Here is a 144,179-nt window from a genome sequence, read left to right as displayed (position 1 = left end):
TTTTCCTAATATCTATTTAAGAACTAAAATATTAAGACTTTGATCATAGAAATTCTTTTAATTATTAGGGCAAGTAAACACCTTTTCACATATGTAACAAAACTCTCTAGTGCAAATATCAGGAGTAATATTTGGTGACTTGAGGGATCCACATTTTGCATCAGGTGTACTCTCTTGGAAATTCCTGTGTCGGAGAACATGTTTATTTTAGAAAGTCATTCCTTAGGCAAAAATTAATTAGCACAAATTCAAAACATGTGTAATTATCTCAATGGATATATAAATCTTGTGATAGATTTAGCTGTAAAATTATAAAGTGTAATTATGTCTAAAACTAATAGAAATATCACCAGCAGTTAATTATAGATAGGTAGAAAGGGTAGTATAGAATGGGATGTATAAATGGATTAGATATGTAAGTTTGAAAAATTCTTCTGAGACTTCTGAAAATTCTGGAAGGTGATTAAATATAATAAATTTATTATGTGGTACAGTGTAACTAGATATAAAAATATTTCCAGTTTCCTATGAGACTAATGCAGAGAACATGTGATTCCAATGCTATCCTCACTTTGAACATAGAAGGTGCTTATTTGCATTTAAAATGAGAGAATAGGTTTTGGAATCAAGATAGCAAAGTAGGAAGATCCTAAGTTCATCTCCTCCCATGGACACAACAAAACTACAACTACCTATGGAACAACCATCTCTGAGAACAACCTGGAGTTATTAGAGCAGATTTTCTAAAACTAAGGGTATAAATAAAAGGACATATCAAGGTAGATAGGAGGGACAGAGATGCTGAAAGTCGGAACTCACACTTCTAGTGCCATGACTCACAAGAGGGAGAGATATTCCAACCAGGGAAGTCATCTCTGAGGGGGAGGGATTCAGCCCCCAGGGACCTGCTCTGGCAAGCTAAGCCCCTATAAAATCTGGTTTTGAAAACCAGTGGGATTTAAGTCCCAGAGACTATGGGAAACCAAGACTTGTTTCTCAAATTCCTCACATACAAACTCACTCACTTCAATTACCAGCACAGACACAGGAGCTTGGAAAGCACCTGTGTCACTGACTGATTTTAGGTCATGTGCTAAAGGGGCAAGGATCTGGTGGAACTTTCTCCAGGGACAGAAGCACAAGGCCACACCGTTATTTCTTATTCTCCTTCTATTTAGCTAACTTGACACTGATGGTTACCATTTCTGCCACGCCCCATCAACCTAGCTAACGACTGCATCTCACCTTAGTATTTCCCTGAAACCAGGCCATCCCAACCTGCCTACAATGGCAGACCCCTCTACACCACCTGGTGGATGGCCCCAGCCAAAAGTAGCACCCCTCCAAAGTAGTTCCCACTCTCCCCCCAATGCAGCAGGTGGTCCTAGTCAACACTGGCACCCCTTGAAAGTGACTCTGGGGAGCATGTCCCACCCCACCTGGAGGGTTGATCTGGCTGGCACCAGCCCAGTTCAAAGCAGCTCTTGATCTAGGGGCCAGCCATACAAGCCAGTATGCCCTAGCAATCACAGCCAGACTTGTAGACAGCCAGGCTGGAGGCAAGCCCTGCCCACCATTGCATCCACAGCAGTTACAGCTGGACATCATAGCCAGCTGGGCTGCAAGCCAACCTGACCTATCAATGCACCCAGAGAAATTACAGCTCAACCACAGCATGAAGGCACTTGCAGCCCACACAAGAGATACCTCTGGAGCACCTGGCTCTGGTGACCAGAGTGGATTATGCCACTGAGCCCCTAATACATATTCCACATAAAAGGCCACTCTTGAAAGACCGGGAGACATAGCTAATGTAGCTAATACACGGAAGCAAATACAGAGTTAGACAAAATCAGGAGACAAAGGAACACCTTCTGAATAAAAGAACAACAACAAAATCTCAGAAAAAGAACTAAGCAAAATGGAGTCAATAATTTATTAAGTAAAGGGTTTAAAGTAAGTCATAAAGATGCTCGCTGAACTCTGGAAAAGAATGGATGGACTCAGGAGGACTTCAACAAAGAGACAGAAAACATAAAAAGAACCAATCAGAACAGAAAACTAAATAACGGAAATAAAAAATACACTAGAGGGAATCAAGAGCAGATTAGAAGGTGTAGGAAAATAATTACCAATCTAAAAGGCATAGTAGTGGAAATCACCCAATCAAAACAGCAAAACAGAAAAAAATTTAAATGAAGACAATTTAAGGGACTATAGGACTATGTCAGGTGTACTAACATTCATATTACAGGGGTCCCAGATCGAGAAGAGGAGAGAAAGGAACAGAAAAACTATTTGAATACATAATGGCTAAAAACTTCCATCCAAGTCTGAGAATCACAGAGAGTCACAAACAAGACAAAGCCAGAGAGACTCAGACTAAGACATAATTAAAAGGCAAAAGTTAAAGAGAGAATGCCAAAGGCGGTAAGAAAAAAAAAAAAAAAAAGGTCATATACAAGGGAACTTTCATAAAGCTGTCAGTTGATTTTTTTTTGTACAGAAACTTTGCAGGCGAGGAGTGAGTAGCATGAGATATTTAATGTGCTAAAAGGGGAAAAACCTACAATCTAGGACACTCAACTCAACAAGGTAATCATTCAGAACTGAAGGAGAAATAAAAAACTTCTCAGACAAGTAGAGGTTAAATGAATTTATCACTACCAAACCAGCCTTACAAGAAAGGCTAAAGAGTCTTCTTTAAATGAAAAGGAAAAGGGCATAGCAAGAAACAAGAATATTATAAAAGAAAAATCTCACTGATAAAGGTAAACATACAGTAAAAGTAGTGGACCAGCCACCTATAAAGCTAGTATGAAGGTTGAAAGACAAAAGACAAAAGTACTAAAAGCATTTATATCTAAAATAACTACTTAAGTAATATACAGATTTAAAAGATGAAAAGTTTGATGTCAGAACTATAAAATGGGGGTAGTAAAAAGGTAAGGCTTTAGAATGTGCTTGAAATTAAATGACCGCCAACTTAAAATAGATTGCTATATATGTCAGTTGCTATCTACAAACCTCATGGTAACCACAAACCAGAAACCTATAACAGATAAATAAAAAATGAGAAGAAAGGAATACAAACATAACACTGAAGAAAATCATTAAATCACAAGGGAGGTGAACAAGAAAAGGAGAAAGGAATAGAGAATAACAGCAAAAACAACCAGAAAGCGATCAATGAAATGGCAAGATGTATTTATGTATCAATAATTACTTAAATGTAATTGGACTAATAGCTGCAATCTAAGGCCATGGGTGGCCAAATTAATAAAAGGACAAGACCCACATCCATGGTGCCTACAAGAGACTCACTTCAGACCTGAAGATACACAGACTAGAAGTAAGGGGATGAAAAAATATATCTCATGTAAATGGAGATGAAACTGGCATAGCAATACTTATATCAGATAAACTAGACTTTAAAACAGACTGTAATGAAAGAGAAAGAAAGACAGTAAATAATGATAAAAGGAATGATCCAACAAGAGGACACAACACTTGTAAATATATATGCACCCATCATAGGAACACCTAAATACAGAGGACAAATATTAAGAGACATAAAGAGAGATATTGACAGTAATGTAATAATAGTAGTGGACTTCAACACCTGTTTATATAAATGGACAGATCCTATAGATAGCAAATAAATAAGGAAGTGCAAGCCATAAACCACAAATTCTATCCCAAAACAGAGAATACACACTTTTCAAGTGCACATGGAACATTTGTTTTTTTTTTGTCTTTTTGCCATTTCTTGGGCCGCTCCTATGGCATGTGGAGGTTCCCAGGTTAGGGGTCGAATTGGAGCTGTAGCTGCTGGCGTACTCTAGAGCCACAGCAATGCAGGATCCAAGCCGTGTCTGCAACCTACACCACAGCTCACGGCAATGCCGGATCCTTAACCTACTGAGCAAGGGCAGGGACCGAACCCGCAACCTCATGGTTTCTAGTCAGATTCGTTAACCACTGAGCCATGAAGGGAACTCCCTAGCCCTAACCCTAACCCTAACCCTAACCCTAACCCTAACCCTAACCCACGCAATAAGTATCAATAAATTTAAGATTGAAATCATACCAAGAAAACAAGGTGGTTCAATATCCATAAATCAATCAAAATGATACACCGAATTAACGAAACAAGGGATAAAAATCACATGAGCATCTCGATAGATGCAGAAAAGGCACTTGACAAAATTCAATATCCTTTTACGATAAAAACTCTCAGCCAAGTGGGGTCTTCTAAAATAAGGAAAAAGACATGGATGCCCACTATGACCACTCTTCTGTAATATAATATTGAAAGTCTAAGCCACAGAACTCAGAGGCATTAACAAGGAAAATGTTAAAAGCATCTAGATTGGAAAAGAAGAACTGTCACTATGTGCATATGTCACTATGTGATGCTATATATAGAAAACCCTAAAGACTCCACAAAAGAACTCTTAGAACTAATAAATGAGATCAGTAATGTTTCAGGATACAAAATTAATATACAGAAATCTGTTTTGTATCTGTACACTAATTGAAATCTATCATAAAGAGAAATTAAGAAGACTCCCATTTACATCAAAAAAGAGTAAAATATCTAGGAATAAACTTAACCAAGAAGGTAAAAGACATAAACTCTGAAAACTAAAAGGCACTTATGAAAGAAACTGAAAGTAACATAAACAGATGAAAAGATGTACTGTGTTCATAAATTGGAAGAACTGCCATTGTTAAAATGTCCATACAACCCAAAGCAATCTGCAGATTCAATGCAATTGAGATTAAAATACCAATGAAATTTTTCACAGAACTAGAACAAACAATTCTAAAATTGGTGTGGAATCCCAACAGAGCCCCCTCCAAAGCTAAAACAATCTTAAAAGAACAAAACTAGAGGTAGCACACACCCTATTTCAAATATATTACAAAACTATAGTAATAAAAATTATATGGTATTGGCATAAAAATAGACACTTAGATCAATGGAGCAACATAGAAAGCCTGGAAATAAACACAGTTATATTGCCAATTAATTAATGACAAAGAAGCCAAGGGTATACAATGGGGGAAAAAACAGTCTTGTCAATAAAGATGTTGAGAAAACTGGGCAACTACATGCAAAACAATGAAAATGAACTCACACTTTATACCAAAATAAACTCAAAATAGATTAAAGACTTAAATGTAAGACCTGAAACCATAAAACTCCTAGAAGAAAACATAGGTCATTGGTCTCAGCAATATTTTTTTGGCTGTGTCTCCTCAGGCAAGGGTAACAAAAGCAAAAATAAACAAACCAGACTATATCAGAGTAAAAGCATTTGCACAGTGACAGAAAAAGGCAACCTTCTGAATGGGGAGAAGATATATGCAAATGATATATCTGATACAGAGTTAATATCCAAAATATATAAACTCATACAACTCAATATCAAAAAAAATTCTATTGATAAATGGGCAGAGGACCTGAATAGACATTTTTCCAAGGAAGATATACAGATGGCCAACAGACACATGAATCTATGTTCAATATCATTAATCCTTGGGGAAATGCAAATTAAAACTACAATGAGATGTCACTTCCTAAGCTGTTAGAATAGCTATTATTAAAAAGATGGAAAAAAAACAAGTATTGGCAAGGATGCAGAGAAAAGGAAAACTTCATGCAGTGTTTGATGATGGAAATGTAAATTGGTACAACCACTGTGGAAAGCAGTATGGAGCCTCCTCAAAAAATGAAGAATACCACTAGTGATATGATCTATCTATACTAGTTCTGGGAGTTCCCATTGTAGTGCAGCAGAAACAAATCCAACTAGGAACCCTGAGGTTGTAGGTTCGATCCCTGGCCTCGCTCAGTGGATTAAGGATCTGGCATTGCCGTGAGCTGTGGTGTAGGTCGCAGACCCGCTCAGATCAGGCATTGTTGGGGCTGCGGCATAGGCTGGCAGCTATAGCTCCAATTAGACCCCTAGCGTGGGAACCTCCACATGCAGTGGGTGCAGCCCTAAAAAGACAAAAGACTGAAAAAAAAAATACTAGTTCTGGGTATTTATCCAAAGAAAATGTATACCCCTATGTCTACTGCAGCATTATTTACAATATTATTTACAATTATTTACAATAGCCAAGAAATGGAAGCCTGTATTGATGAAGTGTACATCAATAAATGAAAATGGGTTAAAATAATGTGGTGTGTGTATAATATTACTCAGAGTCACATAGAAAAAAAATGGTGTTTGTATAGAAAGGAGAAGTGGTGGGGGGTGGCTGGGCAAAATAGATGAAGGGAGTGAAAAGGTACAAACTGCTAGTTATAAAACAAACAAATCACAAGGAATATAGTCAATAATATTGCAATAACTTTGTGTTGGTGATAGATGGTTACTGGACTTAATGTGGTGATCAATTCATAATGTATATAAACACCAAATTACTATGTTGTACACTGGAATTAATGTAATACAGTGTATCAACTATACTTAAAGCAAAAAGAAAGAAAAATGAGAGTGCACTTTTTCCCACTGGCCCTAATGTCTTCCATACCAAGTAAAGCATTAAAATTCTGTGAAACTGAGCAATGAAAACATGGGTTTTAAATTTTAGGGTCTAGACCACAATACACAGAAGAAAATGTAATTAAATTTTAATTTTTCTCCAAATGTTCATGAATCTAACTGATATGAAGTAATAAAATCAAGGAACAACAAAATTATCAGTGAGAAGTCACCAACTTTTCAAATTCTGGTTATTATTTCAATGACGCTTCTTGTATCCCATGATCCTATCTGCTCTTTCATTGTTTTCCTCCTATCTTTTTACACTCTTTTCTCAGTAATGTTCTATGGTTACCCTCACCTCCCCATTATCCTAAACATTTGAGGGCTCAGAACTTAGATTCCTGAAAGTCCACCTGCAGCCTCATTGGATTAACACTGTCTCTGCACTGATGCATGCATAGCCTTCTCCTTTGAACTTGATAATCATGTATCAAAATGCCCATGTAACATCCTGTGGATAACTAAAGGTTTATTCTATTTATCTAACTTATACCTAAAACTGAATCCTGGTTATGCCCCATCAGAATTAATGGCAACACTATTCTAACAATTGCTGGCTAAAAGCCTTGGAACCACTCCGACTTCCCTGTCTCTCGCACACCTTTGAAATATAGCTGGAATCTGGCCACGTTTCACCAGACTGACTTTATCAATCTTCATCAAGCCACCATCATCTCTCACCTGGGTCACTACAATAGATTCCCTGCATACCTATTTATACTACCCTTCCCCCCAACACATACATACTTACACAAGCACTCATGCACACACACACACAATCTAATATCAGCAAGTGCCCAAAGTGAGTTTCTAAAACAAGAAGACTGATTTTGTCACTCCTCTGCTCAAAGCTGTCCAGTAGCTTCTCATTACCCTAGTGAAAAAAATCAAAGTCTGTGACTTCTGATGCCCCACATGCTCTCACCCTAATTACCTCTCTGATCTATTTCTCTCCCCCTCCACCTCTGCTCACTTCGCTCCAGCCTCACAGGACTCCTTGCTATTTCCCCATGCACATTAAATTCACTCCCACGTCAGGGTTTTTATATAAAGATGCTCTCCCATCAGGCAACCCACATAGCTTGCTCATTCAAGATATTGTATCAACATCATTTCTCAAGTAGGTTGTCCCTGATCACCCTATTTAGCACAATTAAATCCCTTCTTTTTACCTACATATGCAAAGAGGGACTTTGGAATATAGCAGAATGCATTGGACTGTGTATCACTCCACAGTGTTTATCATCCTAATCAAATGGGACTGGATGCCCTACTCAGCAGCTGGTCAGATCTGCAAATTTGCTTCCCTGCCTGAGCATTGTCTAAATTTAGCTCCACAGCATTATATCTCAATAGCTGGGTACCCACATTTGGCAGAGATGCTCACCAAGCTCAGGGCCAGATAGGGCCATTGGCTCAGCTCTGCAGATGAATGGCATCTGCATGAATGCCATCACAAGCTGGGCTGCAGGATAGGTTATGCAGGTTTCCAGATGTTCTGATTAGGCTTCCTAGTTGGCTGGGTCTAGAAGCATACATGTGTGTGCTAGTTGACAGCATTTGTAGAAATTAAGTTCTTATATTTCAGGATTTTAAAAAATGCATACTATTTCACATATCAGTTTCCATTCTATTTCTTTTTCATCTTTACAGCCACACCTGTGGCATATGGAAAGAAGTTCCCAGACCATGAGCTGAATTGGAGCTACAGCTATGGCTTATGCCACAGCCATGGCAACACCAGATCCAAGCTGCATCTGTGACCTATGCCACAGCATATAGAAACATCAGATCCATGACCATCGAATGAGGCTGGGGATCGAACCTGCATCCTCACAGAGACAACATTGGGTCCTTGACCCACTGCAGTTCCATTCTAGTTTATAGAAATATTCAAATAATTCACAGAGATAGATATGTAACAAAGTTACATATAGCATTATCTATAGCAAATGACAGACAAAAATGTCTGGAAAGATACAAACCAAAATGTTAACAGTGTACCCTGGAAAGGCAAAGAAATTAGAAGAGAATGTAGTTTGTATTCAATATGCTTCCACATCTTTTCATTTTTATTTTTCAACTATTAATTCTTATATAAATTGTGAAAAAAGTTTTGAAACCTAAAAGTAATAAAGTGGAAGTCACAGAAATGAAATTCATTCTATCTGAAGGTACTAATATACTTCCCAGAAAAAGAAAAATGGATATACATAGTCATGCCATGGTCCACCTCAATTTCCTGAACATCAATTCAAAAATAACTCAAATGGCTCAGTGGGTCAACAACCTGGCCTTGTCACTGCAGAGGCTCAGGTTGTTGCTGTGGCAAGGGCACGGTCCATGGTCCGGGAACTTCCACATGCCAAGGGCATGGCCATAAAAAGAGAGGGAGAAAGAAAAAACCCTCAAATGTATTGGCCATTACTTCACAAATAGTATGAAGGATATCATATGTTTCAAGGAACTCTAGCTGAGATAGAGGGGGGAAAAAGATATAACTCATTTCTGAATAATTTATTTTGACATTAAAATAAATTCCACTTGAAATCAAGTCAAAGGTGTTTACCAACCCCCTTCCCATGCAGATGAAGCTCTGACACTCAAAAGATCTAGCTCAAATCACAAGTTCTCTTACATATGCAATTAACTTCACAAATAGACCAATGTCAGGATTACAGAGCATTTATCCGCATCTTGCAGGTAAAAAGCAGATGCACCAGACTGTTCACTATTTCATTTGCTTTCTCCAAATTCAAGATCAAAATAAATAGAATTCTTCTCACAAATAAAGAAAAACTGCCTGATGCAGGTTGTGGCAGCTATTTTGGTTGTTGTGGTATATGCACAGTTGTTGTTTATCTTTGAACTCTGCAGAGGCCTGTTAATGAGGGGAAAAAATTAAAATTGACCTAATATTCAGATATAAACCATGTTTTCAGTAGATATGCTACTATAGGCAAGAAAGGAGTTATAGATTGAGCTATTTCTCTGTTCGTTTATTTATTCAACAAACATTTCTAAAGCATCACACTATTACCAAGGCCCTGGGATGCACATGCAGAGAAAATCTATTCCCGTCCCCAAGGGTTTCACATTCTGAGGGAATGACACATTCATTTGGCACAGAAGCATCACTTCTAATCCAGACAAAGGGAAAAGAGTTTGCCAGGGAAAGCAATTTGGATGTGGGAAGATTTAAGCTAAGTCTTAAAGAAGATATGCACACTTAGTGAGTAACCACTATAGAGAAACTGGTACTTGGTTTCCAAGGAATTAAATCAATGCATGCACAAATAAATAAGTGATCTAATTATCTACTAAATTATTGAATAGGATCCAATTAGATGAAGAAAGGTAATCCAGATAAAGGGTGTAATATATGCAAGTATGGAGAGAGATGAAATTGCAAATCTGATATAATTAACGGCAAATTTGAAACTAACATTTATTACAGCCAAGAAAAAAGCTCTCACATACTATTCTAGTAAAAAAAAAAAAAAAGGACCAAATCCAGAAATAGGAGACCTGGTCCTCAGCTTGTCTCTGCCATTAATAATTGTTAGGACTGTCTTAGTTTATTTAATATGAGTAGAGAAAAATTCATCTGATCTTCAATGTTATCTATAGTTCTAAAACTCTGTGATCCCATGGATCATAGAAAGATGTATCATTAAAAAATGGGGAAAAAAATTTATTACACTGAGTCCAAGCCAACTCATTTTCAAATCCTTTCTTGGTAGTGTATACTCGTCTGTGACATGGAATGGGCTTTGCTAGACATTGAAGACAATCAGATGGAGAGTGAAGGTATTTGATTTAAACCATGGGACTAGTCATTGAACCCCCAAATTTTCAGTTACTCCCTATATATTTCTTGATCTATAAACTTCATTAACATCCATATTGATAATATTTTAATTTATGAAGTAACCATCAAGTATAACGTCTTGTGTGCTATCGGTGAACAAAAGATGAGAGACACCATATTCTAGATTGGACATGAAATGGTAAAAGGAAAAACATGTTATTTCAGAGCATAGCAAAATAACTCATTTCAAAGCTGAAGATCAAGAATGACTTCAAAGAGAAAGTGAATTCTAACTCAAAGTTCTAAGGGAAAAGCATTGCTAGTTGAGGAAACCACATAAATACAAGTACAGAAGCATGGAAGTCTGCAGGGTTTTTCTAATGCCAAGGATATTTTATAATACTAAAATTAAACTTTTAGGATTGCTGTTGAGGTCAGAAAGCTTTGCTTTGTGAAACTTATCTGGGCAATACATTTCCATACTTAACAAATGAACTGAAGATCTCAAGTGTGTTTTACACATTATCGTGTATCAAGGAGCCATCTTCCCACATCCAGGGGCTGACAATCCCTTTCCGAGATAATCCAATCCAAAAAAAATAAGATACCAAAGACTGAATAAATTCCTGGGAAGAGAGACCGCTACATGTAATTTAGCCCTCATCTTTTTTAACAATGAAAACAATGTGAACACTATAAAAAAGAATGAAATAATGCAGCAATATGGATGGACCTAGAGATTATCACTCTAAGTAAAGTTAAGTCAGAAAGAGAAAGACAAATACCATATGATATCACTTGTACGTGGAATCTAAAATATGACACAAATGACTTATTCATGAAACAGGAACAGAATCACAGATATAGAGAACAGACTTGTGGTTGCCAAGGAGGTGAGGGAGTGGGGGAGGGATGGATTGGAGTTTAGGATTAGCAGATGCCAACTGTTATACATAGAGTGGATAAACAATAAGTTCCTACTGTATAGCACAGGGAACTACATTCAATATCCTCTGATAAACCATAATGGAAAAGAATATAAAAATAATATGAAAAAGAATCACTTTACTGTACAGCAGAAATTAACACATTGTAAATCAGCTATACTCCAATAAAATACATTTTTAAAAAGAAAATAATGTAAACATCAAGAAAGATTATCTGATTTTTATCAAAATCCTTTTTTATACTTTCAATTAGGATTGATTATTATTGCCTTATCTCCTATGTGACACAAGTATTAACACATTAAAAGGCCCATTACTATCAAAGGACTTCAAAACATAACAACATGAAAACAGGGCAATTCCCACAATGGCCTCACAAGAAAAGGGCTTTTTTTTTTTTTTTTTTGATCATTTTAGGGCCATACCTGTGGCATACGTAGGTTCTCAGGCTAGGGGTTGAATCAGAGTGTACCGCCGGCCTACGCCAGAGCCACAGCAACTTGGGATCCAAGCTGCGTCTGACCCACATCACAGCTCACAGCAATGCCAGATCCTTAACCCACTGAGAGGCTAGAGATCGATCCCACCTCCTTATGGATTCTAGTCGGGTTCCTTAACCACTGAGCCATAACAGGAGCTCCAGAAAATGGGCTTTTGTTAAGAAACTGGATTTCTTCTTAGAGCAGACACAGAGAATCATCACCAGAGCCTGAAATAAAGCAATAATTGGTACTGTGGTTCCCAATAACAAGGGAGCCATTTTATTTACCACAAATTTTTCTACTTAACATGAAAAGATAAGTCACTGTTATTTAACATACACTTGGTTTTCAAATGTTTTTAAAATTTTTAAGTGGTTTTCTCCTTGCATACAAAAAATATGGGGAAAAATTACAGTTTCAAAACTAATTACCTGTTCACCCTTATCATCTGTCTTAAAAAGATGGGAGCCCAGTTTAATGCAGAATTTTTGGCTCTCTTCAAAAGTTTTAACTCTGTCAGAAAAATAGTAGCATTTGTTTTCACAGCAAGACCATTTGTTTTTGTATGAGTCCCTGTATTTTTTCTTTTTTTAAAAAAAAATTAGAGTTAGTTTGATTCCTTCCCTGGAAAGTTTTTGCTCTTGGGTGCTGTAATTCTGACACCCTTTCCTATTATTTTCCATGAAATGTGAGGACATAACTGCTGACTCAAGAGACAAAATAACATTTGATGTTGAGAGGGAAAGAGTATTTTTCTTTTTCTGCAAAGCTTTCTCCAAGATGCCATAGCCTCCAGGACATGAGTGAAAAGTAGAAAAATACTCAAGAGTTTACAAACTCTATGGTTCTCACCATTTAATTTTTATATCAATACTAACAACACCTTTCCTCCATGAATTCTCTAGATACATGAACCACACTAATTATTTGTTTAAAGAAAGAAAACAATCCATTTCTCCCTTCTCTTACACATCAAACTTTGCTATCTAAAAAATATAAGAACAAAAAAAATTCAGTTAATAAAAAAGCCATCTTCAAAGTTATTTTCAAGGTAAAGACAAAACCAAGATAACTGAATTATATTCTAGCAGGAAAATTTTAAGGCAATTGTTAGTGATGGGCAAAATAGAAGGTCAAAGTCGTACCACAGTTGATCAAAATCGGCAGATTTATATGGCTATGAATCCTATTGAATTGGTTTCTTGACTTAAGAAACTTCAGGGAAGCTCCCTGAATTTTCAGTTGTTCATGACTTCGAGAGATAGAATGGAATTGTCTGCAAGGTGAATTTCACCCCTATGAGCAAGTCAGGAGTTAAGATCTGTTTCAAGAAAGTCTAGTTAGCAAAACAATGCATATAAGAGTAGAGCTTTGCAAAGGATCAATGTACAATACTGTCCCATAAAGGAATATGAACCTAGTAGGCAATTAAACTATACCATATGCATACTATAAATTAAATACACTGAAAGATTCCCTTTGCTGATTGATAGATCTCTGAAAGAAGTTCAAAAATTATTTCATTTCTTCTTTATATGCAGTGAATTAGCTTATGGGACAGTAAACAGAAACTACTAAAGTTTGATTATCCCCAATTCAAAGAGGTAAGCCGACCGTGTTACAAGAAATTGCAATTCCTGGAATGAAAAATATCTTTATCGTATGTTGTAGATCACAATTTTAATAATGAAATAGAGATTGCCTGGCAATAATTTGTTATACCAATTTTTAATTATAAATGCTTCTATTTTCCTCCATACCTGAGTTTAACTGATGCTTTGAATAGCATTTATTTTTCATAGGAATCACAGAGTTCTCATACTCCTGGGTGTCATTATCCAAAATTTTCTGATATTTGCAAGCAACTTGGAAGTATGAAATTCATCAGTCCAAAACAGTTAAACAGGTAAAATATAAACGCGTTACACTAAAATTTTCTTTTCACTTTCTAAATGAAGAACATGCATATATAATATTAACAGTCAGAAAAAAATCTCAATCTTCTCCCATAATTTTAATCTCCTTTATCTCTCTCTCTCTCTTTTTTTTTTTTGTCTTTTGTCCTTTTTAGGGCCGCACCCGCGGCATATGGAGGTTCCCAGGCTAGGGATCTAATGGGAGCTGTTGCTGCCGGCCTACTCCAGAGCCACAGCAACACCAGATCCGAGCCGTGTCTGTGACCTAGACCACAGTTCATGACAACGCTGGATCCTTAACCCGCTGAGCAAGGCCAGGGATCGAACCCGCAACTTCATGGTTCCTAGTCAGATTCGTTTCTGCTGCACTACTACAGAAACTCCTAATCTCCTTTCTCTTGCTTTAGGATTATATGAGAGAGTGAAATCATCAAATGACGTCACAGGTCATTCCCTACTTCGATCCTCTTTACAAGACCAGTCAGCAGCTATCCATAGACAAGACGCCACTGTGAAAACCTCAGAACTTGGGGATGAGGATGAAACACCCTCCTGGACCACAGAGACTAAGAAGGATGCATTAGTAGAGAAAGGAAAACAGCTACCTTCTGATTGCATTATGCTTCCCCCAAGCCACATGGTGCCACATCCCCAGGGTCCCCCCGAACCTGTGTTTTCACCTTAAACTTATACAATGACTTTATGTCAATTACACCTCGATAATGCTGGAAAAAATAGGTAGTATGACATCCTCGTTCAGGATCAAATACAGAGTCTAATTACCTATGTATAAGACTTGTAAGTACAAGATTAAATAATGTGATGATGCTTAAGTATTTATGAACACTGAAGATAGTAAAGCCAGAAAAAAGAATTAAATGCTTGTAACTCTAACATTTACTGTGCATACATTCTTCTTTCTGTTATTGTTAATATCTCTCTAGGTAGATAAATTCTGATGAAGCTTAGAGAAATTATGATAAAATTTAGATATTTTTATTATTTCATTCTCCAAAGGACATAAACTTAGGTTAAATTGCTTCATGTATCTTTTCATAGTTCTATCATTGCTTTGATTGTTCCCATCCAAATGATTCCATAAGACAGGAACTTACGAGGTTCTGGGGAAATCATTATAAATCGTCATAATTGTTATATTTCCTCAGCTAAACAAGAGTCCCTGGATTTATATATTTAAACTCTTATAAACAAATTGGAACAGCACTTTTGTCTGATTAAGGAAAGATTAATTCAAATATTGATGCTGAGGTCTGCATTATAAATTAATATTAGAGAAAGTGAGTCTTAATTACCTTGAAACAAGAAAAAAGGAAAAAGAAGAGAGAAAATGATATCCATTAAATATAGCATTGTTGAGTAGGGGTGTGTGTGTGTGCCTGACTATTTCTTTGCATGTAATGATGCTGGAAAATTTCTTTTGGTAACATAACTCCTTTCTTCTATAGAAAATGCTCTTCTGGTGTTTGGGAGGGATTGAGCAAAAAGAAGCTAATCAGAAGAGTTATGTATAGGATGCTTTCACTGATATGACAGAAAAAACTCTTATAATTATGGTGGTCCAGATGAAATCATGTGAGCCTAGGGCTGTCAGTGGATAAAACCTGTGTGAAGATAAGGACAGGAGTAGCTGAGCACAGCTAAAAGACCCCAGAGGAGAGAACCTGCCACATCATTTTAGTTCACAAATTCAGCTGTGCCAAAACCCAGAACTGCTCTTGTAGTTGCCATTTAAATGAGCCTATGATATCATATAAGATAATTAACATGTGGAATCTAATAAAAATGTTACAAAAGAACTTATGCACAAAGCAAAAACAGACCTAAAGGTTTTGAAACTAAATTTATGGTTACCAAGCGGGAAACCCTGGGGGAAGGGGTGGATTGGGAGGTTGGGACTGGCATATACACAGTACTATATACAAAATTGATCACTAACACGGACCTACTATATAGCTCAGGGAAATCTATTCAATAATTTATGATAGCCTCTATGGGGAAATAATCTGAAAAAGAACGAGTATATGTGTATATGTATGGCTAATTCACTTCGCTATACCTGATACTAACACAACATTGTAAATCACCTACACTCCAATAAAATTTATTTTTTTAAAAAATGAGCCTATAAATTGTTTTGTTTAAATTAGTTTCAGTTGAGTGTCTGCTTGTCTCACCCTTCAGCCTTGCAAACTATTAGAAGAATAAAAATATTTATTGCTGGCACGGTGGGAGAAAAAAATGTTTTCTTATGCTTTGACAGTAAAAATTCAAATTAATACCACAGGTTTAGGAAAATATCTCACAAAATATATTTTATTGGGAATATACACAATTTCCGACCCAGAAATTTCTGAAAAGCCTCCAGGAATCTAGCTCACAAAAATTAAATCATTAGTTTGTAAGGATGTATGTTGTAGTGTTATTTATAACCGCAAAAATTTGGAATAAAATAAGTGCCCCGCATAGGGGCTGGTTGCAAAAGGTCCAATAAATTCTCATTATGGATTATGAGGTTGTCATTAAAAAGAATGAATTACAGCTTGATTCCCAAAACCTATTTTCTTTTCTTCTTCATTTTTTTTAAAGTTTTACTGAGGTATAGTTTATTTACAATGTTGTGATAATTTCAACTATACAGGAAATTATACATATACGCACATCTATTCTCTTTCAGATTCTTTTCTAAAACCTATTTTCAAATGAGAAAGACAGGATGTATGAAAGTACATATAGGATAATCACCCATTATAATGCAAACATTGAATTAGCTGGTTCTTCCTGCAGGTAGATGGAAGGGAAGGTAGGAAAGGATACATTCAAATCCTTAATATTTGTTACCAAGGGTGATGCTTCTGTAACAAGGATGGGAGGAGGGGGAATCAAAGGAGTTGTAAACATATTGATGGAAACAGTCACCATTGTAAGAACAAATAAGAGCAAATCTTACTTGTTCTTATTTCAAGGACAAAATAAAAGATTGATCCAGGGATCCTTAAAACAGTGCCATAGTCACTATATATTGTATTAATAATAAAGGAAGAGTTGATCTAAATGTTAAGGGGAAAATATTCAAATTAGAGGAATACAGAGGTGTGCAAAATTAAATTAAACTGGAAGAAAGAACTGCTTTAAATTTGTCTTCAAACGAAAGCCATCAGGAACCCATAAAATAAGTAGCAAAATATTAATGCCAGTGAACTCAAAGAGTGAATGTGTATGATTTGCAGTGGGGTGGAAAGGACAGTAAATGAAATAAAACACATAGTTCTCATTGTTAAGAACTGTTTACTAAAGACTTTCTTCTTTGGGTGGCATGAAACAGATGAAGGCAATTAAGAGGTACAAATCTACAGCTATGTAATAAATAAGTCATGGGGATATAATACACAGCATAAAGACTGTGGTCAATAACATTGCAAGAACTTTGCATGGGGACAGATGGTTAATGGATTTGTCACGGTAATCATTTCATAATTATGCAAATGAAAAATTACTATGTAGTACACCTGAAACTAACACAATATTATATGTCAACTATATTTCACATAAATTTAAAAAAGGAAAAGTAAAAATTTAATCTCCTTTTTTAAAAGGAATTTCTTCTTTGGATTCATGAATTTTTTTTTTTTCTTAAGTCCTGAGAAAGACCTGGAAAAAAGAATATTTCCGATGTCAAAATGTGATTATCTCATTAGACTTACCCTTAACTCTCCTTTTGGGAAAAAAAACAAACAAAATTTTGATAAAATCCAATGTGAGGAATGAAGTTTCTGTAAAATACTTACCCTGAGTAGCAAAAAAAAAAATGCTGATAAAACATATGGTTCCTAGTATCACTGCCATAATACATGCAGAAGATACTGCTCAGAACTCTGTCCAATAGAACGTGTAAATTGAGAAGAAAGTGTTGCAAGGCTTCAATCAAGGAATTTTTATCTGAGCTTATGTCTCAAAAAAGCACACAGGTTAAGAATGGAACAGCTGAATGAATCAGTCCTGTCATGAATAGCTATCATATAACCCACTCAGCTCACATGAGTATTTCGTCTTAACCATCTATTAGAACTATTCACCTCTTATTTGTAAATCGTTGATGCTGCCAACTTAAACATAACTTGGTGGTGTAAAGGAATTGAGGGGGAAAGGTAATTTTCCACTTTCTTTTCAAAATAACATTTACTTTTTAAAAGAACAATCTGTTCTTTCTTGAATTGCTTTGCAATATGGATGGCATTTCCCTTATTTGGACCTACTCCCCCCAAAAAAACTTGTTACTTTTAGGGTAGAAAAGAGGAATACCAATAACATAAGCTAGTGATTTTAAAATTTAGGTGATTACAGCATCCCTTCCCAGCCTGCTATTCAGGGAATGAATATAGTAACAGAGACTGTCTCTGAGAAAATAAGCAAAGGGTTAAGAGTGCTATTTACTACAGTCAATTAGGAACTAGCCAGGAGTTCCCGTCATGGCGCAGTGGTTAACAAATCCGACTAGGAAACATGAGGTTGCAGGTTCGATCCCTGGCCTTGCTCAGTGGGTTAAGGATCCGGCGTTGCCATGAGCTGTGGTGTAGGTTGCAGATGTGGCTCGGATCCCATGTTGCTGTGGCTCTGGCATAGGCCGGTGGCTACAGCTCTGATTAGACCCCTAGCCTGGGAACCTCCATGTACCGAGAGAGTGGCCCTAGAAAAGGCAAAAAGACAAAAAAATAAAAAATAAAAAAAATAAAATAAAATAAAAAAGGAACTAGCCAAGATTCAATTCAAATGCTAAGGGAACTGGGAGTTGGTAGACACGAACTATTACATCTAGAACGAATAAGCAATGAGGTCCTACTGTACAGCACAGGGAACTATATATATCCAGTCTCTATCTCTTAGGATAGAACATGATGGAAGATAGAATGAGAAAAAGAATGTATGTATACGCATGACTGGGTCACTATCCTGTACAGCAGAAATTGGCACAGCACTGTAAATCAACTCTACTTGTATAAATACAGTGTGTGTGTGTGTGTGTGTGTGTGTGTGTCTATATATATATAGCATATATATAAAAATGCTAAGGGAGAAATTTCAGACTATGGCCATGAAGGGAGGAAATGACAAACACACTGCAGGACCTAGAAAATCCTCTGAAGAAAAAACTCGGTCAGAAATTTGAAGTCCTCCCTGATCTTGTGTCTTGCTTTCAACCTGCTCATTCAAGTCACAGTCACAGCTAGTCGGAACCAACACAAAAGTCTGCTGACTAGATTTCCTTTAGGACAATGACTAAAGTAGACAATAAATATTTTTAAATAGTTGAGGAATAAACTGAGAAATTGACTACATGAAAATAGTCTTGGTTAAAAGGTTCTTCTCTGCTAAAATTCAAAAAGAGACATGCATAGTTCGAAAAAAAAGTATTATTTGCAATATACTTTACATTATAATTACATATTTAATTAATGGTTATGGCTTTATTTATATAATTTCATTTAGTCTCAACAATAATGCCAAGATTTTTATCATTCTTAGTTTATAGATGATTAAGCTGAGGTGTGGATATTGGTAATTAGATAACTGGCCTACTGGTACATCACTAATTATTGGTGGAACATATTAAAACCTAGTTCTACCTGACTACAAAATGTGTTGTGTTACCTCCAGCTTCCAGTAATGACAATTTGAAGTGAAAGGACTATTTCAAAGGAAAACAGGTGTTTTCTGAAATATGCTCAAGCTTAGGTTAGAATACCTATCTGTTGGATCCCTTAACTTCTACAAAACCTTGAATTTTCTATAAGTATTAAGCCATTCCCTGTTCCATGCTGCCCTCAGAAATTTCTGTTAAGATGATCCAAACCCCTTCACTGGGCAGTTTGAATAAATATGATTAAAGTGTGTTTTTTCTTGTCTGTGATACATTAAAATTCAGATGCCATAATAGCTCTGAAGTTCTCCATGGATTCTTAAGAGATCATAGCAAAATTCTGAGTGGTCTAACATTCAGGCCATGATGGAAATTCAGAAACTTACATATACCTTTCTTTAACCCTGTCATGTTAAGGAATTCTTTGTATTTGTTGACTTGCTTGGATCTGAGTCTGAGAATGGGCATGAAATTCTGTATTTCTTCAAGGCCTTTCCAACCTGTTTTTCTGTGGTGCTTTATAGAAAAGAAATATCCTCAGCACCAATTACCATGTTGAAACAACTGTGGGACTAATCATCATCCCAGAGAAAAAATACAGATGCCAGGGCAAGATGTGTTCATATAGGGAAAGATATGATGTTTCCAAGACAATCAGGAGCAGCAACCCCCTTAGCCCTGGCCACACTCGGATTTGCTTATCCAGACTTTAGAATCTGGTCAGGCTACAAGGAGACACAGCATGGATTGTAAGCATCGGAATAGATTCATGAAAAAACAGACAAAATCTCTCTTCTCATAGAAACAATATTATAATGAGGGGTGGAGGGAGGGTAGATAATAAATAAGTTTTTAAAAAATCATAGTCTATGAGAAAATGGTAAAAAAAAAAAAAAAAAACCACCACCACCTCAGGGAGTTCCCATTGTGGCACAATGGGATTGGCAGCGTCTGCAATTCCAGGATGCAGGTTTGATTCCTGGCTCAGCACAGTAGTTTAAAGGATGCAGCATTGCCCACAGGTGTGGCATAGGTTACAACTGCAGTTCGGATCTGATCCCTGGCCCTGGAAAATCCGTATAACCGTCGGGAAGCCAAAAAAGGAAAACAAAAAACAAAAAAAACACTTAGGAAAGTAGTACTGAAGAGTTACAATTAATTTGAAAATTTAGATGAAATGAACAAAATCCAAAAGATATTTAATTTATCAAGACTTACTCCAGAAAAAATTTTTTATGTGTTTTAGACATCAGGACACAGCAGATGTTCACAGACTGGTATATTTTCAGGTTAGTCGGGCTTGTGCCACACTAGTTGAGAATATTTTAAATCTCATCCTTGCCAATAACTGCTAATGAAAATGAATCTAAAATATTCTCACAAAGAAAACGATAGCTCTAGACTGTTTTTTGTTTTTTGTTTTGTCTTTTTGCCTTTTCTAGGGCTGCACATGGAGTTTCCCAGGCTAGGGGTCGAATCGCCAGCCTACACCACAGCCACAGCAACGCGGGATCCAAGCCATGTCTGCAACTTACACCACATTATGCATTAGTATGATTTCTATTAGTTAGTTACTATCAGTCATTACTAATTATTCTCATCAGGTTTTATGACCCATGAGGTATGAGACTTAGCTAACTTCCTCATTAATCTGTTCTTACCAATCACAGGAGGTGGCACATTCTAAGCACATTCTAAATACACATTCCTGTGTGTATTTAGTTGAATATATGGTTATTCCTTTATATGTGTAGCATTATCTAATAGACCAAAAATTGCTTGACTCTTTCTACTGAAATAAAATCACTTAGCAACTTAAATCTTTACCTATATGAGATCAAAGTTAAACCTAGAAAGTTCAAAAAGCTTTTAATATAAAGGTTCAAGCATCTCCTTAAATAAAATATTTTACTAATTTTAAATTTACATACAGTAATTTTCACCCTTTTAAAGGGTATAGTTTGATGAGTTTCAATAAATAAATAGATTGTATCCGCACACCTAATGGAGATATGGACTATTTCCATCTCCCAAAAACTTACCTCATGCCCCCTTTGTAGACAATCCTCTCATGTTAACCTTGCCCCTGACAGCTACTGGCATTTACTATTCTAATTTCTTTCTCTATAAATTTGCCTTTTCTGCAACACCATACAAGTGGATTCTAATGACATTTAGCTTTTTTTGTTATGACTTTCTCTTATCACAATGCTATTGAGATTTATGAATATTGTTTATGTATCAGTAGTTATTCCATTGTATAGGTTGTTATTCATTCATCCGTTGATAGGCCTTTGGGCTGTTTCCAGTTTTTTAGTGATAATGAATAAAGTCCTAACATTCATGTTATAGGGCTTTGTGCGGATATATGCTTTCATTTCTCTTGGGTAAATACCTAGGTATGATTTCTGGGTCATATGATACGTGCATATTTAACTTCATAAAAAATGCTAATTGTATTCTAAAGTGGCTGTACCATTCCTCACTCATATGAGGATTTTCAGATGTCCCACGTCTTCATCAGTACTTGGTATTGTCCATATTTGTAATTTTAGCCATTATGGTAAGTACATGGTATCGTGCTGTGGTTTTAATTTGCTTTTACTGATAACCAATCATTTTCTACCATCTCTTTGCCATCTGTATATCTTCTTTGGTGAAGTGTCTATTCAAATCATTTAACTATTTTTTAATTGAGATTTATATAAACAGACTATCAGTTTCTTGTCACGTGAGCCTCTTCAATGGGCAACTCACAAATGGCAGTTGGCTTCCCGCAAAGCAAGTGAGCGAGAGTGAGAGAGCACACCCAAGATGGAAGCCTAACCACAGAAGTGACATACCGTTACTTTTACCACATACCATACCTAGAAGATAATCACTAAGTCCAACTCACACTTGTGAGATTATAATAGGGCAAAAATAGGAGAAGACAGCAATCATGGGAGGCCATTTTAGAGGCTGCTTACCACACTCATATAAAAATGCAATTACGCATTGATTACATACTGTGTAAACTTGATACAATTATTTATTATCGTAACTTCATAGATTCTTTTGAGTAAATTCTTTATATAAGATCAGATCATCCAAAAATGAAGATGATTTTTATTTCATTTTTTCTAATCTTGTGTGCATTGTATTTCTTATTCTTGATCAGCTGCGTGGGCTGGAACCAGTACAACACTGCAAACAAGACAGTAAGAATGGATATCCTGGCTTTGTTTCTGATCTTAGGAGTAAAGCATTTAGACTTTCACCTTTAAGTATGATGTGGGATAGAGTGCTTTTTTGTTTTTTGGGTTTTTTTTTTTTTTTTGGTATATGCTCCTTAGCAGGTTATCTTTTTCATAGTTGTCTGAGAGCTTTTATTAAGAATGAATGTTGAATTTTGCCATGTATTTTTCCTGTGTGTATTTAGTTGAATATATGGTTATTCCTTTTATGGTGTTGAAATAGTTAATTATATTAATTGATTTTCAAATGTTAAAGTAACATTGAATTCCTAGGATAAACCCCAATTGGTCATGTTATATTAATCATTTTTATATTGCTGGATTTTATTTGTTAATATTTTGTTAAGAGATTTGGTCTATATCAGGAGGGTTATTGATCTGTAATTTTATTTCCTTAAAATATCTCTGTTGTTTATGTCACATGCTGCTGATGGATGTTCCATGTGCACTTAAAAAAAATGTTTTGTTCTATTGTTGAGTATAAGGCTCTATATACATACATCAGTTAGGTCAATTTGGTTGCTAGTGCCTTTTCAGATTTTCTAAATCTTTATTTTTCTGTCTAAATATTCTGATAATTACTGATACAATTGTGTTGAAGTGTCCAGCTGTACTTAAGGATTTGCCTATTTCTCCTTTCAAGTCTATCAGTGCTGACTTTATGTATTTTCAAGTTCTGTTATTGAGTATACACACATTTAGAAGTGTTAGGCATCTTATTGCAGTGATACTTTCAAAGCTATGTAATATTCATCTTTATCGCCATAGCAGTTGTTGGAATTTTTTTCAGTACTACAGAGATGGCACTTTATCACCTTCTAGTTTGCGTACTTTCACATGGGAAATCTAGGATTCTTACTGCCCCAAAACTCTTGGGTGATTTGCCTATTTTCACTCTTTTTTAACTCTTTGTAGTTCAGTTGGGATATTTCTGTTGATTTATCTTCAGGTTTACTGGGACTTTTTTCTCTGTCTTGTATCCAGTTTTTTGATAACCTTGAAGAACGAATGATTTATTTCTGATATCATAGTTTTTCCCCACCTGGTTTTCCATTTGGTTTTCATATAGTTCCCATATCTCAAATGAAATTTCCTCGTATGTTTATCTATATTTTCCTGAATTTCCACAATTTTTTGACATATTAAAAAATTATTTTTAAAATTTCTTGCTGATAATTCCAGCATCTTGAACATAGCTGAGTTTATTTCAGCTGATTATTTTATCTTTTGGCAATGGGTCATTTTCTTCCTTTTTTTACCTTTGTGTCTAAAATTTTTTTATTGGATGGTAAACATTGTAGGACTGGGCGGAAATAGAGATGCCTTTTCTTCTGTAAAGCTATTAGTCTGGGTACTTGGGCTGGTTTATATTTCATTGCTTCGGAGGTCATCTTCAGTTCATCACAGACTTCAAATTCTTTTAGCAATGCGCTGCTGCTACCTAGTGCTTAGTGTACGGTCTTTGTGGCTGAAGAGTTTTTCTGAGCGTTTTGGTTCAATGCTATGATTTCAGCAGAGCCTGTACACCTGCACCCAGAAGGGGGGTCTCTCTCCAAACCCTTGCCTCCGTGGTAAGCTCTTACAGTTTTTCTTCTGTTTTTGTTCCTATTTTTGTTTTTTAGGGCCACACTGGCAGCATATAGAAGTTCCCAGGCCAGGGATCAAATCAGAGCTATAGCTGCCAGTCTACACCACAGCCACAGCAACGCCAGATCCAAGCTGCATCTGTATTAAAATTGTATACATTTCAATGTATTTAATTTGCATATATACCTTCCATATGTAGTTAAATACACAGTATTTTAATTTAATTAGGAAAAGTGCCTGGGGAGGAAAACGAAACTTTTTTACAAAGTGGTGTTTACTGTTGATGATAAATGGAAATGATAATGGAGTAATCACAGTTCAGGCATAAAAAAGATGGAGGTGGCAGCCAGTGGGGATCTGGTCTCAGACACACCCCTGCACTGCTGAGGACCTGTATTTTCTTCAAACTGAATCAAACCCAAGGATATCATCAGGCGTTTTGGGAACAACATCCACCAGCTGCACCTCTATCGTCTCAAGGTCCCCCCTTATCACTATGCAACTATTTCAGACCTCAACCAATCCTTTCTTTTTTGTCTTTTTAGGGCCACACCTGCAGCATATGGAGGTTCCCAGGTTAGGGGTCGAATGGGAGCTGCAGCTGCAGGCCTACGCCATAGCCACAGCAACTGAGGATCTGAGCCATGTCTGCAGCCTGCACCACAGTTCACAGCAAGGCCAGATCCTTAACCCACTGAGGAGGGCCATGGATCAAACCCGTGGCCCCATAGGTACTAGTCAGGTTCATTACTGCTGAGCCACCCTGGAAACTCTATCAACCAGTCCTTTCTTAACACGCATCCTTACTTCTGGCTGGCTCCCATTATAATTCTTAACAAACAACTTGTGTAACTAATTGCAGCTTTGCAGTTTTTGCCTTTATAAATTCCCTCCATTTTGTAATCCAGGAGAATACGTTTCAAGTGCTTCTTGGATCCGTGTCTCCCAGGCTGCAGTCCTAACAAACTCCAAATAAATGCCCCTTTATTTCAATCAGGTCTCGGTTTCTGCAACTTTGGTTAACAATGTTAACTGAAAGCACACAGGACTTCATAAATATTTGTAATTCTCAGATTGACCAAAGGGTACTGGTAAGCATAATTAATACTTTCACTGTGAAATAATGGAATATAAACAAGAGACAAGATCTTCAAGCATGGTCCCAGGGCCAGAAGGATAAGCACCACCCGAGAACTGTCAAAAATGCAAATTCTTGGGCCCCACCCTGGAATCACCTAATCAGAAACTCTAAGAGGGGAGGCCAATAATCTGTATTTTTCAGAAGCACCTCAGATGATTCTAATGCAAAATAACGTTTAAAATCTACCAATAAATACTGACATTGGAAGCAAATGAGTCACAGCTCTGAAAATCTCCTGGTGTTAAACCTATGGGTAGAATAAATAAAAGATGAGAAACTAAAAACGATAAATAGGAGTTCCCATCATGTCTCCGTGGTTAACGAATCTAACTAGGAACCATGAGGGTGAAGGTTCAATCCCTGGCCTTGCTCAGTGGGTTAAGGATCTGGTGTTGCCATGAACTGTGATATAGGTCAAAAACGTGGCTCCGATCTCACATTGCTGTGGCTCTGGCGTGGGCCGGCAGCTACAGCTCCGATTCAACCCCTAGCCTGGGAACCTCCATATGCTGCGGGAGCGGCCCTAGAAAAGGCAAAATAAAAGACAAAAAAATAAAAAATAAAAATGATAAATCACCAGAGGTTAACTATAGTTCAGAAGTAAGGATGCACCTAAGCGTAAAATTCTTTCTTAGCCTAGATTTTTTAAAAAGGTACAATGTTGAATCATTCATGTGACATCCCATTATGTTTTTGTAGCATAAAAACCAGTCTGGGGAGTTCCCTTCGTGGCTCAGTGATTAACGAATCTGACTAGGAACCATGAGGTTGCAGGTTCAATCCCTGCTTGATCAGTGGGTTAAGGATCCTGCGTTGTGGTGGGCTGTGGTGTAGGTCGCAGACATGGCTCAGATCTGGTGTTGCTGTGGCTGTGGTGGAGGCCGGCAGCTGTAGCTTGGATTAGACCTCTAGCCTGGGAACCTCCATATGCCACGTGTACGGCCCTAGAAAAGACCAAAAACAAAAACAAAAACCAAAAAACAAGAAAAAAAAAGTCTTTGAATTGTACTTTATGTTTTTGCCTTCATTTCAATTTTTTAAAATATTTATTATAGTTGATTTATGATGTAGTTTCAATTTATGCTGTACAGCATAGTGACCAGTCATACACATATATATATATATATATATATACATTCTTTTTCTCAAACTATCTTCCATCATGTCCTATCCCAAGAGATTCGATGTAGTTCCCTGTGCTGCAGAGTAGGACCTCATTGCTTATCCACTCTAAATGTGATAGTTTGCATCTACCAACCCGAAACTCCCAGTCCATCCCACTTCTTCCCCTTCCCCCTGGGCAACCACAAGTCTGTTCTCTATGCCTGTGAACCTATTTCTGTTTTGTAGTTGGGTTCATTTGTGCCATATTTTAGATTCCACATATAAGTGATATCATATGGTATTTGCCTTTCTCCTTCTGACTTACTTCACTCAGTAGGATAACCTCTAGTTGCATCAGCACTGTTCACAATGGCCAAGACATGGAAAAAAACCTAAATAATTTCAATTCTTGGTGCCTGAGAAAGCTAAACTCCAGGTCTAGGTTAGCTAGAAGGACAGAGCATTATCCTTCACTTGCGGGTGTGACATCAGGAACAGGCTCAGTTAGAGAGATTCAGTTCACCCTAGACTAAGATGTAGCTCTGAACTCACCTTTCACTGATACATCCCCTTGACTTCTCCCCTTAGTGAATTTACAGTTGTTTTTTTCATGTGTCACCTACTTTCCTACCAGGACCTCACCCTTCTTGGCCCACCTTCACAGATCAGCAGTCAGTGAAAGCTCAGGGAACGTCATCATTTGATATTGCTTTGTTAAAGAGTATTCAAACCAATAGTAAATTCAAAAATACAAGCAAATAACACATAAGCCAGTTTTTGACTGCCTGCTATGGGCTATGCCCACGTGACCCTCCACCATCACGAGGATAACGAGAAGTCCATTCTCAAAGATGCTGTAAAATGCTCTATGGAAATAAAACATAAAAATAGACCCCCATACTTCCTGAGAGAGTATCAACATATTGAGCCCAGCAGAGGAAGAGAAGTAGCTGGAGGTGCCTTGGTTATTTGAGCTAAAACCACACAGGAAGTCTCAAATTCAAGGTTCAGGGTGGGAGGCATGTCACTGGGTGAGGCACGGGGATGCCATCCAAGGCCTCCTCTCTTTCCTCACTTTCAAGCAAGGTCCAGGAATGAAGCCAAAGGTAAATTTTGTAAAACTATTGATGTAACAGCCACCTTTCAATCCTTGGCTTCCTTTAAATGTGGCCTCTTGGACATGGATTCCCGCAGTGCAGTCACAGTAAGAAACATGCACAGGACAATCTGATACTGTATCAAAGGGTCTGATGACGGAAAATGCAGTGTCTGGGCCCAGAAGTTACTTGTTGCTGTTGCACTTGTTGTTAGAGTATTTTTTTTTTCCTCTCTTCAGAGGTGAATAACTGTGGGCCAGTTCTTGTGCTGTTCTCTGTATTTTATTGCATACTAGGTGAAGCAAACTAGCATTTAGGGAATTCACATGCCAAGCACAGTTTGGGGGAGCTCGGCAGGGAGGGAGGTTGTTATTATTGCTGTTCTACATGAGTCATCTCATCTGATCCTTCATAAACTGAATAATAAATCTCTATCTCTGTTTTATAGATGAATAAACTCAGATTTGGGGGCATTAGGTGCCTCACAAAAGGGCCATAAATGCATATAGATGACTTTATGTGGTATATGTATGTTTACTTTTACAGGTAAGGAATAAGTGAATTTTATATACAGTCTCATCCCACTTTTCCGTTAATAACAAAATATTTCGTTAAATTAAAAAAAAAAGACTTTCCATAAAATCCTTCTTTTTTTAATCTTCAAGGACTATCATGCACAAAATTTAATTGTGAGAGATAGGACGAAATGGGGGCAGACTGGATATTTGCCTCCAGATGGCCACTATGGGCTCACAATGATATCAGGAAATGAATGAGGGGAGAGGAAGTGGCTAGCTCAAGAGCCCAAAACTACAGATTGGGAGTTTCTGGAGAACTCTGTGGGGTGAGGAGAGAGCCACTAAGCTCCAGCACCATTTGCAGCCTAAATAAGTGCCAACTAAACCTCGTCAGTCGCCATCTGTTTCTTCAAGAATGAAGTCACCGGCCACTGCAGTCGATGACTTTCAACACCCCCTGAAAGGAATTCAGGGCAGAGATCAGGAATGAGGCACTTGAATCCATTAGGATCCACGAGGATGCGAGTTTGATCCCTGGCCTTTCTCAGTCGCTCTGGGATCCAGCATTGCAGTGAGCTGTGGTGTAGGTCGCAGACAGGGCTTGGATCCTGTGTTGCTGTGGCTGTGGTGTAGGTCGGCAGCTGTAGCTCCGATTCAACCCTTAGCCTGGGAACTTCCATATTCTGTGGGTGTGGCCCTAAAAAGCCAAAAAAAAAAAAAAAAAATAGGAATGAGGCACTCTGTGCTCTGGGAAAAACTGGCAGAACAGGTCTCAGATAGTTAGACATTTTCAGAAGATTTTATGAGCCCAATTTCTCATATCTTCACCTATCTAGAAAAGCACTAAAATTGTTCATGGAAATGTCTGCTCCTTGTGACCCGCAGCAACCTTCTGCCAAAACATGTGCCTGATTGCACAGAACCCCCTTCACCAAAATCACCTATATACTGACCCACCCCTTACACACCTCATTGGAGCAACTCCTCAGAGCTCTCTGAGTCCTCATTTGGCCTCAGAGTAGAACTTAACTCTCACATGTTGCATTTTTTTTTTTAGTCAATACTGAAAAAATGTGTACTTTCATGGCCTTGTTGAAAGCATTTCCGTTCACCTTTCCCCCTTCGAAATGATGGCTCCATGTCCACCCCTTGTCAGGATTGCATTGTAAATGTTCAGCAAGCAAAGGGGCATGAACCGGACCTTCTTTTATTCTTAGGAAAAAAGATCCCCTGGTCCCCCTCACACTCTCTCAGGTCCACAATCCAGCAATACCTTAGCAGGCTCTGGGGCTCAGAACCTTCACGCGCCAGTGCTTGTCCACACCAATTCAGCCACCTGCTCCTCAACAGAGGAAAAACATCCCCAAAGGCAATTCTGTTGTACTAAAACCTCAAGTTCCAGAGAAGAGAGAAAATCTTGTGGAAACCCCTGGGAACTCAGTCCAGGCTCTCAGTCGGAAGGTTGGTAATCTCAAACAACCAAGATATTTTATATAGCAGTTTTTTACAACATAATCTTCCTTCATAACATCAGTAATAATTCATTTCTCCCAGGGAGATAATTCCTTTTCTAACAGATAAATACTTGCAACCACTGGAGAGATGATGCAAATATGATTTACTCATGTATCATGTTTATTTACTCTTGGAAATTCTTAAATAATGAAAATATGTACAGGATTAAGTAAATCACAGTCATAACTCAAGCATTTGAGAGTTTGAAGTGGGAGAATTGAGACCATTAAATGGGATAAATAAAAGTATTATAACCATGCTTAGTTTTTAGTATAACATCTGTCATATTGCTTTACAAAATATCTGCTTATATACCTCTCTCTCCACGTTGACATAGTTCAGTAAAGACAGAAATTGTTTCTTTTTATTTTTTTAATTTTTTTTTTTTCATTTTATGGCCACACCTGCAGCATATGGAAGTTCCTGAGCCAGGGATTGAATTCAAGCCACAGCTGCTAACTATGCCACAGTGGTAACACTAGATACATTAACCCATTGCCCTGGCCTAGGAATTGAACCCCCACCTCCACAGCGATCCAAGCTGCTGCATCAGGTTCTTTATCCACTGTGCCACAGTGGGAACTTCCAGAAATTGTTTCCGATTTACTTTTGTGTAATCAATACCCAGTGCAATGTCAGTCATTAAAAAAAACTCTGTATTATTATTAAATAAATGAATCTTTTTACGGTTTAACAGAGGACAGAAAATTTTAAATTACAATAAGCACAAAAACTTTTATTCCCTTGCTTTATTGTTCTCACACTTATATCTGCTTATTAAAAATATGTGATGGGAGTTCCCATCATGGCTCAGCGGAGACAAATCTGACTAGAATCCAGGAGGATGCAGATTCAATCCCTGGCCTCATTCAGTGGGTTAAGGATCCAGTATTGCAATGAGCTATGGTATATAGGTCGCAGAAACAGCTTGGATCTGGTGTTGCTGTGGCTGTGGCCGAGGCCAGTGGCTACAGTTTCAATTTGACCCCTTGCCTAGGAACCTCCATATGCCACAGATGCAGTCCTAAAAAAAAGACCAAAAAAAAAATGTGATGTTATTTGCAGCTAATCATTGCTGAAAATTGGAGCAACAAGGAAAATATGAAGGAAAAAAATTATAATTTCCTTATAAAATTATTTCAATGTTTCCTTTCCATTTTCAATGTATATCTTGTGCATAAGAGGAATTACACATTATTTTCCAGTCCAATTTTTAATTAATATATCAGAAGCATTTCTTATATCATTGAATCTTTAGAAAAATAATTTTTAAATTTCCATATTTTTCCATTGTATGGTAATAACATATATGTGCCCTTCCCCTACTATTGGATACAAGATTTTCCCTAGTATTTAGCAATTCAAATAATGCTGAGATAAAAGTCTAAGCATGTAGAATTGTGTTCATATGTATTATGTTCTGTAGATCTCTAAAGTAGAATCATTAGCTCAAAACATACTACCATTTTTAAGACCACAAATATATTTTTCTAAATCTATTTGAATTAGTAGTTTACTAATACTCCCAATAGCCATTTATGAAAATATAGTTATCACTTTATTCTAATAAGACATTTTAAAATTTGAGCCTTAATTTAGGACTTGATTTGTGTGATGCTGCTATCTGGTGGCCATAGGGCAAAATTACAAAACCAGAAGTGGAAAGAGCCTTTGGAAACTGTAATAAGCGATATTAAATACACAAAATGACAGCAACTATTATAGGTCTTATACGTTTTCAAAATGCACTCTTGCTATTTTTATTTTAAAATAATCTCAGAAACTGTATAAAATAAAGCCTACAAACTGTTTCAAATGATACTTCTGAATTCATCTATTCAACCTGAATTTCTGGAGCACTTCCCATAACGTGATTAGTCTACCAAGTGCTGAAGACAGATATGAGTCATAGTGCATGACCTCAAGGAGTTTATAGCTTAATGGGAATAAATGAAAGCAAACTGATCACTACAAACTTGACCAAAGGATTTTGCAAATGGAAAATAATAATTACCAATATTTGTCATTTGAATCATACTTATTCTATAAAATGCAAAATATCAAAATAGGCAGCCTCTAAAATGGCCCCCAAAGATCATTCCCCACCACCTAGTATTCATACCTTTGTGTAATCCTCTTCCCAGGAGTGTAAGCCTGTTTCCCACTCTCTTTCTCCCTCCCTCTCTCTCCTGTCTGTTCCCCCACTCCCACAGGAAACAAACTGCTATGATGTTAATAACGTTATGCAAAAGCTGGGAGTTCCTGTCATGGCCCAGTGGTTAGCAAATCCGACTAGGAACCATGAGGTTGAAGGTTTGATCCCTGGCCTTGCTCAGTGGGTTAAGGATCTGGCGGTTGCCTGAGCTTTGGTGTAGGTGGCAAAAGCGGCTCGGATCCTGTGTTGCTGTGGCTGTGGCGTAGGCAGGCGGCTACAGCTCCGATTCGACCCCTAGCCTGGGAACCTCCATATGCCGCGGGAGCGGCCCAAGAAATGACAAAAAAAAAAAAAAAAAAAAAAAAAGACAACTTTATGCAAAAGCCCATACAGCAAGGAATTGAGTCTCCAGTCAATAACCAGTGAGGACCTGAGGCCAGGCAACACCCATGTGAGTGAACTTGGATGCAGGAGCTCCCTAGTCAATCCTTGACATAAGACCCCAACACTGGCCCACACCCCAAGTACAGCTTCATGAGAAACTCTGAATCAGAGTCACCCAGCTTATCCATGCCTCACTGGACCCACAAGAAGTGAGAGGTAAGTTTCACGGTAATTCATCACACATAAATAGCTCGTTCACTAATACAGAGAATTTAAAACTTATTTAAACACTGAACATTAATTTCAGTTTAATTACTCGAAGTCCTATAAAAAATTTAAACTGCAAAATTAAGTGTTTAGTTAACATTTTTGAACACCTCAAACACCTTATGCAGCAAACATAACAAGTAAAATTATGACTGAACCTACTGCTATACTTAAAACATTTTAAAATATAGCAATAGTTTTTAAACCTCATTTTGTATGTTATTCCTATAAGTTTTATACTTCTCTAAGGCTGTAACTATACTTGTACTTTCCAATAGTTGCGCTAATAGATCCTTTGAGATCTTCCTAGCTTGCAGGAATCTCACCAGACCAATAAAAGCAAAATATTTCAGGACGTTATTCATCAAAAAACAGATTTTTAGACTACTTTTGGAACATGCCTGCTTTTCCCGCAGTGATTTAATTCAAACTGCAGGCCATTAAGCTAGTATTTGTTTTAGAGTTAAGCTTCATTTATTATAAAAATAGTACATTTGAAATTCCCATCTTTTGCATAGGTTTTGGATGTTTATAACCTATTGCCTCCATTACAAATGATATATTTTAAGTGTCACTTAGCTAACATTTCATTATGTATGATCCTATCATTTTTATATGTTACCTTTATCTGTTAGCACTATTACAAAATATGTATGCTTTCTTATATTTAAATAGTATAGCAGTATTTAAATTTTAAGGCCATTAGAAATTCTATATCCTCGGAAAAGAGGAATCAAAGAGTTGCAGTTAGCCCCCTTTTTAAAACTCGTGGCTACACCATCATTTTATAACACAATATTGAAGAGTTCCCACTGTAGCTCAGTGGGTTAAGAACACAGTAGTCTCCATGAGGATGCACGTTCTATCCCTGGCCTCGCTCAGTGTGTTAAGGATCCGGTGTTCCTGAGACTGCAGCATAGGCCAGCAGTTGCAGCTCCCATTTCACCCTTAACCCAGGCACTTCCCTATACCTCAGGGGTGGCCATAAAAAAGAAAAAAAAAATTAAATAGAATATATATTTTCCTCTTCTTACTTCCTTATTGTGTATGGTCATCCTATTTTTCGTTCTGACTTTTCTGGCCTATTTGACTTACAGACCCAATAGTTACCTTTTTTTACTTCTACAGTTAAAACGAGTATCTCTCTATACTTTATAAACATATATACTTTTTTAAAAAATTATATTACCTTTTGTAATTTTACAATATATTTCAAAATATGCCATTACAGTTGCCTTAACTGCTCTATAAGGCCTGGAACCAAAGAACACTGAGAATTAGAACACACAAACATCAAGCTGTAATACCTACTTGTGCTGAACCACTGCTACCAAAGGGACGTCGTTTTTTAAAGAAGCAGATGTGTGGCAATGCAAAATAAAATACCAACTTGTTAAAACACAACAGTAAACTTTGCTTCAATGGCTATAAGAAAGGAGGTGGTTTGGGTTTTATTTTCCAACACATCTGCTCTGGCAGCAAATTGTATTAGGCATTTAAAGCAATACATGCTCTGAAAGCTTATATTTTCAGTTGTGCGTGTCACCTGAATCAGAGCCCAGATGGAAAAAAATATCACTCTCAATATCTTCAACACCCCTCCCTCCATAAGGTCACAATGTTTTGAACTTAAGATTCTCATTGACGAAGTATTTTACAATAATTTTTCTCCACCGACACTGGATGATTTCAGTTTTCTCTAAAAGAGAACCGATGAAAACGCAAGGAAACCCTCTAGGGTCCAATTTTCACTTCACATTCTCCAAGTAATAAAATAGCAGCTCTACCTGTTGATGAAAAAATTATTCCATGTCTTCCCAAATTATTCCAAAAACTTTCTTAATAGTTTTTCATCGTATTAGCATTAAAAATGTATCTGGATTTAGCTGGATTTCCAAAAGAAAACTTTTAACGGCCAAATACCTCAGAAATTCAATAGAGCATTACATATATGTTATTAGCTCTTATCTACCAAAAATATATATGCATATATATTTATATTTATTTATCTTACCTTCACTGAAGTCTTGTTTTTTTCTGGCCGAATGTGACAAACAAGATTAAGCGGACAAATGCTGGCTTTATTTCTTCATAAGCAATAATTTGAGTCTTTTTTCTTTTCATTCTGTATGACTGCATATTCACAGAAGGTAAACAAGGAAACACCCGCAGAAAAGGCATCTGCTAAGCAACTCATGTTTTAAGGTTAGACTCTACCAAATAGCACTATGGCATTATAAGCATTCCACTTTTGTTTTCTTTTTTCAAGTTTGTCAGTTTTTTACTAATTTTTTCTCACAGGGGACAGTGTATAATCACAAAGGAAGGCCTGGAGAACATGTACAGTCACTCCCAGTATCCACTCTCAAGAGCTGTTATGAACCAAAATGTATGGTAGACCACTACACCCATACTTGGTCACATTCAAACAGTCTCCACAACATAAACATAAAGACTTTAAATAAGAGTAAACAAAATAATTTAGATATATTAATATACTCAAAAAATGATTAACATTGAAATGCACTCATAAAATATCTATTAATACTTCTTTTCAGATTGCAACTACCTATGTCTACAAACTTTTCTTTTAATTACCTTTAGAACACATGGCCTTATAAAAGTTAATTAATCTTAATTAATTAATATCATTAATGCTCAAAGTATAACTCCCCCTTCCCCCACAAAAACCCCTTCAAGTTCCTCTATGTATTTGTCTTAAGCGTTCCCTTATTTGCTGATAACAATAAGATATCCTTGCTCCCGTCTATTTTTTTTTTAGGTTCTCACCCTTTGTATATGGAAATTCCTGGGCCAGGGGTCAAATTCTGAGCTGCAGCCAAGGCCTATGACACAGCCACAAACACAGCAACACTAGATCTGAGACACATATGTGACCTACACTGCAGTTTGTGACAAAGCAGGATCCTTAACACACTGAGCAAGGCCATGGGTTGAACCCACATCCTCTTGGACACTAGCGGGTTCTTAACCTACTGAGCTACAACAGCAACTCCCCTTACTCCAATCTTAATTTTTCCATCTTTAAGACATGAAATCAGCTAAAGTCCAAAAAGACCTGGTTCTTTCTCCATTAAAAGCTTTTATTTACTTCCTTTTGAACTTAAGGTGAATATTCAAAATTGCCTCTGGCCTCTGATCACTTCCTCAAAATTATCTGGCCTTTGAGCACTTCCCTATCTTCATTTCCTATCATTCTCCCAGTCCCTCTAATCTCCTCCCACACAAGCCTCCTCTGAGGTTTCGAATGCCCACAATAGTTGTTTATAGTTTCCATCCTTGAGAATTTTTTTTATGGCTACACCTGCAGCATATGGAAGTTCTTGGGCCAAGGATTAAATTCCAGCTGCAGCACCTACACCACAGCTGGCTATGCCAGTTCCTTAACCTGCAGCTTGCAGCCAGGGATTGAACCTGCAACTCAGTAGCAACCTGAGCCATTTCAATCAGATTCCTAACCCACTACACCACAGCAGGAACTCCAGTCTTGAGGATTTTTTTAGATTTGTGGGAGAAAGCACTGCAATAAACCACAACACAAACGCAATATCCCCTTGGTATCACTGGCACCTAACACAACACTCAGAATTTGGTTGGTTGACCTGCAGAAAACAATTGTGATTAAAATAAGAGCATTTCAGAATAATAAACCAGATGAAAGTAACTAATGTATAAACTGAAAGTATTATTGCAACAGTATTTCAAACAAAACAAATATTACTTATCTAGGTCAAAACCAAATTATGGAAGCATAAAATTATTGGATATGGCTGCAGCATGATGTAGAATACTGCTCAGTAAAAGGCATTGCAAAGATGCAGTTAAGAAAATCTTCACAGAAACCTGCTGTGTATGTGCTGCTGTCTTTGCCTCAAGTTGCTTAATGGACATGTCTGCTCTTAATTTTTATATATGTAAATACATATCAAGACATAATGACTTCCTACAATATTTAAGAATAAATGGCTAAAATGCAGAATTTTAACATATAATAAATCATTAAAGTGGATTCATGTCTGTGTTAAACCCCCTTCCTGAATGTCACTCACAAAAATTACTGCATGTATGTTTTTACTTTGATTTTTTTTTACAACTGCCGTAACTAAAAGAGCAAAAATAATTATGTCAGATTTTTATATGCAAGGAGTTTCCAGAAACTGTCCAAAGTCATGAAAACCAAGCCATTCCCTTTCAATTCTCCCACTGGTGAGGACAATAGTGGATGGAGGAAATAAAGCCCAGCACGGAATATTCACTTGACTTATTAAGGAGGACAGAAAAGAACCATTAAAAAATGGCAATAAGGCCCCCAAACGTTACTGTATAATGCATTTCCACAATTCCCTAACATTAGTATTTATCTCTTTTAATAACAAAAGATTCTTAAGTAGCAAACACACATTGTCTTGAAGTCTAATAAAACAAGATGATCTTGCTGTGTTTTCTACACTGAAATTAATGCGCAGACCCACAGAAAGAAATGATGTGTTGTCTCGAGGTGCCTATTATGAGAATTACTTCTTTTTCACCATCACAAAAGCTTATAAATGGTGTTCATGCATATCACATACAAGAAGAAATATTCTGATTCAGAATAAATAAAAATATTCTGGGAGCAGTTAAAGTCTGAATAAACAACCTAAACTTATACCTAAAACATCTAGAGAAAGAAGAACAAACAAAGCCCAAAGTTAGGAGAAGAAAAGAAATCATAAAGATCAGAGGAAAAATAAATGAAATAGAAATGAATAAAACAATAGAAAAGATAAATGAAACTAAAAGCCAGTTCTTTGAAAAGATCAACAAAATTGATAAACCCTCAGTCAGACTTAGGGAAAAATGAATTATGTTTCCCTGGAGATGTTCAAACAGAGTATAACCACATGACAGGGAAGTGATAGAGAGGAAATTACAAATTCACTGGATTTTTGGACATGTAAGATCCTGTTCAAACCTATGATTTCTGATTCCTTGAATATAGATGCTTACCGTAATCTTATTTCCTCTCAGCAGTCTTGGATTCTATTTACTTCCTTTTGTCAGATTTCACCTCTGTGTAAATATCCTTCTCAGCCATTTCTGGAGAGCACAGATACATATTGAGATAAGATATGGGGGAAGAACTTCCTCCCTAACAGTTCAAGGAAAAAATCCTTACAATTCATACTTCCCATATGGTCTATGAGAAGAGACTTTCTTCCTCTTTCATGAGAATACCTTTGAAGGGCTAACCTAAGGAAAGTTTATATTGGAATTTCCCACCATTTGTGGTCTTTTTAGGCTTGAGGGATGCTACTGTGCCGATGATGAATGGAGAACTGGGCCGGGGAGCAAAACTAGAAGGTGTCAAGACAAAAAGGTATCATTTAAAGAGGCTCTCCTGCTATGGTCAGAAACAAATTAAAGTAATAGGTCAGGGAGTTCCCGTTGTGGTTCACCGGGTTAAGAACCCAAGTAGTATCCATGAGGATGCATGTTTGATCCCCCGCCTCACTCAGTGGGTTGAGGATCTGGCATTGCCCTGAGCTGTGGCAATGCAGATGCAACTCAGATATGGCATTGCTGTGTCTATGGCGTAGGCTGGCAGCTGTAGCTCCAATTCGACCCCTAGCCTGGGAGCTTCCACACGCTGTAGGTGTGGCCCTAAAAAGAAAATTAAAGGTAAAAAAAATAAATAAATAAAGTGATAGGTCAGAATGCATAAAAGCCGAGCTCTCAGGAAAAAGGCTGCAGCTTTGGCTGCCTGAGAGATTTAAGAGCCTTTTATTTTTAAACCACAAATCACAAGGCTTTCCTGTTTTGTTTTGCCTTGTTTTGTTTCAATCTGATGCTATCTTGTTTTGTAGCACAGCACATACTCTGTATATTTTAATGCCAGATTATAAGAACACAATTTATAGCTAGAGTGATCATAAATCCAGTATTTTCTGATTTTTCCATCGTGTTTTTCCTAAGTCCATTTCCACTTGTCAAACAACCTGCTTATTATATTCTTAATTCAGTGTGAAGTTCCTCTTCTGTGTGATGAGGAATCCATTGAAATTGACAACCATGGGTAGGTGGCTCTTCAATATACATCTAAACATGTATAACAAAAAAATCAGAAATCAAGAGACTTCGAGGTTGTCAAATTTGTTGGCATACAACTGTTCATAGCATTCTCTCATGGTTTTTGTTTTTTTGTTTCTGTAGTATCCATTGTGACTTCTCCTTTTTCATTTCTTATTTTGTTTATTCGTGTTTTTTCCCTCCTCTTCTTGGTGAGTCTAGTCAGAGGTCTGTCAATTTTGTTTACTTTTTCAAAGAACCAGCTCTTGGCTTTTTTGTTTTTTTTTTTCTATTGTTTCTTGAATCTCTATTTTATTGATTTCCTCTTTGATCTTTATGATTTCCTTCCTTCTGTTGACTTTAGGTTTTGTTTGTTCTTCTTTTTCCAATTCGTTTAGGTGGTGGGTTAAGTTGTTGATTTGAGATTTTTGTCCTTTTTCAAGGAAGGTTTATTGCTATGAATTTCCCTCTGAGCACAGTTTTTGTGGCATCCCATAGATTCTGAGTGGTTGTCTCTTTATTATCATTTGTCTTGAGGTATTTTTTAATTTCCTTCTTGATTTCCTCATTGACCCATTGTTTTTTTAGTAGCATATTGTTTAGTCTCCATGTAGTAAGTTTTTTCTCATTTCTTTTGCTGTGGTTGATTTGTAGTTTCATGCCATTGTGGTCAGAGAAGATATGTGAAATAATTTCTATAGGAACACTCCCAAAGACATTCTATGGTGCCACCATCACCCTAATTCCAAAACCAGGCAAAGGTACTACCAAAAAAGAAAATTATAGGCCAATATATTTGATGAATATAGACACAAAGATTCTCAGCAAAATTTTAGCCAACCAAATCCAACAACATGTAAAAAAGACCATACACCATGACCAGGTAGGATTCATCCAAGGTGCACAAGGATGGTTCAACATATGTAAATCAATCAACATCATACACCACATTAACAAAAGAAAAGTCAAAAACCACATGACCATCTCAATAGATGCAGAAAAAGCATTTGACAAAGTCCAACATCCATTCATGATCAAAACTCTTACCAAAGTGGGTATAGAGGGAACATACCTTAACATAATTAAAACCATTTACAACAAACCCACAGAAAATATAATACTCAATGGAGAAAACCATTCCCACTAAAATCTGGAACAAGACAAGGATGCCCACTCTCACCACTGTTATTCAACATAGTATTGAAAGTCCTAGCCATAGCAATCAGACAAACAAAAGAAATAAAAGGCATCCAAATAGGAAGAGAAGAGATAAAACTGTCACTGTAGGCAGATGACATGATACTAAGGATACAAAATCCCTAAGGACTCCAGACAAAAACTATTTGAACTGATAAACAAATTCAGCAAAGTAGCAGGATATAAGATTAACTTTCAGGAATCAGTCACATTTCTGTATACTAACAAAGAAATATTAGAATAGGAATACAAAAATACAATACCTTTTAAAATTGCACCCCAAAAAATCAAATACCTGGGAATATGCCTGACCAAGGAGGTAAAGGATTTACATGCTGAGAACTATAAAACAGTAATCAAGGAAATGAAAGAAGATGTAAAAAATGGAAAAACATTCCATACTCTTGGGTTGGAAAAATTAATATTGTAAAAAATGGCCATACTACCCAAAGCAATCTACTGATTCAATGCAATACCTATCAAATTACCCATGACATTTAACTACAACAAACAATCCAAAAATTTATGTGGGACCACAAAAGACCCAGAATTGCCAAAGCCATTCTGAGGAACAAAAACCAAGTAGGAGGCATCACTCTCCCAAACTTCAGGAAATATTACAAAGCCACAGTCATCAAGACAGTGTGGTACTGGTACCAAAACAGACAGGCAGACCAATGGAAGAGAATAGAGGACCCAGAAATAAACCCAGTCACGTATGGTCAGTTAATCTTTGACAAAGGAGGCAAGAATATAAAATGGGAAAAGACAGTCTTTTCAGCAAGAATTGCTGGGAAGCCTGGACAGCTGCATGCAAATCAATGAAACTAGAACACACCCTCACGCCATGCACCAAAATAAACTCAAAATGGCTGAAAGACTTAAATATAAGACAGGACACCATCTAACTCCTAGAAGAGAACATAGGCAAAACACTCTCTGACATCAACTTTACAAATGTTTTCTCAGGTCAGTTTCCCAGAGCAACAGAAAGAAAAGCAAAACAAACCAATGGGACCTAATTAAACTGACAGGCTTTTGCACAGCAAAGGAAACCAAAAAGAAAACAAAAAGACAACTTACAGAATGGGAGAAAATCGTTTCAAATGATGCAACTGACAAGGGCTTAATCTCTAAAATATACAAGCAACTTCTACAACTCAACAGCAAAAGAGCCAACAACCCAATTGAAAAATGGGCAAAAGACCTGAATAGACATTTTTCCAGGGAAGATGTACAGATAGACAAAAAAGAAAATGAAAAAATGCTCAACATCCCTGATTATTAGAGAAATGCAAATCAAAACTACCATGAGGTGCCACCTCACACCAGTGAGAATGGCCATCATTAATAAGTCCACAAATAACAAATGTTGGAGGGGGTGTGTAGAAAAGGGAACCCTCCCGCACTGTTGGTGGGAGTGTAAGCTGGTACAACCACTATGGAGAACAGTATGAAGGTACCTTAGAAATCTATATATATAGGAGTTCCCGTCGTGGCTCAGTGGGTTAACGAATCCGACTAGGAACCATGAGGTTGTGGGTTCAATCCCTGCCCTTGCTCAGTGGGTCAAGGTTCCGGTGTTGCCGTGAGCTGTGGTGTAGGTCACAGACGCGGCTCGGATCCTGCGTTGCTGTGGCTCTGGCGTAGGCTGGCAGCTACAGCTCCAATTTGACCCCTAGCCCGGGAACCTCCATATGCCGCAGGAGGCCAAGAAATGGCAAAAAGACAAAAAAAAAAAAAAAGAAATCTATATATATAGAACTACCATATGATCCAGCAATCCCACTCTTGGGCGAGGAAAAAAAAATTGTAAAGGAGAAATAACAATTTAAAAAAAAGAAAATATACATGCAAAAAAAAAAAAAAAAAAAAAAAAAAAAAACTTCAGTGGAAGGATGACCTGCAGATGGGCTGGAAATAGCAAGAGAACTAGAATTAGAAATGCAGCCTGAAGATGTGACTGAATTTCTGCAATCTCATGGGAAAACTTGAATGAATGAAGAACTGCTTCTTATGGATGAGGAAAGCAAGTAGTTTCTTGAGACAGAATCTGTTCTTGATGAACAAGCTGTGAAGATTGTTGAAACAACAACAAAGGATTTATAATATGACATAAACTTAGTTAATAAAGAAGCAGGAGAGTTTGAGAAGACCGACTCAAATTTTGAAAGAAATTCTACTGTAGGTAAAATGCCATCTAACAGCCTTTGCCTGCTGTAGGGAAATCGTACATGAAAGAAAGAATCAATTGATGTGGCAAATTTCACTGTTGTCTTATTTTAAGAAATTACCATCGCCACACCAGCCTTCCACCATTCTGATCAGTCAGCAGCCCTCAAATATCAAGAGAAGGCCCTCTCCAGCAGAAATATTATAATTCATTGAAGGCACAGACCACGGTTAGCATTTTTTAGCAATGAAGCATTTTTCAATTAAGGTACATACACTGTATTTTTATTCGTGTTATACTTAACAAACTACAGTATAAACATAACTTTTACATGTGCTGGAAAACAGAAAAAATTGTGACTCACTTTATTTCGACATTCACTTTATTGCGATACTTGATTGTGGTGGCCTGGAACCAAACCTGCAATATCTCTGAGGTATTCCTGTGTTATCTCTCCAGATGGTTATAATGAGAAAATACATGTGTATCCATCAGAGTCTAGCAAGGAAAACAGAAATTTCTCTGAGTTTTTAAAACGGAGGGAATTTAATTCAGGGAATTGATTAAGAAGGTGACAAAGATGCTAAGAAACCACCTGAATCAATAGAAAAACTCAGAGTTTAACAATACCTGAGTTTAACAATACCCCTTAAACTAGGGATAAAAGAAGGAGGTGGTTTCCTAGAGTCAAGATCACTGGCAGAAGCTACAACTATAAATCTATCCGAGGTCCATTACTCCCATTCCAAACATAGGAGTAATATATCTGTTAGAGATACGACATAAACTAGAGTAGGGTTAAAACTACCCTGGCTTCTCCCTTTTGTTCCCATACTCCAACTTTCTATCAGCATTTCCTATTGTCAAAACCCACCTAAATCCGGGAGCCTGGTTTTATGGAACACATCTTAGGCATCTCCTCAGATTCTCAGTCACGGCTTCATAAGGCTCACTGTTTTAACCCCTTGCTTTTACACAGTTGTCCCTGCACTGATCACCCACAAGTGAGGTGCATGTTTCTGCTGTCTATAATCTACAACTGAAGTGTCCAGCTGAGAACATCATTTCCAAGCTCTGATAAGCACCCAATTAAAGCTCTGCGAGCAGGATATGAGAGGCTGTACATGATAGAAGAGCAGGTTATTTGTTCTTTCTGGGGATGAACTATAACCATTGGGAGACAAGAGATAGAAATGAATTGGCACAAAGTTTTTTGTTCACTTTTCCTTTCCATTGATGGTTTACACTTATGGTGTCTCTTTACAGTCCTGCTCTCCATGGTCAAGTGACCAGTTTGTTCCTTTGTGGAGCAGTGGGCAGCTCAGTTATGCATCACCTTGTATTTATTTCCCATCCTCCTTCACCTCACTTCCCCTTTCCCTCAGTTTCACTGCCCTGTAAAGTACTGATGGCACTTAACTTCTGCCTCAGTCTTGTTTGGTTAAAGAAACACTGGGAAATGCACCTCGGAGGGGTTAGCTTTCCCCACAATGCAAAGCTGAGCAGAGGAAGAACAAGGAATAAATCTGAGCACAAACAGATCCAGAGGGACATATTCTAACCTCCATGTTCATTGCAATTCTTGCATTCATATTTAAATATTGTATAATATTTCATGGTTCCACCTAATATAAAGCTCCTCATTTCTTTTTCTTTCTTTCTTTCTTTCTTTTTTTTTTGGTTTTTTATAGAAACAAACATGCCTAAGGAAAATAGTATGACAATAAATTTGACAAATTAGACAAAATGGGAAAATTTCTTAAAAGATAAAAATTATCAAAATTGACAAGAAATGGAATGTCTAAATAGTCCTAAGTCTAATTTTAAAATTATATTCTTAATTAAATACCCTCTCCCAGAGAAAACTTCAGGCCCAGGTTTCACTGGTAAATTTGATCAAACACTTAAGGAATAAAAATAAAAATTCTACCAAAAAATAAAAATATCCCAAATGAATATATAAAGCCAGCATTTCCCCAATACCAAAAAAAAAAAGGAAAAAGGTATTTAAAAATAAGGAAAATAGCAGACTAACATCTTTTATGACTATCAAAATAAAAACCCTTAACAAAATATTACCCATGAAAATGTAGCAATAGATTTAAAAGAATAATAAATACATCATGATCAAGTGGGATTTATCCAAGAAGTGAAAATTTTATCTAATACTCAAAAATAAGCTAATGGTAAATCATCATATTAAGAGATTAGCAGAAAAAGTTTGTGTAATCATCTCAAGAGATGCAGAAAAATATTTTAAAAATTCAACTCCTATTCATGACCAAACTTGATAAACAAGAATAGAAGGGAATTTCCTCAACATGATAAAGAGGATCTACCAAAAACACAACTTCTCTCATACCTCATGGTGACTCAATGTTTTTCTTTGTAAGATTAGGAACAATGCAATGATACTTATCATCATAACTTCTCTTCAACGTTGTACAGAGGTCCTAGCCAGGACAAAAAGGAAGGGGAAATATGAGGAACAGAAGGAAGCAGAAATTTTTTAATTCCCATAGGACTTGACCGTGCCCATAGAAAAGAAAAATCCTAAGGAATCTACAGAGGGAAAAAAACTACTGGAAATAATAAGTAAATTAACAAGATGATATGACGCCAATTTACAAAAACCTATTTTATTTCTATAAGCTAACAACAAACAATTTGAAAAATGTTAATGCCATTTACAATAGCACCAAGAAATATAAATTTAACATGCTATACATAAGACCTATATCCTGAAATTCACATTACTGAGAGAAATGAAAGACCTAACTAAATAGAAAGATAAATCATGTTAACGAATTCTAATATGTAATACTTTTAAGATACCAATTCTGCCAATTGAATTCTACAGATTCAATACAAATTCCCGTCAAAGTCCCATTAGGCATGGTTGAAGAAATTTTGAGAAAATGAGATTCCAAAATAGCCAATATACTTTTGAAAAAGCAGATTTGGAGAATTGGCATATCTGATTCTAAGGCTTACTGAAAAGCTACAGTAATTGAGACAGTATGGAATTACTGCAAGAATAGACATATAGATCAATGAGGTAGAAAAGAGTCCAAAAATAGACCCACATAGATATGGTCAGTTAATTTTCTACAAAGGTACCAAAGTAATTCAAAGCAAAGGAAAGTCTTTGACCAAATAGTGTAAAAAAACTGGATATCTATAGCACACAAAAATTAACTTGAAATGGGTATGAGCCAAACATATAAGTTAAAACTCTAAAAGTTCTAGAAGCAAACAGGAGAAAAATCTCTGTGATCTTGATGTTGTCAGAAGAATTTAAAAAGATTAAATTAGGCTTATCAACATTTTAAAACATATACCTACAAATCTGTACAATATACACTTAACAAAAAAATTGTTTCCAAATTGTGTTAAAAAACACTTACAACTCCACAATAAGAGAGACAAGTCCAACAAAGAAAGAGGAGTTCCTGCCATGCACAATGGGATCAGCAAAGTCTCTGCAGTGCCAGGATGCAGGTTGGATCCCTGGCCAGGCACAGTGGGTTAAGGGATCTGGCCCTGCTGCTGTAGTTGTGGGGTAGGTCATAATTGCAACTAGTATCACATATCTGAGTCTGATCAGGCCATGGAAGGAAGGAAGAGACAGACAAGATCAAGTACTGGCCATGATATGGGGTAACTGAAATTCTCATATGTTGCTACTGAGAAAGTAAAATGATACAACCACACTGGAAAACAATCTAGAAGTTTCTTATATAAAATTAAACACGAACTTACCACAGAACTCAAACTCCTATATATTTAGTTAAAAAGAAATGAAATCACATCCAGAACTAGATTTGCACATAAACATTCATGGTAGATTTATTCATAACAGCCAAAAATTAAAAACACATCAAATGTCCAAACGTGGATAAGCAAATTGTGATATATCCATACAATGGAGTACTACTCAATAACAATAAAGAATGAATTCTAATACATGAAAGAACATGGGTTAATTTCAGAAACATGCTAAGCAAAAAAAAAAAAAAAAAAAAAACAAGCCATATACAAAAGATGCATGATGTACAAAATTCTGTAACACAGGAGGTGAAATTAATTTATAGTCACAGCAAGCTTTATCACTGGTTGCCTGAGACCAAGTGGGTGCGGAGAGGGAGAAAGGAACTTTTGAAAGTGATGGAGACGTTCCGTGTCTTGATTCAATGATGTTTGAAAAACGTATTTTTGTTTAAAACCTGTTAACCTCATGACTTAAAATGAGAGCATTTTATTACATGAATAACACGATAAAGTTGATTTTTAAAATGTCGAGGTCAAAAAAGACAAAGAAATTGTGAAGAACTGTCATAGATTAAAGGAGACAACTTTAGTTTCCTTAACAGCACACCTAATTGTACCTGAACAAAGAGGAAAAACAAGTATAAATGACGTTACAGGGACAGTTGAGGAAATCTGAGTATAGGCTATAGATGAAATCGTAGTACTGTATCAATTTTGACAACTGTACTGTTCTTGTGACATATTTAGACAAAGGGACATAATGTCCTGAATTTATTACCAAATGAATCAGCAAGGAGAGACAGAGAGAGGAATAAATACTATCACATGCAAATAGAGTAAAATATAATAAACAAATGGTAACTATAAGTAAAGGGTATGTGAAAGTTCCCTATACTATTGTTTCAAGTATGCAGTAAATTAAAAATTATAGAAAAAATGTTTTTTAATGGAGTTAAAATTTAGATGGGATTGGAGGGAAGATCATCATTTTTTTATTTATTAATTGTGATCTCTCAAAGCCACAGTCTATTAAAATGATTTATCCTACTGATAAGGAAAAGCTCCAGGCTATTTACCAGAGTTCCCTAATTGGTTCTATGGAGGTTTCAGGAGAAAAGAGGGTAATTCCTCAAGGCCATTCCAGAGAAGGGTAACTGCTCTCCAAAGACAAAATGATTCTCTCTTCCCCAAGAAGACAGGTGGCATCTGCTGTCTTAAAACATAGTGCAAAAGAGCAATTTCTTCCTCTTCAAGCTAATCTTTATTTCCACAATGGCCTGAATCCTGCAGTCAAAAACATTCATTTGCAACTAACCACAAATTATTATAGGAAACCAATGACCAAAAAAACCAACAAAATTTCATTTCACCTTTTCTTCTCAGTGTCAATTGAAGAAATCAATAATTTTCTTACAGATACAACTGTAGGTATTAGAGCAACTAATATTTGATATTCTTGTTGAGCTTAAAAGTGCACATTCTCCTCTCCCAGAAGAAAAATTCTGTATCGCCAAATTACTGGAAAATATAAAATATACATGGCCAACTGTTAATTCTGGAGCCTCCAATAACATAAATCATATTTATAACTCAATTTCCTAAAGATCTGGAATATGGAAATATTAACCAGAACTTCATCATTAAAAGATTTTCTTCTGGTCTAGCCTAGTAAATAGAATAATACCCTCTTGATCACACCCATAATCTCCCATTTTGTTCCCCATGGGTAATTTTTTTTATCAGAAGGCAATATTGCTATGTTGGGATCATGATAGAGCAGCCTGCTTTCATATGTCCATTATTTCAATAAAAATGAGAGATTAAAAGGAGAGGAACTGAATTTCTGTGACACTGATAACTAGATCTGATGTGCATATAAAGAGAAGAAAGAATTGGAATATTATATAGTCAGAGATGAAGTTGTATAATTGATGTTTTTATGTGTTTTATTTCTTTTCCTTCCTCACCCCATAGCTAATAGTTATTAACTGAAACATGAAAATTCATTGAAAAATATTTCAGCAAAGTGGTGGAGTAGGTGAGAACTATAACATACATCAAACGTACATGATGCACACAGATACTCAACATTCATGAGGTCTTGAGTTTGCCACCCATTGGTGACACTCATCCTGGCCCTCTGCCTAAGAAACTCAAATAAAATCCATAACTTTTCATCAGCTTAAGTGGAAATCTACAGCTCTGACCAGGATTACATGCCCCTGTATCCACCAAATAGAGATAATGTGTATGCTAGCCATAAGAACTTTCTGTCTGTGGGACACCCTTACTCAAACTTTAAGTATTGTCCTAGAAACACACATCAACATCAGAGTAGGGTAATGCAGCAGAGCCTGGCCATATGAAGAAGGCGTAACTCAGGATTCATGTGATCCTTTCACCCCTTTGCCTCTCATCCTCATTGTGACGAATTGTCCCGTCCCATCCAAATGTAATAAGCTATTCCATTTCTTTCCCTTTGCATAGAGCTATGTGGGGTTTTGTTTGTTTGTTTGCTGGCCCCACCCCAGGCAGGTGGAACTTCCTGGACAAGGGATCAAACCTTTGCCACAGCAGTGACAACACCAGCTCCTTCACTCTCTGAGCCACCAGAGAACTCAAGCACTCTGGTTTTCAATTGATTCAGTTAACTGTGTGATTTGAGCCTCTTATTTTGGCCCATGACCTTTTTGTTTTGTGACCTCTGAGATTGTTTGCCTGAAAATGTACTCATGGGCTAAGATTATATCAAGGCCATTTCCTGCATAGTATCTCTTGTAGGTTTGCAGCCCAGAACTACAATACCTGCAGGGCTCAAATTTAAAATTAAAAAGTGCTTAGATTCACAGTGCTCTAAGGCATCCAATGAAAGCAAGTTCTTTCTTGAGGAAGGCACCTTCATCACAGTTCTTGAATAATTTTCACAGCAACTCAAAAAAGTAAAATAAAATCACTAAACACTGCAAATACAATGGCTCATGAATAGAAGCCTGTAGAAATAATAAGTTAGACCCATAAAAGGTCAACTTTTTAAATTATCAGATACCTGCAGTGCCTCTTGCATGATCTATAGGCAGTGGGGACAAACCACAGCAATCATCTCAGAAACCAGAGGAAGGAATGGCCTGCCACCACTAGGGGTCTGTTAACAGGTTCCACCTGTGGCCCCAGTCACCTCAGGTTGGCATAAAAGAGGGCAGTACAACTGACTATCACCCGTTGTTGCTCTCACTCCCCTGAGAACACACCCACCCTGCTGCTGCCACTGCCAAACACTCCAGGCAGTGCCCACACATGCTTGATCACTGTCACTTCCCAGGACCCTGCAACTAGGAGCAGCCTGTGCAGCACCTCCAGCATGGGCTAAGCAGGAAAGCGTGCTTCTTGTGTGGTCTACAGGTGGTGGGGCAAACCACCACATTTATCTCTGACTTCAGAGGTGGGTGTGGCCTTCCAGCACTAGGGGTCTGTGAACAGGCACCATTTATGGCCCCAATCACCTAAGAGGCCACCACAGAGGAGGGCACTGTGACAGAAAACCATCTGTTGTTGCTCTCACTTGGGAACTCAAACACCTGCCACTGCCAATGCCAAATGCTTCTGGCATTTGGCAGAATCTGCCTGAGGCTTATTACCACTTTCCAGGGCCCTGCAACCAGAAGTAGCCTGCACCACCTTCTGGCAGATCCTTGCTACTGTCAAGAACCCATCAACCAGGCACTGACTACTAGCCTTACCCACTGCCTTGTTCTTCCTAGAAACACACTCAGCACCATGGGGATAAAGCCTGAACACACTGAAGAAAGAGACAGCAAATATCCAAACTCCTACACCAAAAATAAATAGTAACCCCCCAAAAATTCAAAGGGGCAATCTTGCATAGAAGTAGCCCTCCAAGACTACAGTTTGGCTTCGCTAAACTCACAGAAAAAGAAAAATATAAGCAAAACGTAGAAGCTCAGGAACCACTTCCAGTTAAAAGAACAGGAGAATTCACCTGAAGCAAGAAACAATGAAACAGACCTCTGCAGTCTAACAGACACTGAGTTCAAAAGGGAGATAGTGAAAATACTGATGGAATTAAGGGTGAATATGAAGGAATTAAAAGCAGATATAAACAATAATGCAGATTACATTAGAAAGGAATTAGAAAATATAAGGAGGAACCAAGAAAAATTACAAAATTCATTTGCAGAGATGCAAACTGAGCTAAAGGCACTAAAGAGCAGAATGAATAATGCAGAGGAACAAATTAGTGACTTTGAAGATAGAATAATGGAAATCAGGACAGCAGACAGAGAATCAAATAAAAAAACATTAAAGCAATATATGTAAGAGATCTATGGGATAATATAAAGCAGGTCAATTTATGCATAATGGAATTTAAGAAGGAGAAGAAAAAGAAAAGGGGAGTAAAATATATTTGAAGAAATTATGTCTGAAAACTTTCCAAATCTAAAGAAAAACAGATATTGAAATACAGGAAGCACAGAGGGCCCCAAACAGTTTGAACCCAAATAGGCCCACACCAAGACATATTATAATAAAAATGAAAAAATTAAAGAGAGGATTCTAAAGGTAACAAGAGAAACACAAAGTGAAAATTATAAGCGAACCCCCCATAAGGCTATCAGCTGATTTCTCTACAGAAACGCTACAGGCCAGAAGAGAGTGGCAAGATATATTCAAAGTTCTAAAAGGAAAAAATCTGCAACCTAGAATACTCTACCCAGCAAGAATATTATCTAAAATAGAGGCAAGGAGTTCCTGTTGTGGCGCAGTGGTTAACGAATCCGACTAGGATCCATGAGGTTGCGGGTTCGGTCCCTGCCCTTGCTCAGTGGGTTAACGATCCGGCGTGGCCGTGAGCTGTGGTGTAGGTTGCAGACACGGCTCAGATCCTGCGTTGCTGTGGCTCTGGCGTAGGCCAGTGGCTACAGCTCCGATTCGACCCCTAGCCTGGGAACCTCCATATGCCGCGGGAGCGGCCCAAAGAAATAGCAAAAAGACAAATAAATAAATAAATAAATAAAAATAAAATAGAGGCGAAATAAAGAATTTCTCCAACAAACAAAAGCTCAAAGAGTACAACGATACTAAACCCATTCCAAAAGAAATACTGAAAGGGCTTCTTTAAATAAAAAAGAAGTAAGAAGAAATAGGATGTAGGAAATCACAATTGGAAAGCAATTGCTTAAATAAGCCAGTATACAGATCTAAAAGGGGAAAGAAAAAAGTGACAATAAACATAAGGAACAGCAAAAGGACATACCTGAAGATGTTAAAAAGGACTTCAAGATCATAAAATGTGGGGAAGAAAAGTAAGAAAATCTAGATTTTTTTAAAAAAATACTGTGATTGAGCCTATATGACTCTCAGGCTAAAGCAAGAAGATATAAGCAGGGGTTAACATACTTGAAAAACAGGGAAACCACAAATCAAAAAAAAATTACATCCACAAAAACTAAAAAGAAAAGTACGCAAGCATAAAATAAATAAAAATCATCTAACCAAAAAAAGAAAGGAAGGAGAAACATAGAATCAACTGGAAAACAAGGTTTAAAATGGCAGTAAATATGTATTTATCAATAATTAATTTAAATGTCAGAAGACTGAATGCTCCAATCAAAAGACACACAGTGGCAGATTGGAAAAAATGCAAGAGCCTACAATATGCTTTCTACAAGAGACTCACCTTAGGGCAAAGGACACATATAGATTGAAAGTGAGGGGATGGGGAAAGATATTTCATGCTAATGGACAAAACAGGAAAGTAGGAGTTGCAATACTCACATCAGACAAAATAGACTTTAAAATTAAAACTATAAAGACAGACAAAGAAGGACACTATGTAAGATAAAAGGATCCATTCAACAAGAGGATATTATAATCATCAGTATATATATGCCCCCAATATAAGAGCATCCAGATACATACAACAAATGCTAGCAGACATAAATGGAGAAATTGATGGGAATACAATAATAGTTGGAAACTTTAACACCCCACTCATATCAAAGGACAGATCCTCTAGACAGAAAATCAGAGATCCTAAATAACACAATAGAAAAGTTAGACTTCATTGACATTTTCAGTACATTACATCCAAAAAAAATCAGAATATACATTCTTCTCAAGTGCACATGGAACATTCTCAAAGATTGGCCACATATTGGGGCACAAAATTTAAGAGTATAGAAATTATTTCAAGTATCTTCTCTGACCACAATGGCGTGAAACTAGAAATCAACTACAGGAAAAGAAATGAGAAAAAAAAAAAAAAAACTACATGGAGACTTAACAACATGCTACTAAAAAACCAATGGGTCACTGAGGAAATCAAAAATGAAATTAAAAAATAGCTCAAGACAAATGATAAAGAAGACACAACCATTCAAAATCTATGGGATTCGCAAAAGTGCTGCTTAGAGAGAAGTTCATAGTGACACAGGCCTTCCTCAAAGAAGAAAAATCTCAAGTCAACAACATAACCAACCACCTAAATGAATGAGAAAAAGAAGAACAAACAAAACCTAAAATCACCAGAAGAAAGGAAATCATAAAGACCAGATAGGAAATCAATAAAACCAAGAGTGGATCTTTGAAAGGGTAAACAAAATTGACAAAACTCTGACCAGACTCACCAAGAAGAGTAGAGAAAAAACCCAAATAAACAACACAGAAATGAAAAAGGAGAAATCACAATGGATAGTGAAAAAATATAAAAAACCATAACAGGATACTATGAACAATTGTATGCCAACAAATTTGACAACCTAGAATAAATGGACAACTTTCTAGAGACATACAGTCCACCAAAACCAAATCAAGAAGAAATAGATCAACTTAACAGACTGATCACTAGAAATGAAATTGAATATGTAATAAAAACACTCCCACAAACAAAAGTCCAGGACCAGATGGCGTCACAGGTGAATTCTACCAAACCTACAAAGAAGAACTTATACCCATCCTTCTTAAACTTTTCTAAAAGGTTGAAGAAGATGGAACACTCCAAAGACATTCTATGAAGCCAACATCACCCCAATATCAAAACCAAACAAGGATACTACCAAAAAAGAAAAAGTATAGGCCAATATATTTGATGAATATAGACACAAAGATTCTCAGCAAAATTTTAGCCAACCGAATCCAACAACATATAAAAAAAGATCATACACCACGACCAGGTGGGCTTCATCCCAGGTGCACAAGGATGGTTCAACATATGCAAATCAATCAACGTCATACACCTCACTAACAAAAGAAAAGTCAAAAACCACATGATCATCTCAATAGATGCAGAAAAAGCATTTGACAAAGTCCAACATCCATTCATGATCAAAACTCTTACCAAAGTGGGTATAGAGAGAACATACCTTAACATAATAAAAGCCATTTATGACAAACCACAGCCAATATAATCCTCAATGGAGAAAAGCTGAGCCTTCCCACTAAAATCTGGAACAAGACAAGGATGCTCACTCACACCACTTTTATTCAACACAGTATTGGAAGTGCTAACCATAGAAATCAGACAAACAAAAGAAATAAAAGGGTATTCAAATTGGAAGAGAAGAAGTAAAATTGTCACTGTATGCAGATGACCTGATACTAAGGATACAAAAACCCTAAAGACTCCACACAAAAACTACTTGAACTGATCCACAAATTCAGCAAAGTAGCAGGATACAAGATTGACACTCAGAAATCGGTTGCATTTCTGTATACTAACAGTGAAATATTAGAATAGGAATATAAAAATACAATACCTTTTAAAATCACACCCAAAAAAATTAAATACCTAGGAATAAACCTGACCAAGGAGGTGAAAGACTTATATGCTGAGAACTATGAAACATTCATCGAGGAAATTAAAGAGGATTCAAAGAAATGGAAAAATATTCCATGCTCCTGGGTTGGAAGAATTAATATCATAAAAATGGCCATACTACCCAAAGCAATCTACAGAGTCAATGCAATCCCTATCAAATGACCCATGACATTTTTCACACAACTACAACAAACAATCCAAAAACTTATATGGAAATATAAAAGACCCAGAATTGCCAAAGCAATCCTGAAGAACAAAAACCAAGCAGGAGGCAAAACTCTCCCAGACTTCAGGCAATATTACAAAGCCACAGTCATCAAGACAGTGTGGTACGCATACCAAAAAAAAAAAAAAAAAAAAAGACATACAACCAATGGAACAGACTAGAGAACCCAGAAATAAACCCAGACACTTACATCCCAAGTGATGCTGGGAAAACTGGACAGCTGCATGTAAATCAATGAATCTAGAATACTCCCTCACACCATGCACAAAAATAAACTCAAAATGGCTTAAAGACTTAAATGTAAGTCAAGACACCATCAAACTCCTAGAAAAGAACATAGGCAAAACATTCTCTGACATCAACTTAACAAATATTTTCTTAGGTCAGTCTCCCAAGGCAGCAGAAATAAAAGCAAAAATAAACAAGTGAGACCTAATCAAACTGACAAGCTTTTGCACAGCAAATGAAACCATTAAAAAAAAAAAAAAAAAAAGACACAGAGTTCCCCTCGTGGCTCAGTGGTTAACAAATCTGACTAGGAACCATGAGGTTGCAGATTCAGTCCCTGGCCTCAATCAGTGGGTTAAGGATCCGGCATTGCCATGAGCTGTGGTGTGGTTCACAGACTTGGCCCAGATCCCGCATTGCTGTGGTTCTGGCATAGGCTGGCGGCTACAGCTCCGATTAGACCCCTAGCCTGGGAACCTCCATATGCCTCGGGTGCAGCCCTAGAAAAGACAAAAAAAAAAAAAAAAAAAAGACAATGTATGGAATGGGAGAAAATGGTTTCAAATTACGCAACTCACAAGGGCTTAATCTCTAAAATACAAACAACTTATACAACTCAACAGCGAAAAAAAACCAATGACCCAGTTGAAAAATGGGCAAAAACCTGAATAGACATTTCTCCAAAGAAGATATACAGATGGCCAATAAGCACATGAAAAAATGCTCAACATCACTGATTATGAGAGAAGTGCAAATCAAAACTACTATGAGGTACCACCTCATACTAGCCTGAATGGCCGTCACTAATAAGCCCACAAATAACAAATGTTGGAGGGGGTGTGGAGAAAAGGAAACCCTCCTACACTGTTGGTGGGAAGATAAATTGGTACAACCACTATGGAAAACAGTATGGAGGTACCTCAGAAAACTATACATAGAACTACCATATGATCCAGCAATCCCACTCTTGAGCATATATCCAGACAAAACTTTCCTTGAAAAAGACACATGCACCCATATGTTCACTACAGCACTATTCACAATAGCCAAGACATGGAAACAACCCAAATGTCCATTGACAGGTGATTGGATTAGGAAGATGTGGTGTATGGAATACTACCCAGCCATAAAAAAGAAAAAAGTAATACCATTTGCAACAACACGGATGGAACTAGAGACTCTCATATTGAATGAAGTAAGTCAGAAAGAGAAAGACAAATACCATATGATATCACTTATATCTGAAATCTAATATATGGCACAAATGAACCTTTTCACAGAAAATAAATTCATGGACTTGGAGAACAGACTTGTGGTTGCCAAGGGGGAGGGGCAGGGAGTGGAATGGACTGGGAATCTGGGGTTAATAGATGTGAACTATTGTCTTCAGAATGGATAATCAATGAGATCCTGCTGTAGAGCACTGGGAACTATATATAGTCACTTGTGGTGGAGCATGGTGGAGGATAATGTGAGAAAAATAATGTATGTATGTATGTGTGACTGGGTCACTTTGCTGTATAGTAAAAAATTGGCAGAACACTGTAAACCAAGTATAATAGAAAAAATAAAATCATTATATATAAAAAAGAATGTCTCTACTGTATAAAGAAATTAGGAATTAAAAATAAATGTGAATGTAAATGAATGAATGAATGAATAAATAAATAAATTGTCAGATACCAAACATAAAATGAGTATGTTTAATGTCTTTCAAGAAATGGAAACAGTTCCTATCGTGGCTCAGTGGTTAACGAATTCGACTAGGAACCATGAGGTTGCGGGTTCGATTCCTGACCTTGCTCGGTCGGTTAAGGATACAACATTGCTGTGAGCTGTGGTTAGGTCACAGATGTGGCTTGGATCCTGCATTGCTGTGGCTCTGGCACAGGCTGGTGGCTACAGCTCCAATTAGACCCTTAGCCTGGGAAACTCCATATGCCATGGGTGCGGCCCTAAAAAGACCAAAAAAAAAAAGAAAGAAAGAAAAAAAAAATAGCCTGTAAATACGAATAACTAGAAGATTTGAAAATGTTAGAGTTCTCCTAGAATCAAAGAAAAGTAACAGTTAAGATTTTTAAAAAGCATTGAACTGTTTAACAGTACATTATAATAAATGTAGAGTTTACAAAATACACACTTAGGAGGACTAAAGTGACGTGTGTGTGTGTGTTTATGGGCGTGCACACTTGTATGCTTGAACTCATATTTCTTTAAATTTATAATTAATATAAAATAATAATATACATGAGATTCAAATGAATTTGGGGGATACTCAAAACACTCATTTGTGGTTGTATGAAGGATCACTATGACTAAGTCAGAATAACCCAATTACTTTGTACAATCTTACCTTATGATTTTGTTTTCTTTTGTACACCTCATAACATGTACTTCTGAGAATCATAAATTTTTTATTAATAATAACTCTGTACAACACTTCTCTTCCTTTTTAACTATACTTCCTAAAACATTTTCTTAATCACTCTCCTTATTCATACTAATGACCTCTACTTGAAAATGAGTTAAGCTATGCAAAGTAAGAGAAAATTCTTTTTAAATGTGCTCTTTCCAACCCAACACCTGTATTAGAGTTTGAATGCAGCGCAGAAACTTACAGTCCATAAAGTGTGCTATTGCCAATCCATTTCCATTTACTTTCCATTTCATTAAATGATAATCCAATCCAGTAGAAATTTCGGTAAATCTGGGACTGAAGGAAAATCTATGTAAAGGAAACAAAACAGATGTGACTTAAATTCCCATCTGTCAGATGAATGAAAATAAAGACAGGTAAAAGATCCCACTATTTCTCTGAACAGTGGTCTGTTAATTTCTACATCATATTTCATCCTGCCTTCCTAAAAAAAAACAACCTCCCCTGAATCCCTGTATTTTCATTTCCCAAAGAAATTTTCTCCTAGTAGGTTATTTATTTACATTAAAAATGGCTGCCAGTTTCAGAGGTTATTTAAAGTGTAGAAAAATTTTAAATCTTAAACAGCTAACAAATAGGAGAGTTGTTAAATAATTATGACACTTTATGAAACCATTCAAAATCATGCTCCAGAAAAATGTAAGGATAAAGAAAAACAATCATTACATATTCCAAGTGAAAAAAGGAATCATTAAAACAAATTTATTAAAATAATGAATGATTGTAGAGACATGTCACATTAGAGCCTTCGGCTTTATAAGAGAAAGCATTTGCTTCATTAGTTGAAGGGGGTGAAGGGGAAAGGGGAAGTATTTAATACTTAGAAATATTTACTACGTGAGAAAATGTAAGAGATCAAAGTGACATCGTACATAATGTCTGATTAAATGACCAAATATATTTCTAACGGATTTACAATATGTTTCTATTGGGTAGATTTAAATTTAACTGTGTTACTGCAACAAACATAAAAAATTATTTTATGACTTGATATCATGAATTCTTTTATGTTATGATTTAAAACATCTATTAGACTTGCATATAAATTTCATGTTGTTTTCCTGAATGATAAGTAGAAGTTTCAGATGGATCATGGCAAACATTTCTCTGTGTGAACAGTTTTTATGTGTGTGGACAGTTATTACTAGTAATACATTAAAAATATACTGATATTACCATCACTGTATTTTCTCTTTTTACAATTCTTCTTGAAAGATATATATATTGATATAATATAAACAAATACTGGTCAAGTAAATGTTACCTACAGATGCAATGAAAATCATATGAAGCTGATCTGTAAAGCTGTTACCACTTTTATGTTTCTCATTATTATGTATATTTTCCATGTGGGAAAACTGAGGACTAGAGAGATTAAGCAATTTACTCCAGGTCACCCAGCTAATAAGCAGCAGAACTGGATTTGATCCCAAGCAGTCTGGCTCCAGGATTCCCAATAATAACTACTAGACTGTGTTGCCTTTGGGTTCTTTGCTGCCACCTTATAAGTTAAAATAACTGCTCATTCCAGGCTACAAGTTACCAAAAGGTTGAACACTTCATCAAAGGAAAGTCATGCTTCTCTGTGAGGGGTTCTCCTGCAGAGAGTCCTAAGAAAAGTATATGATTGCAAGGACCCAAACTGCATCTTCAAAGGAGTTTCTTTGGAAATAATAATGGTCATCATGATTGATAACATGTATTGAATGCTTAGTAAGTAGCAAGATCACCTGCCTATTAGCAGGCAGGGTCTCCTGGAAGAGTTTTCTTAATTTTTTTCATCTTTTATTTTATAGAAAACAGGACAGTATTTGAGAAGAGCATTCACCAAGAGGGTAACATTTACTAGGGATTTTGATGAACGTCACACTGAGACCTTCAACTGCAATCTTCAAGAGACAACTTCTATTCCACCCACCAGGAGATGGGGCTCTCTGTGTTACAGTCTTCATGTTCTTAGGTTTTGACTCTTAAGTACTGAGCTTGATGGAACAAAAGACCAAAAATATTTCACTAGGAAAATCTTTGGGGATGGGAGGGGGAGACTCTTAACTATACACTTTTGGTTAATTCAACAGACATAACACAAAAAATAACTAAAGGCTCCACTTTCCAGACTCCCCCATGTTCTCAGTCCAAGGAGTAAGTTTAAAGGCCAAGAGGATTAAAAAAAAACATGTAACAGTCCATAATACCAGTTCATCTTTATCATCTATCTTCAACAGAGATGAAGCATAATTTTCGCAAGTCTCTTTACATTTGTTCCAGTCTTGATTTTTGGTGGTAAAGTAATAAAAGTTTCCTCTCCAAGAGCTCAAGTGGCCTTCATTGAGATGGCCTACAATATATAATATGAAACATTAAACTTCTTTTCATCCAGTATTCTGTAAAGCAGATAAAAATACTGATCATCCCTCCATAACTCAATACAATCTTAACAGCTGTCAATAATTGTAATGTGAGGTTCATCAAATTATGGAATGCCAAGAGCTACCTGCACTCCCATATTCACTGCAGCACTATTCACAATAGTCAAGAAATGGAAACAACCCAAATGTCCAGCAATAGATGAAAAAAATGTGGTATGTTCATACAATAGAATATTATTCACCCTTAATAAGGAAATACAGCCATATGTAATGGTATGGATGAAACTTGAGGACAATTATGTTAAGTGACATAAGCTGATGACAAAGAGCAAATACTGCATGATTCCTCTTATACGAGCTATGAAAAGCAGTCAAAGATAAAGTAGAAAGGCAGTTGCTGCGGGAGGGAAAATGAGTTGTTATTCAATGGGTATACAGTTTCGGTTATGCAAGCTGAATAACTTCTAAAAGCCCACTGTGCAACATAGTGCCTGTAATTAACAATACTGAACTGTGCACTTAAATATTTGTTAAAAGGGTAGAACTCACTTAAGTGTTCTTACCACAAATAAAAAAGGGACATGAGAAAACTTTTGGAGTAGAAAGTTATGTCTCTTATCCTAATTGTGAATGGTTTTACACATATACACATGTGTCCAAGCTCATCATATTGCATACACTAATTATGCACAACTTTTTGCATATTAATAGTACCTTAATAAAGCTGTTTTTAAGACCTGTACTCTGAAAACTATAAGACACTGATGATAGAAATCAAAGATGACACAAACAGATGGAAAGACACACCATGCTCTTGGATTAGAAGAGTAAATATTACCAAAAATGACTATATACCCAAGGCAATCTACAGATTCAACGCAATCCCTATAAAATTACCAAGGACATTTGTCGCAGAACTAGAACAAAATGTCTTAAAAATATTTTGTTTGGAAGTACAAAAGACCCAGAATAGCCAAAGATATCCTGAAAAAGAAAAATGGAGCTGGAGGAATCAGGCTCCCGGACTTCAGACTATACTTCAAAGCAATAGTCATCAAAACCATATGGTACTAGCACAAAGACAGACATATAGGTCAGTAGAATAGGATGGAAAGCCCAGAATTAAACCCACGCACCTACAGCCAACTAATCTATGACAAAGGAGGCAAGAATATACAATGGAGAAAGGATAGCCTGTTCAATAAGTGGTGCTGGGAAAACTGGACAGCCACATGGAAAAGAATGAAATTAGCATACTCCCTAACACCATGCACAAAAATAAACTCAAAATGGATTAAAGACCTAGATATAAGACCAGATACTATAAAACTCTTAGAGGAAAACATAGGCCAAACACTCTCCGACATAAACGACAGCAACATCTTCTCAGATCCACTTCTTAGAGTAATGACAATAACAACAAAAACAAACAAATGGGACTTAATGAAACTTAAAAGTTTCAGCACAGCAAAGGAAACCCTAAACAAAATGAAAAGACAACCCACAGAATGGGAGAAAAGCTTTGCAAATGAATCAACTGACAAGGGATTAATATCCAATATTTATAAACACCTCCTACAGCTCAATATCAAAGAAACAAGCCCATCAAAAAATGGGCAAAAGATCTAGACAGACAATTCTCCAAAGAAGACATACAGATGGCCAAAAAATACATGAAAAGATGTTCAACATCACTCATTATTAGAGAAATGTAAATCAAAACCACTATGAGGTGCTGACTTTACACTGGCCAGAATGGCCATCATCCAAAAGTCTACAGACAATAAGTGCTGGAGAGGGTGTGGAGAAAAAGGAACCCTATTAAACTGCTGGTGGGAATGTAAACTGGTGCAACTACTGTGGAAAAACAGTATGGAGATTACTCAGAAAACTAAAAATAAAACTACCATTTGATCCAGCAATTCCACTCCTGGTCATCTATCCAGAGAAAACCATGACTCAAAAAGACACATGTACTCCAATGTTCATTGCAGTACTATTTTCGATAGCCAAGACATGAAAACAACCTAAATGTCCATCAACAAAGGAGTGGATAGAGAAGATGTGGTAAATATACACAATGGAATATTACTCAGCCATTAAAAGGAAAGAAATAATGTGGCATTTGTAGCCACATGGATGGACGTAGAAATTACCATGCTAAGTGAAGTCAGTCAGATAATGAGACACCAACATCAAATGCTATCACTTCCATGTGGAATCTAAAAAAAAGACACAATGAACTTCTTTGAAGAACAGTTACTGACTCACAGACTTTGAAAAACTTATGGTTTCCAAATGAAACAGTTTGGGGGGTGGGGGGATGCACTGAGGGTTTGGGATGGACATGCTGTAAAATTTGGTTGTGATGATTGTTGTACACCTATAAATGTAATCAAATTCGTTAAGTAATAAAAATACTGATAAAAAAAGCCGTTTTTAAAATAATACAATTAAATTTTTTAAAAAGATCCTAGAATGTCTTCTACAGAAAATTAAAATTATCCTTTGGAATTTTTTTCTTTTCACGTATATTATATAATACACCAAATTAAAATATTATTGATTCCTCACTAACAGAGACAGTACATTTCTACTAACTGCCATCCCTAAATGGTATTAAATGTGCAAAATCTCTTTGTAAATGCTAAGCAAATATTTAGTAGTTGTTGATTAACCAGGCCGATTCATTCCATCATTATGCATGATGACAGAGTTTATTGTATGAGATTTAATATTCTTATCTCTTGGATGTTTTTAATTGTATCATCACACATAGTTGCACAAACATCAACACTACAGCAGATCTTGCAGATGTATGGCAGGGATCACAAAAAGACCAAATATCTCAAGTCAATGCAGAATGGAAATACACACACAATTCTCTTTACAACAGCTTCCAAATAAAAGGTCTTGTGCTCATTTTAGCCTGAGTATATTTTTACTGATATTTTCCATATTTCATGTCAGTAACAAAGTTGGAGTATCTAATTTGCCCATAGGTCCAAAATGATCCAAATGTTCAGAAGTGCTGACATACTGTCTCACCTTCTGAGAGCAGCAGGAAGGCGAGAGCTGCCATTGAGTTTTGGGAAACTTGGATTCTACTAATCCAAACATGACTCCTGGGGTCCCAATACTATATTTGAAATAAGCAAACCCAAATACCTATATTACATCTAAGAGGCACAAGTTAAAAGTTGTCTAGCAGACCTGGATCACTGGCATAGAACATAGCCTGTTTATTAAACCTCAAAGCTTTTGGAAGGAGAAGAAGTGATGGAAAACTGTGCGATTTTTCCTTCAAGATTTCCTCCATACCTGTATTTTGCAAAGACTTTGAAAAGATATCCATTTTTCTGTAACATTCCTCTTTCTGATTGTAGAGAATGCTATATTCTAAAGTATTATTTGGCAAAACTTGCTCTTTTAAGTAGCTCTCATTTTGCATAAGGTGGTACTTTTGCGTGAGGTTTCGTAGAATTTCCTCCTGTTGATGTTTCTCTTGAATATACTGGAAAGCTAAAATTAAGAGCATAGATATAATTTTTAAAGTATGCATAATGCATAAATGTTGAAATTTAGAACAGGAAAACAAAGAATCTCACTTTGACAACCAACCCATTTCATTACTTTAATTAGTAATTTGACATTTAGGAAGTAATATCTCAATAACTTGACCATATAAATTGAAACATCAAATTTCTCGCTATTAGCCACCTAAGTGTAGAACAAATAAAGATTTCTGAATAAAATTATGATGCTAACATCTTAACAGTCGGTTCAGTTTTTAACAGTTAGTACGTCACGTACAACTAAGTACCAAAGGAAAAATCAGTCAACATTTAGCAACACATCTTCTGGGTATGAACATCTACTGTAAGCAACCTGAAGAAAGAGCACTAAAATCACAGGAGTGGATGGAATATCCATAGGAGAAAAGAGAGGAAGATCCAAATACATTATTTTACCTGAGTGTTACATATTAGTAATTCAAATGAAAGGTAAAGGTTGAATTAAAGATCATCTACCATCCATGCAGAGAATCAATCTTTTTATTAGACCATTTACTTTTTTATTATTATTTTATGTATTTTATGTATTTTAGGCCATGCCTGGAGGCTGCAGAAGTTTCCAGGCCAGGGCTCAAACCCACGCTGTGGCCTGAACCACAGCAGTGATGATGCCAAATCCTTAATGTGCTGAGCCACCAGGGATCTCCAACCATTTCCTCATTATAGACTTAGAAAAAGTTAAAAGAAAGTCATCATTTCTTTTGGCAGTTGTTTCTCAAAGAATATGTAGCTGGGATTCACAGAAATCTAAATTTAGATGGTGAAATATTATAGTAGTTCCCCCTTATCTGTGGTTTTACCATCTACAGTTTCAATTATCCTGTCAACCGCAGTGTGAAAATATTAAATGGAAAATTCCAGAAGTAAATAATTCAAAAGTTTTAAATTGCATGCTGGTCTGAGTATGATGATGAAATCTTGCAGCATCTCTTTTTTCCTGCCCAGGAAGGGGAATGATTCCTTTGTCACTTAGCAGCCATTATCAGATGACTTGGAGATGTGCAGGGCTTGCATCCAAGTAACCCCTATCTCACTTAATAATGGTCCCAAAAGTGCAAGAGTAGTGATGCTGGTAATTCGGATATTCTCTTACTGGGGCTAAATATAAACTAAACTTTATCATAGGTATGTATGCATAGGAAAAAAGCATAGTGTATACAGGAGTCAGTGCTATCTGCAATTTCAGGCATCTGTTGCAGGTCTTAAAGTATCCCCCATGGAAAAGCAGGGGACTAATATACTAAGGTCTGTATCAGAAGGAACGTTACCATGTCTCATAGAGAACGAAAGGGCTCATTACAGCCTCAGAGACATTTTAATAGGTAAATAAAACGTAAATGACAGTGTGATTACGTCTGAGGAAAAATCACCAAGAAAGAGCCACCTGGGGAGTTCCCACTGCGGCTCAGTGGGTTAAGAACCTGACATAGTCTCCATGAAGATGTGGCCTTGCTCAGTGGTTTAAAGATCCAGCATTGCTGCAAGCTGCTGTGTAGGTCACACATGCAGCTCCGATCTGGTGTTGCTGTGGCTGTGGCATAGGCCTCAGCTGCAGCTCTGATTCAACCCCTAGCTGGAGAACTTCCATATGCCACAGAAACAGCCATAAAAAGAAAAGAGAAGGAAATAAAGAGCCACCTGAGATAGTCCCTTGATTAATATCTGCACAATTACCAGTTCCCATTGTGGCACAGTGGTCAACAAATCCGACTAGGAACCATGGGGTTGTGGCCTTGCTCAGCGGGTTAAGGATCCAGCATTGCAAGGAGCTGTGGTGTAGGTTAGAGAGGAGGCTCGGATCTCGCGTTGCTGTGTCTCTGGTGTAGGCCAGCGGCTACAGCTCTGATTCGACCGCTAGCTTGGGAACCTCCACATGCCGCGGGAACGGCCCAGAAAAGTCAAAAAGATAAAAAAAAGAAAAAAAGAAAAAAAAAGAAATCTACACAATTAGTAGTTACTTCAGTAAGCCGTACTCACACAATTACACAATTAGTGTTATTATTAACTACAATTAGTAATTAGTGGTTACTCAGACTTGAAGGATGTATTTCAGTTACTCACTCTTTGTCCCCAACACTATAACTGTTACCAACAGAAGGAAACAGAGGATCCCAAGAATCACTGCAATGCGATGCCAGAGCACTGAAAACTCTTTAAAGAAAGAAGAAAATGATCGTTAGGCACAACTGAAGCCCTTTCTATGACTTCCCAATCCCGCTCCCTCTGCATGGAACGCCGTTCTTCCCGCTGCTGCTGCACCTTTTTTTAAATTGGAGTATAGTTGACTTACAATCTTAAAACGTTGTATTAGTTCCAGGTGCACAGCAAAGGGAATCAGCTATACGTATATAAACATATCCATTCTTTTTTCCATATATGCTATTACCAACTATTGAGTAGATTTTCCCATTCTGCTGCTTAAATAGTACACCACTCGGGCTTCCTGCTGTTCTCTTGCTAACACTATGTTAGAATTGCTCCTTGTTGAGTACAATAATTCTACTGTATTTGTGCAGATTAGAGGGTCTAAACTAATTACGATTGATTTGGAAGTTGCAGTCTTTGCTCGTTTCTCCTTTCTACATCTTTAAAACCCTTGACAAGACCACTGTGCACAAGATCTGCTCCAGAATCAGAAATATGTATTTTGACAATGATAACCTATGATTGTAGTAATTTGGAAATAAATGTAAGGGAAATCCAAACCTCGTCTGTCTTCTTGGTTTTTTTGTTTTTGTTTTTGGTCTTTTTGCCTTTTCTAGGGCCGCTTCCCGCTGCATATGGAGGTTCCCAGGCTAGGGGTCGAATCGGAGCTGTAGCCACCAGCCTATGCCAGAGCCTCAGCAAAGCGGGATCCGAGCCACGTCTGCAACCTACACCACAGCTCATGGCAACGCCAGATCCTTAACCGACTGAGCAAGGCCGGTGATTGAACCCGCAACCTCATGGTTCCTAGTCGGATTCATTAACCACTGCACCACGACGGGAACTCTCTTGGGTATTTTTTAATAGTCTTTTCTCTTACTTATTATGAAACATATTCAAAAGAGAGAAAAGTAAAAAGAATAGTACAATAAATACTGAGATATAACCCCCCCCCAAAAAAAAAGATCTTTAGGGATAGAGACTGGCTCACTACTAACCTTAACCTAGACATCATTTAAAACAGAGAAAAGGAGTTCCCGTCGTGGCGCAGTGGTTAACGAATCCGACTAGGAACCATGAGGTTGCGGGTTCGGTCCCTTGCTCAGTGGGTTAATGATCCGGCATCGCCGTAAGCTGTGGTGTAGGTTGCAGACGCGCCTCGGATCCCACGTTGCTGTGGCTCTGGCGTAGGCCGGTGGCTACAGCTCTGATTCAACCCCTAGCCTGGGAACCTCCATATGCCAGGGGAGCGGCCCAAGAAATAGCAACAACAACAAAAAAGACAAAACAGAGAAAAAAATTTTCTCTAGAAATTGTACAAAAATACATCATACAAAGGGTTTTAATTTACAATCTAGTAATTACAGTTTTAAAGTTTCAGATTTCTGACTGACAAACACCACGGTATAAATCCTACACACAAGAATAGTCCTATAAGGTTTTAAAAATTCATCCCTTCTTGCTTTGATTACAACTAATCATGAAGAAATCATGAAGAGGAGGGTAAAAGCAGGAAATATTCTTTTTTTTTTTTTTTTGTGTGTGTGTGTGTGTGTTTTTAGGACCGCACTCACAGCATATGGAGGTTCCCAGGCTAGGGGTCAAATTGGAGCTGTAGCTCTCGGCCTACACCACAGCCACAGCAACTCGGGATCTGAGCCTCATCAATGACCTATACCACAGCTCATGGCAATGCCAGATCCTTAACCCACTGAGTGAGGCCAGGGATAGAACCCACATCCTCATGGATACTAGTCAAGTTTGTTAACTGCTGAGCCATGATAGGAACGCCAAGGCAATACTCTTGAGAAACTGGTAGCCAACAATGGATGTTCTGAAGCTGCAAATGTGACTGGCGCTCAGCCTTAAAATACTTTCTAGAAATCTACTTTTCTTTCTTTTTCATCAGTTTTTTTTTTTTTTTTTTTTCCCTCTAGCAATGCTCTAGTTATCCTCTGACTTTTAAGGTCCCCCATACTGGAAAATTTTATCTCTGATGGACATTACATTAGAACAGTAAAAATTAGTCTCATTTTAAAGCTAGTAACAATACTTGAAGGTAGAAAGAGAATGGAAAAATTAGAATGCCCCTTTTAATTCGAACGTTTTTGTTTCTTCATTGCCGTCAAGGTTTGGTAAATATTTAAGACACCTTAAATATCTTTTGCCTGAATGAAAACATTGTTTCTAACACATTTTTCATTTCTTCAACATTCCGTAAGACTTACTTTTCTAGGAAATGTAATGTTTTCTTGAGACTCTAGTCTGTCCTTTACTTTTAAAGGCCTCACTAATTTCTCTTGACCAAATTTGAATGAAATCATTCTACTACCTTCTCAAATTTAAAAGAATTCATTAATTTCTCCATTCTGAAAAACTTAAAAAAAAAAAAAAAAGACCATTAAAGATCATGTGGTTTCATATTACCAGTAAAGAACCCAGAGTATAGATAGGAATTTTTTTGGGGGGAAGGGGCAGTGCTGGGCCTGCAGCATGTGGAAGTTCCCGGGCCAGGGATCAAACCTGTGCCACAGCAGTGACTGGGGGCCACCACAGTCACAATGCCGGACACTCAACCAGCTATGCCACCAGGGAATTCCTAGATAGAAGCTCTTTATTTCGAATGTCAAAAGTTTGAGAATCCGTAAGAGACAGTGGACTCTAGATGCTTAAAACATATACCTTTTTCATCAGTCTTGCCAGGCTTTTGAGTACCACCAGGTCTTAATCTATTTTGTGACTCTGAAGGTGATGGAAGAAATGTCAGGCTAGAATAAGTCACTTCCTGGTCATTCATCTCTAAAGTAAAAAAAGATATATATTTTGCATTAAAACTTTGATCTGTCTAAAGAAAAATTAAAATGTCAGTCTATAGAAACACATCAGGATTAAGAGGTATGTGTGTGTGTGTATGTGTTTACTGACTCCTTCGAGTGCCTAAATCATGTAAACCGAGCCTGATTTATATAAGAAATGAAAAACTTTCAATATTTCTACTAAAGTCATTTATACTCTGGTAATTATGGCCATGATTATTAGAAAATATAGAAAGAATTTTTTTAAATCTACCAATAAATTAAGCAGGCTAAGTCTTATTCATTTTAGCTCAAAATGTTCAACATACATACACAAATGTTAGGCAAAGTAATACCATATCAAATTATTGAGACACTTTTAATACTATTCAAAAAATCAAAAATGCTGTTTTTGAAATTCTGCAAAAGTATAAATATCTTGACTTATATATATATGACTCATATATATAGACATATATATACATATAAATACTAAAAAGTTCTTATAATTGTTTGAATAGTAATTCAATATCAGTTTGAAATAACAATTTCTTGGCCTGAATAGATAAATACATTGTGTAGTTTTTTCAACTATAACATGACTCTACTATAGCGTTCCCCAAACTTTATCCCATATACCATTTCTAAAAGAATTCTTGAGGGTTAACACTGCAAATTGGTTAACATTCCAGATTTCCATGTCTCATGAGAGATGTTCTGAATAAAAACCTATTAGACCCCAGACACCTATATTTTTAATCCCAAATGATTCTATATATTTTAAAATTTTAGAAATAATCCTCTAGTTGCCAGAGAAGCCTATGTGAAAATAAAATTTGTCGACAGGCAGTCTTTAATTAATACCCATAAAAGATTCAATATATTAACATAGATCAATATAAAAATGATTAAATAGAGATATTTTAGATTTGCCTTTCTTCTTATATTAATGAGTATGAAAAGATGATATCCAAGAAACAGGAAATATGGAAAACAAATTACACATTTAACTATATTCCTTAACACTTTTTTTAATTTCCAAAACGTTCTAAATTTGATTATTCACGTTTTCTACTTTCCTAAGGAAAATCAGTCTTTTCTATTACAGAATGCTTGAAGATTGATAATATGTAAAACATTAGACCCAAATATAAAATATTTTAACCCCCCAAATTCCTTTTCTATATTTTGATAACATAAAGGAAAAATCATAGCATAGTAAGAGAAAATAACATTCCGTAAATGCTGAACTACAATGGTCACATTCTTTAATATTAGTGAGGTTCTAATCCAATCAATAAAAGAATGTTTTTTATCCATCCCATATTTGTGCCATCTATAATAAAAAGCCACATTCCTAGAATTTTTTCCCTAGAATCTTTTCTTTATAGGTTGGACCAGTAGGATATTCAGGTACAAAGATCTGAGGGAATAAAAGCAGTTATTACCTATGTCTGTGCCACGCAGTGATGCAGGTGGAGAAAGTGGACCCAAAAAGGTGACAGAAGTTTGCCTTTCTGATCCTAGATCCCTTGGGTGTGTGAGGGGCTGTGAGATAGAAGGCAGAAATGAGTAGTCTCTGAATGATACTCCAACTCAAAATTTTCTGCCCCTCCTCTTGACCAAAGTGATAAAAGGAAATTATATGGTAAAAGCTAATGTTGACGGGGAAAGGAAAGGTGGTCATGAGCTGTATCTTTTTCCATTTCAACTAACCAACCACTGCAAAATTACAAACATTTGAGGATTGAGAAAATAAACACAGCTTTGGTGAAAACAAGAAGTAAGATCTTTAACAAAGCGAGCAAACTTAAAAGAAACTACTAGCAAAAACAATTAAAATGTATATGCATAAATATATAGAGGCATACACACAAGAAATAGTCTCTGACAAACTTTCTCATATATTTCTATTTGAAAAGATTTCTTTTTCCATTTATATTTATTGCAGATAAACATTTTAGAAATTATTTTAAAACACCCATAATTCTACTATAAAATTGTGGTATATGTACTTCTAGTTTTTTTTCCGTATATTATGTTTACGATCAAAGCTGGTGTCATTCCACGCACAATACTTATGATCTATTATTTTCAAATAAGTTTTCTCCATTTAATAATATTCATCTAAAATGTGATTTTAAAAACCATACATAGGAGTTCCTGTCGTGGTGCAGTGGTTAACGAATCCGACTAAGAACCATGAGGTTGAGGTTCCCATCCCTGGCCTTGCTCAGTGGGTTAAGGATCCGGCGTTGCCATGAACTGTGGTGTAGGTTGCAGACGCAACTCAGATCCCGCGTTGCTGTGGCTCTGGCGTAGGCCAGTGGCTACAGCTCCAATTACACCCCTAGCCTGGGACCCTCCATGTGCCATGGGAGCAGCCCAAGAAATGGCAAAAAGACAAAAACAATAAAAAATTAAAAAAAATATAGTTATTACTCATATGGATCATAATACAATTTATTTAGGAAATCCCCTACTATTGGTTATTTAGGTTGCTTCCAATTTTTTGTAAATGTAAAATATATCTGGCCTATACTTTTAAATACTTCTTTAGGAAAAATTTTAGACAAGAAATTATGGGGTCAAGGGGTCTATACATTAAAGAACTTTGATAATATTACCAAATGCCCTCCAGAAAGGTTATTCCCATTTATACAACACTAGTTGTGTGTGAAAATGTTCACATTTGATTTTTTTAAGAAATACTGGTGAATTATTCTTCACTTGAATTTTGTCCAGAAATCATACTGCATGAAAATCTATAATGTTCCAGCTAGAAAAAATTTATTTCTATACATCTGTTTCTATGAGCGAGACCCTGCTAGAATACCCACAGATCCCTCAAACATGCAGATCTGGCTTGAAGTCCCAGCCCTTGCTTCTACGTGTGACTTGAGGCCAGTCGCTTCACTTCCTTAAACCTCAGCTTCACCACAGTAAAAGAGTGATATTTGCTGCCCAAAATTGTAAAGTATGTAAAGTGCTAACCAGACCTGGCAACACTACAGCAGGTGTTCACGAAATAGGAAATATGATTTGAGGTCCAAGATTCAAAACCTTTCTGCCATGTCAAATCTTCAAACCTGTTTCCCCACATGTTCAATGAGAATATCACTTCCATCATAGACATGGAAGAATTTAATGAGATCAGCAATACAGAGAGGATTACTTAGACTTCAGAAATAAGTAAATATTCTTTTTTTTCTTTCTCTCACTCTGAAGGGTCTGTAGTGTCAGTGGAAGGGCCAGGACTGCAATCCAGAAATCCTGATATGTAGCACTTGGTTCTCTACCTTAACATGTCAGGTTTGGGGTGTAGATGCCTGGAAGAAAGTGTGTGGCAGGGGAGCAGTGGTGTAGAGCAGAGGGTTGCCTATTAACACAATTTAGGAGCTGGAAAACATACCTCTACTTCCCTTTGAAAAAAGTGTTCTGTGACCTCAGATGTGGTTATTTTATATCTTACTGCCCCATGGAGATAGTGTTTATGTTGAGCCTTTTTTGTTTTGTTTTACATCCTCATAGCTGGTTAGAGGATGGACAGCTCTCATGACAGAGGTGAGACAGGGGCAGAACAGTTTTGTGAACGTAGTTGTCTGTTTCCTCTATGTAAACTCCTTACCGTGAGTACCACATCTGCCTGTTCATTACTGTAATTGTGGCACATAGAAGAGAGATGACGCCTACACGTGTGCTCAGTGAGCAAAGTGGTTAAACATAAGAGGAACTGACAACAAGATCTAGATGTGTCATGGTTTTGCAGACAGAATGAGATTAATAACTGGAAAGCCGAATTGTGTAGCTGCTCCCTCTAAACTCTACTTTCTTTTTATTACCAAGTTCCAATTTCTGGAAAAGATGACTCCCTCCCTAAAAGAGAAAACAACCAGCATCAGACAGTAACAGCAGTAACTTCAGAGGGGACTCATTGAAACTCCTAGAACTGATCAAAGAAGCACAAAATTGGAAGCACTCAGCTTCATCTGTCATGACCACTAGTTAATAAAACAGAAAGATGAAAAAGTTAAAGAATGTTTTGAATGTTCTTATACCTGGTCTTCCCAATTCACTTTTGTGCAAAACACCACATAACACGTACACAATGTGAATACATAAAGCATTCGCTTCTATACTTCCTGGCTGTTTTACCGTAAAGGCCTTCTTCAATTAGGAAACCACACATTTTACCCATCCCTTCCTGGCAATACCAACTTTGTCTGCTAGAAGCTTACCACACAGCTTCTAGTCACACCTTCAAACTTCATGGTCACACCTTCAACCCTCAATGGCTTATCATTTTACAGGAGCAGGCTGTTCTTCCTGTCCCGGCCTGAAGTGAAGTCTTCAGGAATAACCACCAGCTCCCAGGGAAAGATGGTCTGCATTACCCTATTTGGGGGGAGCAACCTCACATGGCCAGGCTCCCACCTCCAGAGTCATTTGTCCTCATGACTAACCTTGACACCACCCTGCAATACAAATTTTTCCTGGATCTTACAGTAAAAACTCAAAAGGCCTCCTGTTTGAGTTTTCCTGTTTCCCTAATTAGCTACTTTATTCATCCTTCTTATCTTTACCAAAAAAAAAAAAAACTATTCTAAGGCTCTAGAGTTAAAATCCTTTGTACTGTCCCAACTGGCGTCCAGCAGCCAACCAAACAGCAGCCATCGTTCCTGCAATTTCTAAGTAACTAAATGAGAGGAAAAAATAAGCATGAAAAAAAATAACGGAAAAAAAAAATCTTGGATAGCTATTCAGTTTCTGTGCCACTAAGTGATAGAGGTCTATTCATAAGTTGGAAAGGAACATGGTCTTTTGAAGGAGTGCCACAATTAAGAATTTCAATTCTTCAGTGTCCTCTCCATTGTATCACAGTTTGGACTCCAAGCGCACCCTCAAATCATCCATTCACCTTTGTTGTGTTTTAATTTTCCATTATAACTCATTGCCACATAATGCTAAGAAATCAATTATTAAAATAATAAATTTAAGATCCACACAAAAACCTGCACATGGATGTCTACAGTTTTATTCAGAATTGCAAAAACTTAAGACGCAACCAAGATGTCCCTCAGTAGGTGAATGGATAAATAAACTGTGGTACATCCAGACAATGGACTATTATTCAGCCTTAAAAAAAAAAAACTATCAAGCCATGAAAAGACAGGGAGGAAAATTAAATGTGTATTAAAGAATTAAAGAAGTCAATCTGAAAAGGCTACATACTATATTATTTCACCTATATGACTTCATGGAAAAAAACAAAACCATGGAGACAATAGATTAGAGGTTGCCAGGGAATGGGGGTAGAGAAATGAATAGGCAGAGCACAGAGGATTTTGGGGGTTAGTGAAAATGTGACATGATGATACTATAATGATATATATCATTATACATTTGTCCAAACCCATAGAATGTATAATACCAAGAGTGAAACCTGATATAATCTATGGGTTTTGGTGATTGTGTCAATGTAGGTTCATCAGTTGTAGCAAATGTACCATTCTGGCGGGAGATGTTGATAATGGGGGAAGCTGTGTATGGGTGGGGTGTGGGTAGAGGGTAGACAGATCTCTGTACTTTCTTCTCAATTTTGCTGTGAACTTAAAACTGCGCTCAAACCATGGTCCTTAAAAGAAAAAAACCATATGGATCAGTCATTAAAAATATAGCTCAACCCATGTTCACAGGTCTCATGCATTTCAAATGAAAATAATGTAGTCCAACAATAGGATATATAAATCATCTCAGCTATCACATATATTCATATTTTAAATGCCCACATGAATAGACTCAGCCTGTTATCAATGAAATATCTACCCTCATTCTTAAACTGTAAGAGGAGGTACAAAATCTAGAAATTCAAAATAAAAGTATATAAGTAAATAAAATGGAATGGAACAGACCAACGGATCACCCTGACTCTCAAAGTCCTCCTTGTTGCACTGTGTGTGTTGCTTTAGTTCAGCAACTCATAGAACTTAGCATCACTGTTGCGCCACATCCAAAAGACATGCTAACCAATGTGTTCAAACATACCACTCTGTGGCATAAGCACATACACAAGAATAATCGTGATAACTGAAAGAAATGAATCTCTTACACCTCAGACTAAGTTACAAAAAGACAAATAACCTGCAGGCAGTTAAGTACAAAAGACAATGAGTTGAATAACTTTTACAAAGCACCTACAATATGGAAAAGTCTGTACTAGGTGTTGGGTAGTGACACTCCATTCCATGAAGGGACCAAAGAAGGCATGGAGCACAAAACCAACACTTGAAAAATAATTTATCTCAAGAGGTCTCTATTTACGGGGGAAGTGGGAGGTGGGGAAATGTACCTGCTGACCTGAGTGCTATAAAAATCCTGTTTCACATAAAACTAGTGTCGTACAAAATTTATTTTTTAATGAATGTTTTAATATTCATAACATTCAAATAGTATTATTAAATGAGTGAGACCATGTTCACTAGGAGTTGGGATATAAATACACACACACATTATGTTAAGTCTACATTTCAATTAATTTTTACAGCTGAGAACTCATTTATTTCCCACAGACACAAAATATACATAATGTGAAATAGAGAATAAGGGCCTAATAAAAGATGTGCCTAACTTGGGGTACTGACTTCACCTTTGTAACCTTGAGGAAATCACCGCTTATACCAAACCACTTAAATGTGAATAACCAGAGGGGTCTGCGACAAGCATAAAAAACCCAACACCTTCTGTAAAAAACTTCTGTAAGCACCAAAAAATTAAATTCCGTCAGGGTACGGTGAAAACAAGGAAGATCTTCAATTCCTTTAAACAGGTGGGAATCTGGCTGCACATATCTACATGAAAGAACCTCTGTCATACGATACATCTACTAAAACAATTTTTATTATCTTTGAAGCAAATCAGATACAGCCTCCTGGAGGAAAAAAAAAACACTCTCCATCCAGGCTTTGACATATTTTATTAGAGCAACATTTCAATGAAAGGTGGTTTTTATTTACAGAACTTAATGCATGTGGGGCTGTCCAACCCACTTGGACCCAAGTGAAGATAACCATTAAGTCCATTTATGTATTTTCTTTCTTTTTCTTTCTTTTTGGCCACACTCACAGCATGTGCAAGTTCCTGGGCAGGGACAGAACCTGTGCCACAAGTGACAACACGGAATCCTTAACCTGTTGTGCCACAAGGGAACTCCATGTTTATGTATTTTCTTATTTTCAATTTGCATACAAAAAGTTTGCTTTGCATTCATAAAAACCCCAGTATTATAAATGACAACCCCTCCCTCACCCATCCCTTAATTAAATATAAAAACAGTTTCAAAAAAACATACAATTTAGATTGGTTTAATCTTGAAATGTAATCCAATAAGACTAAAAACTAAACATTTCAGGTCCTGTACCAAGTAATAAAATACTCGAAGGCCTTCAGGATCCCTAAAATTTAAAAAGATAAAAGTTATTTTTGTGCTCCTAGAATGAAACAAAATACAAATTAATTTCTAAAACAAAAACCAAAAACCTAAAACAATTAAGACAAATTAATTTAGGAGAAGGATTTGCTGATAACTAAAATGGTTATATGCAACAATTCCCATCTTTATCTTTTTTTCTGTAAGAAAAAAATACATATTCTTCACCAGTATTCATCTGATATTTAAAGTATTTATATCCTTACAAAAATTATAGTTATACATCACAAAAATGCATAAGGCAAATAAAATTATAAAGATAGAAAAACTCAATACTATATAATTTCACAATATTGGTATTTCTCTAATTTTTCGTAACTAAAAACATTCCCTGCGGCCTTTTAAACATTACTTTTTATATTATACCAAAAAAATTGACAATAACTTTTAATTAATTTAAAAACTCTCTGCTTGTTATACATTCATATTTTTTTCAATTACAAAGTCTTCAATGATCATCTTTATGAATAATAAAGTTGTTTCATTATTTCAGAATATTTCCCCAGAACAGATAAATGCTCAGAGATGAAATTAGCTGGATGAATATGAATGAAAAATATTAACAGCTTTTAACTCATACTATCAAACTGCTTTTCAAAAAACACTATCTATTTATAATCCCAGTAGGACACAAATGCAACACCCTCAGCAACTAGGAGAAAACAGATATATGACAGTTTAAAAGTATCCGGTCAGTCTTTATGAACGCAGCCTTTTGTATCCAATAGTTAATACGCATTCATTTCTTTCTCCTTTCTCTAATAAATGTTTATAAAGCACCTACTGTTTGTCAGGCATGGCAGGAAATTTGGACTCATGGAGTTTATAATGAAACAGGTTAAGCAAACAAGTTATTATAGTTTAGGGTGACAGGAAAAAGACAGTATAAGAACATTTAGAGGAGAAAGAATGGAAAGAAATAACTGAAGGCAGAGAGGTTCAGACAATGGTATGTGGCAGAGACACAGAGCTTAGGAAGACACAAGTAGCTAGAGCCATACTTAAGCCATACTATGTTTTTTTCTATTTCTTTCAAGTATTTACCCAAGGAAGAGAATGATGTGATATGGGACTAATAAGGCTGATAAATCCAATAAGGATTTCTGTTAAATTTTGTGATACTATGTAGAGACTAAGATTTTTTGGCAATCAATAAAATATAATGCTGAATTCTTTGATAACAAGTCATCACTGATATAAAAATCAGGATTACACACATATAAACTGATATAGGATGCAATTAAAATAAACTATAGTTCTAAAATGAGCCTCTCTACTAAATTATGTCAATTTAGTCCAAATGCTTTAACATACTCACTTTGACTGATTAACATCAATAAGAGAACCTATTTTTGATGTGGTGAAAGAAATGTGTTCATCTCCAATCACGATTTCAAGCTCCTGAAAAAAATTAAACAGAGAAATGTAGTTAATATAAAAATCCATCCCAAAGACATATTCTTGCGATATGAGGTCCCAATTTTATCTGCAAGCTTTCCAGCGATCATAGGAAATAAGAAAAAAAAGAAACTTGACCTTTTCTATAAACTATAAAATAAAAACCTCATCAACTGCTTCAGGAGTCCCCAATACTAGGATGAATCAACAATTCATAGAAACAGACTCAGACTTTTTAAAACTTACGGTTACCAAAGGGGGACGGGTGGGGGTGGGGGATGGCCTGGGGCTCTGGGATGGGCATACGCACACTGAGGTACATGGAATGACTGGCCAATGGGGACCTGCTGTGTAGCACAAGGAACTCTATCCAATATTCTGTGATAATCTATGTGGGAAAGAGAATGGATGTGTGTACATGTATAACTGAATCACTCTGTGGTACAGCAATTATCACAACCTTATAAATTAACTATACTTCAATAAAAATGAAAAAATGAAAAAAAAATTGCTCTCAGAGATCCCATAAAGATGATACAATCAAATGAATGATATACTTCAGAGTGACACTGGGATGTTCTTTATAATGTCAATAAAAATTAATACTATGGGTATAAATCTACTTTAAATATGATAAATACATTTATCCTTCCTACCAGACTCTACAGATACATTGCATAATATTAACAACAGAACCACTTTAGCACCTACTGTGTGTCAGAGCCTATGCCAAGGACTTTACATTCTCCGTAATCCTTAAAATTAGGCTAAAAACCCTGACAAGGGTAGGCTTTATTAGCACAATTTTGTGAAATTCAAGACTCTCAAAGCAGAGGAAAAAAACTGTTGATATTTACAATCACTAGTAAATGATAATACAAATTTCTGAACCTTGGATCGTAGGACCAAGAAATTCATAGTCTTCTGACTTCAGAAAACAATTAAGAATAAAACAAATGCAACATAATACAGATGCTTCTGGGGTGCCAAAATTACAGTATAAATTTTTCTCCAAATTTTATCTGCAAATCTAAAATGAAAAATTAAAAAGTTATAACTGCTTTCAGTTTAAATTAACAGCTTTTTCAGTTTAAATTAACAGATGCCATTAAAGACATTCCTAGCTATACGCTTGAACAGAAGACCTAATTATGCACCGTTCATAGCACACACAAAATGGAGATTTAACAAAGGCTCTCTAGCGGTCATAAAGTCTGTCTTAAAGATTCAATAGACAATTTCTAGAGCATGAGTAACTCTCCCCACTAATTAAAACGCATGAACACATCAAGTGAGTAGATGAAAACACTGGGTTTTCCCTCAATCTAAGAGATAATAAAAGCTTTGTTGCTATAGTTTTTGATTTTTAATGCATATGCATACTTGCATAAAACAAAAAGATCAAAATTTACTTTGTAAAAGTATTTACAGCGCATAAAATACTGATAACTATTACCTTTGCTTTCCTAAATAATGTTTCTTTAAATAGAAGTGTTAAGTTACTGCTACAGAGCGTCAGCATCTGTTAGATTTCTCCACATTTTCTTCTAGTCAAAGAAGCTGTTAAACAGTATAATCCTTGGGAATATACAACAGCGAAATTAAATGTTTCTTCCTCCTGGGGTCATATCTCATTTCTCCAAGAGGTGCAAAGACCCAATTCAGAAATCAAACTGTCTTTCTATAGAGTGAAATTAGGCCTTCAGAGTTCTTCAGCAGCCCTCTGAGAAACATCAATTTTTCTGAAGGGAATATGAGAGGGAAAGGCAATGGTTAGTTTGAACAAAGAAACCAATCAAGTCCCTCTCTGGGGCAAATAAGAATTTCCAAAGTTATAAATCTGAAGAAAGTGAATTTTAGGCAGTTAATGAGAATCCTAATGCTCAAATTTAACAAACACCTGTGTTTTTTTCCTATTTGTATTAATTATGAATTTATTATTCCTAATAAAAGTAATTAACCTACAATAGAAATGATTCATAATAGTGTGAAAAACATCGTAACTTTAGCTGGGGCAGCTGCAAAGTTCAGAAAGACATATAAATTGACAGCTATGCATTGATTCCTTTACTTATAGGAGGTAGCATAGAAAATAAGGCAAAGTGAAATAAAATTAGTATTTACCAGATGCCTACTAAACGGAAAACCCAACACTCAGTGAGGATCCAGTCTAAACAAATAAGGAGAAACATAACAATTATACTAACAATTTTTATTATTTACATATTTAAAGAATTATTAAACATGGGAGTTCCTTCATGGCTCAGCAGTTAATGATCCCAACTAGGACTCATGAGGATGCGAGTTCAGTCCCTGGTCTTGCTCAGTGGGTTAAGGATCTGTCACTGATGTGAGCTGTGGTATAGGCAGCAGACGCCGGCTCAGATCCCGCACTGCTGTGGCCGTGGCATAGGGGCATAGGCCCGCAGCTATAGCTCTAACTCAACCCCTAGCCTGGGAAATTCCATATGCCTCGGGTGCCGCCCTAAAAAGCAAAAATAAATAAATAAATATTTTAAAAATAAAACAAACCTGCCGACCAACCCTGTCAGGAGGAGGCCACAAAGCATCATCTTCCTTTGTAATTTCACTGTCGTCAATAATTCTCTTCAGTTCTTCCATTACACTCTTGTGTACATAAGCCTGAAAATAGGTTATAAAAATTTCAGGGTCTATTCTCCCCATACCTCAGAAAGAAATAATAAAATTACAAATCCCGAGTATTCAAACAGAATATCAAAAAAAAAAAACCCTTAATTCTGATTCTAAAAGCACAAGTTGGGAGAAAATCATCCATCCTTCTTATGATTTTTCTTCACTCCCTTGCCCTTTCCTTTAAATATATATTTTTCCCTCTCCACATCCTAGTCCCTTTTTAAATCTTATCCTCTTCATTTGTAACATGGACTCAAATATTTCAGAATGGTTAATGCAAAATCTACAGGGCGAACAGAGAAAAATACAAATATACATCACAGTTGATGCTTTGAACTTTTTCTTACACCTAACTTTTGCACCTCTTATTTAAAATTCATACTGTGTTTAAGTCATGATTATCAATTAGTTTTAAATGACAAATAGGGTAAAAAGACAAAGTTAGTTATGAATAAATTAAATAATATGCTCAAATGTGGGACTACAATTTAATATATTCAGATTGCTTCTTTTGTTGTTACAGATGCTACAACTGGAATCCCTTTTCAATCTACAAATTAGCTGCTTTTTTACAGCCTTTAATGTACTTTAAAATATGTAAATAAAAACACAGACAGGAGGAAAATGGGCTTAATGCAAAAAAAAAATGAAACATTTGAAAAGAACTTACCTCCTTTCTGATCATGACATCATTTTTATAATTGCTGTTGTTGGCGTATCTAAGTTTTCCTGTGGGGAGTGGAAAAAAATTCAATCTAAATAGCAAAAACTGCTAAAAAATAAAATAATGACACTATAAGCAATTTTGAAGGTAGAAACCATTTTATACTATTACTTGTATTAATATTTCCTACCTCCTAGCATAAGATCAATGCTGGATATATGTTGGCTGAAGTTGAAGCCAAGCAACTTTTTAAATTCCATGCCTTCAATTATAATTATACAATGGGAGGGTCATTTTCAAGGCCCATTTTCTTAATCTATATCACGATCTCGACAGGGAATCTGAAAAAGGAACTAATATTTCTTCTAAAGTTTATATGTCTTATTTTTGCTAAGTTATTTACCCAGAGCATTTAACCTAATCTGAAAAAAAAAATAAATAAAAAGTAGGTTTTATTCTTTATTCACAGTTGAGAAAACAGGGAGTTAAATAACTTGCCCAGGGTCACACAAGATTCAAATCTAGATATACCTTCTTAATACTCATGCTTTCCCCACTGTTCTTTTAATTATTTTCCTTCAAATGAATGTGTGTATGTATTATGGCAATGCTAATATTTTAGAACTATGGTAAAGAAGAATACCAACTATGTGCAGGTTCTGGATAAAAACTGGCCGTTTTGTTAGCTGATATATATATAATTTAGATGTACTCCTTGAGGCATGCCTCTTCTCAGTCAGTTGCCCAGGTACAGGGGTACTGTTAACTTTTTTTTTTTTTTTTGTCTATTTAGGACCGAATCTGCAGCATACAGAGATTCACAGGCTAGGGGTCGAATCAGAGCTGTAGCCGCTGGCCTACACCACAGACTCAGCAATGCCAGATCCTTAACCCATTGAGCGAGGCCAGGGATTGATCCTGCACCCACATGGATACCAGTCAGATTTGATTCTGCTGAGCCAGGAGGGGAACTCCAAGATGTATTGCGATCTTGATCCTCTAGAATGATAGGTTACCCTGATGAGGTCCCTTAGGAATCATTGTTTATAGGACTCATTATTACTGACAGAAATATGTGGAATGGTGGGGTGGCAGATGAGAGCTACTGTCCTGGAATGAAAATTTCCTGATAATATTAGACTACCTAATTTATGTGACTGGCTAAAAGTGATACAGACACACTGATAGTTGCTCACAGGCAAAAGTCCTGAAAACAATATCACATAAAGAACAGATGAAGGCATTTCCTTCGTGGTGCAGCAGAAACAAATCAGACTAGGAGCCATGAGGTTGTGGGTTCAATCCCTGGCCTTGCTCAGTGGGTTAAGGATCCCGCGTTGCCATGAGCTGTGGCGTAGGTTGCAGACATGGCCAGGATCTGGTGTTGCTGTGGCTCTGGCGTAGGGCAGCGGCTACGGCTCTGATTAGACCCCTACCTGGGAACCTCCATACGCCAGGTTCGGCCCTAAAAAGACAAAAAGACCAAAAAAAAAAAAACGAAAATACAGATGAAGAATTCAAGTAAATCTGGCCCCTTAGCTAAATTTAGAAAAGACTTGGGTAGAATGAGGGAGACTAAGGTAATTAAGGTTTCTAAATAATTAGAGAGATGTAGCTACCCTGACTTCTACCTAAAATATCTGATATTCTTCCCTTTTTCTAATATGTGATCCTCCCCTAATTTTTCTTTTGCGCTTTCACAGAACTTTGTCCAAAGCATGAACACAGCACTCACCATCAGAACTGCCTTAAGATTAGTTTCATGTTTGTGTCACTCACCAAGATTTAATTCCTTGAGGGGAATTAAAGAACCCGACGCATTAATATAACCTCAATTTTTGTTTTTACATGTTGCCCAGCACATAACATGCACTCTAAAAAGAAAAGCCTATGCAGCTTTTAACAAGACTGTTCTTGTTACAGTAAGAGTTCTATATACAGTACAACTATCTAAAGAGAATCAGAGCTGTCAAAAGATGTAAATTGCTGCCATTACTTGGGCAGCAGGCACTTTCACCGGCTCCTGCAGCTCTCAGTAGTCCGACTCCTTTATTTTCCCTCAGCGTCCAAGACAATATCTACTCTCATTTTGAGACTCATCTCAACTGTCACCTTCTCTAAAGATGACCCGACTCTTTCATCCAGAACTAACCACTCCCCCGTTTTTGGAGTTTCAATGCATGCTACAGGGAACAACTATATTTAAGCACCCAGAATACATCGTTAACACTCATTTCTTTTTACATGTCCCGCTTCCAGCTTCTGAACAGCAGATTTTTTTTTTTTTCTATTCATGCTGCCTTACATACAGCGCACGAATGAATAAAACGGACGCATGGGTAGTTCGAAAGTTATTGTTCACCGCAAGATTTTAAGCATCCACAGGCCCACCGTGTGGCGGGGATGTTCTCATAAAATGTTCGAGTATCAGGTCGATTAATTGGATGGCCTTTAAGGTCCCTTCTGGTGAGCAGATTCTAGGATTCTGATTACTGTAGGTTCCATTTTAGTATCTGGCAGTATAGACTCTTCTGAAATAACTTACACCGATTAGTTATCTTTTACTCACAAAACCAATATACTCTCCGATATTCTTAAGCTCCTCAGCCCCACTGCACACTCGCCAAGCCCGCGGAGGCTCGCCCTCCCCACACCGCCTCCTCCGCGGCCTCCCCGCCTCGCTTCCCCCAGCTCAGCACCGCGCTCAACTCACCGTCCGGCCGAAACTCGAACTCCAGAAACTCGTGTCCAAACTTGCCCTTGTGTCCTACGTAGTAGCGCAGGTAGAAATCGCTGGCCATAGACATCTTGGTCCCCGAAAAGCCCGCCGAAGGCCCGGCCAACGTGCTACAGGGCGCCTGGCAGTGACGTCAGACGCTCAGGATTAAACACGTCACTGCGAGCGCGCCCATTCCGCCTCCCGCATCCCCAGAGGAAAACCGAAGGGCGGAGTCTCGCGAGAGAGACTAGGCAACGCCGTGGGAGGGCAGCAGCGATGTGGGCTTTGGTTTATTAGAATGAAAAGTACGTTATGTTCAAAATTAGATAGGTCATATTATATTAGGAAAGCACAGCAGTGTGAGCATATGCAAGCATTTTTTATGGGTTTCGAGCTAAGGTTTGCAAATCGCTCTGGCTTTTCGGGTCTCTAATTCTAGGAGCATCCCTTGAGGTGGGTGTGGCCTTATTCCCCTTTTTTTGGTGGGATGAATAAAGATTAAACCTGAAAACTGGAATAGCAGACATCTTATATGTTTATCATCTACAAGGTACTAAAGTTTATTTTCTCTGCTTTTTATTTCATTTAATATCCACAGCAGGCCTGTGAGGTATCAACATTTCCATATTACAGACAAACCAAACGCAAACAGGCTTTGAGAGTTTGGATAATTGGGTCATTGCCCAGCAACAATAACAAAATTTTGAGAGCCAAGATTCAAGTCTACGTCTGCCTAACACTAAAGCCCATATTTTTTCTCTGTTTGCTACAAAGTACTTTCACTATCAAAGATTAATGTAAAGACATTAGAGAAAATCGTAGTCAAGTCCTGTAAAAACATACTGTCAAAGTAATAACAGGAAAGAAAAATGTGAATATTCAAAATTATCACTACAAAACACATGTTAAATAAGTGGGAATTAAAATGTACATACATATAAAATATATATGTTCAAAGCAAAACATGATTTTACTGAAATTAAAAAAAAAAAAAAAAGATACAACCTGGAATTAGAACGGCAAGATTTGAAGTACAGCCCGCTCTCCTGCTAGATTCCTAACACGGGCCTTTCCTCTTCAGACGAGGATTGCTAGTTATATAGCATCTAGAGGTTAATAATAATAAAAGCTAAGTAAAAAGAATCCATCAAACAGGAGGCCTGATGAAAGGTACATTGAAACTGAAAATCTCTGACAATCATGGTATAAAAGAGTTTCTTAAATAGTAAAACATTTCGTTGAATAAGTGTTTATCCTCGGTGGCCTCTGGAGTTTTGGCAATTTGAATGGTTTAGCCCATGTTTCTTATGGGAGAGTTAAAATTCAATTAGTGAAGGAATGCTCATCTGGGTGGGTTTCAACGAATGAGGAAAGACAAAGTGAGCTTTACACAAACCCTATTTTTCAAATATTATCACCTTTCTTTTACCATCACACAGAATGGTCCTGCCTGTTGAATGACTTTTAGCCTTCAGTGGGATTTAGTAAAAAGAGTTAACAGTCAAAAGACCTGGGGGAAATTTTCTTGTGGCAAAGCAGGTTAAGTAAACTGCCTTGTCACTGCACCTACTGGGGTCACTGCTGTGGCGTGAGTTCAATTCCTGGCCTGGGAACTTCCACATGCCGCCAGAACGCAAAAAAAAAAAAAAACACCAGGAATCATTCCCTCACTTACCTCGGACCTAACATTGGTTAAGACACTAAGCCTGTTTATTCATCAACCAAATGAATTTATTACAATCAAATTGACAAGCACACAGAATTATTGAGAGGATCAAATGAGATAATGCTCATAAAATAATATTTAATATTTATGAAACATTATGAGTTGTAAGAGGCATTTCCTATGTGCTAGAAATGATTGGGCACTGTTAATGCCAGTCCTTTCTGCTTGTAGTCTGGAAAACAAACATGTAGACACATGTTAGCCCAAGGAAGCAAATACTAAAGGAAAGAAATTTTCTTTTAATGGTAGTAGGACAGCACAAGAAACAAAACAAATCCCTTTACTGGGGAAAAGGAGAAGTTAAAAAAAGGGATATATCAGGAAAGGCTTGTGACAAGATGTGCTTTTTTTTTTTTTTTTTGTCTTTTTGCCTTTTATAGGGCTGCTCCCGCAGCCTGGGGCATATGGAGGTTCCCAGGCTAGGGGTCTCATCGGAGCCGTAGCCACCGGCCTACACCACAGCCACAGCAATGCCAGATCTGAGCCGTGTCTGTGACCTACACCACAGCTCGCAGCAACGCCGGATCGTTAACCCACTGAGTGAGGCCAGGGATCGAACCCGCAACTTCATGGTTCCTAGTCGGATTCCTTAACCACTGCGCCACAACAGGAACTCCAATATGCTGCTTGAATTGGACCTTGTTGGATAGATTCAGTATATGTTCAGAGGGATGGAAAAGCAAATAGCCTGAGTAAAGGCACAATGGTGTGAAAATGCACGACTTGGGAAAGCCAAGAAATTCAGTATAGTTAGGGCATAAGGTTCATGAAAGTAGTGTAACCAGAAGGGCAGACTGAGCAGGTTATGTTGAGTCTATGTAACTGTCAACATAGAAATCTACATTAACCAGTGTATACATTTTTTTTTTTTTTTTGGTCTTTTTGTCTTTCTAGGGCCGTACGCACAGCAATATGGAGGTTTCCAGGATAGGGGTCTAATGGGAGCTGTGGCCTGTGCCACAGCCACAGCAACTCCAGATCCCAGCCACATGTGCGACCTACACCACAGCTCAAGGCAACACTGGATCCTTAACCCACTGATCGAGGCCAGGGATCAAACCCGCAACCTCATGGTTCCTAGTCGGATTCATTTCTGCTGCGCCACAACGGGAACTCCCATTGTATAAATGTCAATATAAAAATTACTCAGTTCCAACAGAGGCTGCTGTTATGGAAAATATGCAAGAAATATAAAGCATGATTCCTTAGGACAAAGTGACTAACCATTCCAGTTTACCCAGGACGGAGGCGTTTCCTAGGATATGGGACTTTCAGTTTTAAAACATGGAATTTCCCAGGCCAACTGGGATGAGTCAGTCACTGTACTGACTATAAAAGTAACCCACAAAAACTTGACCACAATATTCCATAATATCCCTGAACATATAGGGAGTAATCCATTTGGTTTGTTTTTTTTTTTTTTTTGTAGGGAGCCTCGCACAATCTTTTCATTCTCTAATTTTTCCTTCAGATTTTTGGCACATGTGCCAATATTCATTTTCATGCTTAACCTAAATAGATCTTCAGATCCCAGATCTGTGACTAAATAGGGCTTATGGAATGCTAAGATTGTTATCTGTAGCCAATTATTGTCTTTATCCCCTGAAAAAACATCTGAGCTCTGAGCTCAAGACTAATCCTCGTTAACCCTATTTTTAAGATGAAATATGAAAATATACTTACTTAATCCTTCCTATATTTAGCCCCACCCCCCAAAAGCCAAAGTCCTTATCACAGAAAGGACTGGAAAGTGATAGAGCACTTGTGTATTATGGATTTTTTGGAGGTTATACACTAGAGCCGCGGAAATGTTCTGAATGGCTGTCGAGCATATGAAAGGTGGCTAGTGAGACCAAGGAGATATTTTTTAAATTTTTAAATATTATTTTAGTTTGTGTGAACTTAGTTTTTAAATAGCCAGATGTGTTTAGTGGCTGCTGTGTTGAATAATAAAGCCCCATTATGTGGGCTGGAAATGGTGAAAATATTTTTGGAACATTGAGAAACCTCAACCTCAGCCTTTAAATTAGGGCTAACTTAATGGTAACAGCACAGTTTATTTAGGAAAATAAATGTTTTGGCTGCTTAAATGAAGCCAAATAAAGAGCTATTTCTGCCTTTGCTAATGCAGTCTATCTGTGGATAGCTTCAAAAACCCTTGTGAAGTAATTTAGAAATAAACATTTTATTTTCCAACTCTAGCTGAAATGGCTTTAATGATTTAATCAAATACACAATATTCATTGATAAAATAATGATTTCCCACTAGAGTTTTTAAGTTTATTGCCTTCAGTTTCATGGTAACAAATCAAGTCAGAGGACTATGGTCAGAGATGATTATTTCTTATAAGTGTTAATTTAGTCTTTTAAAATCTTCTGATTTTGCCTGTGTCTAAAATTCTCTCTTCCTTTGATATCATGTCTGTTCTGTCCTCACACCTCTTTTGCCTTTTGCCCCACCATCTAAAACTATCAAATAATTCCTACTTAACAGCTTTCATAAATGTATTCTGACTTTCCTGTGATAAATTGTAGAGATGGTAGGTTTTTGTTTTCACTTGTTTATTTTATCAGTAGCTACTGAATAGTTTTGATTTTGTATTTATAACAGAAGCTGTGAGAGCTACCTCATTCCATTAAATGGATCGGAGCATTATATCAGAGTCAAGAATACTATATGGTCTAAAACAATATTTTAAGGTAATTGAAATTTGTTTTTGAAATATTTTTAAATGTCAGAATTACCACGGTCTATTTCATCTTTATTTCATTCACCCACTTTCTTTTCCATAGCAGATGTCTTTATTTAACCATATATGTCTTGGCTATGGGTCAGATCATAGCTGCAGCTGCCAGTCTATCCCACAGACACAGCCACAGCAACACAGGATCCAAGCTACATCTGCGACCTATACCACAGCGTACGGCACCGCTGGATCCTTAACTCGCTGAGTGAAGTCAGGGATTGAACCCACATCCTCATGGATACTAGTCAGGTTCATAACCTGCTAGCCACAACGGGAGCTCCCATATATGTCTTTTAAATCACTCACTGGTGTTACTTTATTAGTAAGTGAAACACCATCAGACAGAAATACCAAAACTTCCAAACTATGTTTCTCAGATAAGTTCATGCTATGGGGAGCACTTGAAGCTAGTGCTAGATTATTATATGATGATATATTTAATTCCATTTTTCAAATTAATAATTTTTCCAGCATATGAGAATTCTATATGCTTGTAACATGTAGCATAACCACTAACTCTTAGTTCCAAAACAAGTAAAAGCAGTCTGCTAAATTAAACATAATAAGCTATTATCCCAGTCTTCCATTATATTTGATTCATATTTATTTGTTTAAATGAGTCATGGTAGAGCAAAATTTAATAGCAGTTTTATTGCAAGGTTAAGATTTATAAGATTCTATTCATTAACTTACTTTTTCCTTTAACAATGGTGAAAAATATTATTTTAATATCATTACTCAATTTTAATAACAAAATACCTAAATCTAGTGTTGTGATTTGAAAACATGAACATGCTTTGAAAACTCCTGGTTCATCCTAGTCTAAGTTAAATTACATCACCGAGTGTCAGTGAGACATGGTTTCCAGGTGGGCAATTGCTCAGTTCCTAGCTATGTTGAAATTTTTTTTTAACAATAAAGCATACATTGGAAAAGCAGGACTGGAGGAGGAGGGAATTGAAACAATAAAATAAATCCTAAACCACATTTGACTTGATTAAATGGTAAATATTTTCATTCTTTTTTCCATTCATTAGCTTGGAAAATATCTGGAATGGCTGATAAGTCAAAGATACCAGAAATATAATTCTCCTTTTAGAAAAAGCCTGGCTAAGTGAGGGGAGGACCAAGTTTTCTTAGAATAAACAATTACTATATCCAGTTTTCCAGACCTTTATCCAGGAAAACAAATACAATTTAAAATAGCAATTGTCTACTCCTTTGCCTCCGGCCAAAACAAACATTAATGCACCAAGTGAAAGAGCAGTACTCCCTTTCATCTCCCGCCACCCTCCTCCTGCCTCACTCTGCACCAGTACCACTGCCTCCTTGCAGTTGCTCACACTGCTTTTTCTTCTGGCCTCAGAGTTTTCACACCCGTAGTCCTTCTCTTAGAAGACTTCTCCTCACTGTAATAGCCAGTAATAGTCAGGCTTATTCACCCATCCCTAAGGTCTTGATGTAAATGCCATTTCTTCAGGGAGGTCCCCATTTTAAACTCCCTTCTACTATTCTATGCTTCTTTTTCCTATCACTTACCACAGTTGTAATTAACAAATGCCCACACAAATATGATGGATATAACATCTCTTACTTTCTAGACTGTAATCCAAAGCTTTCCATTTCGTTTATCCAACACCTAGCACAGTGTCTCACAAGTTGGCCTTAACATTTGAAGACAGTTGAATAAGTCTTTTGTCAATGTGGCTTCAATGAAGTGCTGAGAACAATGAGATCCCATAGGACTTTATCATTTTGCACTGAGCCACTCTACCTCCCTTCTCCCCACTGCTACTTACCACCCATTTAAATTCTGACTAGTCATCGTGCTCTTGCCACAGGCACAAGAGTCATTGTTCAGCTGGATGATTCATCATGACTCCATCAGGATTCTAACTTCGGAAAACTTTTCAACTGCCAGCCATCTTTCCAATAGCAGCCTTAGATGTCCCTTCGAGAGTATCCAAAGTATCCTTAACATCACAGACCACATATTCAACTGAATTGCTGTCATCTTGATGTTTTTAGTAATTTGAAATCATAGATGACTATTGCCAGTCATCATTTTTGTCATGTAGTATTTGTACCATATCGTCATCTTTAAGCATGTCCCTGTGGTGTAACCGACAGACCACAGTTCTCTTCTTGGCCACAGTAGATGTTAAACAAAAACAATATGAAATGTTCTAGGATAATAAGAGGGAGAGTAAAGAAATCAACATTTATTGAGCACGTAGTATGTGTCAGATACTGTACAAATACATACCCTCATTCAATTCTCGCAACAACCTTGTGAGGTAGGTATTACCCCTTTTTACACATGAAAAATCCCTTTTCTGACAATGTAGATTGTCTCTTGAATTTTTCTATTGACATTTACTCCCATCTATTTATTTCTTCCTATGTAGAGATTTTGGCAACCATACAACTAGAAAAGCCTACTTTCACTCAATATTAATTTAATGAAATGTTTCACAGTACATCATTGGATGATTGAAAAGCAGAACCTACCATCCTCCCATCTCAGATTATATCCTCTTCTAGCCCTTGTGAAAGACGTCCTACTAAGCACTTTTGCTTGGTTTCCATATTTCCCGTTAATTAAATACATACACAGTATACTCATCACTGTCCCAACTGACTTTCTGGGCTCAGTCTCTCCAGTCTCATAGGGACCAGGAAGCCATCCTGATGAATGATACATCTCAAATGTTCTTAATCATAAAATGACCCTTCCAGCTTCTTGTTAAAAGTAGTATGAGCAGGGTTCACCTGTCTCGGAATTAGAGAAAGGGGGATGATATTTCTCCTATCTGCCCCCACAGGGACCTCAGAAGCCTTCCTTCATGTTCCCACCCCACCCCCGTCCTGCATGAAGGCACCAGGGCTGAAGACCTAAATGTCCTTCCTCTGCCTTCTCTCTGAAGGATGACCTTGGTTCTCATCTATACTCCTGAGCAAAGAGAACCTTTAATTTTCTTCTCATCAACTTCTTTATCAGCTTGCTAGTCCCTCATTTTATTCCAATTTTCTGGACCTTATAATAGTCTAGGAAAAAACATCAGGCTAGTTTCAGAGGAAATTAGCCTATGGCAGGAGGGACCAGCTTATCCGTGCCATGCTGCAGAAAACATTACAGATTCATAAAACTCCCTTGCAGTGACACTGTCGCCTCATCTACCCTGCACCTTCAGGATTGCGACAGCAGAAATGAAACCATATTTCTCCATCTCCAGGGTGTATGGTGTGTGCAGCCTCATCCAGCCTCATTTCAGGTATCTAGGGAAGTGTGTAGGGGAGGATCCAGGATCCAGGGATCCAGGATCTAGTTCTAGGTACAACTAGAAAGTCTCTTCTCTGTTCTTGGAGGAATTGGTTCCAAGAGTATATGATCTCTCAAAAGAAGCTTGTTGCTCCAGGATCTTCAAAGGATACTATAGCTGTAGGAGAGACTCTGCACGCTGACACCTGCCACAGCTGCATATAGTTCAGGCACCACCAACTCTGGTACTTGCAACACAGCCTTGTCATTTGCAGTTCGGGCAGCTGCTTCTAGGCGTGAGTGTAGCTCTCCAAGTGCGGGGCGGCTGCCCTCACTCCAATGCCAGCAGGACTTCATGAGACCGTACCTGAAAAGGAAACAAGCCAAAATGACTTCCTTGACAAGGCAAAAGTTTGATGAACATGTTTCCTCTCATAACAAACCTGAACAAAAGAAACCTACGGTTCTTTAATCTTCTTCTCATTGTCTGGTACCATATTCTTGCCTTTTCTAGGGCCACTCCCACGGCATATGGAGACTCCCAGGCTAGGGGTCTAATCAGAGCTATAGCTGCTGGCCTACGCCAGAGCCACAGCAACATGGAATCTGAGCCACATCTGTGACCTACACCACAGCTAACAGCAATGTCATATCCTTAACCCACTGAGCAAGGCCAGGGATTGAACCCAAAACCTCATGGTTCCTAGTCAGAGTCGTTAACCACTGAGCCACGACGGGAACTCCAACACTAAATCTCTTAATAGCATCTTTTCAACAGGGCCCTTTTTATAACAGGAATGATGAAAGTTTTCTTAAGCTACAATCAGTTTGATAGAACGGGGTTGTTTTTTTTTATTCTATTACCAAAAACTCTTTCAGAAGCTGTTTCCATCTTTAGACATTATTAGCTTGCAGCATTCCAGACCATTGCTGTAACTTATCTACCAGTATAACCTACATTAAAGGAAAATAAGAAGTTACGGAATAGTATGATTCATACTAATTTCAAATCATGTGATTGGATGGTTCCTTCCATTAATCCAGGTCATTTCCCTCCATTATTACTATTTAGCTTCTCTAAGAAGTTGCCTTCATCTAGATAAAAATATTTACCACCTTTAATCTGTCTTTGCTTCCATCCAGTTTCTAGAGAATTTATGACAGTCTGTTTTCAACCGCTTCTCATCATCTCATTCCTGCCCAAGAACCTACAGTGGTTTTCCACTGCCCATCATATAAAGTCAACGTCCTACCTATAGCCCCTTCCAACATAGGCCTTGCCTAACTGGAACCCTCTCCTCCTGCCGAGTCAGTGTCCTGCCATGCCCTGGATGTGATTATTAACTCTCAACTCTGGTCTTTGCTCATGCTCTGCCCAATTCCTTGAATATCCTCTCCATGGTCATCCTTTCTGACAGGTTTAAGTCTCAGTTTCTCTGTGAAGCCTTCCCTTCTAAACCTCAGCACACTGTATTTCCCATACTATTGTGCCATGAGACATTGTGTAAGATGCTACTTTAATAATACTGATAACACTTATAAGAACCTACTCATTATATAAGGCATGGTAGGGGAACTTAACATGCATTATTTCATTGTGGCCTCACAATAACTTTGAGGTGGGATTATCATTATACCTATTTTAAGATAAGTAAACAATATACAGTAAAATAGTAGGACTAGGACCGAACATGTGTTTTTCTGACCCTATGAGATAAATCTGAGCTTTTAACGATTCTACTAATTGCCTCAAACATTGATTTTGATTTTCATGTTGTTTCAGATGTCTCCTCATCCAAGTGCTACATTCTATTCTTCAAGACCAGGTGCCTTTATCAGTTAAATGTCTCCCCCTAGTATCAAGGACAGCGCTTTTTTATGTATAAAGCCTTGTAAGAAATATTTGTCAATAATTTCATTCTAATATATTCATCCAAGTATCACTACACTATATGTATGTACACATAAATTTACATAATTGTGATATTTAACATTTTTAATATGCCTGATACTGTTTAATGTTGGGAAACCCAGGTGCTGGAAATTTACCCTTTCAAATTGAAAAATTTACAAAATAGCAGTTTAAATAGAGATGTATATTATATTAATCTCCTGCCTTTTAAAAAAAGAATGTAAGTTTTTCTTATGTCCTATAACAATCCTTTTTTGTACTTTATTAGTTACAAAATTCTGTGTGTAATTTTTAATTTTTCCATTTTCTGCCTCTACATTGGTTCACCAACTGTCCTTTTCTTTTTTTTTTTTTTGGCTTTTTGCCATTTCTTGAGCCGCTCCCGCGGCATATGCAGGTTCCCAGGCTAGGGATCTAATGGGAGCTGTAGCTGCTGGCCTACACCAGAGCCACAGCAATGCAGGATCCAAGCCGCGTCTGCAACCTACACCACAGCTCATGGCAACGCCAGATCCTTAACACACTGAGCAAGGCCAGGGATGGAACCCTCAACCTCATGGTTCCTAGTCAGATTCGTTAACCACTGAGCCACGATGGGAACTCCCCAACTGTCCTTTTCTGCTGGCAATTTTATATCCTCCTTCTCCTATCATTTTAATTTCTTCTCACCTCCCTTCTTCTGATTGGTTTCCAACATGCTTAGAATAGGGAAAACAGATAGTCGATAAGTTTTTAAAGTTAAATATTAAATAGGAACAAGTGAGCGACTGTAGTGCAATGGATTTTGTGAACTGCTGTATTAGAACTGAAGCTGGCAGGTTCTGAGACTGACATTTAAAGAGATAAAATCTACTGTACTTGCACTGGAGTTGGTCTATTTTTAAAGCTTCCAGAAGAACTAAACTTCATCAACTTTAGCAAATTTAAATGTCTAAAATAGGAAGTTCCTGTTGTGGCTCAGTGGGTTACAAATGCAACTAGTATCTATGAGGATGCGGGTCCGATCTCTGGCTTCACTCAGTGGTTTGAGGTGTTGCCATGAGATGTGGTGTAGGTCGCAGAGGTAGCTCAGATCCAACCTTGCTGTGGTTGTGGCATAGGCTGGCAGCTCAGCTGATTCGACCCCTAGCCTGGAACTTCCATATGTTGCAGGTGAGGCCCTAAAAAGAAAAAAAAATTCTAAAATAGTACTCAGTGGTTGCTGTGATATTCTCTGTGTTTTCATATACATATATATGAACATCATATATATGAGCAGATGATGTTTTACCACGTAGGTTTGGTTTAAGGCTGTACTTTAGCCCATAAAGGGCAGCTGGGAATTACCTGAGCCACTTTGAAAAGGGCATGATTGATGAAGAGCAAAAAAAGATTTTCAAAGCCACTTACATTGTGTGTGTGCAGCTACTGGGTCTCTTCATGATTTTCCTTCTTTGGAGATACTGTAGGATGCTAGTAGGAGGGACTTCAGGATAGGGAGGTGCCCCTGTTAGTATGGAAAAAATGAGAATAGTACAAGAACTTCCATTCTCTAGATTATAAACTAACACTATTCTCCATCCACCTGGGCTAATTGCCTGCAAAAGTAGAGCCATGGGAAAAACAGTAGATATAGTTGCTCCCCGGTGATCAAGTTAGGATACAGCTTAGAGAATTCTGGGGGGAAAAAAAGGTGTTGGAGGAGGGGAGGGGACTGATCATTTAGGATAATGTTACTTTAAGAAAGTAATGAGATAAAGCAAAGAGAAAAGGCAGATCTGCCCTCTACTTCCCAAATGTGAGCAGGTGCTGTATTTTCTCAGTTGAATGGATTAATAAGTCTACAGACCATATTTTCATGTTTATGCAAGATTGTTCTTGGATTTTAAGACATCCCTTGGAATCGGGGAAGTCCTAGGGAGAAGAAAGAGGAAAAAAGCAAAAGAAAGTTCAAAAGAGGAGAAGGAGGGAGAGGAGAGATAGAGAGGGTATCATGATTTTACGAGAGTGTTGCAAGACATGTTTCCTTGAAAACTCCATCTTGTCCTTCTTTACTTTATCCCATCTTCTTGACTTACTTTATCCCATCTTCCTGCTTTGAAAAACAGTCACAGTGCTGGTAAATGACTTAAGCTTAAGAACAAAGACCTAAAGGCATAAGTGACTTAACTGTTATGTGCCTAGAGGTCAGAGTAAGAGCTTAACTCTTTACCACCTAAGTGGCTTTAAACAAACCCTGTATCATCCACCCATAGCCACTCCTCACTTGATCTGAGAATAAAAGCAGTGTGGTTTTTTGAGGCAGGGCGCTCTTGATCCCGGAGACCTTGAGTCCCCCACGCTCTTGGTCCCTGAGACCTTGAGTTCCCTGGCTCCCACCTTTACTTAAGATAAATGTCTCTGTGTCTTGTTTTATGTTAACTACTTTTCCTTAAGTTCCACAGCACCCGTTCTTCAGCTCCATCCTGCTGAGCTGGCCCCGGCACGAGAGTATCTCAAAAATCAAGCTTGGATTCCGTGTCAGCCCAGTTCAACCTTCAGAGCCTGTACTGAAACCCCTTTTCATGGCCAGTGTCATCCACCACCCAGATAAACATCCCCGTTTATTTCTGTACCGGTGCACACTCCTTACCTAGAGTCACCATCTCATAAAGCAGGATCCCAAAGGACCAACTGTAAAAGAAACAAAGCCATTTACTTAATTTCTATTTCTGCCTTTCCTAAAGAGCGCTCATTAAAGATCAAAGGCTTTCAATAAGAACCCCATAAAAAAGAAGTTCCCTTGTGGTGCAGAGGGCTAAGGATCCGGCCTTGTCACTTTTGCGGTACAGGTTCAGTCCCTAGCCTGGGAACTTCCACATACCACGGGCATGGTCCAAAAAAAAAAAAAAAAGCGAAAAAAACCCAACCCCATAAGAAAGGCAGTGAAGGGAAATTGAGGGTGGTTAATACAATAATACAATAAGCAAGGCAGTGGCACCATTAGAAAGCATTTCCATCTGACCCCCTTAGAAACTAATCTATTTGAGTACTAGATTTGTCTTTCTTCTATATTACACATTTACACATTAATAGATATTTACTATTATCCGCTTAATTGTATGAGTGTTTATGCAATCATATTCACCCAAACATATAGAAAATCCTTTCTGCATCTTTTGCATCCTTTCCATACCTTCCTGCTGAAATTACAGCTTTTATTCTTACCACAAGGCCAAGCAAGTTTTATCATTTATCTGCTATTTCCTCAGTAGATCTAATTGCTCAAGCCTAGGGAAAATATTAATACAGCAAGCTTCATACACAATTGCAATAGGTATTTGCCTAAGCAATATGATTTGAAGGATTGTATATTGCACAATTCTATAATGTCATCATTAAATGAGCAATATTTCCCAGTTAAGTTTATTACTCCCAGACCTCTACAAAAAGCAGATGTCAGTGAGGCAGCAATGGAATAAAAATGCAGTCTTATAATTGACTCACTTTATCAACTGGTATTCGAAATTTCCTCCACAGCTCATAACATTCATGGCTAGTAAGATATTCTATATTACATCTATGTGCATCTCTAAGCAGTCATATAGTTACCAAAAGTCAATAGTAATTCTTTTGCAATCCTGCTTATGCCAATCACACATGTAACTGCAATTATGTGATCAATTAAATATTGTGTAAGCTGATTAATTATACCTGCCAAAAAGTATTAGCTTCCTGAAAACTAGGTTGAATGCTTTGGAAATATTCTATAAAACTGAGCTGCTAAAAAGAAGGTGTTATCAAATTGTGTGAATGAGATAATCGTAGAAAACTGTGAAAAGGAATTCCCACTGTGGCACAGTAGGTTAAGGATCCAGCATTGCTGCAGCTGTGGTATAGGTCACATCTCTGGCTCCAATACAATCCCTGGCCTGGGAACTTCTATATGCCGCAGGTGCATCCGAAAAAGAAAAAGAAAAGAAAACTGGAAAAAAAATTAACAATAAATGTCTGCAAACTGTTTCACAATTGTTTTCAAGTTTCTAACTCTACTTAGAGTCATCCCAAACTGAAACTCAAAAGTAAATTATTATGGATGCTGTTTATACAGGAAACACAGCAGGTACCTTCATTTACCATAGCAGGTCTATCCCCTTGGCCCTCCTCCAAAAGACTGATACATAAATGTCCATTTATATATTTCATGCTAAAATAAATTGAATATACATATGTATTTCTTTTTATTTTAATAAGTCCTAGTTTAACAAAACTTTTGATTAAGCAGACCTACTTCTTTCAGATAGATTAAGTCCTCAGATATTGGCTTGAATAATCTTTTTTCTTTCTCTCTTCTAATTAAGGCTTCTAATCCAATACAGACAGAATACTTCAAAAGGCACTAAAAAGGACTTCAGGCAGGTGCCATATATGAACTCTGTCACTAACACACATTTTTACGGGAGAGTCTGTCTGACTTCTAAGTAGAGATTTCATGGATGGACATAATTGATGAGAGACCCGGTCACATTCCAGGTCAGAAAGGAAGAAATCCAAAGGGCAGGAACAAACCGTACATGTCTCCTTTGATGCTAGCTGGTGTCAGCAGAAGCCGTTCTGGGGCGAGCCACTTGAGGGGTACGACTCGAGTAGAGGAAATGGCCCCTCGGGAGTGGACTTCATAAGCCAGGCCCAGTCCACAGAGCTTAGCAGTGAGATCAGCCTGGATCAAGACATTCCTGGCTGCCACATCCCCGTGGAACAGATGTTTATCCTGGAGAAATTCCTGTCGACATAAAAGATGGATCAGCTGCCATGGCTTGGGTTCCAGATAAGGAGAAGCAGTCCTAGGAATCCTCAAAAAGACAAGCGCATTTTCTACTCTGAACAAGTCTCATTAATCATGGCATATCACTCCCAAGTATTTATCAAGAATCAGACATTTTTGCATTGTATTTAAAGATTAGCAAACTGATACCAGTACTTCGTTCCTTTTTAAAAAAATTTTTAAAAGACTAAGGAGTTCTCTTGCAGCACAGTGGGTTAAGGATCTGGCATTGTCACTGCAGTGGCTTGGATTGCTGCTGTGGCATGGGTTCGATCTCTGGCCTGGGAACTTCCATGCCATGGGCGCAGCCAAAAAAAAAAAAAAACCACAAACTTTTTTTTAAGAGCTGTTTTAGATTTATAGCAAAATTGAGTGGAAAATCCAGAGCCCTCCCATATCCCTCTTCTCTCACCCCTTCATTTCGTCTATTATTAACAAGTTGGCAGTGTAGTGTACAGTAGTATTTGTATTTTAAACCCAAACTCCAAGCTTATCCCTCCCCCACTTTCCCCTTGGGTAACCACAAGTTAGTTTTCAATGTCTGTGAATCTATTTCTGTTTCGTAAATAAGTTCCTTTGTCCTGCTACCCTAACTTATCAAGGAAGCATACCAAGTAGAACCTCCAAACACCATAGTGAGGGGTTTTTTTTGTATGATGTGCTCTCTCCTTGCCCCATGAGAACTTCACCTGTAAATTTTTCTCACTTCACTACCTCTTTTTTCCTAAGTTTTCCCTGATTCCATCTAGATCTCTGGTATATGTCATACCTCAAGGTGGCAAAATATATCAAATACTTAGAATAGTAGCTTTGCAGAGGCCTTATTTTTTCTGTAGCAAATGCTAATTTTATTTTATTTTATTTTATTTTATTTTATTTTATTCTTTCCAGGGCTGCATCTGTGGCAGTTCCCAGGCTAGGGGTCAAATTGGAGCCGCAACTGCAGGCTTACACCACAGCCACAGCAACACTGGGTCTGAGCTGCTTCTGTAACCCATGCTGCCGCTTGCGGTAATGCCAGATCCTTAACCTACTGAGCGGGGGCAGGGATCAAACCCACATCTTCCTGAATACTATTTCAGGTTCTTAACCCTGTGAGCCACAATGGAAACGCCAACAAATGCTAATTTTAAACATAATCATCTAAATAATTTCATAGAAATAGTCATCTGAATTTCCTGAGTAATTCTGGGAAAGATAATTTTTTCCCTCTTAAATTTTGAGTTCTTTCTCTTCCCTATTTATTTATTTTAAAATAAAGAAATGAGGGGATTCCCTGGTGGCACAGTGGGTTAAGGATCCAGGATTGTCACTTCTGTCGCACAGGGCACTGCTGTCATTCAGGTTCGATCCCTGGCACAGGAACTTCCTGTATGCTGCAGGCACAGCCAAAAAATAAAATAAAGAAATGATCTCACTGTTGCCCCTTCGTATTGCTCCTCTTTTACTTTGTCTGTCCCTTTTGAAATATATGTAATTCCTATCACATTCAGTATCAAAGCAAGCTTCCAACCTAACATGTTCTGAACTAGTATTTCTTGTTTTTCAGGTACAAACTATAAGCTTCCTTCTGGTTCTGTAGCCTTTCACCCGTTCAGTTTCTCTTTCCATAGCTTCTCCCAACTTGCTTCTCTTTTCCCTTTTTAAAATCTTTTAACATAAGTATATATTGGAAACTATGTGGATATGTAACTCTTGGCCCTGGTTTTTGATCTTTAACACTGAGAAACTTTTTAAAATGCTTCCTGTTCCTTCTAAAAAACCCTAAGTTGGAATTTCCTGGTAGCCTAGAAGTTAAAGGATTCAGCATTTTCACAGCTGTGATGTGGGTTTGATCCCCAGCCTAGGAATTTCTACATGCTGTGGACATGGTCCAAAAATTTTTTAATTAAAATAAAATTAAAAAGCAAATAAAACCCAGAGTTCTCCTCATGGTGCAGTGGTTAACAAATCCGACTAGGAACCATGAGGTTGCAGGTTCGATCCCTGGCCTCGCTCAGTGGGTTAAGGATCCGGTGTTGTCATGAGCTGTGGTGTAGGTCACAGATGCAGCTCGGATCCCTCGTTGCTCTGGCCCTGGCGTAGGCTGGCGGCTACAACTCTGATTAGACCCCTAGCCTCCATATGCCGCGGGTGCAGCCCTAGATTAAAAAAAAAAAAAAAGTAAATAAAACCCTAAATTGATTGCTTTGTGCCTAGAATTACCAATACTGAATTATATTATCTAAATAATTTCATAAGTAAGAATTGATAACAACTTATCAGTGCTTCAGTTTCTGCCCCCAACTTCCATCTGGTTTTCTTTATAATATATACCCATTTGAGAATATAAAAATGAGATATATGACATCAAATGCCAGGCTAACAAGAATAATCCCTGCCATCTGTTACCATTTTCCCAAGCCTTACCAAAGCCAAAAGGACCTGCTTCCCGATATGATATATTTGTTTTTCTGTGAGGTCGTAGGGAAGGCCATCCATGGTCATCACATCCTAAAGAGATAAAAAAAAAGCATTATATTAAAATGACATGAACAGATCTTAAAAAAAAAATAAGAGCAGAGACATTCTTATATGCAGTTATCAAAGCTAAGGGAAAGATACAAAAACATAAGGACGATAAGATTCAAGGAGTGATGACATGAGAGATTCTCAGGTATGTAGAGAAATGCAATAATTTATTGGACCAGGAAAATGATAAAGAATATAGATGATTGAAGAATGAAAGAACAGAATAGTAGGTAAGAAAGAAAAGTACGTATAAGACTATCCATTGGAAAAAGCAGCGATTTTCCTGAAACAGTGTGTGTGTGTGTGTGTGATAGAGATTAATTAAGCACATTAACTTAACCCATCCTGATGGAATGCTCTCTATGTGCCAGATTCCATCTTAGGAACTTAAAAGTAGCAAAATAAATATGTCTGCTGCCTTCTGGAGCTTATGCTGTGGCAAACACATGTGAATCAGAATGAGATAATCATATATAAATGCATGGTTGTGGATCTATAAGTGCCATGAAAGAAATGCAATCGTGAGTGGAAGATGGTAGAGGAAAGAGCTCCTTCAGTTGCAGGAGCAAGGAAAGCTCTTGGTGAGATTGGAAGAGTAAGTGGACCCTGGCTCTGCAGAGAGGGGAAGAGAGAAGTCTGGTGAAAGAGAAAGTCAAGTGAAGAAGATCTAAAATAAAGAAGCACATCATTTGAAAAATACAAAGAAGCTAGTGAGGTTGAAGCACAGACCAAGTGATGGATAACCTCTTAAAAAAGCTTAAAATCTCATGATTTGCACATCATCCTGTTGCATCACTGGATGGAAGAGGTCAACAGGGTCCCTTTTTCACTCACATTTAGTAATAATATGATTAGCATATTAGGGGTCTTGATTAATATTGAACTTTGTTCATCAGCAAGGAAGGAGCTGACTAGGAAAATGTGGAGCATTTCAAAAAGAGCAGTAGGTGGAGAAGCAGGAAAATTGTAAGGAAGAGGACTTGCACTTTAGCCTGGAAACTTCTGAACATTTTAATCTTTAAAAATGTGAATTGGAGATACAAAAATTTGCAAGCTGAATTTTTCCTCCCCTCAGCCCTGGCACACCAGGGTGATATTACAGAATGGTAGATATACTTGACACCACCAATAACAAAGCTATTACAGACAATAGTTAGGTTGTTAAGGCAGTTACCATTATAACAGCTACCATTCTGAGTGCTTGCTATGTACCAATCACTATATTTTACATATATCATTTCTTTGAATTTTATTTATTATTACTCCTACTATACAAATTCAGAAAACTCAGGCTCGGAGAGCTGATTTGCCCAAACACACAGCTAGGAGAGGGTGGAGACTAAAGTCCATTCTCTAAATCTACATTACCAATATGGTTGCCTTTAGCTATATGTGACTATTCAAACATATATTATTTAAAATTAAATAAAACTCAGTTTCTTAGTCATATCAGCCATATTTCAAGGGTTGCACAGCCACATGTGATTAGTGGCTACTATATTGGACAAAGCAGATATTCTACCATCACAAAAAAATTCTATTGGATGGTGATAATCACTCTGTTAGGCTATTATAATGTCTCTCTACTTTGTCATTTGTCAGGCTAATTGACCTGAGAACAGCTAATCAGCCAGGTCAAGCCTCTCCTTCCTAATACCACTACCCTAATACTCACCCGGCGACAGATCCACAGAAAGCTGAGCAGGTCCCCCTGGGCCACATCCTCCAACACCATGTAGAGTGGCAGCCTTTCGGTGCAGCATCCTTCCAGCTGTACCAGGTTCTTGTGCTTCCCCAGATACTGATAGAATTGGATTCGCCCTAAGAATTCCTGTACCTCTTGGAGCCCAGCTGATTCTGTGAATGACAATGGAGCCATGGGGAGTGTGCAGTCACAGTAACACCAATAAAATGGGAGATATGAGGCAGGAAGCATTCTTAGAGAATACATTAGGATGCTCCAAAAGATAATGAGGAAACACAAGAGAATCAGTTAGAGGATGGTCTTCAATGTCGCTGGTCTTTTTGTCGCAGGTAGCAAAGAACTACAGGTCTTTAGAACTCTGCCTAATAGACACATGTTCTGTTCACATTAAAATATTATTACTACCTAGGTCTTTTGATTAACATTCTTGCGAATCATATCTTTGTTCTGTCTTATGTATCCATCATTACTGGTCCATACCATGCGTACTGGCTCAAAAAAAAAAAAATACAGTAGCAGGAAAAGATATCAAACAGTGAAGAAAAATGAAGAAACAACCTCACAATCCTCATCCAACTACTATCCAATATGGAAAAATCAGTTCTAACAGCGTTGATAGCCAAGGCTGAGCTAGGGAAAGACTTGAAGAAGAACATTTCTATTTCAAGTTTTCACTTTTTATTCCCTTCTAATTCTGCGCCCAGCTGTGATCACAACTGTCTGTTAATATCGTAATGTCTGCAAAAACTGTTAAGCATTCACTGTGAGGGCTCACAGTAAAAAAAGTTAAAAGGGGAACAGAAGTCCAGCACTTCTCCTTTTACCTTTTAAAGCCTTGACGACAACACTCTTGGGCTTAGCAGGGTCTCCAATATATACCTTGGTTCGATAGATGGCCCCACAACTACCATTGTGGATTTGCTGCAGAACTTCAGAAAGTTGTTCCCGAGGCAACTGCAGCTTAGCCAGGGCATGTGTGGAAATCTGTAGAAGGCTTTCCACTGATGTCTCCTTAAGTGGTACAAACATGTTTCCTCCATGTCCTGCTTCTTCCCAGCTAAGGCCCCTTGATGGAGGCACGTGGGCAATGCCTAGAACAAAGAGATGATACCATCCAGTTTTTTCCTAGCCTGAAGGCTCCAGAAAAGCAGACTCTGGAATAAGCCAGCAAGAAGTCCCTTAAGCAATTTTCTCTCTGGCCACTGTGAGAATACCTTTGAATGTTTTAATATGAACCAGCATCAACACAAATCTTATAGAATTTATGTAATAATCCCATTAACTCTAAGATAACTCAAGATGGACCTCTGAAAACTGGTAATGACATTTCCTTTCAGTTTTTTTCAAGATGACAGTTCAGTTTGAGTAGAGAATGGAGGCAGTTAAGGAAGTTCTTGACTCAGTACTTAAACCACAGACACCCAAAGGCATGGTAACTACTGGTGGAGATTACCATTTAAGTAGATCAAGTGGCTTCCAAAGTTGGAGGGGAGGTATGGATAACGACTCAACTCTAAGCTAAGCTTATTCTTTCTCCTTCAAGTTTTCCCCAAAGTCAAATTATTCCATATTTCCTAGAGTCTCAATTAAAAAACAAAAAACAAAAAAAAAAAAATAAAAAAACTAACTCTTATGGTGCTTTCCCCCTTTCTAAGCAAATTTTCTCCATTAGAAAAAAAGAGATTGATTCTTTTTATTAAGTTACCCTTCATTCATTAATGCATCCATTTATTCAACAATATCACCTCCTACATGCCAGGCACTGCTCTAGGTGAGAGGAATAGGCAAAATCCAGATTCCTTTGAAGATGGCTTTCTAGTAGTAGGAGAGAGGAAGCAGATAATAACATACCAGGTAAGGAGTGTTAGGGAGGAAAAGAGAGGAGTAAGAAGCATCAGTAATGCAATTTTTTATTTGAAGGTCAGCAAAGGCCTTTCTGAGAAGATGACTTTTGAGAAATACCTGGAAGCAATCAGAGAGCAAACCATACTGGTATCAGGAACGGTATTTTAGAAAAGGGAACAAAAAGTGCCACAGTATTGAGGAGGGAGCATACTTGGCAAATTTGAAGAAGAATAAGAAAACTGGTACCCATGGAACCAGGTGGGATATGGAGGGTTACAGGAGATAAGGCCAAGGAGGGCCCAAGTCATGTAAGGTCATGGAAAGAATTTTGTCTTTTTGCATTCTAAGATGGGAAGCTACTGGAGGGTTTTAAGCAAAGAACTGACAGGACTGACTTATGTCTTAAAAGAATCATTCTGCTGCTCTGAAGAGAATACCCCATAAAAGGATAGGGGCTGAAGCAGGGAAACCAGTGAGGAGTATATTACAATTACCTATGAAAGGTGAGGGTGGCTTGAGTCTATTCTGAAGACAGGGTTAACAGGATTTGCTAATGGAGTGGATATGGAGTGTGAGAGAGAGGCGCCAAAGACATCCTCAAGATTTTAGACTAAACTCACAGGGAGCTGGGCTAGCCATTTACTAAGACAGGAAAGCCTTCTGAAGGGAAGATATTGTGAGGGAATTTCAGGACCTTAGTTTTACACATATTATATGCTTGATGTGTATTAGATCCAAACTGCAAAGTAGGTGGTTTTGATAAGAATCTGGAGTTCAAGGGGACTATCATCGCAATAGAAAAAAGCATTTGAATTCATAAGACTGAAAATAAAATCATTTAGGAAGTGACTGTAGATTTAAAAGAAAAGTATTTCAAGAAAGAGGAAGTGCAAAACAATTTCAAATGCTTTTTATAGGTTGAGTAGGATGAATACTCAACATAGCTGCACTGGTGATCTTGGAAAGAGCTGTGTTGGTGGGTTGTTTTAATATGTTCAAAAGAGAATGGGAACTCCCACTGTGGTGCAATGGGATTGGCGGCGTCTTGGGGGCCCTGGGATGGGGGTTCGATCCCCACCCTGGTACGGTGTGGGGTAAGGATCCAGCATTGTCGCAGCTGTGGCTTAGGTGGCAACTGCAGCTCAGATCTGATTCCTCGTCTGGGAGCTCCATATGCCATGGGGCAGCCAAAAAAAGAAAAGAAAAGAAAGGAAAAAAGAGAGAGAGAGAATGTGACCAGCAGAAGTAGTGGCAGGGAGTTTAGACAACTCCTTAGAGAAGTTTTTTCTAGAAGAGTGAATTATTAGAGAATTGGGATACAATTATTAGAGAATTAGGGTTAGGCATCAGCCACTATAGAGTTTCATGTCACTGTAAGATTTTTTTTCCCTTCTTTTTTCTGTGTTTCCTGTATGATCTGATTCTCTGTCATATGCAACAAAACAGCATATTATCGTCTCCTACCTCAAGCTTCAGAGACTGCTATGAAGGCTACCCCTTCTCATCATAAATTCCAGAAGCACAGAGTAGGGCTGGAATGTATTCTAGAGTAAACTGTCATCCTTCAAGGCTGGTTACAAAGCCTTGGGCTTTTTACTCACTAAAAAAGTTTGGTCTTCCTCCCCAAACCTAGACACTCACATGGCCAGAGATTTGTTAGCTCTATAGGACAAAGGAGACAGAAACAGGTTACATGTGGCCTCTCTTGCCTATTCTTTCAGCTAACAAGCACATATTGAACTTCTACTCAAGACTTCCTAGAGGAAAGCTCACCCCCGTCTCAACAGGAGTCGATCCATACCCCCATCTCCTGGCAGGGCCCTCTCCACTTGGGCTCATTGAGACTTGAGCCTTATCTTCCTTGAGCTACTTCCCAGATGCTTTTTGAACGTTACCTTGGGGTCCAGGAGACCGTCGTTGGGCTCTTTGTTCTCTGATAAAAAGCCACAGGATGACCCCAAGAAGGATGAGGAAGATGCCAACCAGGAAGGTTGGGATGACGATGATTTCATACTGCTGCTCCTGGATAACTAGAGAGGAAATCAAGCAAGAAGAGAAGAGATTGAGGAAGCAGCCTAACCTGAGTTTCCCAACCCACAGGTCCTCAGCTCACCATATGGGGCATGATCACTTCTTCCTTTTGACTCCTCTACTTCCATTCATTGGAACCATAGTTGGGATCAACTCCCTCATCTGAAACCCCACTGCCCCTGTCTCTTAGCCCGTCAAGTATGCTCTGTGCTTCTTCTCTCATGTTTCCTACTGAGATGGAAGATACAGCACACCTGGATCCCTGACTTCTGCCCCCCTAACTTTTAGAAGACAATGGCCCCTAGTGCCAAATCCTGTAGCACCACTGTCTTCATTTCTATTGGAAATCAAATGATCTCCCTTCTAGAATCTATCCAGATCTTAATCTCTATCATCCTAAAATCAGAGGACAGATATCTGTATATCTGTACTTACTACACAACTTGTCACTGAGGTTGCATTCCAAAAGCATTCGTGTCATACCCCTCTCATCTCCCATTGCCACACAGCTGTCCACTTCAGCCCTTGACCCACAGAGAGTGCACAGAGCACAGCTGAGAATAATTCCCAAGAATTGAGTTGTTCTGAAAAAGAATAAAATGGATCACAGACAGAATTTTTAAACTCCTCTACAGATCACTAGTTATTAAGTACATGGCTACCTGGAGCTCTCTGAGCCACCAAATCATCTCTATCCATCTCTCTGATGTTCAAATCTGAAGAAAAGGTTTTCCGGCCATTTTCCCTTTATACAGCTATATAGCCATGATCTGGTCATATATTTTCATGCCATTGTTGCTCAAATTCTTTAAAAGTTTCCCCTCTTATTCTAGACTCCTGCTCCAGTGGTCAAGTTTATGAATGGTGTGCAATTGTGGTCCATGGGCTATGTGGCAAAGATTTACCTCCCTTACAGTCCTTAAGGAGGTCTAATTTTCTTTTTCTCTGTATCCTCTATTTGTTAAGCAAAATACTTCATTTTTTATATAAAACTGATTCAGACAATGAATAAATAGTAGGAAGATTTCAAGAGAGATGAGGTATGCATTTGCTTTCATCCTCTGAAACATCCTGCCAACACATTCTTACCATCGATGAGTAGATAACATGTATCAAGAAAAGCTATTTAATTCTGCAGCTCCAAGAAGATTCCCCAGCCCATCATATATAGATACAGACACTCATTCATACCAATACTAGATTAAAGCAATATAAAGACAGTCAAGAAAAATAGTCAGTAATAGCCTTTTCTTTATTTTTTAAACAAAACAAGAAATATGTTCATATGGTTCAAAAAAAAACCTCATCCCCTTCCATTTCTCTAGTTCCCCATTCTCCTCCAAATAGACTCCAGTTACTAGTTTCTCACGTATCTGGTCAGAGACTTTTTATGTGCATCTCTTTCAATTCTACACAGTCAGCATATATTTCTATATAATCGGCATATATTTCCAAAGACCTGGTTTCTTTTTTCTGAAAGGAACTGGTGGTTATCACACTTCTACATAAATACAAACTTTATTTTGCCCTTGGTTAACCTAATTCTATGACTAGCAAAGCCAACCTCTTTAATTCTGATTGATCTGAAAGAAATATGGTGATTTTTCCACTGTCGAGGTAACTCTAAATATACGTTCTAGCTCTGTAGTGATGTGATAACAAAGTAAAATTTTAAAACTCATAAGCACAGTTATGAGTACAGTATTATACTCTATTGTGCCTGTGTGACATTGGCATTGTTACGCTGCCTTTAGTACTGACAGTAATAACCACAATGTTGTTTATTGGGGCAGAGTGTCTTAGTGCCTGAACAAATCTCCCAGAGTGCCCAGACTTTTCATTATTCCTCAAACTCTGAGCTTGTCTGAGGGGATGAGTGCTAAACAATTACCTAACAACTCAGCAGAGAGACAGGTGTGTGGTTGGTGGCCAGAAGCCTATGTAAACAGAGAAACAGCCAGAGGGAGGGATATTTTATAGAGAAAGGGAAATTCTTATCTATGGATTTGCACAGAGTGAAGGACCTACAAGGTCAATGAATCCTAAGACAGTGAAGTCCATCTCATCTAGTTTGGAAACCCAAAAGGCACGGCAAAAGCTTCCACAACCCCCCCAGAAAAGGGAAACCACTCGTAAAAGGGCAAGAAACAGAGAGGCTTGAGAGGGTGGAGCAGAGGAGAAAGTCCTAAAAATAAAACATTAGCTCAGCCAGGAGAATTCAAAGGCAATTTGAAAATGTGTCCCTGCCCATCTCATTCTTGTTTTCCTTTCCTCTGGCTTCCTCTTCGGGGCATTATCAGATGTAATTATTTTCCTTCAGGGAGCAGCCAGTTCAAAGAGTTTGGCTCTCTGGGGAGGTGGCTCTGTGAGCGTAATCTTTCTTAGCCCCGCACAGGAGGAAGAAAGGGGTTAATCAGCAGCCAACTCCAACTTGTGAACTCTGCCCAGAAACCAAACTACACACCTGCTGATGATGCACACTAGAGCCCTGTGCCCATGTCCACACGTTGACTTGCTCAGGGTGGCCACACACAATGACAGCACATGGCCAAACATACCTACACCTGGGGACCCAAGTCCATGCTTCTACCCTTTCACCTGGACAACACACTTGCTACAGAGCACCCACCTTTGGATACAACTGTCTGGTGTATTTCCCGAACAAGGTTCTCACCATCATTGAATGTGTAGCGATCATTCAAAGAGACTGGGCTTAACAACACGTGGCAGCCCAATGAAATTGGATGTTGGAACAAGGAACTAAATGTGCGGTGAGGTTCACTCAATAACTTGCTTTCCAAGTGTTTGCACAATAGCTTATTCAAATGATTATGGTTTGGCTACAGGCAACCATAATACACAAAACACGTCCAGAATTTTTAAGGAATACACACCAGATACACCCATCTATCCGTGAAAGCCTGCACAGGAAACCTTACCACACAGAGCCCACCAGAGCACCTAGATCCCAAAATTCTTTTTTTTTTTTGTCTTTTTGCCATTTCTTGGGCTGCTTCTGCGGCATATGGAGATTCCCAGGCTAGCGGTCTAGTCAGAGCTGTAGCCGCCGGCCTACACCACAGCTATAGCAATGCAGGATCCGAGCTGTGTCTGCAACCTACACCACAGCTCACGGCAACACCAGATCCTTAACCCACTGAGCAAGGCCAGGGGTCGAACCCGCAACTTCATGGTTCCTAGTCGGATTCGTTAACCACTGCGCCATGACAGGAACTCCCCAAAATTCTTACATTCACTTCTAACGACAATATTCCTCTCTATATCATTTTTCTCTCGGCAATTAATATTCAATTACCGCATAACTTGGCCTTCCCACTCTGTGCCAACCTAAGATAAGGCCTGAATAGATACCAAAACCTTCCGGAATGACCCTTTTTATGGGTTCAATGCTAACTCATTTGACCAACATTTCTGTACAATATGACCAGTACTCTGTCCCTTCAACTATATCTCACTGTGTTAAAAGAAAAAATTATGTTGGTTACTGCTTCTCTTAATTGGACTGTAAAATCCATAAGTATATAAAACACTATCCTACATCTAATGCTTTCATGCCACTGTTTCTCAAATTATCATTTTTTTTTTAATTTTATGGCCCATCCACAGCATGTGGAAGTTCCTGGGCCAGGGACTGAATCTGAACCGCAGATGTGACCTATATGACAGCCATGCTGGATCCCTTAACCCACTGTGCCAGGCCAGGAATCGAACCTGCACCTCTGCAGATTGACTTGAGCTCCTGCAGTCAGATTTGTAACCCACCGCATCACAGCGGGAACTCTGTTTCTCAATTACTTTTAAAGTCTCCCCTCCCACCCAAGACTCCTGCTCCAGGGTTCAAGTTAATGTTCCAGGCACCTGTCTATGGTACATGGGTTAACTATGGAACAACTATGGTAAATGGGTTATGTGAGAAAAGTCTACCTCTGCTACGCTTCTTAAGCACGTCTAACTTTCTTTCACTGTCTATCATTTATTTTCTGAATGAAACATTTACTTTCATTTTTAGACAAAGCTAATTCAGACAGTGAATAGCAGATTTCAAGTTCTCTCTTCAGTGCCGCATGTTTACTAAATTGGGCACTGGAATCATGGGTCCAGTGAGGTCGCGAAATTGTTCATTATGATAACTATATTTGATGGTTGGAAACTATGTACAGAGCTTGCCTAAGTAGATTTGGCATGTACCTATAGTGCCAAATCTCTTAAGGCAGTGCTCTAATTAAAACAATATTATTGCCTTATCTGTGGTTATCATTCCTTATTTTTTTCTCTTTTCAATTGCTTCTGACTTTTTAATAGCATCTTAAGACGTTGAGTTCCCCTCTTGAATTGAGAATTGAGAGGGAGAAAGAGCACCAAGAAGAAGATACAAAGAAGAAGAAAAAAAGAGTAAAATTGGAGGTGAAATCCACCCTAAATTTTTGCAAGACTGTGGTCTGGAAACCACAGAAGTTAATAATCACAACTAGAATTGACCCAAACATTCATATTAGCTATCCAAATTCTTACACATATATACAGTGTAAGAACAATGCCCACACTGCGTCTTTGCACCTGCTTTATTATGCACAAAGAAAATGGTTCTTTTTTGCAACAATAACACAATTCTCATCATTAGTGACATTTCTGTTCCGTTAGCAAAACAACAACCCAGCCATAATCAGCAATTTACTCATGAGTCCAGACGAAGCTCTTCTTACCAAAATACATTGACAAATAGATCTTTAAAAGTTAGATGTATTCTCCTGTGCTCTCCCTATGTGTTGTGAGAAATTCTTTGTTTGAATATTCGATGCCTGGTCCCACTCCTATAAAGTGTGATATCTACTATGCCAACCTCCCTTCAACCTCATCACCTGCATCTCGGCACAAGTGGATTTGCTAGTCACGTCTTCTTCATACAGACAAGTGACCCACCGCCTTGATGGACACCACACTGGGCTGAGGGAGTTAGTAAGAGCTGTGGGCTATGGGGCAGAGGACACAGAGACCCAAAGCAAGGAAGATAAAATATATGGAGAGGGCACCCAGAGACAGAGACAGTCTGCTTTCTTAGTTACTCAGCTTTCCCTTCTCTTCCCCCGTCATCCTTACCCCTGAGCGGGCTAGCCAAAACAATTCATCTAATGGAGTGACCATGTTGGAAGCAAGCATAGAACTGCTCAGATCTAGAGGATTCCATTACTTATCTCCGACATTCTGAAAAACATGCTGGCCTTCCTGTTTTCAGATCCAATGAACATATTTGGAGCAGCTATAACATGCATATGTTAGCCTAGGCACTTTCACACTCAGGAGGAAACAGTGTTTCAGAGAGAATATTGTCCTAAATTAGCCAGAGTTAAAAAAAAAAAAAAAAAGGCAAGTAAATGGCCAAGAAAGGTTTCATCCTCCAGTCTTTTAACTAGAAACCCACTGCTCCTTAATCTATTTCAGTACACATATGCAGCTGTCACTCACACGGACAAAACACAGTGTCAAGAAATATGTCACAGTCTGAAGGAATCACGGAACCCATCACACTGCAATAAACTTTCACCAACAATTACACCATAAATTGGAAAGAACAGGTGAGAAGAATCTGCCTGTGGGTTCTCAAAGGTCTCAGAGAACCATGTCTGCATGTTGATTTTCAAAATGGATTCTGAACATAAGCACAGGATCCTAAACTCTCTCCAGTACTCACCAGATGATGGGATCTTGGATCATTTTCTTTGTTCGTTTTCCTGGATCTGAGCCCAATCCTATGTCTATCTGCAGTTTTGAGGGGAAGGGCCGGGTTTCCAGGACCAGCAATCTTGCACTGTGAGCCTGATAGTCAGGAAGGGGCCAAAGCCCCCAGAGGCCAGAGCGCCAGCCTAATAATTAGAGTTGCCATGCTGGGTCTCCGAGCGCCTGGGGCTCCCCTTCTCCTGAAGCACACTCCGGAGAGGACCGGCCAAGGGACTCACTGGGAGGCGGCCCCTTTAAGGCCAGGGAATCCAACCTGTGGAAATAACTCGTCTTCAGCCAGTGATGTCTCCTGGTGCAGATAAGGCAGCGAGGAGAGGAGTTACCCTGAGATGGTCCCTTGTCCTCCCGTTCTCCTCATATATGACAGGATCAAGATCTTTCTGATCTTCACCCTCCTCCACCTTCCTAGAGACTCAGGGCTTGAAGGGACCGAAATGCACTTTGAACCCCGCCCCCCCCCCAAAAAAAGAGGCTCTGCTGTGTTGCCTGGGAGTCCTAACCATGTTTAAACAAAATCTTTTGACAGCAGAACTGAGCGTTATCAGCTTTTCTTGCTTTATTTACCCTTAGGCAGGAATTCCTGAAACGTGCATGATGTACAAGAGAGATGAGGAAACCGAAATTGACTCTTGGCTCCTCCTGAAAAGCCTGCTCTTTAGAAGGGTGAAAGGAACATGAGGCAGACAGGCCCCCAGACACCAAGCCAAGAGGGGGCAATGTCACTTCGACCAAGCAGCATCCGATTTTAAACGTCACCACAGGTGTGAGCATGTTTTATGTCCTTTGAGGTGTTACACAAACTCAAGACATTTTATTGTTATTACAATTATCATTCTATTTATCATGTTACCGATTCTATCATCCTCCATCTACCACATGCAAACCTCAAAAGCAAGGAGGAAAGAAGGAAAGAAGGAAAATCCAAGAACACACAACTTCCACCCCCTCTATAGGTGACGCTTGGGGGCTTCCTTCATACACCTAGTTCTACTGTTATCAGTCACACTGCATTTCCAAGAATTATCTCCCTCTTTGCTATTTATCTGGTTTGGCTTTTCTTTCAAAGGGGGGAACTCCTGGTCCTTTAAAAAATATTGGGTAGCTTCCCCAATAAGCAAGGAGATCTATCCTGTTGTCCTACCACGCCTCCAGCTTTTTCCAGCCCGTAGTCCCTGACAAAGAGGAGAGGGAGGGCAGAAAGAAGACCCGCTTCAAAAGACCACAGGAACCCACACCTGTGCACATGCACACCTTCCCATTCTCTGATGGAGAAGCCCCAGAACCAGGCAAGCAGAACAGCAAGTGGACAGGAGACTCCATAATCAGGAAGTCAGCTCTGCTGCCGTTTGCCTCCGTGCTGTGTCATACAGGTGTGTCCTGCTAGGGAGTCTATACATAGAAGATCATACCAGGTAAACAATAACAACCGCCTGGCAAGGTGAAAAAGGCACCTGTGGGAACACATCACCACCTCACTGCACACAGCAGGAAGCAGACAGCAGATTCCCTGCCTTAGAATTGGGCCAGCGTGCTTCTGAGCTGAGCTGGCTGGAGTTGGTTCTGTTTCTCAGGAGAACCGTAACTAATACAAAGACAGAGATGTCAAGTTTTTATAAGTCTATGCAATGGAATACTGTAAATATTAATTTTATGTTCATGAAAATTTTTAATAAGTGGGGAATTGTAATATTAGTACAGTCAATGACAAAAGTAAGATTTTTTTTTTCCTTTTTCAGCCACACCCACAGGCATATGGAAGTTCCTGGGCCAGGGATCGAATCCGAGCCACCACAGAGACCACACCAGATCCTTAACCCACCTTGCCAAAGCGGTAACTCCTGATAAAAGTAGATTTTAAATATAAACATATATGAGGGAAGACCACACCCATATTGGTTGGAGGAAACACCTGTTCAGGGGAAATTAGAGGTACATCAGAATGCCACAGCAGCAAGGGTGACACTAAGAATGATATTTTCCCCCATACTTTTTATTTTCCAGATAGTGTGAATTAAGCCTTCATTACTTTTTTTTTGTCTTTTTTTGTCTTTTTAGGGTCGCACCTGCGGTATATGGAGGTTCCCAAGCTAGGGGTTGAATCAGAGCTGTAGCCTCCAGCCACAGCAACACCAGATCCGAGCCGCATCTGCAACTTACATCACAGTTCACAGCAACGCCGGCTCCTTAACCCACTGAGCGATGCCAGGGATCGAACCCGGAACTTCATGGTTCCTAGTCAGATTCATTTCCACTGTGCCTCGACGGGAACTCCCAAGCCTTCATTATTTTAGAATAAGAAAATGAAAAGGAAGAAATGCTGGAAGGTGGAAAAATTTGAAAGCAGAGATATCAAAAGAAAATTGGCTGAGAGTGACAGAAAAGACAGAAGAAAAACTCTCCTTTAAGATCTTAACTAGTGATCAGAATCAAAGACAAGGTAGAATCACTAAGGCAAGAATTAAGGCTTCAGAAAAGGCTCTCTTGGCCTAAAGTCAAGGTGATGACCTAGCAAGTTCTTCCTTATTGCTTGCTGAGGGCATTATCTTTCCTACCTGGGAGAAAGCCACGCTGGAACTTTCAGGAACCAAGTTAATATACCATCTCCATCAAACTGGGGTGCAGAAGAAAGAACACAGGATGCAAAGTCAGAGATGCAGAATGGGTGAATCTCAACCTTGTAAAGCCTTGGCTTTCTCATCTTTACCACTGAGATCATCACGACCCCTCGCCTCAGAGGATTCTAGTGAGAATTAATGAGAATGTGAAAACGTTCTTCAACCGTAGTAGTTGCCAGTTCCTCTTCTAGCAAGAATTCACGTGTATGACATAATTACTTTCAGACCAAAGGTTCCAACATAGCGTTCCTGAGTAATTTATTCTACCCGGCGGTCTCTAACTTTGACTGCTACTGCCCCAGCCATGACAGTCTCAAGAGAGTGTGACTTTCCTTCAAAGCACTGGCATAAATGTCAATAAAATATATACATTCTTTTTCAGATTCTTTTCCATTATAGGTTATTACAAGATATTGAATACAGTTCCCCATGCTATGCAGTAGGTCTTGTTGTTTATCTACTTTATATGTAGTCATGTGTATTTGTTAATCCCCAGCTCCTAATTTATCCACCCCCCCTTCCCCTTTGGTACCCAGAAGTTTGTTCTCAAAAATCCGAGTCTGTTTCTGCTTTGTACATAAGGTCATTTGTATCACTTTTTTAGATTCCACGTGTAAATGATATTTATCTTTGTCCGAGTACAATAATCTCTAGGTCCATCCATGTCGCTGCAAGTGGCATTATTTCACTCCTTTTTAGGGAGGTAGGTATTTTCTTAAGTAAAAGTTAGCAACTCTACTATAACTAGCTTGTTATTTAATATAGCCATGGTGCAGCCCATCAGCTGGCTGCAGTTTGGGAATTCTGCCTCACACTCCCATCACCTTCCTTTCTTACTTAATACAGAGAAAAGTCATCAGGCTCTAATTTAAGAGAAGGTTCTATACTGGCAGATCCGTTTTAGTATTCAGGGTGTGTGTATATGTGTGTGTGTGTGTGTGTGTGCTATATGTGTCTGTGTGTGTCTGTCTCACTCACTCACTCACCCTGTAATTTAGGGCAAGTTTTATCACTTCCCTGCATTTTACTTCATCACCCTTGCGCTACCCAACCACAGACATTCTAACAAATGAGATCAAACCTATGAAAGGACTTTAAAGTTTTAGAATAAAAGGATTTCAGAAATTATCATGTTCCATCAACACACACACATACACACACACACACAGAGTCACCGCCATCTCTTCTGAAGTATCCTTGCTTCCCAGGGTAAAATGTTTCTATGGTAACAATTTGCAGACTGTTAGCCCTTGTTAAGGTATTTCAGAGACTTTCAAGCCAACTCTCTTGTTTACTGGTCACACTTCTCTTTTCATATATCACTACTAATAATCTTTAGGGAGACAAAGTTTAATGCATTCTAAAAAAGAGGCGATCTAAGATTCACAGAGGAGAAAAATCTGATTATCAAATGAATTTTAAATAATGCTGTTCCTGCAGCAGCATGTACACCAGTGAGACCCTGTCATTAATCCTCACCCTGACTTCAGCTACTGTTTCCCCTGGACTTTGCCATATTGTCCTCACCTAGATTATTTCTCAATAGAAAATTCTAGGAGAAACATGCAGTGAGAGGGAAGGATCCTCTCCTACTACAGGCGAACAAGTCATGAGATTTAAGTTAGGATCCTGGGTCAGCAAGTTGTTGTATGTGACCTTAAGCCAATTAACATCTATTTGTCAAAGGCTTGTGTGTAAAGCACCAAGAAATAACATAAATGAAGAGTAAAAATACAATGCATTATAAGTATTTTTTGACATCCAACGAAGAGTATCTAAGAAAATAGAACTATGATAAAACCAAGTTATATATAAAATATGATTACACAGGGGAAGAGAATTCAGAATTGTAAGACCAGGTAAAGGTGGACAAGAGGGGTTTTCTCTATCCTTCTCAGTAAGGAATTTAATATCGTATTCATTCCTTCGAAATGGGTGTGGAATCCATTCCTTCTAGTAAAACCTCTATTTGCTGTCTGTCAACAGACAGAGATATACAGAAAAATCAAGGACTGTAAGCGCCCCCCTAAAAAGATGATGCAGAATGCAGTTTAAAGAAAAGGGATGCAAATACAGCCTGGGCTCTTGATTTATTCTGAGAACAAAAATGTGGCAGTGCCCCAAACTTTGAAGATTCACTTGATCTTACTTTTCAAAATGAAAGAGCAATGAAGATCCTAACACAGGTAGGACAAAAGAACGGAGATCATGAGGTGAGTGTCCAAACTCCACAGGAAAACCCTCAGAGATTTTGCCCAACGCTTATTTAATGGAACAACAAAAATATAGTCAGTACTGTTCGCCACCTCTTGCCCCAGTTTCCTCCTCTATACGTCTCTCCTAACATATTTTTAGACTTTTTTCCAGGACCCAAGTAAGAAGATTAAATTAAGGCTGTATCCTTGGATCCACATGGTCTCTCCCTCTTTTTCTGCTAAACCCACACTCTTTCCATGAGTGAGCATGGGGCAGAGTTCAGACCATAGACTAAGTGAAGCAACCTGCTTTAGACTCCACCCTTAACTACTATTTATGTTTCACACATCGTCCTTGATACTGGTTTTTGCTTCCCATTACTGCCTAGTACATTTTATGGCATATAGTTAAAAGGACAAATACTTCCGCAGTGCTCACTGTGTGTTAGGCACTATTCTAACCGATTTACATAAAGACGAAGAAACTGTGTCACAGAGAGTTTAAGTAAGTTGCTCTGGATCACACAGTGAGTAAGCAGAGATTTGGAACTCCAACCCAGGTTGTGTGGCTTTAGAATCTGTGTTCCTATTGTACTATGCTGCCTCCCTAGTAGATGCTCCAAAACTTTTTTTTTTTTTTTTTTTTTTGCTTTTTAGAGCCACATCCGAGGCTGCATGTGGAAGTTCCCAGGTTGGAGTCAAACTGGAGCTGCGCCTGCTGGCCTACATCATAGCCACAGCAATGCCAGGTCTGAGCCATGTCTGTGACCTACACTGAAGCTTACACCAATGGGATCCTTAACCCACTGAGCAAGGCCAGAGATTGAACCTGCATTCTTATGGAAACTAGTCAGGTTCATTACCACTGAGCCACAAGGGGAACTCCTCAAAAACTTTTTATTTCCTAATTTAAAATTACCTTTAATATTGCTTTAATACTTTGTTTGTTTGTTTGTTTTATTTGGGGTTTTTTTTTGCCCCACCCACTGCATGTGGAAGTTTCCAAGCCAGGGATTGAACGTGCACCATGGCAGCAACCCAAGCTGCTGCAATGATAACACCAGATCTTTAACCCACTGCACCACAAGGGAACTCCTGGGTTTTTTTGGTTGAGATACTATTCACATATCAAAAAATGCACCCTTTTAAAATGTACAGTTTAGTGGGTTCTAGCATATTCACAAAGTTGTGCAACCATCACTGCTATCTCATTTTAGAATATTTTCATCACCACCTCAAAAAAAATCCTATACCAATAACAATCACTCCCCAGTGTCCACCTCCCCGACCCAAACCCCTAGCAATCACTGACTTATTTTCTGCCTTTGTGGGTTTGACTGCTTTCGATATTAAATAATAATCATACAATGTAGAAACTTCTGCACCAGCTTCTTTCACTTAGCAGGTTTTCAGGTTTCATCCAATTTATTAGTCAGGGTTCTCGGGAGAAACAAAACCAATAGGATATGTACAGAAAGATATGTATAGAAGAGGACATTTATCATAGAAATTGGATCACAAAGCTTATCAGGCAGAGAGAGCCCACCATCTGCCTTCTGCAAGCTGGAGAACCAGGAAATCTGAGGCTGTCATTCAATCTGAGGCTGCAGGTCTGAAAACCGTGGTTCGCTGGTATAAATCCCAGAGTCTGAAGTCCAGACTCACCTTATGCTAACAGGGCATGATCTCAGCTACTATAGTTTTGTATAAGCTGTAAAATTATTAAGTCTGAGTCCTAGAATTTTATGCTCTTTTTGAAGACTGTTTTGTGTATTCTAAGTCCCCTGTGTCCCTTCCGATACGAATTTTAGAATCTGCTCAACCATTTCTGAAAAAGAAGCCACCTGGAATTTCGGCAGAGATTGCATGGACTCTACCCATCCCCTTGGGCAGTACTGCTGTCTTGACAATAGGAAGCTTCCCTACTTCCTACAGGATGTCCTTCCATTGATTCAGTTCTTCCTGCATTTCCTTCAATGATATTTTGGAGTTCTCAGTGTGCAGGTCTCACTTGGGATTGACAATAACATATACAATTCCATGGACTCTAAAGGTTAACTCAGATTTTGTGTATGGCTTGGTGATATCACAGAATGTTCTGTCTCTGAGAAAATCGGTTCTAGAACAGGTTGGACAACACATGCCTCCCAGAGGCTGACCATACATGCCATATATAAGATAACACAAGCCCACTACTGATCTTTCTCCTATCTGGATAAGCGCACAGACTATACAGCACCACACCCTGGAGCCCTCGGTGTCAGAACCAAGTTTATTTTCTTTGACAGCCCTGAGTTGCTCTAACATCCTTAGGTTGCCAGGAATTGGTGGAACTAGAGAGGGTACCCAAAGAATCACACCTCCAAATTTGTATTAACATAAACATTTCTATAAAATCTGGCTACAAAAATCACTGCTCCCTGGATACCCGAGATATGACTGATTGAGGTTTAAATAAAAGCCACAAAGACACAGCCCCCAATGTCACAGTTAAACCTCATAACTCAGGCTAAGATGCGGGGATTTCCATCTAGCATAGAGTTCCATACCAGGGTTTAGTGAACTTTTCGTGAGCGATTTATCTCACACACTATCTGAATATCTATAAACCCACACCCTGTGCCCTTGCTACCAATACTATCAAATCGTTATCGCCCATCTGTTTGTAGATGACCTAAACTCATACTTTTATTTTTAAGTGAGCTTGCCTCCATTTCCCAATCAATGATAACTCCGCGAATTAGAAATAACTTTTTTTTTTTTGGCTTTTTAGGGCTGCATGTGCAGCATGTGGAAGTTCCCATGCTAGTGATCGAACCAGAGCTACAGCTGCCAGCCTACACCACAGCCACAGCAGTGTGGGATCTGAGCCACATCTGCAACGTACACCACAGCTCACAGCAATGCCAGATACCGGAGCCACTGAGCGAGGCCAGGGATCAAACCCGCATCCTCGTGGATTCTGGTCGGATTTGTTTCCACTGCACCACAATGGGAACTCCAGAAATAACCAATTTTAATAGCAGCCTAAGAAGAGCAGACCTAGAAAGATAAAGGTGGAGGTGGTGAAGGGGAGGTGCGTTACAGAAATTATAAACACACATTCTACCTTTCTTTTTTTCCCCGATCTTGCAAAATTGGAATATTCTTCAAAGTTTCTAAATAGAAAATCCCTTCAGAGTAATCCACAGCTGTTTCAACAACTTCACCTTGCACGTGGAAACTAAGAGCTAAGTGGAAAGGTGACTCACCTAAGGTCAGAAAATACATCAGAAATCTAATCAAGTGGGGAACCTTCTGATCATGAATACATTATTGGACCATCCTAAGAGTGGAACACAGGTGAGGACAAGACAGAGAGTGAATTCAAGGTCACTCGGTGGTATGGGACCTACCTGGGCATCAGAAGGGATGTTCAATTCTCAGTGTCAAAAAGCCATTCTACTCCCACACTGTAAGCAAGTAAACCACCACGGTACTTTCTGGGCCACTGTATCACACCTTCCTGCTAAAGAAACTATAAAAAGAGTAACCCTGCCTTCCATTTCTTACTCTGCTTTGCAGGTCCACTATGAGATGCAGCACAAACTCCACCAATTCCATAGAATTCTAAACATGTACAACCAGAAGAGCCTTTTAAAAGCAACAAGAACAAGAACAAAAAACCCTAACCTCCTTCACTTACAGATGAGAAAACTGAGTCGGAATTTAGATGTCTTCCAACAGTTAAGACTAGCATCATGTGACTTGAATGCCCATTGGGTGTGCTTTTACTACAGTTTCCCACTCTTCAAAAGGCTAACTGGATATTAGACCTCTTTTTATTAAGCTGAGTTTTGTCGGATTCATTTTCACTGCACCACAATGGGAACACCAGAAATAACCAATTTTAATAGCCACCTAAGAAGAGCAGACCTAGAAAGATAAAGGTGGATGTGGTGAAGGGGAGGTGCTAGTTCTTAGAATTCATAATGTGCCTATACTTGCCTAGTTTCTTCTGCATGCCAGGTCTTCAGGCTGCACATCTGTCTGGATGAACCCCTGGAAATCTGCCCCATGCATTTCCAAGGTTGAACAGACTTTACATTCCAGTTGTATTTTTCTTGCTAGCATTGCAGGGATTTAAGAATTTTCTACTGAATATTCTGCTTATTCAGTCCTCCACCAGAACTCATTTTGATTCATACTAAGATATCAGCCCCAAGGAATAATGAAGAGGTCAGGCTTGGGGCTAAAGGGAAAGATCACGAGGTAGGAGGCAGGACAGCTCCAGATCAGACTGGTTGGATTGGTGGAACGTGCTTATAAATCTGGTGGAAAACGAGGCAGTCAAGACAGATTTTCAGCATTCCCTTAGCTCCCCTCCCCGCTTCCTTGAACCGTAAGCCAAACTTGTCACTTCTACTGGGGATAAACAAGTCCTTTCATGCTGCTGTAGCCTCTGAGTAGCCAGAGGCAGCACTGACTTTGGGTCCCAGCTGAAGAAGTATCATGCAGCACGTAGACAAATGTCAGTAGGCACTTCCCCTGTCTGGGCTAAGCCAACCCCATCTGACTTCAAAGGGACCTTGGAGAAGTTTATCCTAATGATACAAACTAGAGGTGGTTTTGACATGTAGTTGGTACTAATAGCTCATTACCGTCAGGAGTAGAAGTGCTTAGGAGTATCTTGTCTAAACTCTGATTTATCATCTTTGGCAAATATTTTTGTCATTCAGGTGACAGCATAATATGATTCTAAAATAACTGGTGTCTCCTAGAGTTGTTCAACACAACACCCCACATTTACCCAACAACACAGAACATTTGTTAAATCATTCAAAACTGATAATAAGATGAAAGCTAATAACGGTGATGCTTTCTTCAGGAAGCTAATTGGGTTAAAATATGAGTATTATGTATTATTGAGATTTTTCCCTGACCATGATAAATACTCTGAAACACTTTTTTTCTTAAATTTTAGCATCTGCTACAATTTGTTCTTAGTAGAATTCTAATGCAGCCTAGAATTATATACATATAACAATTTAAATTTAAATCATTGTTCTAGAAACAGCACCTTATTAGTATGTTTTTTTTTTTACCCTACAACTTTAAGAACTACTTTTTTTTTCTTTTTAGGACCACTCCTGTGGTATATGGAAGTTCCCAGGCTAGGTATCAAATTGGAGCTGCAGCTGCCAGCTTACACCACAGCCACAGAACCCCAGATCCTTAAGCCACTGAGTAGGGCCAAGGATTGAACCCACATCCTCATGGATACTGGTCAGGTTCATTACCCCTGAGCCACAACAGGAACACCCCAAAACTACTATTAAATATATAAAGATGAGGAAATTTACTAGGGCCGAAAATATAAGATGTTAACAGCTGTAAAAGAAAAAAAAAATGAAACAGGGTTCCTTTTTATTCATCATTCTTACCAGTAATTTAGTCTATAAAAGTATAGGAGTTCTCTGGTAGCCTAGCATTTGAGGATTCGGCATTGTTACTGCTGTTTGATCCCTGGTCCAGGAACTCCCACATGGCATGTGCGTGGCCAAAAATAAATAAATAAGAGTGTAAGTCCAAAAAATTCAATCACTATCTTCAAGTTGCTGTGATCATGCAATTGTTAATTGGTTGTGTTGAGGAGGTGGGGCCAAGAGGACAGAGTAAAAGACCCTGAGCTCACCTCCTCCCATGGCACTCCAAAGTTACAACTATTTACAGAGCAATTATCAATGAGAATGACCTAAAGACAAGCACAAAAGATTTTTTTGGTCTTTTTTTGTGGGGCAGGGTGCACCCATTTCATATGGATGTTCCTGGGCTAGGGGTTGAATCAGAGCTGTACCTGCCAGCCTACACCACAGCCACAGCAATGCTGTATCTGAGCCACATCTGTGATCTATACCACAGCTCAGAGCAATGCCGTATCTGAGCCACATTTGTGATCTATATCACAGCTCACAGCAATGCCAGATGCTTAAGCCACTGAGCAAGGCCGGGGATCGAACCTATGTCCTCATGGATACTAGTCAGGTTTGGGACCACTGAGCCACAATGGGAAGTCCACAAAAGATTTTTCATATCTAAAAATTCAAAGAAGAAACCACAATGAGATAGGTAGGAGGAACAGAAAACTGTGTATTCAAGACCCACACCCCCTGCTGAGTGACCCACAAACTGGAGGATAATAACAATTTCAGAGGTTCTTGCCAAGTAATGAGGTTCTGAGTCCCACACTGGGCCCCCAAGCCTGGGCCTTCCTGCACCAGGAAGATGAACCCACAGACTAGCTTTGGTTTTGAAGGCCAGTAGGGCTTGCATAGAGAGATTTGGAGGGCTGTAAGAAAAAGAAATTCATTTTTAAGGATCTCACACAAAATCTCACATCCTCTAAGACTCAGTGCAGAGGCAGTCATTTGAAAGGAGCCTGGGTTGGACTCCTTGTGCTGACCTTGGAGAGCCTCTCAGAGAGGTAGGAAGCAAATGGGATTCCCTCTGGGGACAAAGGTGCTGTCAGCAGTCATTCTGGGGAGCTCATTCTACCATAATGACACTGGTGCTGGCAAGCAACATTTGGGAATCCTCCTTCTAGCCATGTAGCACCAAGGGCTTACTCACAAACTAGCCAGTTGGCACAAGTCATAGGACCCCAGAAACCAGCCATGTGAGGTAACAGCTCTACCCACCAGCAAGCTGGAATCACCCTTGAGACCTTCTCAGAACCCCAAAAGCAGCCACTCTCAGACCCAACTCCATAAACTAGTGGACCAGAATCCTCCAAGTGAGGCAGAGTCTGGAGGCCAACTGGGCTGGGGGCAAGCCCCACATACTAGCACACCACAGCAGAAGGGCCCATGCAGCTCACATAGGGGGCATACCTAGAGTATATAATTCTGGTGACTAAAGGGGAGTGTGCCTCCATAAATAAGCCACTTCATCAAGATTGGGATATGTAACAAACCCACCGAATATATATATAAATAAAAACTGAGAACTAGGCAACAAGATAAAATCCCATAAAAAGAACTAAGATAAATGAAAATATGCAAAAGACCCAGTCAAGAGTTTAGAGTAATGAATATAAATAATTTCAATGAATTAAGGAGAAGAAAGAATAAACACAGTGAGAAGTTTAATAAAGAATTAGAAAATATAAAGAAGTACCAAACAGAACTGAAAAATACAATAACTGAAGTAAAAATCACACTTGGAGGAAGAATGGTAGATTAGATTATACAGGGACTGGATCAGTGAAGTACGAAACAGAGTAGTGGAAATTACTCTGAACAGAAAAAAGAAAAAAAATTTCAAAATGAGGATAGTTTAGGAGACCTTTGTATAACATCAAGTGTACTGACATTCACATTTTAGGAGTCCCAGAAAGTGATAATAGAGTAAGAGGCAGAGAAATTATTTGAAGAAATAAAAGCTTAAAAATTCCATAATTTGGGGGGGGGAGAGATCCAGGTCCAGAAATCACAGAGAATCCCAAACAAGATGAACCCAAAGAGATCCACGCCATGACACATTGTAATGGAAATGACAGACCTTAGAGAATCTTAGAAGCCACAAGGGAAAAGCAACTACTTTGTTCATGTGAGCTCCCATAAGACCATCAGCTAACTTTTCAGCAGAAACTTTGCAGGTCAGATGAGAGTGGCATCATGTCTTTAAAGTAAGAAGAGGAAAAAAAATCTATAACCACAAACACTCTTCCTGACAATGCTATTATTCAGATCTGAAAAAGAGATTTACAGCCAAATAAAATCTAAAAGAGTTGAGCACCACTAAATCAGCTTTTCGAGAAATGTTAAAGGGACTTCTCTAAGCAGAAGAGAAAAAGCCACAACTAGAAATATAAAAGTCATGAAAGGAAAAATCTCATTGGTAAAGGCAAATGTACAGTAAAGATAGTAGATCAACTATTTACAAAGCTAGTAGAAAGGTTGAAAGATGAAATTAGTAAAGCATCTGTATCTATGATAATAGTTAAGGAACGTACAAAATAAAAAGATGTAAAATATGGTCTAAATAACACTCAGTATGTATGGGGAGGTTAAATGTAGGGTTGTTAGAATATATTTGAACTTGAGATCATTAAGTTAATAATTGTGCAAATATTTAGGTTGCTATATATAAATTTCATAGTAACCACAAACCAAAAATCTAAAATAGATACACACACACACACACACAGAAACCCTATATAGCACTAAAGATTGTCATCAAATCACGAGGGAAGAGAGCAAGTGAAGATGGGAGGAACAAAAAAGAATGACAAAGACAATCCAAAAACAACTAACAGGAGTTCCTTCATGGCTCATCAGGTTGGGGATCTGGCATTGTCACTCTGGCTCTGGTTACAGCTATGGTGTGGATTTTATCCCTGGCCCAGAAATATCTGCATGCCATGGACAAGGCCAAAAAAATTTTTACAAAAAACAAGTAACAAAATGGCAATAATTACACATATACCAATAATTACATTAAATGTAAATGTACTAAATACTCTAATCAAAAGACATAGAGTAGCTGAATGGATTTAAAAAAACAAGAGACTCACTTCAGATCTAGAGACACATAAGACTGAAAGCAAGGGGAGAGGAAAAAGTACCCCATATAAATGAAAACAAAAAGAAAGCTGGGGTAGCAATAATTATATCAGACAAAATGGACTTTAAAACAAAGACTAACAAGAGACAAAGAAGACATTACATAATGACCAAGGGAGCAATCCAAGAAGAAGATATAACAGTTGTAAATATAGATGCACCTAACACAGGAGCACCAACATGCACAAAGCAAATATTAACAAACATGAAAGGAGAAATTGACACTAACACAACAAGAGTAGGGGAACTTTAACACACTGGTTACAGCAATGGACATATAATCATCCAAACAGAAATGCATAAGGAAACACTTGCCTTAAATGATAGATTGGATCAGATAGACTTTATAGATGTAAATAGAACATTCTATTCAAAAGCAGCAGAATATACATTCTTTTCAAGTGCACATGGAACATTTGCCAGGACAGATCATATGCTAGGCCACGAGTCTCAATAAATTTTAAATGATTGAATCATATCGAGCATCTTTTCCAACTGCAATAGTATGTGACTTGAAATCAACTACAAGAAACTATAACATGTGGAGGATAAACAATATGCTATTAAAGAACCAATGGATCACTGAAGAAATAAAAAAGAAATTTTTAAAAATACCTGAGGACTAATTAAAATGGAAGTACAATGATCCAAAATCTATGGGACACAGCAAAATTAGTTCTGAAAGGGAAATTAATAGAAATATAAGCCTACCTCAGGAAATAAGAAAAACCTCAAATAACAACCTAAACTTGCACCTAACAGAACTAAAAAATAAAGAAAAAATAAAACCTAGTAAGGTGTTCCCATTGCGGCTAAACAGTAATGAAACTGACCGGTATTCATGAGGATGAGAATTCAACCCCTGTCCCTGCTCAGTGGGTCAAGGATCCATCGTTGCCATGAGCTGCAGTGTAGGTCACAGACATGTATTGGATCTGATGTGGCTATGTCTGTAGCATGGGCCAGTAGCTGTGGCTCCAATTTGACACCTCTGCTGGGAACTTCCACATGCTGTGGGTGTGGCCCTAAAAAAAATAGTAGAAGAAAAAATTATAAAGATCAGAAAAGAAATAAATAAAATAGAGACTTAAAAAATAAAGAACAATGAAACTAAGAGCTGCTTCTTTGAAAAATTAGACAAAATTCTTAAGCCTTTAATCAGACTCATCAAGAAAAACAGAAAGAGGGCCAAAGAAATAAAATAAAAAAATAAAAGTGAGAAGTTACCACCAAAAGCACAGAAATACAAAGGACCATAAGAGACTACTACAAACACCAATGAAATGCACACTCTAGAAGATATAGATAAATCTAGAAAGATATAGTCACCCAAGACTGAATTAGGAAGAAACAGAAAATATGAACAGACCAATTGCCAGTATGAAATTGAATCAGTAATCAAAAATATCCCCCCAAAAGAAGTTTAGGACTAGATGCCTTTACAGGTGAATTCTGCCAAACATTTAGAGAATTAACACTTAACCTTCCCAAACTATTAAAAAAAAAAACTGAATAGAAAGGAATGCTTCCAAACTCATTCTACAATGCAGGCATTACCATAATATCAAAACCAGGCAAATATACCACAAAAAAAAGAATATCAGATGCCGATATTACCGATGAACATTGATGCAAAAATTTTCAACAAAATATCAACAAGTAGAATTCAACAATACATTAAAAGGATCATACACCATGAACAAGAGGGATTTATTGCAGGGATGCAAGGATGGTTCAATATCCCCAAATCAAACAGCATGATACACCACATTAACAAATCAAAGAATAAAAATCCTATGATCATCTCAATAGATGCAGAAAAAGCTTTTTATAAAACTCAATATCCATTTACGACAAAAACCCTCAGCAAAGTATATATAAAGGTAACATATTTCAACATAATAAAGACCATATATGTCAAGCCCACAGCTAACAGTGAAAAGTTGAAAGCATTTCCTCTAAGATCAGGAACAAGACAAGGACGCCCACCCACACCACTTTTATTCAACACAGTAGGGAGTTCCTAGCCACAGCAATCATAGAAGAAAAAGAAAAACAAGAAATTTAAATGGAAATGGAAGAAGTAAAACTCTTTGAAGATGACATGATATTATTTATAGAAAACCCTGAAGATACACTCAAAAAGCTACCAGAACTAATACATAAAGTTGAAGGATACAAAACTAAAATATAGAAATAAGTTCTGTTTCTAAATACTAACAATGAACAATGAAGCAGGAAGAGAAATTAAGAAAACAATCCCACTTACAACTGCATCAAATAGAACACAATTCCACAGAATAAATCTAGCCAAGGAGGTAAAAGATCTGTACTAAGAAAACTCCAAGTCACTGATGAAAGAAACTTAAAAGAAAACAAACAGATGGAAAGCTATACCATGTTCGTGGGTTGGAAGAATTAATACTGTTAAAAGGACCATACACTGCAAGGCAAACTACAAATCCATGTAATCCTCATCAAAATACCAATGGTATTTTGTACAGAATTAGTACAAATAATTCTCAATTTGTATAGAAGCACAAGAGACCCCCAATGGTCAAACTATCTTCAGAAAGAACAAAGCTGGAAGTATCACACTCCTTGATTTGCAACTATACTACAAAGCTAAAAAGTGATGGTAATCAAAACAGTACAGTATTGGCACAAAACTGACACATAGGTCATTGGAACAGAATAGCCCAGAAATGAACACACACTTACATGGTCAATTACCCTATGACATAGGAAGAAAAAATTTATAATGGGGAAAAGACAGCCTTTTCAACAAATGGTATTGTGAAAACCAGACAGCAACATGCAAAAGAATCCTTTCTCACAAGATATACAAAAATAAACTCAGAATGGATTAAAGACTTAACTGTAAAGACCTGAAACCATAAACTCCTAGAAGAAAACACAGGTAGTATGCATTTTGACATAGCAATATTTTTTTGAATATGTCTCCTCAGGCAAGGGGAACAAAAGAAAAAAAATGCAATGAAACAAAACAAATGGGACTACATCAAACTAAAACATTTTTGCACAGTGAAGGAAACCCTCAGTAAAGTGAAAAAGCCACCTACTGAATGGAAGAAGATATTTGCAAACAATATATCTAATAAGAGGTTAATATATAAAATATACAAAAAACTTACACTCATCAAAAAAAAAATACTCAATTAAAAAATGGGCAGAGGACCTGAAGAGAATTTTTCCAAAGACATACAGGTGGCCAATAGACACAGAAAAAAATGCTCAACATCGCAAATCACCAAGGAAATGCAAATCAAATCACGATGAGATAATGCCTCACACCCATCAGAATGGATTTTCTCAAAATAATAACAAACAAACAAGTGTTGGTAAGGATGTGGAGAAAAGGGAACCCTAATATGCCATTAGTGGAAATGTAAATCAGTGTGGTCACTAAGGGGAACAGGTCCTCCAAAAATTGAAGACAGAACTACCATATAATCTAGAGATTCTTCTTCCGTGTAATTTTCTGAAGAAAAAAATACTAATTCAAAAAGATACATGTACCCCCATTTCACTGCAGCATATTCATAATAGCCAAGGTATGCGAGTAACCTAAATATCTATCAATAGATGAATAGACAGAAAATATGTGAGATAGATGGATAGATAGATAGATGAGATAGGCAGACATACAATGGAATATTATTCAGTCATAAGAAGATAAAACCTTGCCATTTGTGACATTGATGGACCTAGAGGGTATGATTCTATATAAACTAAATCAGAGAGAAAAACAAATACCATGTGATTTCACTTACATGTAGAATCTGAAAAACAAAGCAAATGGATAAACACAGCAAACAGAGGTAGATTCATAGATACAGACAACAAACAGGTGGTGGCCACAAGGGAAGAGGGTAGGGCAATGTGTGAAATAGTTGAGGGAGATTAAAAGGTTCAAACTTCCAGGTACAAAATAAATGAGCCATGAGTATGAAATATATAACAGGAAATACAGTCAATAATATTGTAATAACTTTGGTAACAGATGGTAACTAGACTTATTGTGGTGACCATTTTGTGATGTACAGAAATATCAAATCACTATTTTGTCCACCTGGAACTAACATAGTTTCATAGTTCAATTATATTTTAGTTAAAAAGGAAAAGAATTGTCTCTACTGGCAACTGGCTACTGCAATGCCAAGAAGGTTTGTTATTATAAATAAGAAAACAGATTTGGTGCAGGAGACAGATAATACTTAAAAGCTGAGCTAGAACTTAGACCAATGAGGATTAAAGAAAGCATGAGCATCAAAAATTTCTTCTAGTCCCTGAAATCTCACCCTTAGGGAATGGCATTCACAGCATGATACAGCTGAAAAGTACACTACCCAATCCAGCTGGAGTTTTAAGGAGAGGAAAGTTGTGGAGAAGGTCACCTGAGCTAAGGGATGGATAGGACCCTGAGCTAAGGGATGGACAGGACCCCCTTCACTTCGTCCCCATTTTCCTTTTCTTATTTTTATCTCCTCAATTAAATTCTAACCTATATCCTCATTACCATTCAGGTGAGGAAATGCAGAGAAATTATGAGAAATTTAAAAATGGAAGACTCATTTTTTTTTAATCTCAAAGATTTAAATCTTGGAAGAAGTACCCCACCCCCCAAGGTTTGCCAGTCTACCTCAACCTTTCATTTTCTAAGGCAGAATAATAACAATTAAAAAAACAACTAAGCACACTGAGGTACGTACTTTGTTCTTTCCCTGCCATCACCCCACAACACAAAGTGCCAGAACTTAAAACAGATTTCAGGTCCTTGGACTCAGGACAGGACTCTTTCCACTCTACACTGAAGTCCATGTAATTATTTTCTTTTTCTGTGTGTATATTTGTTCTCTTCTACATTTATTTTTTCCAGTTAGTTACCTGTATCCAAGTAATGATATGATATATTAATATAGAGCATTGAATACCTAACATACTTATTCAGTTTTCCTATGATTAACTGTTTCTTCCCAACCAGACAGTAATTTCTTTGAGGGTCTTCTCAATTTCTCTACTTCCTTTTCTTAGCACACCCCAGAAGTAGGCACAGAACAGTAGTCTGGTGGGGAGTTAGAAAAGAGAGCATGAAAGACTTCATGAGAATAAGAATTTGGGGACTTTGGCTATTTTCTTCCAAGCACCTGGAAACAGGGCTTTTTCTGGGTGCATTTCAGTATGGGTTTACTACACACTACAGTAGCTCAATGGTTCACAACTATCAGTAGCTGTCAATGAGTGGTGGGAAGAAAGCTTGGTCTGAAATGAATGAACAACAAAGATGGGGACAGAATTTGTAACAGGAGGTCACAACCACAAAAATAAAAGGGAAAGACGGGAGACAAAATGGGTATGATGTTGAGGGACTGATAGGAAAAACAAATTAAGAAAAAGAGAAGACAGAGATATGACCAATCAAGATGGTGGAGTAGGAGGAGGTCCCACCCCCTTCCACACATACATCAAAAATACACCTACATGTGGAAAAATTCTCACTGAAAATTAATTACAGAATGGCAGAAAGACTCCTCAATCAAGGCTGTAAGAATGAGCCACATCTAATTGGGTAACAAGGGAAAAGAAGCAGTCAGGTCAAGACCTGTGCCCCTGAAAGGCGATTCAGGGGAAAAGGAAGATTACACAGGTGGAAAGTGAGGAGTGAACAGTTCAAGCCACTTATTGGGCACTCTAGTCCTAGGTTCCTACACAGGGGAGACGATCCCCATTGGCTTGTTGGAAGACCACCACTGGGACTAACAGTACTGCAGAGAGCCTGGACATGCACTTGCTTGCCCCAGCCTATGCAGATAGAACACTCCAACTCCTCTTACTTCAGATCACATTGGGGCACTGGATCTGAGGTGGCCATGAATGGTAAGAAGGCTCAGCTGTAAGACACAGTCCTGTGGCAGGGCCTGGGTGGGGCAGTGGCACCCATTGATGGCGCTCACTCAAGCAGCACTTCAGAAGAAGCTCATATCTTTGAGGTGGCCAGTCCACCCCAGCTGACTCCCCAATACATATCTCAGGTCCACATAAGCATCGCCTTCCCTGTGGTGATACTCCACAGTAGAGTTGGAGGGGGCAGAGGCTGAGGTCAGCGATCAGCTGTGTGGCACAAAAGGGACTTGGATCCAAGGCTGCATCTGAGCAGAGTAAGGGAAACAACTGTGGGAGTCTGCATACGCAGCACATCAGAGACAATTCGGACCTCAGTCTGTGACTGAGCAAACAGCCCACATGGCTCCCCTTGCTTCAGCACTACCCTCCTCTGGGACAAGGATCCCAGAATAGGTAGAGGGGAAAACACACACTTCAAGGGAACAGAGCCAGCTCAGCCCAATCCTCAGGGCTTCTGCTCCAGCAACTTGGGGTCAGATCCCAATAGGGCTGTGATAGCCTCTGAGAGGAGGAAAAGTTCTGCCTCATACTAACTCCAAACCTAGCTCCTCCATCTCCAGCCCCACCTCCTACGAAGGTGAGAGCTGCCAGCACACACTGAGGAAAGATATGACCTGTATCCACATTAAATCCAGCGCTCCCCCCAAAGGCACCGGATATACACAGACTATATAGAAAAGCTTCTACATAAGAACAGCTCTTTATGACAGAGGTAACTGTTTCACCTAAATTCATAGAGGCAGAGAACGTTAAGCAAAATGAAATGGCAGAGGAACTGCTCCCAATTAAAAGAGCAAGGAAAAAACCCTGAAAAATAAATAACAGAACAGAAATAAACCATTACTAGGTAAAGAATTCAAAGCCTCAGTAATAAGAATGTTAACTGAGTTAGGGAAAGGGATAGATAAAAACGGTGATAATTTTAACAGGGAACTAGAAAATATTAAAAAAAAACCCTCAATCAGAAATGAAGAATTCAATAACTGAAATAAATAACACACTAGAATAAATGAATATCAAATTAAGTAATACAGAAAAACACATAAGTGATTTGAAAGATAGAACAATGGAAATCATCCAATCATAACAGCAAAAAGAAAGGCAAGTTTTAAAAAATGAAATCAATCGAAGATATCTCTAAGATAATATTAAGTGTACCAATAGTTGCATTAAAGGAGGTCCCAGAAGGAGAAGAGAGAAAAAAGGGAATCAAAAATCATTTATAATTGCTTCAAAAAAAATAAATACCTAGGAGTAAACCTAACTAAGGAGGTAAAAGATCTGTACTCAGAAAACTATGAGACACTGATACAAGAAATTGAAGATGACACAAACAGATGAAAAGATATACTATGTTCATGGATTGGCAGAATTAATGTTGTTAAAATGATCATATTGCCCAAGCAATCTACAGATTCAATGCAGTTCCTATCAAAATATTGATGGGTATTTTTCACAGAACTAGAACAAATAATGAAGAAAGTTGTATGGAAACACAAAAGGCCTCAAATAACCAAAACAATCTTGAGAAAGAACAGAGCTGGAGGTATCATTGTCCCTAACCAGACTAGTCTATAGCAATCAAAACAATATGGTACTAGCACAGAAACACATACATACATCAGTGGAACAGAACAGAGAGCAGAAATAAACCCAGGCACTTTTGATTAATTAATCAACAACACAGGAGGCAAGAATACACAATGGAGAAAAAGTCTCAACAAGCAGTATTGGGAAAACTAGACAGCTACATCAATGAGTTTTGAACCCCCTCACATCATATGCAAGAATAAACTCAAAATGGTTTAAAGACCTAAATGTAAGACCTGAAATCATAAAACTTCAAGAAGAGAACATAGGCATTATACTCTTTGATATAAATCGTAGCAATAATTTTTTTGGATCAGTCCCCAAAGGCAAAAGAAATAAAGACAGAAATAAACAAATGGGACTTAATTAAACTTAAAGACTTCTGCACAGTAAAGGAAACCACTGAAAAAATGAAAAGACAACCTATGAAATGGGAGAAAATATTTGCAAATGATATGACCAACAAGAGGTTAATATACAAAATACATAAATAGTACACAAAACTCAATATCAAAAATCAACCCAATCAAAAAAAAAAAAGAAAGAAAAAAAAGAAACAGTCAAAAGGCCTGAATAGACATTTTGCCAAAGATGTACAGATGGCTAACAGGCACATGAAAAGATGCTCAACATCGCTAATCAGCAGGGAGATGAAAATCAAAACCACAATGAGATATCACCCCACATCTGTTAAAATAGCTTTAAATAACAAATGTTGAAGAGGATGTGGAGAAAACGAAACTCACTACATTGTTAGTGTGAATGTAAACTGGTACAGCCACAGTGGAAAACAGTATGGGTGTTCCTCAGAAAACTAAAAATAGAACTAACATATGATCCAACAACTCCACATGTAGGTGTGTATCCAGAAAAAGGAAAACACTAATTTGAAAAGATAAATGCACCTCAATGTTCACAGCAGCATTATTTACAATAGCCAAAAAAAGAAGCAACACAAATGGCCATCAACAAATGGATAGAAAAGACATGAGATGATAGATAGATAGATAGATAGATAGATAGATAGATAGATAGATAGATAGATAGATAGATAGGGACATAGGCATAGATATAATGGAATATTACTCAGCCATAAAAATGATATTTTGCCATTTGCACAACATGGATGCATCTGCAGAGTATTACATATTGTGAAATAAGTCAGAACAAATACGAATTTCACATTTATTTGTGGAATCTAAAAAAATAAAATGAATGTATACAGCAAAACAGAAACAGATCCACAGATATAGAAAGCAAACTAGTGGGGAAAGAGAAGCAGGAAGGGGCAAGATAGAGGTAGAAGATTAAGAGGTACAAACTACTTTGTAGAAAACAGATAAGCAACAAGCATGTATTGTACAGCACAGGGAATTATAGCCATTATTTTGTAATAACTTTAATGGAGTATAATCTACAAAAATACTGAATCACTATGCTGTACACTTCAAACTAATGTAATATTATAAATCAACTATACTTTAATAAAAAAGACATATTAAGAAGAAAACTAAAATTTGATTAACAAAGAACAGCATATCCCACTGTACAATTTTTAAGCCTGAGTACAGATATCATCTCATTTAAATATCACGACAACCCCATGACGGAATTACATTGTTATGTTTACCAGATGCGAAGCTGAGGCTGAAGAGCAGTGAGTCCGAAGCCACATCTGAACATACGGAATTCCTGTACTTGCTTATTTTTATCCCCCCTCTCCTGATTGCCTTCTCTCCAGAAATACAAAGACGCTCCTCAGCACTTAGCTTTCTGGCTGCCTCTGGCCTTGCCAAAATTGCTGAGGCAAATTTAGTCTTTCCTTAAAGTAAGACAGACTAAAACCCATGAGATGCTTGTTCCAAAGAAATATAGATTCATTCACCAGGTGATTGTTGTATGTTCACATAAAACACAGCCACTCGCAACCATCCCACTTGCGGCTGAGTCCCTCTTTTGCTTCCCAAACACCCAAGTCCACCCCTAGCTGCATCACTGCCACCCCCTTCCCACCCTTTGAACGCCCAAGCCCTTTTCACTACCGTTTCCCTCCTCCGGCCACTCTATTTCAGATGAAACTGGCCCAACCAGGAAAAAAAAAAAAAAAAAAAAACGTTTTGGGCAGGGCACGTAGTGCCCGCCTCAAGGAAAGGCTTTTCAGTCCCTCCTTCCCAATGAGGAGGTGGCTGCCGGCAAAGGATGGAGTTTGGGCGGGCTCCCCACAAAGGAAAGTCTGCGGGCACTGAGGTTTCCGGGACTCACCACACATTAGCCAGCAGGAAACCTCTGCCGAAACTGTAAAAGTTGGATGTGTTGCTGATCAACTTATTCATTTCCTTCTCTAGCGATTGCTATACAGGCATAAAGGAGACGCCAGGGCAGCTGTAAATGTAGTCGAGATAAAGCTCATCAGCGCCACCTCCTGGAAGATCCAATAACAGCTGCCTTTGTTGGTACTCAAAATGGTCAGGATTTGATGTTTGGTTTAGCTCCAGGGACAATTGCAACCAGGTAATATTGACCCACTGCTATGACATGAGGGAATCTCTATGGGATAAGTGAAAACAAAAATCCCAGGAGTAGTTAATCAATCATTCACATATGCTTTTTAAATAATTTATTTTCTGAGTTCTCTACAATAAACAAGGTAGTCATGATATCTGGCTCACATGGAATTTATAATCACAGGAGAAATACTGAAGAAAATACACCACTTGGAGAATTCCAAATTAGACACTAAAACCTAATACATGTTTTGTTAAAGAACTATAGGTCATAGATTAAATAGATGACCAGTTTGCTCTGCACTGTTGGCCAACCAAGCAGAAATGGGCATCATTAGAACAGAAAGAATGTGGGTGAAATGTGATGTGGAGAATTCAGAGACTGAAGTACTTCATTCCTCTAGAGTCTTGCTATTGATAGCTTTATTTCCTTCAGAGAGCTTTTAAAATAGGATGAACTGTACTGAATGCCACTGAATTGTACGTTTAAAAATTGTTAATGGTTGATTTTACATTACGTGAATTTTACTTCAATTTTTAAAAAGAATGCTATCTCGTCAATCAGCTGTTCTTCCCATCTTTTGTGTCAGAATTGATGAATAAAAGTCAAATGAACTGATCTGAGCTTTGCATTATGTCAGCTTCAACTCTGCTTTGCCAAGAACCCAACCCTAATCTCCTTGAGGGAAGAGACCATGGCCAGCTCATTTTTGTAAATCCTCCATTTCCTGAGCACATTGCTAGATACCTATTCTGATACACAGAATTCTGTTTAAAAATCTAGTTATTGTAAAGGAGCCATTAAAGTCATAGAAGTTACAACCTCTAAGATCTAGAAAAATTTTAAATATACATAGATAGGACAGAGAGGGGCAAGAAAATTATTTTCTAACTTTAATGAGCAATGCAAATAAATGATGAAATTTTTTAACTTTCTGAGATAGAAAAAATTCTGGAATAATAATGCTCAGAGACAGAAATACCTACATACATCCTAGATAGAAAATCTTAAACAGAAGATATAAACTGATGGCATATATGTGTGACTGATCCCACACATATATCATGAATAAGGTGATTAGATATCCTTTATTTCTCATTTCTCTCCAAGTCTTCATTTCTTTATAATTTCAATTACTACCTCTATCTCAAATTTCTGCACCCCTGACTCATTTTCAGGAAGGCTTCAGTCCATTCATCTCTGTCAGATGGTGATTTCTGCCTCACCATAAATTCAATCAGCATTTATTGAAGGTCCATTTCCTACTTTGCCCATGTCCAGTACTTTAAAGTTCTTCCAAGTTCATCCAAAGACAAACCAACTTCACCGTAGGAGGGCAGCAGTGGGCCATTAGCAGAAGACAGCTTCACAGGCTCCTGAAGCTTCCGGGGAAGGTTGCATGGCACAGGGAAACTGGGCAAGGTTGATGGGAGCTGTAAACAGAGTTAGGAATCGAGCCACTGCAGCAAACCCAGGCATTACTAAATGCACTGTCTCAGGCATCAAAAGAACAATAGATATTTCCAACTAAATATTGCCACTTGCCATCTGGTTCTATAAGAATGAAGTCAGCAGCCACTGCAGTCACTTGACCTTAAACACACACTGAAAGGAGTTCAGGGCAGAGATCAGGAATGAGGCACTCTGTGCTCTGGGAAAAACTGACAGAATAGGTCTCAGAAAGGTGGAGGTTTTCAGGAGATTTTTATGAGCCCAATTTCTTGCATTTCCTCATACCTAGAAAAGCACTAAAATCATTAAGACACATGTGCTCCTTGTGACCAAGAGCAGCCTTCTGCCAAAATGTGTGCCTGATTGCACAGATCCCCTTTCACTAACCTCTCCGACCCCCAAGTTATTCATTTGTAAAACCGAGATGGCAAATGTCTATTTCAGAGAGTTGTTGAGTAATTTAAATAAGAAAATAGACTTCAAAAGTATACATAGATGATAACTACATGATCTGATATTATTGATAATAATCAGCTAGGTTTCCATTATCCTACACTTGTACAATCTATGATGGGTTGTACATTTGTACTTTAAATTTTTATCCTGTTTATTTTAGTCCCCTTTAGCCAAAACATTTTAAATAATCTTGAATTAAATTCTAACCTATACCTTTCTGGCTACATTACTGAGCTATGGTCAACTACAAGTTGAATTTAAAAAACTTCTATCTACCTCATTGATAGCAATAAAAAGAACAAGGTTTAAATATATTCCACTGAATAATTATCAAAACATTCATACTAATTAGTTAATAAATACTCTGAATATGACTTTCCAAGAAGCTATTTGTTTCCATATGGGCTATAAGCTTCAAATAAAGAGTACCACATCCTCCTATGAAGAAAAGGGACCCCTCTTACATTGCTGGTGGGGATGTAAATTGGTACAAACACTATGGAGAACAGTATGGAGATTCCTTAAAAAATAATAATAAAAATAGAACTACTGTAGGACCCAGCAATCCCACTCCTGGGCATATATCTAGAGAAAACTCTAATTCCAAATGATACATGCACCCTGAAGTTCACAACAGCACTAGTCACAATAACCAAGACATGAAAAAAAACCTAAATGTCTATCAAGAGATGACTGGATAAAGATGTGGCACATATATACAATGAAATACTATGCAGCCTTAAAAAAGAACAAAATACTGCAGAAACATGGATGGACCTAGACATTGTTGTACTAAGTGAAGTAAGTCAGACAAAGATAAATACTGTATGATATCACCTATACATGGATTTTTTTTTTGTCTTTTTGCTGTTTCTTGGGCCACTCCCATGGCATATGGAGGTTCCCAGGCTAGGGGTCGAATCGGAGCTGTAGCCGCCAGCCTACGCCAGAGCCACAGCATTGCAGGATCCGAGCCATGTCTGCAACCTACACCACAGCTTGCTGCAATACCGGATCCTTAACCCACTGAGCAAGGCCAGGGATCGAACCTGCAACCTCATTGTTCCTAGTCAGATTCGTTAACCACTGAGCCACGACGGGAACTTCAACATGGAATTTTTTTAAAAAATGATATGAATGAACTTATTTACAAAACAGAAATAGACACACGGACGTAGAAGACAAACTTATGGTTACCAAAGAGGAAAGGGGGAAGGGATAAATTAGGAGTCTGGAATTAGCAGATACAAATTACTATATAAAATAGATAACAAAGACTTACTGTATAGCACAGGAAACTATATTCAATATCGTACATTAAACTGTAATGGAAAAGAATCTGAAAAAATTATATCTATATCTATATAAAACTGAATCACTTTGCTGTATACCAGAAACTAATACATCACTGGAAATTAACTATACATAAATCTGAAAATAAATGAGTATCACATCCTCTTAACTTTGCAAGTTAGAAAGCTGAGAAATGCTGCGTTAATGCTTCTCTCTCTTTTTGCAGCCTTCCACCCTATCAAATGCCATCATGTACAGTCCTTCTACCTTCTGAATCTCTATCATCCTTCTTTTCCCTTTTCCATTGTCTCAGTTCACCCTCTGTTTTCTTGACTAAATTTCTTTTTTTTTTATTAAATCATGGTTGATTTACAATGTTTCTTCAATTTCTGCTGTACAGCAAAGTGACCCAGTCACACACAGTTCCCTATGCTGTACAGTAGGAGCCCATTGCCCATGCATTTCAATAAGAGTCATGTAACTGGCCTCCATTCCTCCTCTCACCCTCCTTCTGATCTTTCACATCATGGGCATAAGGAGATCTGCAACAAGGAAGTCTTACCTGCCCCCATTCACAGTCCTGACATTATTGCAGAATGAAATCTCTTAGGGGTTGCCTATCTCCCTAAACACATTATTTCTTTTTTCAATTTCTTTTTACTTATCAATGTCCTCACTTTAAAAAAATTGACTTACAAAAAGACAACAGCATACTAGAGTTGAGGTAGGCCTGGGATAACTCGGAAATGACTGTATCTGGACCCATACTGAGTTGAAAACCACTGATCCACACGATCTTTTTCCTTTCAGAGACGTTGAAACCACGATGTTGAGTGAGGGGCTTGAGGTTAAAGACTGTGAGAGCTTTGGATTTGAACCCAGATCTTCGGATTCCCTGACTCGTTCTGTCACCTCCATTTCTGTGGGTTTGAGCCTCATAAAGAATCTGTGTGAACTGGATCCTCAACTTTCTTGTTTCCTAAATGGCAGCAAAAGCTACTAGCAGGATTGTTGTGAAGTTTTAATATAACACTGAGAGTGGAGTTTCCACTGTGGTGCAAGGTGATCAGCGGCGTCTCTGAAGTGCCAGGACACAGGTCCGATGCCCAGCCCGGGACAGTGGGTTAAAGGATCCAGCAGTGCACAGTCTAGGTGGCAATTGCAGCTCAGATCTGATAACTGGCTTGGGAACTCCATGTGACGCAAAAAAATAAATAAAACAAAAGATTAAATAGGTAAATAAAATAAAACAATGTTGAGAACATGGCCTTTAATGTATTTTTTGTTTATACAAGAAAGTTTGGGAATTCCTGTCATGGTGCAGCAGACACAAATCCAACTAGGAACCATGAGGTTGTGGGTTCAATCCCTGGCCTCACTCAGTGGGTTAAGGATCCAGCGTTGCCATGAGCTGTGGTGTAGGTCAAAGACAAGGCTAAGATCTTGCATTGCTGTGGCTGTGGCTGTGGCTGGAAGCTGTAGCTAGATTAGACCCCTAGCCTGGGAACTTCCATTCCTAAATGAATGATAACATACTTCTTTACTTTTTTTTCCCACAAAATCTTTATCATCTTTGGAGTTCCCGTTGTGGCTCAGTGGGTTAAGAACCTGACATAGTATCCATGAGGATGCAGATTCAATTCCCAGCCTCACTCAGTGGGCTAAGTATCTGGCGTTGCCACAAACTGCAGTATAGTTTGCAGATGGGGCTCTGATCTGGTGTTGCCTGTGGCTGTGGCATAGATCTGCAGCTTCAGCTCCGATTTGACCCCTAGCCTGGGAACTTCTATATGCTACAGGTGCGCCTGAAAAAGGAAAAAAAAAAAAATTATCTCTTATTTTGCCCAACCCAATTTCTTGAACTTTAAAAGGTGTTCACAAGACAAGTTTCAAAGTGGGGAAGGTGCTAAGACTTTACCCCTTCGTCTCACCATTTGGCTCAAACCATATCTTTTGATAAACTCAGTTAGTACATGGAGATTTCTTTTACACCCCCTGCCAAACTCAACAGTACCTGTTGATAGAGGAGAAGCCAGTGGGTCCTGAGAGCTAAATGGTCTACTGGTGCAAGAATATAGGAGAACTTGACAATAATCAATTAACAGAATCTAGTTGACATTTATAGAACACCCCACCCCAAAATGGCAGAATTATTTTTTAAGAGCTCATGGAACAGTCAATATAACAGACCATAATCCTGCGCCATAAACCAAAATAATACTCAACAAATCTTAAGGAAATAGTATCATTCAGCCTGATCTCTGATTACAATGGAATAAAATTAGAAATTATCTTAGAAAGATAATAGAAAAGTCCCTAAACACTTGGAAATTAAGCACTACACTTCTAAATGGGTGAATGAGAAAGTCTCAAGGGAGAAAAAAGCATATGTTCATATCAACTGAGGCACAAATAAATGACAAAATACAACATCCATTCAAGAATTAAAAAAAAAAAACCCAGCAAATTAGAAGTAGAGGGATCTTCCTCAACTTGATAAAGAGCATCTTAAAAAACAAACAAACAAACAAACAAACAAAAAAACAAAAAAACACAGCTAACATGATACTTAATGGTAAAATCCAGAGTGCTTTCCCCTCATATTGGGAACAAAGCAGAATATCCACTCTAATCATTCATAGTCAATAAAGTGCTAGAAAGCCTAGCCACCCAGCACACTGAGGCAAGGGAAGGAAAAAAGGCACATAGGCAGGAAAGAAAGAATAAAACTGTCCTTGAATGCAGATAAGAGCATAAAAATCCTGTTTCGTAACTACAGAAAATCCAAATCTATCAAAAAAAAAAAAGTTCCCAGGACTGATAAATGGGTTCGGTGAATGTAGATTACAAGGCCAACATTTAAACATCTGTTGTATTTCCATAATCTAGTAATGGGTCAGGGGAAGCTGACATTCCAAACATAACACCATGTGCAATCACCAAAACGGAATACTTTGTTATAAATGTAACAAAACACATACAGGACTTGTATGCAGGAAACCAAAATGCGGATGAAAGAAAACAAAGATCTGAAGAAATGGAGAGACCTACCTACTGGGTTCATGGGTTAGAAAACTCAATGTCAGCTCTCTGCAAATTTATCTATGAGTTTAACATATTTTCTATCAAAAAATTTTTATAGAAATAAGACAAGCTTATTCTAAAATATACATCGAAAGGTGAAAGAACTTGAAGCTAAAATAATTTTGAAAGAAAGTAGAGAAGGAATCATGCTACCTGATTTTAACATTTACCAGTAATCAAGAATTTGTGTTATTGGCAGGAGAGACAAGCTAGCCCAAAGGAACGGAATAGAGACCCCATAAATAGACCCACATGAGGAGGGCCAACTGGATTTTGGCAAAGGCATAAAAGCAATGCAACTGGGAAGGATTAGGCTTTTCAAGACTTGGATATTTGGACATTCACAGGCAAAAATTTGAACCTCAACCTGTATACAAAATTATATCCTATACAAAAAGTATCTCAGAGGAAAACACAGAAGGAAATCTTCAAGACCTAGACTAGGTGAAGAGTTCTCAGACATGACACCAAAAACATAGACCATAGTGGAAAATAGTCAATAAATTAGACTTTATCAAAATCAAAATCTTTGACTCTATGAAAAACACAGAGTGTGAAAAGATAAGCCATTAGCAGGAAGAAAAACATTTGCAAACCACGTATTTGACAAAGGACTCATCTAAATTATATAAAGAACAGTTTTTTAAAAATTAGTGTTTCCCCAAGGGAGAAAAATAGACTTTATTCACAAGTAAAACCATTTAGAAAAGGTCCATCCCTCGCCCTTAAAAATCTTCCCATCACTTCAAATTCAAGGTGTCCACAAAAGGTCAATGTCCAGCCCTAGATTTCAAGAGCAAGGGCCCTGCCTGACCCAGCCACCAGGAGCCGCAGAGACCAGGTCCCTTCTAGATCCAGAGGGTGAAAGGACTGGCTGAGCCCAAGGACTCAGCCACTGACAGCCAGCTTCAATTTTTTTAAAAAAATTGCAGAAGACATGAATAGACATTTCACCAGAGAGAATATATACACAATAAATGAGCATATGAAAATATATTCAACATTATTAGCCATTAGTGAAATGCATATTAAAACCACAATAAAGTCTCACCACAAAAATTATTTATAGAAGAGCTAAATTTTAAAAAGTGGCAATACTAAGTGCAGGTAAGAATGAAGCTTGGGGAAGTTTCCTCTCTGGCACAGTGGAAACTATCCTGACTGGTATCCATGAGCATGTAGATTCGATCCCTGGCCTCACAAGCTTCAGCATAAGTTTCAGACGAGGCTTGGATCCCATGTTTCTGTGGCTGTGCTGTAGGCCCGAAGCTGTAGCTCTGATTTGACTCCTAGCCTGGGAACTTGCATAATATGGTATGGGTGTGGCCCTAAAAAGCAAAAAAAAAAAAAAAAAAAAGCAGCAGCTTAGTGCTCTCATACATTGCTGTTATGAATGTAAAATGATATATGGTTTTAATTTGCTAGGGCTGCCACAACAAAACATCACAGACTGGATGGCTTCCACAATTCATTTTCTCACAGCCTGGACCTGGAAGCACAAGACCAAGGTGCCGGCAGGTCTTGCTTCTCGTGAAGCATCTCAGCCTGCAGAGAGCTGCCCTCTTGGCTGCCTTTGTGTGTGGTCATCCTTCTGCACACTCAATCTTCCTATTGAATTGGGCCCCACCCTGATGGCTTCATTAACCTATCTCCAAATATAGCTATATTCTGAGGCACTGGGAGGGCTTCAACATAAATAATTTGGAAGGAATGCAACTCAGCCCCTAACAACCACTCTGGAAAATAGTTTAGGAATTACTAAAATAAATCACACAAAAACACACACATACGTACATATACATTCCCAACATTTTTATTGCTTGAGAAATTCTGTTCTCAATTGATGAGAAGGGTTTTTACCAGTGCTGCCGTGTCCATTTAGCAGGTACAGGAGTTACTGAACTCCCTGTGTGAAATCCTCCATGAATTAAACAGTGATAAGACTGGTGCATCAAAGGATCCCAGGGTAATAACAGGGTCCCAGTTTCTCTTCTCCTGTCACGTGACTCCACTCTATACCCTTCTTAAAGGAATATGCCCAGACTAAAGAGGGGTAGGGAGAGGTCGTGTTACTAGCATGGATTTCAATTCCATTATAGCTTCCCATCCCCATTCTGAAAATCTGGGTAATTCCGGAGCTAAAATGAAATGCTTTCACCCTGAGGAAAATCACAACCCTGAGAAAGTCTTTACTGCTGACACTGACAAGATCACCCAATTTTCAGAGATTTATCAGCACCTACTTCCTTTCTAGACTTTTCCTATTAAACAATACATTCATGCCATAATATATAAAAATCATTCCTCTGAAGAGATTATTTTTTCCTCTTTTCAACTGAAATCAAGTACCAGCTCTTGGATTTAATGCGTCGAAGATTCAGAGAACTTTATTATTCAAAATCTCAAAGTATTAGTCTTTAAAAGTGCATTTTTTCACTCCACTAAAAGCCAAAGTACTTTTGAAAATTGTACCTGTGCAATAAACACAGGAGCCCATATAATGTTGTTGCAATGGATATATTTGTGATGTGGGGAAAGCCCAGCATCTCTCTTGGCACATAGCAGGCCCTCAAATGTTTGGACGTTTCTTTCGTCCTTTGAGCTCCTTTCTCAACGGATGCTGTTCCACACATACAAAACTCTGGAGCTTTAAATTAAAACCTATCACAGCTAATGCGTAATCACAGTAGGACACACTTCTAGTTACATCTCTTGCTGTGCTCCCACCCAGGTACCCTACGTCTCTTGATAAAAGTAATTCAAGTCCCTGACTCTGTGCTGTAAAAGAACTTATTTCGGGCCCATTCTCATATCACATCCAATTGGAATTTTCTTCCATCCCTCCAACCAATGTGTTTTAGGGTTGTGCTTATACACACTACCAAAGTTAAAGTATTTTTCCCAACTTTTTGCATTCATTGTTACATTTTTTTTTTCTCTATAAATAGAGGAGCTGTAACCCTTAAACAGATGGGTGGTATTTAGAGGTAGGGATGTAGGAATTATATGAGATAAAGTGTTTATAATTACAATTCATAAAAGCCTTCAATACCCACTAATAGAAGACTGACAAAGGTATGGAGAGTTATGTAGTAGAACGTCATTTGGCCAGGAAAAATGAGAGGACTCGACATACATTGATGATGGAACAAGATGAAAGCTATTAGGTGGAAAAAAGTCTCAGTGCCCAAATGTACTGTATGGTACATTTTTAAATGTATGTTTGGAATACTCCATAAGAAAATTGCTATAAAATGAACAGGAACAAAGAGAAAAATTACAAAAGAGAGGAACCAGCAGGGTAATACAGTAAATTTACCCAAAGAATTTTAACAACAGGTGTGTAAGTTGTTAGGGACAATTAAAACCCCTTCTGTCTCCCTGAATTTGCATCAGTTGGTCCAACACATACTCACATAGACTCATGCACAAAAAAATATATGAAATATATATTTTTTAAAACATGGCAACTGGTTGTATTGAGGGAACCAGGTCTGAGATGGGAGGCTTATTTCACGAAATACTGTTTTATACCTTTGAATATTTTTGCCTTGTCTATATTACCAATTTTTATTTTTTAACTTGCAAAGAAATATAAAATTCTTGAACAATCCACTTTCTTTAGTTGCCATATCTTAAACAGGTCAAGCTCCCTCCTTAGTCTTTGCAGCTGCTCCCTCTGCCTGGAATAATCCTCTCTAGACATTCAAATAGCTATTGACCTCTCACCACAGGACTCCATTTATATAATATCTTATTACATAGAAAAGATCCCTCTCCCCCTTTAAAATAAATACACCACCCACAATTATGCCAATTTCTACCCCTTTGCCATGTCTTATTTTTCTTCATAACGTCTATTGCCATACAATATTAAATTTTGCACTGTCTTTTTTTTTTTTTTTTGCTTTTTGGGGCTGTACCTGTGACACATGGAAATTCCCAGACTAGGTGTCGAATCAGAGCTGCAGCTGCTGGCCTACACCACAGCCACAGCGATGCAAGATCAGAGCCACATCTGCGACCTACCCCACAGTTCATGGCAATGCCGGATCCTTAACC

At 37.9% G+C, this 144,179-nt stretch overlaps 3 protein-coding genes across 4 annotated transcripts; all 3 read right to left on the bottom strand.

Annotated features, from left to right (window-relative positions):
* Positions 1 to 45,107: 45,107 nt before the first annotated feature.
* On the bottom strand, positions 45,108 to 68,913 carry LOC125131223 (killer cell lectin-like receptor 2). Of its 2 annotated transcripts, XM_047787546.1 has the most exons (7): positions 68,647 to 68,907; positions 67,086 to 67,202; positions 64,320 to 64,409; positions 62,005 to 62,205; positions 58,510 to 58,652; positions 56,496 to 56,602; positions 45,108 to 47,107 (listed from the first exon to the last, which is right to left on the bottom strand). In XM_047787546.1, the coding sequence occupies exons 2-7, from the start codon at positions 67,198 to 67,200 to the stop codon at positions 46,975 to 46,977; spliced, it is 789 nt and encodes a 262-aa protein (XP_047643502.1). In that variant the 5' UTR covers positions 67,201 to 67,202; positions 68,647 to 68,907; the 3' UTR covers positions 45,108 to 46,974. The 2 variants fall into 2 exon arrangements, with proteins under 2 accessions (XP_047643502.1, XP_047643503.1); XM_047787547.1 differs by lacking the exon at positions 64,320 to 64,409 and having other exon boundaries at positions 68,647 to 68,913.
* Positions 68,914 to 74,154: 5,241 nt separating this feature from the next.
* Positions 74,155 to 82,287, bottom strand: MAGOHB (mago homolog B, exon junction complex subunit). Its single transcript, XM_047787545.1, has 5 exons — positions 82,115 to 82,287; positions 79,408 to 79,466; positions 78,615 to 78,725; positions 76,003 to 76,085; positions 74,155 to 74,649 (listed from the first exon to the last, which is right to left on the bottom strand). Exons 1-5 carry the CDS (start codon positions 82,206 to 82,208, stop codon positions 74,550 to 74,552), a joined length of 447 nt encoding a protein of 148 aa, XP_047643501.1. The 5' UTR covers positions 82,209 to 82,287; the 3' UTR covers positions 74,155 to 74,549.
* A 5,352-nt stretch (positions 82,288 to 87,639) lies between these two features.
* On the bottom strand, positions 87,640 to 133,422 carry STYK1 (serine/threonine/tyrosine kinase 1). Its single transcript, XM_047787544.1, has 10 exons — positions 133,370 to 133,422; positions 105,078 to 105,226; positions 104,507 to 104,641; positions 101,591 to 101,857; positions 100,737 to 100,918; positions 98,960 to 99,043; positions 96,300 to 96,508; positions 94,379 to 94,419; positions 93,157 to 93,253; positions 87,640 to 90,222 (listed from the first exon to the last, which is right to left on the bottom strand). The coding sequence occupies exons 2-10, from the start codon at positions 105,139 to 105,141 to the stop codon at positions 90,018 to 90,020; spliced, it is 1,284 nt and encodes a 427-aa protein (XP_047643500.1). The 5' UTR covers positions 105,142 to 105,226; positions 133,370 to 133,422; the 3' UTR covers positions 87,640 to 90,017.
* Between the last annotated feature and the right edge of the window lie 10,757 nt (positions 133,423 to 144,179).

The sequence above is a fragment of the Phacochoerus africanus genome, chromosome 7, assembly GCF_016906955.1.
Source record: "Phacochoerus africanus isolate WHEZ1 chromosome 7, ROS_Pafr_v1, whole genome shotgun sequence".
Lineage (NCBI taxonomy): Eukaryota > Metazoa > Chordata > Mammalia > Artiodactyla > Suidae > Phacochoerus > Phacochoerus africanus.
The sequence above is the reverse complement of the archived record's forward strand: the minus strand, read 5'-3'. Positions and strand labels throughout refer to the sequence as shown.

Excerpts from the sequence above, each read along its gene's own strand:
- LOC125131223 (XM_047787546.1), bottom strand. The coding sequence starts at position 67,200 with ATGAATGACCAGGAAGTGACTTATTCTAGCCTGACATTTCTTCCATCA. Across the intron at positions 64,410-67,085 it reads TGGCAAGACTGATGAAAAAG|AGTTTTCAGTGCTCTGGCAT; the intron begins GTATATGTTTTA and ends CTTTCTTTAAAG. Across the intron at positions 47,108-56,495 it reads AATAGCACACTTTATGGACT|TAATTTGGCGATACAGAATT; the intron begins GTAAGTTTCTGC and ends TATATTTTCCAG.
- MAGOHB (XM_047787545.1), bottom strand. The coding sequence starts at position 82,208 with ATGTCTATGGCCAGCGATTTCTACCTGCGCTACTACGTAGGACACAAG. Across the intron at positions 76,086-78,614 it reads CTGACAGGGTTGGTCGGCAG|GAGCTTGAAATCGTGATTGG; the intron begins GTTTGTTTTATT and ends AATTTTTTTCAG. Across the intron at positions 74,650-76,002 it reads ATTGATGTTAATCAGTCAAA|GGATCCTGAAGGCCTTCGAG; the intron begins GTGAGTATGTTA and ends TTTAAATTTTAG.
- STYK1 (XM_047787544.1), bottom strand. The coding sequence starts at position 105,141 with ATGGGAGATGAGAGGGGTATGACACGAATGCTTTTGGAATGCAACCTC. Across the intron at positions 94,420-96,299 it reads GCTAGCATCAAAGGAGACAT|TTGGTCCTTTGGGATCCTGC; the intron begins GTACGGTTTGTT and ends TTTCTTTTACAG. Across the intron at positions 93,254-94,378 it reads TTATGAGATGGTGACTCTAG|GGGCACCTCCCTATCCTGAA; the intron begins GTAAGGAGTGTG and ends CCATACTAACAG.